Genomic DNA, 144,179 nt, shown 5'->3' on the forward strand with positions numbered 1-144,179 from the left:
TTGGAAAATCAGGCTAAAATGGTCAACTTCCTGCTTAAAGATTCTTATATATATTTATTAAGTACGAATTTCATCTTAATTAAAAGCGAAATGTCTGTATTTATAAACAGACCAAACATACCAATGAAATATCTATATAATTGTATAGTTCATGTCGCATTAAAAACACACAAGTTATATAGCGATATACATTTATCGATATAAAGTAAGGGATAGACTTATCCCTCTGAAACTACGCAGACTCATTACCCGAAACATAGACAGAAAATAGTTATTGCCTGTGCTTTAGGGACACTGTGTCAGTTTTGATGATTTCTTTCCCAAATGATATATATTATATTAAATTAATAATGAAACAGGATCTCTCTGTTTTGTTATTATTTTATTAACAATGACGCCGCATGCACATCTACATTAAAATTGCTTAGTTTCTACTTATGTCAACATTTAACGTAATCACTGATAAAAGTTGTAACTTGTAATTTTCAGTAGTTTATAAGCTTTAGTATACTAGTTTATCGTTAGTGAATTTCAAATGAAGTGCATTACATTGTACAAATGTTACGAACTCGTGTTTTTATACATTTTTTTAACCGAGAAGACTGATAAAAATATAAATATTTCAACCACAAACTTGAGATTTAAAACAAAGTTTAAATGACAGACTTTAGCGAAATGTTAAAAATCGACTTTACTTTATTTTTTTATTTTTCATATTATATTTTCCACACTAACCCTTAACATTAACTAGATTAACAACAACAATTCCGATATTCCTACACATAGCTTGTACTTAAAAATATGTTTGTGTTAAAGAGGCCTTTTCACGTTTTGGTAAATTGACAAAAATTTTAAAAAGTTGTTTCAGATTCGCAAATTTTCGTTTTAGTTATATTTGAGAGGAAATAATACTGCTGAACATTTACCATCCTCTAGAATAATTTAGAAAGTTCTATTGTCGTCGTGATTTTTTGTGAAACTACGAGGATTGCTTATATAAAGTAAAAAAATACATCTTCTCATAGCATGAGCACGGATGGCCGAGTGGTCTCAGTGGAAAACTTTTTACTTCAGGATTCCAGGGGTCAGTGGTTCGAGCCCTGTTGCGGGTTATTTTTTATTATTTTTTTATTTTATTCTTGTAGGGATTTTTTACTGGAGATTTGTAGATCTAATGTTTAAATTTATCAATATAAAGCATTTAATGACACACTTCAATACATGCCAAAATCTGTGAAAAGGCCCCCTTTAACGTATGACATAAAATTGTGCTCTATCTTGTTTTGTATTTCCGTATCATGCTTAAAGGAGAAAAGAAAAAGAAAAATTATATGGCATCTTTTGACATACATATTCTTTCCATCGAAATAAATGCGCAGAGACAAAATAATTATAGAATACACCTAAAACAATTAGATGAACATCACAATATCCAGATGATGGTATATTACCGGGGATATTATTGAAATATCATCGATATATCAATCTAGCTTAATACCTCTTTAAAGCATGACATAATAAAACGATTCGCTATTATTTCATGGTATGATTTATTCAACTTGTCCAAAAATTGGCTGTGCATGTTATCGTGGTAAATATATCGAGGTCGTCTATGCTATTAGATAAAACAGGTATAAATCATTACAAACACAAATTTGAGAAAGAATATTTTTATTAACAGCAGTTTTTTCCAATCCATACATTTGAATTGACCGTTTTTGTCTTAAACATTCAGTAAGTCTTTAGTGTAGATAAACACAAACAATAATTATCATAGTTTGGTCTTACCTGCATTTAAACAAATCACAAGAGCGAGCGTTAACAAAATGTTCGTCTTCATGGCGTATACGTGGTTCTGCGCAGCGCTGTCCAATAGACAATGATTTGCGCATGACCAATTGTTCATTTTTATAATGAGTGCAACACGAGGAACTTATTGCAAATTTACATCTCGCCTGGACAATGAACGCTCCGCCCACTTAGTCACGTGGCTTAGCGGTTAGAAAACCTTGACAAGCTAACACCCAAGTGGCTTCTTTGCCTATAGATTGCCTAAAGATTACGCGGTACTCCGGATAATTTGTATGGGCTCTTTTCAACCCTATTACACTGGTAAACGGGGCTTGTGTCATATATGTATTATGCAAATGCAAAAACTATGAGTTTATAAAGAACATTAGGTATGTATTACGGGTATTTCGATACTTTAAAAACGCTCCAAACGCTTGCGCAATTACCCAAATCTAACCTGTTACTACGTGTAATGTCGGTATGTGTAATAAAGTAAAACCTATACACTGGTATTTACCTATGTTATTTAAGAAAATACCAACGAAACATTTTTCCACATGTATTTGACACGGAAAGCGCTTTATAACTGGGGTTTCGCTCAAGTTTTACACTCTTTCTGACACCGAGCGGGTACCGAAATCCCCGTTGTTATTACGTATAAAAGTGATATCATTAATATATTTAACATTGCATATGGGACATATATCAATCATTATAATTAAAAGTACATATTATCAAAACGGTGGCATTTGTCGATACGTTTTAATTAATAAATAGTAACATAAAATAGTTTTCACTTGTTTCTCTGACAAAAACTGCGATTTTTAACGTTGATTACGCAAATACCAATTTTCGCCTATTAGTTTCCATATACACGTTATATAATTCATACTTAATATTTCTTGTATGACATGTTCAGTTTCTGAAATAAATTAATTTTCTATAAATAATTAGGGGAAGTATGGTAATTTGACACATTGAAGCTTCCACTCGCACTTGTCAAGACCCCATTTCCGCGTTGGAAATGGTATACATTAAATTCCCCTAACTTATCAATCTGATACCGACTGGCTTCGTAACATAAACCTTATTTACACCATTTCACTTGTTTCATTTCCTATTATTTCGAACACAAAAAATAAACTCAGTGAATAAATAAGAAGTAGGCATTCAGCTTGTCTAGAAAATTGCGGACAGGTCGTTAGCAACCGATTTATCGATCGCTGATTTGTCGATCGATATTTAGATAAGAATCTGATTGACAGATGGCGAGATGTCAATTACATACAAAGTGACAAGTATGAGTATAAGCATGACGCTATTGGAACAACAAAGCCCGCGCGCGAAAGTTAAGGAGCGGTTATCCGCTTTAGAGCATTTGTACACAAAAAATAATGCATAGCAATTTAAAATGTCATTTGTTATTAAAGAAAAGTCACTTAAAGCTAATATCGGTTTCTGTTTGTAACATAATTGAAATATTTTTACTTTCATAATTTAAAAAAAGAATGGTCAGCGTTCATGGCCTTAAAATGCAGACAAGCGTAATAAATTCAACCGTTTTTTTACATCACCATTAAACTTTAATTTGTTTTAATTGGTTCTTGTTGGACTTTTTAAAAAATACTTTTGGCATTTTATGTTTAAATATTATCTTGGACATAAGAATCTTGCACGCAGCAATACGACTCAGCAGGCTTGATACTTCGGCCAAGTTATTTGAAAAACGGCTAAATATACTCAATGGGATGCTTGCTAGATTTAATATGTTGCATGGGCGGCTTATTCCGTCCAGTTTAATAAACATTTTAAGAATGCAAATTATGCTAAACATGACGCATAATATGCTTACAATGCTTAAGAGTCTGAATATTTTGTTTTACTAATTAAACGTGATTTCTAGGCAAAATAAATATGAAAACTAGGCTGCTTAAAAGCTAAATACGCAAAATAGACTTTGTAGTTCATCTTACTAAACACGTCAAATCGACGACCATATATTAACACAGTCGGTCAAATCCCCGATCGTCGTTTTCTCGGTGCTTATTTTCACATTCGATACGTTATACTTTTTCAGTTATTTTGTTCAAAGAAAGGATTTGTCTCAACTCAAATTATTATCAAACAACGGAATTAACTAACCCCATACTCGGCCACTCCACACATCTTTGTGGGTTTACAAAAAATGAACGTACAAAAAAGGAACAAGTTCTTCTATCGAATGAGTACATCCTGCTTTCTCTTTATGTTCTTCAAATTTTCTGGAATTTGCATCGTACACCAAAGGAATGTCAGAATGGGGAATGCATTTTAGGAAAAATGTTCTTTCGTGTACGGAATTGTATTTCGTAGAAAAATAGGATAGAAATAGGATACCATTGCAACAGTCAATCTTGAAACATTTCACAATTCATCCGCATAGAGTAAGTGCTATACAAGTATCCATGCTTTGTTCAAAGATAACATCTGCTTATTTCGTACTATGACATATACGCTTTGAGTGTTCAATTTCCTCGCTGTAATTTATATCTTTAATATCGATGATAAACTATTGCAATTCGTGGAATGATTACTTGTGTGTTGCTTATTAAAAATCTGAGCAATGTTTACATTATTGTTCATTTCTATAATCGTTTTCAATTGAAGGATAGAAATATCTCGCTGTGGTTGTTTTGACCATCAATAGTGATTACGTCACTGTTTCTGCAATTTTGTCGTAGTTACTGTGCAACATTAAATTTACTTATTTTTTGCTTACACTAATTGCTGTGTCTTAATTAAATATATAGAGAATACTAGGTTAGCGTTGAATACAGAGAAGTTTATGTTGCGACGCTTAGAACGCCGGGAGCGCGAGCCTTGGCGAGCGCTTTCGGTGTTCGAGCCGAGCAACATAAACTTCTCTGTATTCAACGCTAATCCTAGTATTCTATTTATCCCATTTGATTTTTTTTTCAACGTGACATTTAACTAACCTTAGCCTAACAATTAGTTTAATTCATTCTTAACAATCGCTTAAAATCTTACGAATGTAACACGTTCGAACTAGTATCTTACCTTTAATTATCCTTTAAAATCCATCTAATAATCCATTTAACTCAATAATTGGCGATTTTGCATCTAGGGTCTTTAATAATTATTTTAGCATAGTTAAATAAAGACCTTTATGCCATCCTATCACTATTTTCAAATGACAGGGCACGTGACAGGTATATCCCACAGTGTTGAATACAGGCTAGTATATTCCATAAGGTGTTATACCGTCAATGTCGCGTTGAAAATGGGATAAAATAGTATTCTGAGTTTCTAGGGTCAATCTGTAGGCTACAAACAACCATACATTTTTCTCGTCTTCAACTTACCTTTTATCACACACTTTGCAGTTTTTCATTAACAGACACATCAGCATACCGACCTATTTCAACTAGCAGAGGTAGAATGACACAACTCAATCGCCATCATATTGTGCGTTTTGCACACAAAATTTAAATTAACCAATTGTTCAACACAAACATTACTCTTAAAAAGTTAGTTATCCGCGTCGAAATATGGACATCAGGTTGTCATATTATAATGTAGAAATTATTGCAATACGATCAAATTCTCAAATGGGGTAATACATTTTGATCCACATGATAACTTTTGCCTTGGGAATTCAGTACTTGCTGTACTTCACTGGACCAGTTGTTGACCCTACTTGGTGACGAGTATTCCAGATTGACCATCGGTTTGGTGATTCTATCGTCAATCTTGAACATATGTTTGGTGATTATATTGTCAATCTTGAACGGCTACTTGGTGATTACATTCCTGAACAGTCGTTTGGTGATAATATCGTCAGTATTCAACACTTGTTGGGTTATTCTATCGTCATTATTGAACGGCTATTTTGTGATTACATCGTCATTCTTGAACGGCTATTTGGTGATTACATCGTCATTCTTGAACGGCTATTTGGTGATAACATCGTCATTCTTGAACAGCTGTCTGGTGATTGTATCGTCAGTCTTTAGCACGTGTCGGGTGATTATATCGTCTACCTTGAACTGTTTGGTGATTGTTTTGTCGTTCTTGAACAACTGTTTGGTGATTCTATCGTCATTCTTAAACAGCTGTTTGTTTAATCTAACGTAAGACTTTAACAACTGTTTGGTGATTCTTTCGTCAGTCTTAAACAGCTGTTTGGTGAATCAATCGATAGTCTTGAACAGCTGTTTGGTGTTCTATCGTCAGTCTTGAAAAGCTGTTTGGTGCTTCTTTAGTCAGTCTTGAACAACTGTTTGGTGATTCTATCGTCATTCTTAAACAGCTGTTTGTTGAGTCTAACGTAAGTCTATAACAACTGTTTGGTGATTCTTTCGTCAGTCTTGAACAGCTGTTTGGTGAATCAATCGATAGTCTTGAACAGCTGTTTGGTGATTCTATCGTCAGTCTTGAAAAGCTGTTTGGTGCTTCTTTAGTCATTCTTGAACAGCTGTTTGTGGATTCTATCGACAGTCTTAAAAACCTGTTTGTTGATTCTAACGTAAGTCTTTACCAACTGTTTGGTGATTTTTTCATCAGTCTTGAACAGCTGTTTGGTGATTATATCGTCAGTCTTGAAAAGCTGTTTGGTGCTTCTTTAGTCAGTCTTGAACAGCTGTTTGGTGATTCTATCGACAGTCTTAAACAGCTTTTTGGCGATTCTATTGTCATTCTTTAACAGCTGTTTATTGATTTTTTCGTAAGTCTTGTTAAGTGATATATCGTCATTCTTGAGCAGCTGACAGGTTATTCTATCGGCTTCTTGAGAATATGTTTGGTGATTTTATCGTCATTCTTGAAAATCTGTTTTGTGTTTATACCGTCATTCTTGAACAGCTGTTGCTGATTATTTCGTGATTCTTAAACTGTTTTTTGGTGATTCTATTGTCATTCTTTAATAGCTGATGACCGGCACGATAACTAGGATATGATCAAACTACGCAACTGACCATTGCAAGCGTATAATTGAATAACACAGCGGAATCTATTTGGATTGGGTAATCAAGACAGTATTAAAACATAATGTCTGTGTCTACCATTTTAACAATATTTGTATCACCCCTCAAAAAAGGCGTAGGGGTAGAGAACCAGCGTTGTTCGTCTGCCCGTCCGCCAGTTCTGCCATCCGTCACTAAATTTATTTTTTGCGGGGGATAAAGAATACTCTCATTTAGCCATATTGCGTATAGTTAGTAGCTCGAGGCACGTCTTACTAGAGCTACGTTTATCTTGACAATAATATTACAATAAAGCCGGGTCGGACATCTTTGATCGTCCCAGACAGCATGAAGCATTGCGTCATCATCACTATGCACAAAGGGGGGGGGGGGGGGACAAACGTCATGACTTGCCGGATAATTTTCGTGCCAAAACTCTCACTACCGTCTTATTAAAATTGTACGAATCAGCCCTATTGACAAGGTCAAAAGTAAACATGATGTCGAATATAAATAAACAACAAGGTGGCTTCCAAGACGGATTACCCTGCCTAATGACTTCCTTTATTCTGCGTGAATCTGTGTATTTTGCACGAGAGTCCAACTCCTAGCTATATGCATGCTTTATGGATGGCAAAAAAGGCCTTCGACAACGTTAGGCACCGCGGGATGCTCTACAAGCTGTTTACAGAAACAGACATTGACAGCACAAGCTTTCTTGCATTCTGTGCTATATACACAAACATGTCTAGCTGTATCCGATATCAGGGGAAACACTCAGAGTGGTTCGACGTCTTTCAGGGCACGAGGCAAGGTGGACGCAGCTCTCCGTTGCTCTACTTACTCTACATCAACGGGCTTACCAGTACCTTAGAGAAAGCTGGGGCTTGCATCTGTGTGTACGATATTCGGGTCAGCTCACCTACAGACGCCGACGACATGCTGTTGCTGTCATACTCTGTTCATTGATTAAATGCAATGCTTGAAATTTCTAGCAACTATTCAAAACAGTGGCAGTACCAGTATAACCCGAACAACTGTGCAGTCGTTGTTTTTAATGAACGCTTGAAGGAAGAGACAAACCATATTTTCAAACTTGGTACTCACACAATCAAAGAGGCATCTTCCTACGTTCACCTCGGTTAGAAGTGCGACCCGTTTATACGTTCTACAGGAATGGTTGATGACGCGTGCAACAAGCTTCGAGGGACATATCTGAGTATCGTTAATAGTGGAATATCTTCCCTTGCTATCAACCCGTCAACATCTATAAAAGTCTTTAATTCTGTTGTGATACCTAAAGCATTATATGGCTGTAAACTGTGGACTTCAATAAGTGCAGATGACATAATTAAGCTAGAATACTCTCATAGGTTTTGCCTAAAACACATACAAGGTCTGCCACAAAACACTGCAACTAACTTTACTTTATGTGCTATCCATGCCGTGCCTATGGAGACAATAGTTGATTACAGAAAGCTGGTATTTCTAGGACAACCTGCTAAATACATACATGGCCAAACATGTGTTTAACAGCAGACTCATTTATTATGGAAACTTTAACAAACAACACCATGGTTTAATTCCTGACATACGTGCAATATTGTGCAACTACGAACTTCACCACATCATGGATCAATACATTGCAGAAGGAATGTTCCCGGTGAAAAGTGTGTGGAAAGCCATGCTCCGCCGACACGTTACACAAAAAAGGAATATAAATATGTTTTAAGAGTGTTCAGAGAAGTACCCCTTTCTTCTTTCAACAATATTACGGTCCGACGGAGTGTGTGGTTTATGGACTATCGCCGGAAATAATCCTGAACTCTCCTCTGTCTGTAGTAAGACAATGCGAGTCATTGGGCGACTTACTATGCCCGCGTTAATAAATACATGTGCGCTTTGCAATGGAGTGAATTCTAATATAGTGCACCATCGTATTCTGCTCTGTAATGTGAATTCTAACACTCGTGAACAGTTATGGAATACCATAATAGACACAAAGGGACTTAGTGCTTTCAACCAGATGTGTCGCTCTAGTCTTTCTGAGCAGTGCAATTATATACTCCGGATGTTTCTTGATATCAATTATGACAACTTCAATCATACAATATAAAGAAGATTTCATCACTAGTCTGCAAAATGTTTTTACATTAGGGGACTCACTAAATTATTACTTCGCGATTATGTTAAGATATATGTATTATATACAGTACACTTAAATAGTATTTTTTTACAGCCAGGCATCGTCTGTCTAGAAATTTCGTGTTTTGGTGCTAGGCTAGAGATTGGCTGATTATATATTTAACATAACATAATGATCATGATAACACGTTACTCCTGGCTGCCTGACTAGAATTTCGCTTTTGCCTTCTAGATGGGACAACTTGGAGACTCTTCTTAGTAATAAAAGATAACAATGCATCGCGAAATTACTTAATAATAATGTGTATAAATGTCTTTCTTTTTTTGCTGATGTTGATGTTCACATCCATATATATCGTTTGTGTTTGTATTTATCTGAACCCTTGTTCATATAGTTATATTGTGTTTTGATCTTCGTATCTTGTATATGGAGGAATAAAAGTTAAAGTATTTTGTAATCCTTTAAAACGATCGTTACTTTGACCACGCGTCAATTGGATAAAATTACTACACCTACTCACTTTTCCGGAGTTAGCTGGTTTACCAGTACTAAATGCAAATACTTTTGCCAATAAGTGACAGCTGCTCCACTTGGAGCAGAAGTATAGGGTTGATGCCCGTAAATATCATGATCGATCCCCACACAAGTTACGCGACCGGGCCGGGAAACAAACCCAGTCTTCGCATTTGTAGTCAAGTGCTCTACAAAACTAAGCTACCAGGGGTCCGTCTCAATAAACATCGTAGTACACATTTACGATACGATACATTTTTCAAAGATACATAATTGCTAAAGTCCATATCATATGATTATAAATTTTAAGTACTTAATTAATTACATTGGATTCTCAAGCGCCGTATATATTTGACGAGCATGGCGAGCAAGTTCGTCTACTTATTAAGATTACAATATTCTCTCGTAAGTTAAAATTGTCGTACGATCGTTAATAAAACGGCCCCCTTGCCCTGTATTTACCTATAAGCTATGAAGTATGTACTAAATCGGTTACAAGACGGCTGAAGCGCTATTATGTATGTACTAAATTGGTTACAAAACAGTTTAAGCGCTATGAAGTGTGAACTTAATTGGTTACAAGAGGATTTAAGTTCCATGAAGTTTTTACTAAATTGGTAACAAGGCGGCTTAAGCCCTATGAAGTATGCCCTTAATTTGTTACAAGACGATTTAAGCACTATGAAGTATGTGCTTAATTGGTTACAAGACGGTTTAAGCGCTATGAAGTTTGTACAAAATTGGTACCTAGACGGCTTAAGCGTTATTAAGTTTGTACGGACCCAAGGCGCACCAAACCGGGGTGTGACAAAAAGCGTTGCTAAAGGGAAATTTGGTATATCTTCATTTTGGACCTGCAACTCTCAGACGCTCGGGCGGCTGAATTATGTGTGAAATTATGCCATTGCCATAGTCTACTATCATTGGCCATGTATCTGTATTGGAATCCAAAGTTTAAACTTCGTTAAACGATATTGCTTGTCTGTATACGTTATTTATCCTATTACCAGATGAATATCGATAGAATAACAACGATCGAATAAGCATGACCTTTATACTACTTTTTTTGACCTCATTCATAAAGTTCATGTGAAACTAATATTTTCAACGATCTCAAAGGCATAAATAAATAAATGGATTTATAATTATTATCAATTCAGAATGTTATTAAATAATTTAAAATAAAGAAATAAATAATAAAACAAAACATTTGTTTTCTTGTTATATATTTATTATCATTTATTTATGTTGTAAATATTCTGCACTTAAATTGCTGTCTGTAACAGAACAAAATTCAACAAAATGTCTGATTATATTGAATATCCAAATTTTAATTTAATACTTTGAAACTGAAGTTAATGAGCAAATTGCAAACACACAAGATGTTGTTGAACTTTCATATGAAGACTTTCAGGCTAAGTTTGGGTTTGATGCCAGAGTGTTGTTTGATTTTGACAATGAACTGGAACGACCTGCTACTGACATGACTGACAATCTAGTGTCTGAGAACATTCCCATAAATGATCAAAATAAGGATTCCATCAGGCAAGAAACTTCAAAAAGCAATGAGTTTAAGGATGTTAACAATGAACATGTCAATAAATTTATCACTGACCAAGAAAATAAAAACACAGCAAAAAACATATGCTGATATCAACAAATTTCGCAGATATCTTGCACAACAAGGCGAAACAAAGCAAATACATGAAATTCCCGTTGATCAGTTAGACCACTATGTGGCAAGATTCATCCTGTCTCTAACTAAACCGGATGGGTCGGACTATGAACCAAGTTCATTAAGAGGCTTTTTAAGTTTGTTGGATCGGTACTTCCGTCGGCATCTTTTTCCACACAGCATTATGTCCGGTAACGGAACAGACTTTGCGTTGACTCGTGAAACCTTCAATGCAAAAAAGAAGAGCCTAAAGAATCAGGTTTATTTCTGTTCTTATTTAATATATAAAAAAATGAAAAGAAGTCTATCCAAATAAATGCATAGTCTATCCAAATAAATGCATAAATTATTGAAATTATTCATAGCATTTCTAATAACTAGCATATAATCTGCACTTGTAGTTGTGTTTTTGTTTTAAAATGTTAAAGCAAGATTATACGATTTTGTCAAATATTTATGAATTTATATAAAATGTGTAAAAAAAGTTTAGAAGAACATATGGCGAAAAATGCGAAAAAACCAGATATTTAATTCTGAAATCGAAAATGTCTGTACAGTCAAATTCGCCAGCATGTATATCATGCATGTGCGATGTGAATCTAAATTAAGTTAAACAATTCATTTGAAATTCCTGCAACGATATATAACCATACGACACACGAACACTAACTCTGATCCTTGTAAAAAGACGAATGCTTCGGTTATTGTAGGAAAATATGTACGGTATATTTTCGTCCCAATCGGCTCGGGACGCTTATTTTATTTGCTGCATTTTATAAAATTCGTCTTCAACGGATAATTTGTCTTGCCTATTTTGTGTTATTGAAACATATTTTATCAAAAATATTACAATTAAACACATATGAAAAATCGTATAATCTCGCTTTAATACAAACAATTTAAGCTATTTAAGTTGTCCGATGGATGTCTGTAATGTAAGGCAGAACACCACCTCTAAAATGCATACCTTGACATAATCGAACAGTTGAACATTGCTCTATACAGTGCCACGGCAACCGCCCAAGGGAAGCTGAACCTCTAACTGATGAGGACATAGACCAGATGTGGGAAACTGCTGTCCTTGGTCCACACACTCCATGTTCCCTGTTAAATACAATGTGGCTGAATAACAGTCTCCACTTTGGCTTAAGAGGGACAACTGAACAACACAATTTGAGGTGGTTTAGTCTATTTTATCAAAATGAATTTTTTCAATCATAAGTGATAGCTCAAATTAAATGTGTTTTTTTTTAAGAAAAGCAACTTTAACAATTTTGTTTGAAACTAATAAAATTTGGAAACCGTATTCAATGCAGAAAAGCTTGTTTCAAATAAAATTATTGATGAATGATACTGTTAGTGTGACAAATGATTTACACGGGTGACACTGTCCACTGCCAGAGTTCAATTTAACCAAATTTGACAAAATTGTGGAAGGGCCAACAATTTTTTAATTCAAATTTGAAGAAAACATCAAAATTTATTTACAAATATTATCAATATAGTATTAAAATGGTAGCTTCAAGACCTCTAGCAAACAGTTGATATAGTACTGACAGACCGGTTTAAAAAACACCATTTTAAGTTATGGAAGCCATAACTATTCAAATCGCACTGTTCAGGGCTTTTTTCCTTCAATAACAATGGCCGTTTTTCTCAAATTTTGGAAAATCGCTACTCAAATGTATACAATAACAAGAAGTTCACAACTCAAATTTTCACAATTATAGAAAGTCTGCGACTAAATTTTTCACAATTTTAGAAAGATCTCGACTCGTTTGTTCACAATTTGAACAATTCGCGACTCATTTATCAAAAAATGGGGTGGCCATAACTGTATTTTTGTGTATTTATTTATTTTTAGGTGTACAAAAATAGCAATAGTAGAAAAAAAAAATTATCATAAAAACAAACAAAACATAAAGAATTGCATACCTTTTATTTAAATGGGGAGATGTGAAGCTGCGAACGACTGCCGAGGGTGATGAATTCTTAGAGTTTCATGAGAGGCAGACAAAAACACGCACTGGTGAGAATCTAGGCGACTACAGGAAGGTCAACCCCAAGATGTTTGGGGTAAATTCTCCTCGTGACCCAATTGCCATATACAAGGCTTATTCAGCAAAGCGACCAGATGGATTTTCAAACGATGATGATCCATTTTACCTAGCGCCGCGCACCAGAGAGGGTTACTCCAGTCAGTGGTTTTAAGACAACGCCTTGGAGATGTCAAATTAGGAAAGATGCTCAAAACCATGGTCCCCACCCACCACACAACTTCCACTGTAAACACGGAATTCAATGTTTCAACTGCAAGGCTGTTAACAACACAGTCTTATGGGGCAACCTTTAACATCCAAAACTTCAATGTCATTAACTCCTCGAGTACAGGATCACTCACAGACGACGAGCCTTGCGTGTGAATTCCAGTGCCCCGAAAATAATATAGAGCTATCGTTATTGAATTATTTTTATTGATATAAATGAGCGTTGTCTCGTTTTCAACACAATATTATGAGTGACATATGTTACAAAGGTTGTTTGTTCAATAAAACGTGTGTTATCTCAGGGACTACTTTGTTATAAAAATCTTCGCGGAATGACTCACTCAGGTTTGCTAAATACGGAAGAACAAAATTGTCAAAAACTGCGATATTTAATTTTTTTTTATTAATGAAAAAATGAGAGGAAATAATAGGATAAATATAATATTTTGTTAGTTTTGGATAAAGATCAAGTTTATCATGCTCGGCCCGAACCATGGTAGCGCTCGGCAAGCCTCGTGCTACCATGGTTCTAAGCCTCGCATGATAAACTTGATTTTTATTCAAAACTAACATAATATTCTATATATAAATAATAATAGGAGACAGACTTAAAAATAATATTAACTTACATCATATAACAGACAATCATAGAAATGAACATGATGTTTAATCACAACTTTGAAATACGGATCTCTTATTTCTTCAATAAATAATTGTGTTTTGCGTTAAAACATAAAATATAATAGTCATCTTGTTTATTCAAACAATGAGTTCTTAAATTACAATTTTTACTACAGTTTAGTAAAATGTATTTTAAATACGCAAATGAGAGCTTCACATTATTTAATGACATAATCTTTTATATAAGAAAACTGACACCATATTCAATAAAAATGAGCACAATGCACAAAAAGAACCTAGCATTGAATAAAAATGACATCATATAATGACAAATGAGAGTCTTTTAAATTCAAATAAATTGCGTATAGTATTGTCAAACTAGAATAAATGGAAAAAAATTATCATATAAGGATAACCATACAACACCTCCAACAGATGCAAAAAAAACATCATACAATTGAAAACAAGCATTAAGCAATGAACATCAGCAGCATATTGTTAAACTAGCACAATAAATTACTAATGAATATCATTTAACGATTTTCACAAAGCAACTCGTATAAATGCAAACTGATACCATACAAAGAAAAGTGACCAAATTTATATCATTCTTGATATATTCAGAAACTTATATAAAGTGCAATAAGCGTAATTTCATGTATAATAAGCAGCCTATAACAATAAACTTCATCGGAATATCGCAGTTGAACATACTGTTTCAAACCAGAAGATGAAAACGAAAATATGGCATATAGGAAATTGTAATGGACAAATGGTACACCATATAAAAAATGCATGTATTCGTACCGCACGTATCTAAGTGTAAAACAGCTAGACTAAGATATGTCCACAGCTCATTTAAATATTTGTCATGTAAAGGTAATAACGACAGTAATGGCTTTCCATATTTTGACATGCATTATAGCGCTGACAACGTAAACAACATTTTGCAACCGCACGTATCTTTTAAGTAGGTGTTAAAGCGTATACATATGTTTCTAAGTGTAAAACACTTGAACAGCGTTGTAAACAGGAAAACGTGTCGTACATGCAGATGTACAATGGAAGAAGAAGAATTTTTATTTCGACAAATACATACATATTTACACAGTTGAAATATACCTTTATGATCCTTTTTCAGCACATATCTCATATCACATATCATGATGTAATATTCATATTATATTATGGTCCTTGTTCAATACATATCACACACCACATATCATGGTGTAATATTCATATTATATTATGGTCCTTGTTCAACACATATCACTTATGATGTAATATTCATATTATATTATGGTCCTTGTTACATTTATATATTTACACAGTTCAAATAGGCCTTTATGGTCATTGTTCAACACATATCTCATATCACATATCATGATGTAATATTCATATTATATTATGGTCATTGTTCAACACATATCACATATGATGTAATATTCATATTATATTATGGTCCTTGTTACATTTATATATTTTACACAGTTCAAATAGGCCTTTATGGTCTTTGTTCAACACATATCTCATATCACATATCATGATGTAATATTCATATTATATTATGGTCCTTGTTCAATAGGTATCACATATCATGATGTAATATTCATAGTATATTATGGTCCTTGTTACATTTATATATTTACACAGTTCAAATAGGCCTTTATGGTCCTTGTTCAACACATATCTCATATCACATATCATGATGTAATTATCATATTATATTATGGTCCTTGTTCAATACGTATCACATATCATGATGTAATATTCATATTATGTTATGGTCCTTGTTAAGATAAAATAAGATAATTTTATTTGTGCACATAACATATCAATACAATCAACAATCACAATTTTTAACAATCATATATATCACATAAAGTTTACATCAGATCTATTCAAACATATATAAACGGTTCAAACGCTTTCACATTTTATCACACCTATTTGTCAATATTACATTCTCTTTAATTATAGAAATATAAGTGCACTGGATAACCCGTAAAGCTTTGACGATAAATCTTACAAAACTTATTTCCAACGGGGTCCAAAGCCGCCATCTGTAGATCTATCTAAGTGACTCAAAAGATATGATGGAATAAAGTGACAACGGTCTTTCAATGTCATATAATAGTATTAATAAAATTATTCTAACTTATTGTTAAATAAGAGAACGATGATTAAATTGACAGGATTGCACAAACACAGTTTAAAAATGTATTACAATATGGTTTACAGTTTTAAAATGTATTACAATATGGTTTACAAATCTAAAATATGATAAAAAGCTTATTGCATTATGGTAAAAAGATTTGGATGTATAAGTATCAACTGGATGTAAGTGATACTCACCCTTATCATTAGATCTAGTCCCGTACGAGTGGATATCACTACATTTAGTAAAATTGTTGTGCATATAACTGGGAGCTATTATGTTAAAAATCATATAAACATTATTAAGTCGCAATTGTTTACATCTATATTCAATATTCAAAAATTTAAGATCCTTAAAATCTGCAACACGAAGTGATTTTCTACAATGGTAGTTATGAATAAACGTACAACTTTGTTTTGAGCCACCTGCAGTTTCTTTTCCGAAGTTTGTGTAAGACCACAGAACCAGGAAGATGATGCGTAGTCTAGATGGCATTGTATTAAGGTATTACAAAGAGTTTTCCTAAGAGACTTATTTTAAAAACTTTGCTGACGATATAAAAATTTAATTCAAAATTACAATACTATCTACAATAGATGTCCCTGACAAATCTGCATCTAGAAATGAACCGAGATATTTAACTGTACTTGTAGATTTTATTTCTTGGCCATTACATGAAATAGTAAAATTTTGTATTTTGCTTAACTTTCTCTTGGATCCAAAAATAAAACATTCTGTTTTCACAAGATGCAAAGAAAGTGTGTTATCAAGTAGCCATTTACTACAATTTTCTAGTTCATTGCCTAAAACATGACTGATATAAGATGGATCTTTGTGAGAAAACAAAATGGCACTATCATCTGCGAAAAAAAATAAGTTTGCAAAACGAACTAATGCTTGTGCTCATATCATTTATATATGCCAGGAACAATAGAGGCCCAAGAATACTGCCCTTTATATCATGATGTAATATTTATATTATATTATGGTCCTTTTTCAACACATATCATATATGATATAATATTCATATTATATTATGGTCCTTGTTCAACACATATCATGATGTAATATTCATATTATAGTATGGTCCTTGTTCAACACATTTCACATATCATGATGTAATATTCATATTATATTATGGTCCTTGCTCAACACATATCACATATCACATAACATGATGTAATATTCATATTATATATTGATCCTTGTTCAACACATATCACATATCATGATGTAATATTCATATTATATTACGAAAACAAACGTACAATAGTTCTAAGGTGATACTTGAATAAACTATATCATCAATGACCCTGTTATCATCGAAATATGGCGATTATTAGAAAAAACGGATGCAGAAAGGAAAGCTAACTCTGCCATTCATTCTCATAAAAAACGGAAGAGTTTTTTCTCTTTCTAAATGATAAGTTCGGAATTCCCAAAACAGCTAGACTAAGTTGATATGGTTTAAGATTCGAAATTCAAAATAAAATATCGAACATCTTAATCACTAATTGTATCATTTTGTTGCAATATACTTTACTGATATAATTTAACTTGCTTCATCACTACATCCAATAATGGATCTATCTTTTACATGCATATGATCCTACCACACTAATATTCTATAGTATGTATACATCACCATGGGTTAAAAACGATTCTTAATTTATAAATCACTATGTACATAATTAAAAATTATCTGTAGTCATATGACACTTAATACTTTGGCTTTATGGTGTCGGATAATTATTTATGCATATATTTGCAATTCAGAGACCCCCGTAACACCCATTACAATTTTGATATACGGACAAATGAATCAGGATGGTGAAATATAGTTTATACTATACAGTAATAATATAAATATTAATGCATTGTATAATGTGCTTTTCTCAGTTCGAAGGCTTTGCTTACATATACAGCTAGGTTTCGTAATATTATACAGTAACATTTGTGATCAGCTCGACAGTTTTAAACATATTTGGTCTATGACGGTAATACTGCTTAAGATATTTTCCTCGTACACTATCATATAGCTTACACTCAAAAAGAACATAAAATTCGTCCTCTAATTAATTACATTTGTTACGTAGTCTTTGTTCCCTTGGCGTTCTATTCCATATACCTGTTTCAATAGTTAATCTATGTGATGACATTCGTTACTTTGTGAGAGCATTTCTATAGCCTTTAACATTTACATGTTTAAGATATGGTTGAAATTCGAAATTACAGAAAGTGTTATAGAATATTGCTCTAGATGAATTTTCCAATCTACTATGCCAGTCCTGTACAAATATGTCCTCAACACGTTGCTTAAATATAATAATAAACTGGCTATTATTTCCAACACTCTGTTGCAGCCATGCATGATAGAAACCTAATCTACACAATGTATCTTTAACAAGTGAAGCCCAGTTTAGCTTACGTGGGTTATAATCAATATCATTTAACATAGTATTGTAAATACATGACACATATTTTCTATCACTTCAGCCAGTGATCTTCAACCAATATTTAACAATACAAACAAGCCTCTGGGAATGTAAATCCATTCGGCCAAGATCACCATAAATAAAATCGTTTTGAGTGTTACATTTAACACCTTATACAGACTTGCAAAACGTTGCATGCACTCTTTCAATCGGCGTTGCTCGAGCAAATCCCCAAACCTCAGCACTATAAAACAGTATTGGTTTAACTATCTTTTCAAAGAGATCTAACATATGTTCAACAGTAATATTAACGTAACTGTACAAATATTTTCTGAGTTTAAATATCGCTTTAAGAGCCTGACCGGACAAGGTCTCATGCGATTCCGTGAATGAACCTCCTGATGTAAATATTATACCGAGATAAGAATACTTATTCACAATTTCTATGTGGTTTTCATCATAATAAAAGTTAAGATTATTTGGAAGTCTACCACCTTTTCTAAATATACGTACTTTGGTTTAATCGCTATTAACAGTTAATTTCCATCTGTTACAATATGTCGATGAAATATCTAGATTTTTTTGCAGTAATTCTGCTGAATTTGCGAAAATCACTATGTCATTTGCATACATTAACAGAAAAATCTTAAGAGTACCAATGTCAACACCTTCAGCACCTTTTAAGAAAAAGTCATCTTCTAGGTCATTTAAATACATAGCAAAGATAAAAGGACTTAAACACTCGCCTTGACGTACTCCTTAAAAGCTTTCAAACATCTCTCCAGTTTCACAATTTAGTTTAACACATGAGCGTACTTGCTTATACATAGATTTGATAACATTAAAAAGCTTACCTCTAATACCCAGTTTGCATAATTTGTACCAAATGTTTGGTCTAACCAAATAATCGAACGCTTTAGAAAAATCTACAAGAACACAAAATAACTGTTTGTTTTGATTAATTATATGGGTAATTAAACCATGTAATGCAAAGATATTGTCCCTAGTTCCCATAGATGTACATGTAATAATCATAAATTGTAAATGTTTTCCGTACCAGTTACAGAATGATAAAATGATTTATTGCAGTTATTTATATCGTTGGCTTTTGTTTTCGTTTAATTATTTCAACCAATTTTAATGAACATGTTTGGAAATTTTTACGTTATATTTTATATTTATTTGTTAAACAGCATTACGAAATAAATTTATTAAGCTGTATAATTTTTTTCAGAGCTTACCGACAGGCATATTTAACGTCTGATTTCTTCTTTTTCCTACGTTTTGGGTATAAATTATGATGTTGATAGTGTTGGAGTTTTTGTGTGTTTTTTTCTACTGTGTAAGTGATGGTGATACAGATAATAATGATGTTGGTGGTGTTTTTCTTGTTGATATTGCATTTATGATGATGATGATGATGATGATGATGATGATGATGATGATGATGATGATGATGATGATGATGAGATGATGATGATGATGATGATGATGATGATGATGATGATGATGATGATGATGATGATGATGATGATGATGATGATGATGATGATGATGATGATGATGATGATGATGATTATGATGATGATGATTATGATGATGATGATGATGATGACAGAAGCATCGACATTGTTTCCAGTTAGTGTATCACGTCGTCGGGTAACGTCTGTTTGAAGATGCATGTATTCACGTGGAAGTGATTCTTACTAGGCGAACGCTAAAATCGGAATTTTTCAACAACGTTTTGAAAGTTGTTGATATTTCGTGTTTTTGTTTTTCCTCGTAATTTTTTTTCAAAATACTTTGCATTGTTTTAAGATAGATAATGTTGTCGAAAATAAATGCATCCAAAATGTACAGAAACAAACAAACAGCCAATAAAAACGCGAAGGGCAAATTTTCACTAAATAAAATAAGTAATTACATAAAAATAACGTTCATAATCAATAGTTTGTACATGATATATTTCCCAGTTAATTGGGTGAATTATTTGCTTACAACACGTGTGATTTATATTAAACAGAGAGTTGATTAGTTGAGCTCGATTGGTCGTTGTCGGCTCGGATACTACTTACAAGTACCCCGGGTACTCTTAGGTATACTTACATGTACCCCGGTTACGGTAAATATACTAAAACGTACCCGGGAACTTTAACGCTAAATCGGTCGTTGTCGGCTATTTTTTCTAAATTAATCGCGTTTACATTGATGTCAATTCTCTATATTATCGGGACTCATACACAAATGCAGTTTTTATTTAAAGAGAAGTTTGTTTAAGATAAACAATATATTTTTACGGCAATCGGTAGCGCGTTTTACAACATCGGATTTGGGCGGGAAAACAACTCGGGTACAGTCTCAAATCGACCGTGTACGTTTAAGTATATTTACCGTACCCTGTAAGTATACTTAAGAGTACCCGGGGTACATGTAAGTAGTACATGTACCCGAGCCGACAATGACCAACCGAGCGTTAGTCGAGCGTAATATTAACATTAGTCTTAACAGCTGAAGAGAGGCAATCGCTGCAAGATGTTTGATAAAACATGTCCTCATTTAAGCCTCATATACTAAATGACTACTTGTGCTGTGTAATTTGGGTATTTGTTTCGTCTGAGATCCAAAATGAACAGTTTATTGCTTCAACAAAGCTACAACAATTATTTTCAAAGAAAGACAAACAATAATATGCAATAATTCACATAGGTATTCTATGGAAATGGAATGCTGAGAATTAAATCGTATAAAATTTAGTTTCTTTCGAAATGATAATTTAGTATGATAGAATTTTATATCAATACGTTTGTGTTTTTTTCGTATTTTTTAACATTGCTCAAACAATCATTGTACTGTTTATGTGTTGAAATCTTTTGAATATATGGACTGTTATTCATTTCGTTTGCAATGTGTGCATTTATAAGCTTTCACACTGTTATTATCCGCACATTAAATTGTTGTCAACAAACAAATCTCTCGATGGATGACTAACTAATTATCAATTGTACATTGTAGAGTTCGATTTTGTTTATGTATGTTTGTATGTAGCTATGATTGAGTATCAATGGTTAATATGTCAGTATAAGACGTTAGTTCAGAAATTCAACAGGATAGCATCAGTTAATACATTAATATCCATACATACACCGTGCCTTTTTTCATCATAACGTCAAAGAAAGGTGTGTCGGTATTGTTGTCACAAAGTATAGTTTTATGTTAGACAATCTACCGAGTTCTTATAAAACATTCTTATGTCAAATAGCAACATATATGTGTCGTGGTTACACAACCATATACCGCAATATTGAAATTTTGGTATATAAAGAGGGTCAATTTGTGTATACGGCTGTTCAGCTAAATTCTAAGATAAGCTTTTTTATAACGTTTAGATATATAGCTATACTCATGAATTTAATTTTATTGTAACGAACTTTGAACTTGTGTTTTGCATTATCTAGTTGCGTCATCACTCCGAACTACGCATAAGTTTATTGAAAAAAACGTACTACGCTATATGTCTTGACTATACTAAACTGACAGGCAATACCAAATTTATATGAACATATCGATTGTAAGTTTTTTGCTGAAATCCCGTGTTGCATAAATGATAAATACAATAATCGTAATGTACACCTTTAGCGAACGCAATATATTATTTGAATGAGATAACTTTACGCTATTGTATAGATCTAACTTTTTATCAAAACAGACACAAGTTAAAAAAAACAGAATAAATGTTCAGAACAAAACAGAACATCGACGAAATATGATGATTATAAGATGACAAACTATTTTCCGCTAGTACTTTGGAAAATTTAATCGTTTTCAAGACATGGAATATTTTTTTAAATAAACGCTTTTGGACATTTAAGTAATCAAACGTGTTTGTTGTACCATAGAACAACAGTAAATGTATTTCAATTAACATTATTCGTTCATATTGATTTATGATTGAGAAAATAAAATGTTGTCATAACAACCTTAGGTAAGGCTTACCTCTAAGCCAGGTAAAGACCATGTTTATCTCAACTGTTAAAATATGCATAACGTCCCAGTTGTTGAATGTGTTATTTTTTATAGTTTTGCGCGTCGAAGTATAACCCTGTGGCCAACGTGACTAATAAGCTATTTATATCATGATATGTTTTGAAACTACATCTTGCTATCATTATAAAGGAAGAGTTGCACTTAGAGATGGCTGCCGTTAAGTGGACAAAAAGTTAAAGAGAAGAAACTGCACACACAAGATTTAAGAATCACTTATTTCCTAAAAGATCAAGCAGATTCGGCACAAGTTGGATAAAAAATTTGCCTTTAAAGGAGGCGAATTAGCGGACAGGGAGGTCGAGTAAAGCAGCCCTTTCAGGTATTATTGTCCATTCGCATCTCTGCATTACGTTGTCTAGATAATATGTTATCATTAAAACGATGATACGGTACAAAATTACGAGATGTTAGAAGATTTGGACAAGATTATAAAAGTTCATCATAATTAGAATTTTACAAACGTTTGTGCGCATTAATACACATTTGAATGTAACTGAAGGTTAATATTTCCATAAGCATTTATGTTTACATATTGTGATGAATATTCCAGAATTTTTACCAAAAAAAAAACATAATGAGGCCAATTTAAGCGCTTTGTATTTTTCAATTTGAAACCTTACATTTACAAATGTGTAAATTTAATTACAATATATTTTGTGTGCTCAAGAAAAGAAGAAGGCTTAGACGAAGAAGAAACAAGACGGGAGGACGAGGAGAAGAAGAAGACGACGAAGAAGAAAACGGGAAAGGCGACAGATAAGCAAAAGTGCTGTGAACGCGTTCGCTTTTTTCAGCAGTCATCGACTTTGTCGCTCCCAGTGAAGTGATATTGTACAAATAGTTGTGGAGTAAACGTTATGATATGTTCTAACATTGAAGTTGTTGATGATATTTGTTGCCGATATTTCACTTTAATTCTAATATGCATTATTTCTACTAGCAGAGTGTACACTTAAATATGCAGTTGTTAATTTTGATTAGGTGTTGTTGTCTGTATTGTTGTTTCACTTTATGAGCAGATGGTTAAATAAAGAAAAGTTTATATAGCGAGGCATAGAGAACGTTTGTGTGCCGACCTCTTCAGATATATTTTGTACCTGTTATTTAATTTATCGCATCATATTCTTATTTTAACAGCTGTAATCATGGAATACAGATCAGATAAGAAGACGTGTTTAAGTAAACGACAGTAACTTAGCTTGATAAATTGAAATACCTATGACGCTTATTGAATATTTTCTAATATAATATCCTAGAAGTCACGTTGCTAATCATCATGACCTTTTCGTATTTTATAAAGAGCATTCGATCAAGAATTAATTTTTCAGTTTATTCCAAAATCGATTTGAATTGTGGGATAAAATCCTTTTACGTTAATTTAAGTATCGTGGGCATATTTGACGGACCATGATAAGCTATTCGCTTTCTTTTATTTAACCATGAATGAAAACGGGACTTGTAATCATGTAACTATACTTACGTGCAGTTTTTTAAATAACTGTAAATGTGCTTTAATAATTACCGATATGCTGATGTGAAGATGCTTAATAAACTAAACATTTTATGATGCTTAATAACTTGACATTACTAATTTTATCTATTTAAATTACATGTTCTTGTGTTTAATGAAATGTATTATATATAATCATTATAAATTAAAAGAAAAAAAAATATTTACATTCATTTTGTTTCCGTTGAGTGAATCAATTATGGTGAATTACCCCCCTGTTATTTTCATATTATTTCTAACTCCCTATTTAATGTTTTGCTGTTGATCGCCTCCAAATTACAATTAACATTAAATAATTTTCTATGATTATATATATTATGTATGACCAATTATTCAAACGTTTAGTTTTAGGATTGTATCTTTATATTAGTGTATATCTCGTATTTCAACTTCATGTATTGAGATAGACGTTGGCCTGTCAATCTGTTGGATTGATTCTAATGATCTTGCAGATGTTAACCATACGATACACATCAATTCGTGGGTTTTAATCCTGACGCAACGATTTCGAATTTTCTTGAATGTGTCACTTAGTAAAGAATCAACAATTGTTCTTGTAATTGCAGTGATAAAAGGACTTAAATATTTGAACCTTGCATATGAACATTGGACCCTGGAACAGTAACGGCGCTTTGACTTTTCCAAATCCTGATTGGTGTAGAAGTAGCGCGTTCGATTTTACCATTTAAGGCGAAGAGTTCAAAATTCGGGGAACGCAAAATTTTTGTTCAAATATTTGCCATTTAGGTTATTAGAATTTAGAATTATTTTTCACGTTTTTCACGTTTATTTTGCTTGTAAAATACATTAAATTATCTTTTATTTATAACTATATTTGTAAAAATAAGTATCTTTGTGATGTATATTTCATAAATACCAAGTTTGACTCGGAACTCAAGCATATATTGATTCTTCCAATTTAAAAAAGTTATCTCAGATTTAAGTCGAAGAATTGTGCAGTGAAATACGGGCCCTGGTCTCTGCAAAGATAAACTCTTTAGGTATAAAGTGGGCTTTGAATCCAAGTTCAGATGCATTCAACTATAAAGTAGAAAAGTAATAATTAAACCGAATGATATTTTCTTGTATTTGATTTTAAAATGTTAAGCTATAATATTACTTTATGTTAACACTAAACTGTAACTGAGATGTTTAGAGCACCATATTGCCGATTTAAAATCCACATGCTCAGGATGGACTGCTCCGATAAATTGACCGAGTTTAATTGAGTGTTAGTGCTTTTGTTACGTGTTTTGTTGTCAATGGCTTTTGTACTTTAGCAGACACTTTGGCAATATGTCATTAGCATAAATCACAGATGCATGTCTATTTGACCGAAAACAATGGTATTTTGATCAGAATGCAGCGTTTACGTAAAAATACACCACTTTAACGTATTCTAAATAGTGATAGTTTAAGTCATCTCAACGTTTAACCTAATACCATCATAAAATTGAATTGCAACTTGATAGTAAATACTCACTACCATATGACATATCGAAAGCCTCGTTATATTTCCATTATTTCATTGTAAATGGTTAACACTCAAAAACTGTATAGGTTCGAGTATACGGAAGTAAGAGGAGCAACGGCGTATATATTTTTCATTAAAGAATATTGTCAATGTTATCACCAGCAGTTTACACACAAAATCGGTGAATGCGTGTAAACAGGTGTTTCACAAGCAAATGAAATCAATTGCATTTAGAAAACATGGTTCGCAAACACCAGAAGTGGGAGAAGGACGGTCGCCATGGTAACGTAGACTGATGAGCCTCCGTTGCATCCATCGGTGCTGCAGAGACACTCGGTCATTTCCAAGCCATACAATTCAATTTTTCGGCATCCGTTTGAACCAGCATTGGAAGTTAAACAACTTCGTGTCACGCCTATAAGAATAGACAAAAACATGAATAAATAGAATAAATACTCAAACGGGATATCACACCTCATTAAAATTAACAATAAGTCATTATCGTCCTTAAGCGCTCACCTTAATTCTTTGAAACCAATTGTTGAATATTTTACTGATAGAAAGTACACACTTTTAAGAGAACAATAGGGTAGACCCAAAAAAGGACATCATTTGTCCATGTGGCACGAATGCTCCTCAGAAGATTCCACTTTTGTCTCAAAACCTCCGTTTAATTAATACGCAATCTGTTTATGTCAGAATTTGACTCCGACCCTGAGTTTGACCTTGCCTTTTGAGCAGATGATACACGTAATACTTAATCTCCTCATGGTTTTCACTAATGGTAAGTTGTTTCACAATAAAATTATGATTGCGTTGCAACAGCTTGGAGAAGATTTGTTATAGCCAAATGTGACCTTTGACCTTTAAGAGTAACCCCGACCTCTGAAATATAGAGATACAGGTTGTTGTTTTTTATCTTCCGAAAAAGCTTTTTAATTGCCAAATTAACATTTGAAGTACGACTTTGACTTGTCAGGTGAGGAGACAAGTGCAACAAGGGACACATCGATTAATATATATATATATATATATATATATATATATATATATATATATATATATATATATATATATATTATGCCTCCCTCCCCCTTCGATGAAGAGGGGTATATTGTTTTGCTTGATGTCGGTCAGTCGGTCGGTCTGACAGTATACCAGTTCGTTTTTGATCAATATATATATATATATATATAATTATATATTTATTTATTTATTTATTTATTAATGTATTTATTTATGCCCCCCACTCTTCAATGAAGAGGGGTATATTGTTTTGCTGGATGTCGTTCGGTCGTTCTGTCGGTCTGTCTGTCGGTAGACCAGATCGTTTCTGAATAATAACTCGTTAACGAAATGACTGATTGGACAGATACTTCACATGTGCATTGGCACTGAACAGTAGATGACCCCTATTGAAAAAATGGTCACTAGGTCAAAGGTAAAGGTAACTGTCACAATAAGTTCTAAAATCGTTTCCAATCAATAACTAGTCAACAAATTCACCGATTGGCTTAATACATCGCATTTACATCGGCCTTAGACATTAGATGACACCTCTTGAAATTGCGGTCACTAGTTCAAAGGTCAAGGTCACTGTGACATTAAGTGTTAAATTGGTTTCCATTCGATATGTCATCATCGGATTGAGTTACGGGTGTCAAGACATTGTTTTGGGGTCGGGGGTGCTCGTTCTCCGACCGCGGAGCTGTTGTTGTTGTGTTAGGTTTGTGTTTGCTTTGTATAAGTGATGCAATTGTTGATATTGCTGCTGCATAGGACGTTGTACTTGCAATGAAATTCTCTTACCATTCACACCATGAAAGTTTCCTTTTGTCTTTTTGCACTGAGTACAGTTATCAAGGAGTATTTGGCCACTCTTGTCAAAATGATCATTACACGTGGCACCGCTGCATTCAAAACACTGAATGGCCGCAGGCCCGTAGTCAGGGTCTTGAGAAGGGGGTGCGAATTTTTTGCCGGGGAAGCGGATGTGCGGGAGGGGAAGTCTCCCTCCTGCAATAGGGCGCTTTGTAGGTCCTCCCTCTAGAAAATTTCGATAATGAAACATCATTTTATACGGTGTTTAACCCGACACTGGTATGCGCGCACACACATATGCAACAACAAATTTATAGAATGTTAAATTAACAATAAGAACGGTATAAAATATCATTATGTATTGGAATTTTGGAATCTAAGATAAAATTGGCGTGTTTTACCATTCCAACATTCTACCATTCATAAATCGAGCAAATCCAATGGAAATGGTTGCCTTATTTTACAAAACAATTGTTTGTCAGCTACTGTGGATAGTACCAGAGGCATAGCTTTGCTCTAAACGTGCTTATAGTGTATTGTACAACAAACACTGATTAACAAAACTGGACCTTCTCTAATCTGCATCAATACTAAAAATAGATCAAAATGGTACATCTGGTTAATTTAAAAAAAAAAAAAACTATTTTTAACAAATTAGTTATCTTTTTTCTAAACGTATTTCAGAAACATATAACACTTAATGCTTCAGTAAGACCCTATAACCACAAACTACTGGTCCTATGGTCTCAAAATCCTTAACAATGTATACCAGGACGTTGAAGAAAAAAGATGTACTTATTTGCCCATTATATGCTCAAGATCCGTCACAGTTGATGAACATTTAACGTTGACGCCCACCTGATCATATATTTTAATACATTATAACAACTGTTTAAGGGTAGAACATGCCCAGTGCCAATTTTGACATTAAGTGTTGGTATTCTACAAAAAAGCTACATTGCTTAGTAGAAATGATTTGTTTTCTTGTCATTCAAAAAAAAGTTATCCTGTCTTGACCATAGCTGATATTTTTGTTGCTGGAAACCCCTTTAGGGGATCCGAAAATGGTTGCACGGTGATATAACAAAACTACAACGCATTTTGTCGGAAATGCTGTGCACCATGTGTAATTGTTATAAATCGTGGTAAAATCAAAGTTATTAACCAGTGACTCATTAGTCTTCGGCAATAGTCATAGGGTGTCCTTTGATTTCAGTTATTTTCGGAAGCTGACATAACATTCCGTTAAAAATCATCTTAAATGTATTTTCATTTTCATAGGATTATTTATTCAAGTAAATCAAATTGTTTATAGGTAATTGTCGAAAAAGGTTATTGGACTGGGATTTCAACCCACAATAAGTGGGCTTCATCATTTTGTTATGATATCTGTTAAAGTTATAGCTTTTCTACAGACATAAATAACGATGACAAAAGTTTCAAAACAATCATTCACTATCAAATATCCTTAAATAAGTATCGATTTTATACGGATTAGGGTGCCAGGTTAATAATTTTTCATTATACAGAAAACAAATATCCATTTATAACAAAGATTCAAATTCCATTTCGCGCGGACCGGCTTCTTAGATCTTCTCAAATTTTGCTGTCAAAACTGCTGTTGATTTCAACAATTCTACGGTTAAAAATTGTAAATAAAAATCATGCGCTATCAAGGAAATGACTTAATCGAGATATGAATTATATGGTGACCTGTCGGTTGCATATTGAATACATTATTTTAACGCTTAAATACGAAGACTCACTGGGTTCCTGGAAAAATGAATAACCGTTTTTGCGTCAAATAAAGTTGTGTGCAACTTATAGTAGAATATTTTTTTACTTGTCAAAAAAGATTGGGTGCGAACGCACCCCCCCCCCCCCCTGGCTACGGGTATGTGGCCACGCAATACCCTGAAAAGACGTTATTTTATTATAAAAGTATAGTATAAAACCTACAACATTATATGGTGCATTATATATATTCGGTTAAAGTAGATAAATTTTGTACCAATGTCTTTTTTGGTTAATTAATGTTTGTATCCACGGTAACGAGATCTAAAAAGATCAGGCTATAATTTGTCCAAAAAAACTTAAAGCCACTTATATGTAAATAGGATATTTAGGATTGCGAAAATTACATAATGACATTAAACTTGTTTATACTCGCTTGAAACATGTGAAATATTTATTTTAGAGCATTTGTATCGGCTACTTTTTGTGTAACCAACCAATCGCGTAATTTTATTGTTCTCAAGTGAATCAAGCAATATCAACAAAATCCCTGTTTAATCATGACATTTACCTAAATATTGATTTTACTTGTTTATGTAAGGGGTACTACGTAAGTTTTGTTTTGTCCCAAATTATATATATTTCATCAAACTTGTCTGAATAAAACAAATTTAGGGTCAGATGTTTTGTTTTGTGTGTGTGGCTTTATTTGCAATTACGCCGCCAGCGCATCTGCATTCTAATTACTTAATTTTTACTTGAGTCAACAGTGAATATAATCACTGATATAACTTGTAACTTGAATTGTTCAGTAATTAATAAGCTTTAGGACACTAGTTTACATTGATATAAATACAAATGTAATGCATCATATTATACATGTAAAAATATTATAAAATCGTGTTTGCCGAAAAAAAATCTAAAAATGTCAGACATAAATTTTAGATTTAAACAAGTTTAAAAAAAAAATTTTTAGCCGATTGTCTAAAATGTAGTTCTTTGTATGTTCTTAGTATTATGCATAATGTTTTTGACGATATAATAACATGTTACAATAAGGAACCAAAACTAAACCATTAACCCATTTATGCCTAGCGTCTAGAAAAAAGGCCTTGGCAAACAGCGTAGACCCTGATGAGACACCGTATGATGCGGCGTCTCATCAGGGTCTGCGCTGTTTGCTTAAAAGAATTTATGTAAGAAATATTCTTAATATACAAATAAATATACTAGACATCCCTATTTTTTTAATAAATTGATCCAATTTAGAAGAATGGAAGAGTCCACTAGGCATAAATGGGTTAAAATAAAACAACGAATTACTACTACAATCCCGAAATTCCTACAAATAACGTGTCATTATAAGTGTATTTGTGTTAAAGTTCGACATCCAATATTGCTCTATCTTGTTTTGTATTTCCGCGTCATGATTTCAGAGGAAAAGTTGAAAATAAACATTATACGACATATATTGATATGAATCCCCTTTCGTTCGAAATAAATTCGCAGAGACGAAATAATTCGAGACTATACCTAAAACAATTTGTTACACAACAATAAATCCGCATGATAGCATATCACCGGTGATATGACATAAATATCCTCGATATATAAAGCTGATGCAACACACATTAAAGCATGTGATACAAAATATCTGACACTCGTTATTATTTCATACTCTGAATTAAACTCGTCGAGCAAATCGGCTGTGCATGTCATAACTGGATAAAATAGGTAAAAGTCATGAGTAAAACATTTTGAGAAAGAAACATATTTATAGACAATATTTTTTCTGAGAAAAAGTGACTTTTTTTTAACTTTCAAACCTGTTATTTACGTAAGTTGTTGTCGTTAAAGTCACACAACTTATTTGCCATATCAAATTAAGTATAAATAAGAAACATATTTCATCTATGCCAATAATAATACATCTGGTAGTAACAATGTAGATATCTTTTTTTGCGCTTTAAAACTTAAAAATAATCGCGTTTCTCGAAATGGACGTTTACGTCTAAAATTCCTAATTTCGATTTTAAAAGCGGTACCGTTTGAAAAATAATAAATTACTAGCTAACAAGGCTATAGATTTAATGATAATTTTGCACACTTTCAAATTGCATCTATATGTATTGATTAACCTGTATTTCATTTCAAAGTCATATGCAACGTGTATGACTTTAACTGTTCAATAATTGATGTATTTCAAAATTGTAATGTGGCAGAAAATTTCTTATGTACTTGAATTCCATACAATGACTTGCTCGGCTTATGACAATTCAAACTAGAATCAAGAATAGCATGGACTTCGCCACACTAGTTGATAGAAGCCATAGAGTAAAAACAATGTTACTTGGAGAGCTGTCTCAATATTGTATTTCAATTCCACAAAATAACATACATGCATGTGCATTTTAACATCTACAATACCTTTAACTAGTAATAAAAAATGTCTGTTTTACATTCGACGATATTCAACTTTATTTAAAGACTCATTTTATATTATACTAAAGAGTTACTGTCCTATGAATCGTTTCTTTTATCGGAAAATCGAATTTCTGATGCAATTAGTTTTAATATGACTTGATCTTATGTTAGTATAAGAAAATTAAAAGACGACTTAAAATGGTAAACATAAACACGGAGAATATGCAATAAAGTTTAAAATGATAAATCCAAGATTGGTAATCAAAAAATGACGTGATGTTCTGATTAATTCATCACTCGCTTCAATTTAACGTTTAACTAATATGAAAGCCATATTTATTTCAAGACAATACAATTTTGATGTTCCATATAAATAAACATACAAATTTGAGACAATACCCCGAAAAATACAATAACCCGAAACAAATACAGCGTTTTGTTGCTTTAAATTTGTCAAGGGTTTAAGTGTGATTTTGACGCGGCCCAGCCAGTTGGTCCGATACCAGTTGAAATATTTGATAAAAATAGATGCAAATAGATACAATTGTACAAATAATTTTCATGGACATAACCTATGAGAAACCTCTTCAAAACATGTCCCCCAAAAGCATCCGTCAATTAAACATATATGGAAGCAATGTTCACTCAAAATATTCGAAATATGAAAACATTAGAACATTTTATAAAGTATGCCAAAGAGACAAACAATGCAATGAAAATATTATATCGATCTTATTCATGACTTGTTTAACGTAAAGTAACTAACTACCACAATATTATGAACACAGGTCAGGACAATCGTGGTAAATATTAGTTTTTATCATATAAATGTATACGTTTGAATTAACCGTTTTGTTCTAAAACATGCAGTAACTCCATATTGACTATTAACACAAAGAATATCATAGTTTTGGCTTACCTGCATGGAAACAAATCGCAAAAGCGAGCGTTAACAAAATGTTTGTCTTCATGGCGTATGCGTGGTTCTCAACAAGGCTGTCCAAAAGACAATGATTCGCGCATGACAAATTGTGCATTCTTTAAAAAAAATGCAACACGAGGAACTTATTGCAAATTACAAGATGTCACTTAAAGCTAATATCGCTTTATGTTTGTAACAATATATAAGTATTTTTACTTTCATAATTTAAACAAAAATGATCGTCGTGTATGGCCTTAAAATGCAGAGAAGCCTTACGAATTTAACCATTTATTTACTTGATTATTAAACTTATGTTTTACTTGTATTTGTTTTACTTTTTCTGGATGGACTTAGTTAAATACATCTGTCATTTTATCTTAAACTAATATCTTGGACATTCAGGTTCTTGAACGCCACAATACGACTCAGCAGGCTTGATACTTAAGCCAAGTTATTTAAAGATCCATACAAAATGGACAAAATATGCTTGACACAAACAATAAATAGCGTTTCCAAAGTATGTTCTTATAACGAAAATAGGCAGCTTAAACGAGCAAATATGTTAAATGGGCTAAGTGTTTCGTCTGAATATTGTATCATACTAATGAAACGTGATTTCGAAGAAAAATAAATACGCAAACCCGGCTGCTAAAAACGCTAAATACGCACAATAGACTTTGTATTTCATCTTAGCATGCTACATATACTGCTATATAGGCTGCAAAATATGCATAATAAGCTGTGTATTTCAACCTGTTTATTTAACATGCTACATAGGCTAAATATGCTAAATTCGTTGCAAAGAGGGCTATTTATTTCATCTTATTAATTAAATATGCTGACTAGGCATAATATGCTAAAACTGTTTATTGAATCCTTTTCAGTAAACATGTTGAACCTTATGTTGATATGTACCTAATGGTCTGCTAAAAAGGATACTTCGTCCTTTTTAGTTGACATGCTTATCCAGCTAAGTTGGCTAACTCAACACACGTCAAATCGACGACCATACATTAACACAGCCGGACAAATCATCGATCGTCGTTTCATCGGTGCTTATTGTCACCTTCGATACGTTATATTATTTCAATTATTTTGTTCAAAGAATGGATTTGTTTCAAATCAAATTATTATCAGACTACTGAATTTACTTAACACTTTTTTCGGCCACTCCACGCATATTTGTGGGTTTTTAAAATGCAACATGTGCATGCAAAAAGAAACAATTGCTTCTATCGAATGAGTACATCTTGCTTTCTGAATATGTTGTTCGAATTTTCTGGAATTTGCAACGTACAACAAAGGATTGTCGGAAAAGTACATGCATTTTCTGAAAATTCTCTTCCGTGTACGGGATTGTAGTTCGTATATAGGATAAAATAGAATACAATTGCAACAGTCAATCATGCAACATTTCACAATTCATCCGCTTCGAGTAAGTGCTATTCAAGGATCTATGCTTTGTTCAAATATCACATCTGCTAATTTCGTACTTTGACACATACGCTTTGAGTTATATAATTTTCCTAGTTTGAACAAAGTGAATTAGAGGAAAAATAATTTCCCTTGAATACGATAAGTCGCCGTTAGAGGGCGTTGTAGAAAGGTATATGCGGGTGAACGCACGAGGAATTGTCATTCAGCTTGGCGATACTGACCGGTTTTAAACATTAATTTTCCTAAAGTTTAGGTAAAGGGCTGTGAATGACAAGTTTCTTTATGAATATATAGTTGATTACAGTGTTGCATATTTGTAAAGAACATCGAATGTATATAATTATGTCTTTTTGTATGATGTATAAACGCATTACGAATTGCATTGTGTCATCCGGTAGTAGGCAGGCTTATCCAATATAAAAGCTGTTTTTCTCACATGTTTTGTTTTCATTTGAGAGAAGACGTTCGGGTTAGAGGGAATTCACTTTCCTCGCTGTAATTATCTTTAATATCGAGGGTAAACTATTGCAGTTCGTGGAATGATTACTGTTTGTTGCTTAATTAAAATCTGAGCAATATTTTTACTGTTGGTCATTTCTACAATCGTTTTCAATTTAAGGATAGATATATCTAGCCGTGGTTGTTTTGACAATCAAAAAAGATTACGTTACTGTTTCTGCAATGTTGTCGTCGTTACTGTGTGACATTAAATTGACTTATATTTCGCTTAAACTAATTGCTGTGTCTTAATTAAATATGATAATATTCTTAGTTTCTAAGGTCAATCTGTAGGCTACAATCAACCGGAAATTTTTTTCGTCTTCAACTTACCTTGTATCACAAACTCTGCAGTTACCCATTAAAAGGGGCCTTTTTCGCAGATTTAGGCATATTTTGTAGTTTGTCATTTAATGCTTTATATTGATAAATGTTAACATTGGATCTAAAGGGCGTAAGTAAAAAAATCAAGAATTAAATTTAGACCATTCGGCCATCCGTGCTCAATGACAATAGTATTTTATACTTTATATAAGCAACCCTCGTAGTTTCATCATACAATATAACGACAACAACCGAACTCTCAGAAAACTATTCAATCGTTTCGCATTGCAACGTTTTATAATTTTCAGGTTTTTAAATCGTAAAATGATGCATATAATGGCTATTTTAGAGCATGGTAAACGTTCATTATTACTGTTACCTCACAAATCATAGCTACAAAGAAAATTTGCTAATATGAAACAACTTTTTTTTATTTTGTCAATTTACCAAAACGTGAAAAGGCCCCTTTAACAGACACATCAGTATACCGACTTGTTATAACTAGCAGAGGTAGAATGCCACAACTTAATTGCCATCATATTGTGCGTTTTCTACATTAACCTTTAAATAAACAAATTGTTCAACACAAACATTTCTCTTAAAAGTAAGTTATCCGCTTCGATATGCTGTACATCAGCTTCATTTTATAATGTAGAAATGATTGAAATACGATCAAATGCTAAAAAGGGGTAATACATTTTGATTCACATGATAAATTAGGCCTTGGGTATACTTGGTGACAAGTATTCCAGATTGAACATCGGTTTGGTGATTCTATCGTCAATCTTGAATACCTGTTTGGAGCTTCTATCGTCAATCTTGAACGGCTATTTGGTGATAACATCGTCATTCTTGAACATCTGTTTGGAGCTTCTATCGTCAATCTTGAACGGCTTTTAGGTGATTACATCGTCATTCTTGAACAGCTGTTTGGTGACTATATCGTCAGAGGTGGACACATGTTGGGTGATGCTATCGTCATTCTTGAACAGCTGTTTGGTGATTCTAACCTAAGTCTTGAACAGCTGTTTGGTGATTCAATCGATAGTCTTTAAAAGCTGTGGTGATTCTATCGTCAGTCTTGAACAGCTGTAAGGTGATTCAATCGATAGTCTTGAAAAGCTATTTGGTGATTCTATCGTCAGTCTTGAACAGCTGTTTGGGGATTCAATCGATAGTATTGAAAAGCTGTTTTGTGATTCTATCGTCAGTCTTGAACAGCTGTTAGGTGATTATATCGTCATTCTTGAACACATGTTTGTTTATCTAAAGTCAGTCATGAACAGCTGTTTGGTGATTCTATAGTCTTAAACAGCTGTTTGGTGATTCTATCGACAGTCTTAAACAGCTGTTTGGTGATTAAACCGAAATTCTTGATATGTTTGGTGATTATATTCTCCGTCTTGAACTGCTGTTTGGTGATTCTATTGTCATTCCTGAACATTTGTTTGGTGATTATATCGTCGATCTTGAACACCTGTTTCGTGATTGAATTGTTATTCGTCAACAGTTTTTTGCTGATTCTATCGTCATTCTATAACACCTGCTTGATGATTCTATCCTCAGTCTTGAACAGCTGTTTGGTGATTTTATCGGCATTGTGGTACACCTGTTAGGTGATAAAATCGTCATTCTTGAACAGCTGTTTAGTGATTTTACCGTAAGTCTTGGACACTTGTGTAGTTATTCTATCGTCATTCTTGAACAACTATTAGGTGATAATATCGTTATTCTTGAATAGCTGTTTGGTGATTATATCGTCAGTGTTGAACTGTTGTTTGGTGATTCTTTTGTCATTATTGAACAGCAGTTTTGTTATTCTATTGTCATTATTAAACAGCTGTTTGGTGATTGTATTGTTTTTCTTGAACAGTTTGTTTGTTGATTCTATCGTCAGTCTTGAACAACTGTTTGATGATTCTATCGTCAGTCTTGAACAACTGTTTGTTGATTCTTTCGCCAGTCTTTAACAACCAACTGTTTGTTGATTCTTTCGCCAGTCTTTAACAGCTGTTTGGTGATTATCTCGTCAGTTTTCAACAGCTGTTTGGTGATTCTGTTGTCAGTTTTGAACAGCTGTTTGGTGATTCCATCGTGAGTCCTGATCAGCCGATTGGTGATTATATCGTCATTATTGAACACCTGTTTGATGATTATATCATTCATCCCAAATAAGTCTGTTCTAACACCTGCAACAACGACCGCAAACTTCATCCCTGGACGACCGGTCCGATAACTAAACAATGATCAAACTACGAAAATGACCATAGCTATAATTACATAACGTCTGTTGGGACGGGATAATCTAGACATTATTAAAACATAATGTCTTTGTCTACCATTTTAACGATATGTGTATCCCCCCTCCCCAAAAAAAGGCGTAGGAGTATAGAACTAACGTTGTCCGTCTGTCCGTCCGCCAGTCCTTCCATCCGTCACTAAATTAATTTTTGGCGGGGGATGTCATTCAACGAATTTGCTCGTGTATAAATAATACGGTTTCAAATACCTATCAAATTGCATCCAAGACGTTCGAAGAGGGAGTTTTTTCCGGGTTAGCTTGCCTGGCTCTTCTAGCCATATTGTGTATACTTAGTAGCTCAATGCACGTCTTACTAGGGCTACGTTTATCTGGACAATAATATATACAAATAGAGAATGGTCTGACATCTATGATCGAACCACTGTTGATAATATAGACTTTCTTATTGTGCTCGTTCACTAAAATTCACAACTCATTATTTTCGGACAACGATTTGAAGTATTGGTATTGCCTCTTAAATTGTACGCAAATTGTATTTATCAAGCATAAACGAGTCAGTAATTGTGTTATTGTTTAAAACGGTCGTTACTTTGACCTCGCGTCATTTGGAAAAGAATACTAAACCCACTCACTTTTCCTGAGTTAGCTGGTTTACCAGTAATAAATGCAAATACTTTTGCCGATAAGTGACAGCTGCTCCACTTTGAGCAGAAGTATAGGGTTGATGCCTGTAGATATCATTATCGATCCCCAAACAAGTTACGCGACCGGGCCGGGAATCAAACCCAGTCTTTGGATTTGTAGTCTAGTGCTCATCAAAACTAAGCTACCTGGCCCTGTATTTACAAATAAGCTATGCAAACAGAGATTACAATATGATTTATCAAATCTACTTTATTAAACACACATTTTGTTAACTAGTGTAAACAAAGTTTAGTTATCATTCAGTTATTTATTGTCATCTAAAAATTCACAACACAAAATAAATGCCGACACGTATTACATTATTTGATACAAATCGCCTGCTATTGAACATTTCAGACATATACAGACATATTCATAAATATGAAAGACGATAATGCATTCATGTCCAGTTTCACAAGGTACACATGCATCAAACATTTCAAATAAAATTGTGTTAAGACAAGAAGCTGTAACACAATGGCAAACACTTGACACAACATTATTAACATTTTGCAATATATCGGTAATGAATGTCAAACGATACGGAACATGAATAAATGGTTCGCGGTAATGACGTAATGCAGTATTATCCTGATCGTTTTCGTAAAAATGAGCGTAATGAACCACTTTGAGCAAGTTCATTTAATTTCATACAGATATATTTAAAAATATCTTAACATAAAAATACGGTTTACTAAAATGTATAACTTATCAATATATTATCAGATCATACCGCATGTTGCAACAGTAGAATACACAATCACGTGGGAGGACACATAGTGCAATGAATACAACATTCATTTTCAACAGTCATTTTTGAAACATACATGTCATCAGTAAGTTATAGGCTAAGTGATTCGAACCTACGCATACTTTCATCTCAAACTCTTTTCAATACAAGCATAAAATAAATAAGTCACAACTGCTCATAATTTTTCACATTCAGTCAGTTTGCTTGTTCTGTGGAATGAATAATCATCAGTTATGATTAAATTCTGGAACATACATAAAACATATATTTATTATATAGTTCTTTAAGTTAATAACATTCTCTCAGTTTTATTATGTTCAGTTTCAATATTGTTTTATTAACCTTTTAAAATAACAAGAGCTCAGCAGTCAGAGTCAGATGCCGACCCCCCCCCCCCCCAAAAAAAAAAAACAGGGCCTGACACAAAACTGACCATTACTAGGGCTGCAACAATATACCGGTATATCGGTATATATCGCAATACGCAATCCGCATATTGTATTGCGATATGATTTTCATCATACCGGTACGAAAATTTTACAAAAATTCACTCACATTTCGTCCAGAAAAGCCATCCGAAATAATGATAAAAAGGTAAACAAAACAAAGCAGTGTACATTATTTTTTACGTAAAAATAGCATTCTAAAAAGTGTAGTATACGGAGAAGCGTTGTTACATCCATGGGAGCATTCATTCGATGCTTTTGAACAGATTATCGTTGAATTAATTGCGCACAGCTGTAAATGTTTCGTTCGATTCTGATTTGAGCATTATCTGTAATCCGAATTTCGGAAACACGCTTCCAAATTTGAATGCTAACGCGACAATAAAAAATTATAGCGTCAAATACAAAGTGCTTTATCCTTTGTCTCAATAAAAAGCGCGCGAAAATTAAACAGACATGCAGAACGTCGCATGGAAAGTATGGGTGTATTTTGTGTTGTATAAAAACGGGAACATCACATCAGCTGAATTACGCCTGTTCAGTGGGAAAAACGCCCCGGTTGGACGTTATTTCATCACATCTTTAAATAGAAACAATTTCAAAAATGTATTTGATACTTAAGAAAATTTGCGAATGTTTGTGTTTCTTATTATTCTTGAGCACATTTATAGTAAATATTTACCAGAATTTGCTTTAAAATTGGAATTTATGGGATTATCGGGTAATTGGCAAGTTATAATTTTGGTACAAGTTAGCAATATATTGCGATATATTGCAATACGGGTTTTTGAACTGACAATATATTGCAATACGGTTTTTGGCGTATTGTTGCAGCACTAACCATTACAGTTAAACATATCATACCATTGTGACTTAGCCACTTAAATAAGTTTTAATTTGACACTGAATTATGCACTTATGTTAAATCATTGTTATAGTATGGCTGACCTTGACCTTTGACCTAGTGAACCCAATCTCATTCGGGGTCATCTACTGCCCAATGCAATTGCATGTAGGAAGAATTAAGCCAATAGTTGAATCAGTTAACGAGTTACTGGTCGGAAACGATTTCACATTTAGTATTACAGTGACCTTGACCTCTGACCTGGTGATCCCAATTTCAATAGGGGCAATCTACTTTCAAACGCCAATGCATATGGAAAGAATCAAGCTAATAAGTCCCTCCATTAACAAGTTATTGGTTAGAAACAATCATCACTCTTAGTGTGACATTGACCTTGATCTTTTACCTAATGACCCCAATTTCAATAGTGGTCATCTCCTGGCAAAGGCCAATGCACATGGGAAGTGTCAATCAAGTTGTCTATCAAAAACAAACCGGTCTACCGACAGACCATCCGACATCCAGCAAAAGAATATACCTCCTCCTCTTTGAGGAGGGGCATAAAAATAAGAGGAAAATATTGGGCTAAATACCTTATACTTCATACATACATTTCATTTCATACAAAACTACAAATGGGCTTTTATCCAAATTGTAAACATTATTGCTGTACAACAGTACTGATAGTATCAATCCCAGTTGAAGAAAGTATTTTTATACATATATATATTTGTTAACTGAACAAATATGTGAGCATACTTAACAACTCAGATTTACAAAGCTATTTCAAATTAAGTTATACTGAAATGTTTAAACTGCTTTGTTACACAATTGTATGCCGCCAATATATCGATATAGTATTCTTTGCTTAACTGCAAGTATAAATATTGCAATATAAAAAAACAATCCTAATTTAGGTAATGGAAATTGTTGCTTTCAACAAGCACCAAGGAAAATGTCAAACATTTATTTCATTAGTATTTTAATGACTAACATTTCAGAAGTTTCAAGTTGAGAAAAGATTTGTCAATCTTATCATAAATTACCACTATTCCCTATATCTCGTAACTAAAATCAAATGAAAGAACAACTTATAGTCTAATCTATCAATAATATAATTAAAAAGCTATTTGGTTTCATAATTGCTTTTTACTAATTTTTTCCTTACTTTTTTACATGGAATACTTATGCAAAGTTCACACAAAACATACATTGAGCCTTAAACACATGTTCTAATTCTACTACCAGTCATAAGGACTGTCAGCAAATTGAGGTTTTACTTTTTTTAAATCTACGACACAAAGTTTGGAAATAAGCATTTCTGTCATTAGTGAACACGTACCTTTAACTATTTGCATAACTGTAATACTTATTGACTTGTCCTACATAACAAAGAAAGTAAGAAAAAAACAATATCAATTGAACTATGTCACCTTCACAAGTTCTTAAGTAAAGTTCCACGTACTTATATATTACTTTAATATGAAACTAAAATAGATAACATTAGAATGCTAAAAATTTAATTTTGTACAATCACATAGTAAAACAAATATAATCTAAACTAGAATATGATTGTCTAATCTACAAACAAATCAAAATTGTCTTACTATCTCATTTCCATACATTTGCTTCAAAATTTGGAACATTTGTCTTATTGCAGCACATGACAATAATTCAGTATTGGTTTGTTTCTTGTATAAGAAACAAGGGTTAAGCCATATGAAAAAAATTCCTGGGGGTCTGTTACAGGGCCATACTTTGGGGGAAAAAATACAAAAATGGTTTAGTTTGTACATTGTGGTATAATTAAGCTGTTCCATCGTACTTACATCCAATCACCCATTCTGCATTAGGGCAAGTTCTTTATAAAAATGTATTGAATGTCAATTAATCTGTATAACATTTTATAAAATTGTTGAAAACGATTAAAAAGCGGTTGCATGTGTCTGTATTTACGAACAAAAAAAGGGTGGGACATATATTTAAAGGGTGGAGCATACAAATGGAAGGCCCCATACTTCCATCCCACTGTCGCGAAATCCATAAGAAATGAATGGTATTTCTTGAACAGACAGTGGTCAAAAAAGCTTAATCGTTTTCAAATATGCATCAAAATGAATTTTCAACACACTTATCCAGCAATAAATTTTAATTACTATGTAATTGCAGTTTGATTACTTTCTGGAAAGTTTTGCTATCATGATAATCAGATAATTTATTTAATTATTTCATTAGAATATTTCATTGATTCCCGATTCTGACACTTAAATGAGCATATGCTCAGTTCCAAAATTAATTAAATTCTTAACTACAGTACAATTAACATGCTGGTTTCAATGCTGATTGAAGACAATATGTTCCTTATATGCAATTAATATATGATCTTCTCTACAAAGTCTTTTATCGCACACATCACTACATTATGTATTGGGCTAATTGGGGTTTCAAAATAAAACCTGAATCTGCATCAAGGATTTTTCTGCCCCTTTCTAGCAAGTCTTTGATGCTACAAACCACCATAAAAACCCATGTGCGTGTTCACGGGACTCATTTTAACGCATACAAACGCGACTTATTTTGATGCATGAATACGGGCCTCATTTTGGCATGCCTTCTTGTAGAATGGTAGATACAAGAACTTTGTCCTGAAGGGTGTGTTCCAGTTCTTTTTCATCCAACTTCAGAGCAATCTGTAATCAATAAATTACTGCTTTATAAAATGTAAAAATTTCCATCAACAAATCAGGACTTTTTCCTTCTTAGTGACCAGCCATTTTCACAACTTTGAGTATTTTGCATCTCAAATTTTCAAAGTTTGCAACTCAAATTTTCAGTTTAAAAAAAATTGACTCATTTGTTCACAATGTTCACGAATTTTTTTCACAAATTAAAATTTATAAACTGATTTATAAATAGGGGAAAAAGCCCTTGCAATGTGTGCACTATTCCGACTAAAGGAATGTCTGGCAACTCCATGGGATACTTCACCCCCTGTAATCATCAACCATAAATCTCGCTTTCATACCTGTTTATAATTTCTCTCACATATGCATAAGAATTATCTCATGAACATCATGTATTATTTGCAGACTATTTCAGAGCTCTTATGCATAATATTTTTTTATTTGTTTTTAGTTTTTAATTTCATCTCTTTCTTTAATATTGGCTTAAAGATACCACTATTATAATTAAAGCCAAAATTACTAAAGTTGAAAGTCTTCATTAGTCTTTTATTTGCATTGTCAACATTAGGGTCATTTCAAAGAGATTAATGAGTGACAATTTGCATGATTATCTTAATCAAATTTATAGACTAGATTTTTTTATAAATAGAGACTTCTTTGAACAAAAAAATCTACTAAAGCAGAAATAGTTGTCCCTGATCAGCCTTTGTAGACTGCACAGACTAACCACAGATGCATTAAGCCCCGTTTCCACAGAATGCCAATCAAATACTATAAACGTCTTCAATGTGCTCACCTTGTTTAGCCTAGTCTCTTTGCCCTTCTTAACACCAATCATGCCTCTGGCTTCCAGTAGAGTGATCGCCCCTTGGAACTCAGACTGGTCCACTGCAGCCATCTGGCGGTTCTTGCAAATCTTGCAGTAGACATCATGCAGCTGAATGAAAGACAACAGGCTTATTTAGTTTAATACAGAAACAAATAATTAATTTGAGGTATATTAACAGAAACATTGTTTATACATTCCTTTACTTTATCTTAAACAAGAGATGTATTTGTCAGAAACACAATGCCCCCTATTGCGTCGCTTTGAAATAAAATTTCAATATATCATTTGGCAGGTTTAGATCTCTCTTTCAAAGCTTATTACTACCCTTGGATTGTATTTATTGACTTTTGACCTTGAAGGATGACCTTGACCTTTCACCACTCAAAATGTGCAGCTCCATGAGATACACATGCATGCCAAATATAAAGTTGCTATTTTCAATATTGCAAAAGTTATTGCAAAACTTTAACCAATGTTAAAGTTTTGGGACAGAATGACAGACAGACAGGCCAAAAACAATATACCCCCGATCATTCGATCCGGGGGCATAAAAATGATTGTCACCAAGCTATTGGAAAGCCATCTGGAAGTTTTTGCAAATCTTCCAGTAGACATGAAGATGAAGGATGAATACTAAATACTAATAAAATGTACCATTTATTTATTTGTGATATGTTTCTGGGTTAACTTTAATCATTCTTGACCTCAACCTGCAAACAGATTGTCATACAGTGCCATTTTAGAAACATAGCAGGGGAGTAAAATACTCTACTGCTCTTTATTAAAATGTCACAACATTCTTTACTTTTATATAGATCCTGCAATGTTGGTAGGGCTTTATTACTTCATTTTGGGAAAAGGGCCACACAGAAAATATATAGAAATTTCTATTTTAAATTAAGTTTTTTTTATAGGAATATGTACAGGTTCTTTGTAGAATTCAGTTTACCAAAATAACAGGGCATAAGTCAGTAGTTCAGGCAATTTATAGAAGTATTAACAGCACAAATACTATTAAAAGAATGATATTGCATCAAATTAATATCATACACCTTTTATCTTTTAAACAAAAGTTTATACTGAACATATTCATAGGAATCAATATTTTACTCAACAAGAGCACAGCATAAAAGGTGACACGCTCAGCTACTGGTGCAGTTTCGAATAAATGAAAGCTTGTCAGATTTTTTATTTTTAGAGGTCACAGGGACCTTGACCTCTGACCTAGTGGCCCCAAAATGGGTGTGGTGTGTAGAACTCATCAAGTTGCATCTATTTATGAAGTTTCAAAGTTGTAGGTGGAAGCACTTTGATTTTAGAGCCAATGTTAAGGTTTTAGCAAGACGCGGACGGCGGACGTCGAGCTGGCTATGACAATACCTTGGGTTTTCTCCGAAAACGCTGAGCTAAAAATAAATGCATATGACTGAACATTTATCTGAGCTGTGAGCGTAGTGAGAAAGAAAAATATTGGTTAATATGTTCTTCAAAATGCTACTCACTGATTAATTTCAGACCTGCACATTCTACAAAATGGCAAAAACATTGAACACTTAAGAAATAAATGAAATTATAAGTGTGTTTACAAATATAGGATTAAGATCCAAAATGTAAAGCTTTATAAGAAAAAGGAATCTGTTGTCAGCCAATAATCATGTTCCTCTTCTGAAAAGTAACTGGATTGTCCGCTGTTCTTAAAAAGAAAGAAACCATTTTTTAGCCATTTCTTTACAAAGAGAGACAACTCCTACCTTTCCAGTCGTGACCTCCTTGACCTTTCCCTGTTTGAGCAACAGCAGCAGGCTACACACCACTAACTTCTGCTGTAGTGGTATGGTCTCTTGCTGCTGTGCTGCCGCCCCGGACCCATACACCATTGACAACACATTGTTGATGTGAGCAACTCCTATTTTCTGTGGAACTTTTGGGGGCGACAGTTTTCTAGGGCTTTTGCTTCCTGCACAAAATATAATGCACATCAAAATCAAATAATGGACAAAGCCAGTCCCAAGTTTAATTTTCTTATGTGTTGTTCTTTTCATCAAATTTGGGGCAATGCTTAGGGCTCTATTCCAAAAATGTTGATAAACAATGATAATTTGAAATTTAGAATAAGTTAAACCACTAATAGAAGAAACTGAAATTCTGAGCTAGACACTCCAGCACCAACACAACATGACAGAAGGGCAGACAGAAGAGGGCATGGACAAATGGACAAGAGCAAGTCTATATGGCACCCTCATAAAAAGGGGGCACGTAAAACCAGACACACAAATAAAAATTCTTAATCATGGTGCATCCGTAATATTAATCCTTTTCCCACTTAGAAGAAAGGTGTAAATGGTGATGTGCAAACAGCATAAAACCAGAACAGCCTGCGAGTAACTGTTTACTGCTCATCAGTATCTAAGGTTTGGAGATGAAACCTTAAAAACTTTAATCTAGTAAGAAAGGTCTTAAATTAAATTTCATAGGGACTACAAATGCATGAAAATATGTATCTAAGTGGTAAAGAGTTAACATCAATCTATGCTCACCATTAGCAGGTGGAGGTGAGAGCACTGCCTGTGACCTTACGCTGGTCTCCACCATCTCAACAGCCCGCCGACACACGTCCAGGGCCTTGCGCATGTCTCCTGCAACTGCTGAGATCTTGCGGGCACAAAACTGGATAGCCACAGCGTCCATTAGGTCTTCATCAAGCTGCATACAGACACAGGAGTGAGATTTAAGTACATCTTCAAAGGAGGAGAAATCCCTTCCTCTCTTACAAGGTTCACATAAACTCTTTATTGCTATGTATATCCATTTACTATTTGTAAAATTAGTTTGACATTGAAAGCGAGGAAATCAGCATTAAAGTGATATTATGGGCATCTAACAGTATATAGGTGTCTTTCGCAACCATTGTTTATTTTTGGTGTTTTCACTTCATATACACTTATATTTGTTAGTGCAGCATCAACATACTAAAACAATATTCCGGAAAGAGAAAAATAATCCATTTGAATATCAAGGGTACTTTCGTTTTGACGACAGAAATGATTCGATGTACGATGTGAGCCTAATGTAGTTTTCATGCAGATTCGTTTATACGACAAAAAGACACAATTTCGTTTTACGGATCAATTCGGCTTAGAAGACTGGGTGAGTCATGTAAAATATCAAAAATAATATATACTTTTTATAAACAACTGGTACCAAGATGAGTTGTACATAATTGGTCAGTTACTACATTTTAACTAATTCTTTTGACCTGTAAAATTCTTTTCAGCTCAATTCAACAGTGAAAAATGCCCATAATATGACTTTAAGGAGGAAAAATCACACCCAGACAGACATTTTTTTAAATCGCAGAAATTACAGTTCTAACAAGACTATTGCCAAGCAATATATGTCCGATACCGGCTCCACCATTGTCAGAAATTCCACCATTGTCAAATAATTTTTTTATTTGTTGCCATAGCAACCATAATTTTTGATGGAGGAACAAAATGAAATGACGTGCATAATGTCCATATTGCCTTCTATCCAGGTTTCAAGTTTCATGAAAAATATTAAGAATTTTTCAAGTTATCGCAGGATCTAGAAAACCACCATTTTCAGCAGTATTTCTAGTCTATTTGTTGCCAACGCAACCATAATTTTCGATGCAGGAACAAAATGAAATGACGTGCATTATCTCCATATTGCCATCTATCCATGTTTTAAGTTTCATGTAAAAATATGATGCACTTTTAAAGTTATCGCAGGATCCAGAAAAGTGTGACTGACAGACTGACTGACTGACACACAGAGCGCAAACCATAATTTCCCTCCAGTGAAACTGGTCGGGGACCGACAACAAGCCAACACAAATTCTTACATTAATACTAAAGACCTAGAAACTGTTATGCATTTACTAAGACATTAACAAGAACTGTGTTTGTGAAACACAATGCCCTCTACTGCACCGCTTTGAAGACATATATTTGACCTTTAACCTCAAAATGTGCAGCTCCTTGAGATACACATTCATGCCAAATATCAAATTGTTATCTTCAATATTGCAAAAGTTATGACCAAAGTTTAAGTTTTGGGACAGAATGACAGACAGACAGAATGACCGACAGACAGGCCAAAACAATACACCCCTGATCATTTGATCCGGGGGAATAACAAATAAAGGAAGATCCTGTTCAAAAGCTGGTAAAGTTGTACTTATCTGAATCAGTGAGAAAAAAAATCAGTGTCAATACATCAGCTTTTTGTGTTGTGACTTAAAGTATTTAAACATGATTTCTCTGTGTGCATGAAATAAGCAAGTATACAATATATGTATTTACAATTCAATCTAAAAAAATATGCAAGTAATTTCTAAATAACATTATTGTTTGGCAACTGAAAGGGGAATTTACTGAAAATAGCAAAAATGATTTTACTTTTTCTAGCATTTTCTAGAAATTCATAGAGCGGAATTTAAACAACAATAACTATTTCCATGTTATGTGCCAGCTACCTACATCTTTTATTCTGTCTTTTAAAATGGCCGAAATTTGTTCCTTTGTGTAGGGTGCAAAGTTCAGCAGTTTGGGACAGCAGTTTGGTCTTGCCTGAAGTCTCGGCAAAACACGATCAGTCAAATCTAAAGCGTTGGCTATTCCTGTAAACAAAAATTTCACATTTATAATTGTGAAAATATTAAATATACCCGTAAAATGTACTTATCCAATAGTGAAAAAACAAAACAATTCTCTATTGCCATCTGACAAATTCCCAAAGGAAGAAAAATTTCATCAATTTTATTCCAAACTTGCATTTTTTTGCAAGTGAATACATAAAAAAAAACACTGAAACTGCACATTTCAAGCAAAAATTCATGTTGCAAATGAAATTTAAATGTGTGCAATTTGTAACAAGCATTTTAAAAGACCTAAAATCTCAACTCTGTAGTTTCCACAACATGAATTTTCCAGATTTCAGGTTTTTGGCTTATTTTTCTCCATTACATTAGTACTGGTAATTTGCCCCAATAGGGCAAACAAATTATCAAAAATACAAAGGAAAAAGGGGGAAGTAAAAATGAGCAAGACATAGCACCCTGCTCTTCATCCTTCATCTCAACTCTTTCAGTGCTGGAACAGAATTTTGAAGGCCCATGCAAACAGTTTGCTATTCTGATAGTATTCTGTGAAAAAAAATGAAGAAAATGCTAATTTTAGAAATTCAGCAGACGACATTTTAGCAGACGACGAATTTCCCAGCATGCAAAGGGAAAACACAATGTAACTCACCAACAAGTATGAGTCGAGACTTAGGGAGTGAGGGCCACTCAAAGATCGTGTACAGCACTTCCTGGTTCTTGCTATCTAGCTGGTCGATCTCGTCCAAAATGAGCACACTGCAGAGGGAAAGATAGCAATAAAATGCAACGAATAAAGTGCAACACAGGGGTGTTTAAAAGGTTCAGTTGATTGGGGTAATAACCTTTTAAAACAAAAGCTGTGTTTGTGAAACACAATGCCCCCTACTAGGCCAGAGCTTTCCACAGGATTTTTGTCAGGCTGATAGGGGTGGTTCAGGAGGGGTGTTCCTCCCAACTTTGATTTTTTTTAATTTACCATGTCAATTGACGTTCTGTGGTGCGTTATAACTCAAAGAAAAACAGCGTCAAAAGGCGTCATTTAGTGCGCTAGGACTCTTCAAGAAAATCCCCCAGTCATTGGAAAATATATATTGTTTAATTGTTTTAAAACTTTCACGCATAGATATTAAAATCCCGACTCTTAACGATTCCCCAATACATCCGTTTCAACCCGACTCTATTACTGTATACTAACTCCTTTTCAAGTTTTTATTACCCGATAATCCTGTTTATTCCGTTTTTATAAATCACTTTTTGGTAAATATTTACGATAAAAGCTCTCTATTATATCTTTAACACAAACCTTGCCATTTTTCTATAGTATCAAACAAATTTTAAGTGACGATTTATATAGATTTGATGAAATATTGCCTCTGAATACGAGTCAATCCCCTGACATGTTGCATGCTTGTTAAAACGCTCAATACACGCACGTTTTCTATGCAAATGACGCGACGTTGTACATGCTGCATAATTTTTGCGCTCTTTTTAATTTGAGAAAAATATTTGCCACAAAATAAATTTGCACTGCTCGTTTGAAGCAAGAATATTTCAACGTTGCGGAAACATTAACATTCGGAAGTGTGTTCGGATTAAAAACGCGTAAACATCGACTTATGGGAATGGGTTTAGGATTACAAATTTAATAAGTCCAATTTGAGATTTCAACAAATATTAACAGTTGCGTTATGAATTCAACAATAATTTGTTTAACATTTTACGAGTCGAATAAATGTTTTGACGGAATTATGCATGAAATTCACGTTGTCCACGAGGATTACGGGCGGTTGTCATCATCAGTCTACTTAGTAACTGGCTAAGATTTCTGTGGCAATTACATGTACGTCACGAGTCGTCTGCATGATTTAACTGCAGGCATGCCTGCCTACTTCTGTCGCTCATACAAAGCGTGCGCTCTCATTGGCCAATATTGATTTTCTAATACAGCGACGCTCCGCCTTTAGGTGGGCATTAGTTGGGTAAAGCTAAAAAGGATCGTAAATCGTCTTTCAAAATTTTTGGCGAAGTCAATATCGCTTTGATGTTAAGCTGCAATAACTGTCAGAATACACTGATCGGAAAATTTCAGGTGCCCTGGGGACTCTGATTTCGAAATTCAAGCGCCCCGCTGAGGGACCGTTAAATTGCCCGTGGAAAGCACTGTACTGGGCTTTGAAGCCATAAATTAGACCTTTGACCTTGAAGGATGAACTGGACCTTTACCACATTTAAAATGTGCAGCTCCATGACAGAGATACACATGCATGCCAAATATCAAGTTGCTATCTTCAATATTGCAAAAGTTATGACCAAGGTTAAAGTTTTGTGACCGACACACACATACAATGACAGACAGACAGGCGAAAAAAAATATACCACCGTTCATTCAATCCGGGGGCATAATAAGCTCTGTGAGTACTTTTAAAAAGATGTTGGATAGAACACATTTGTAATTGCAGAATAAACACCTCTTGGTTAAAGTTTATTGCTTGGGAACAGTTAAAAGTTAAACAAGTTACAAATGTCCTGCAAATAAGAAGTATTCTTGAAAACACAGACCCAGGACAGGGAGCAGATATATTATGTATTCACCATTCTTAGACGGGGCTTTAGATTGTATCACGTTTTTGGAACCAAACCGACTCACTTAGAGAAAGGGCTGACAATAGCAAAGGACCAAGCCTTAATAAAGAAATGTACATCAAAGCATACAAGAACAAGCAAATTCGTTGAATTGATACCCCCCGCAAATATGCTTCTGGATTATTTGACACTAAAAAAGCATATTTTCAAGATACAAAGGGCCATAAATCCGTAATTAACAGATGGTATACAATGACGTGCATCATCCTCTTATTTATAATATATATACTCATACCAAGTTTCAATAAAATCCGCCAAAGCACTTCCAAGATATTTCTCTGGACAGAAAGACGGACGAACAACGCCAAAACTATGGCGGGGGATAACAAATTATTACAGACTGGTATATTACAGTGAATTATTATCATCCCAAAACTCATCAATTCAAACTTATGCAGATCAATGAATAGTTGTCATTTTCTACATTAAATCCCAAAAGTTGTTTCAATTCTTTATTCTAAATATTTGTTAACGCTAATAACTTGAAACATATTGATTTCAACGCTTACACAGATGGCCCATCAGATGTCAACACCTTTTCCACAGCCCTTAGCCTCTCCTTAGCAGTGGGCATATTCTTGCCAGTAATGTCCGTGTACAGCTTTCCAAACACCGTCGCAGAATTATCCAGAGTCATACAGTTCAAATACACCGATTTGCAGCTGTGGGAGCCCTGAAGTAGCAATGCGGCTTTGAGCAAAACTAAGACCAATATTATCTATTTTCAAAAAATTTACCCATGTTTATTATTTAAGATTTTATCTATCCGCACTGTACGAACAATCTTCATATCGTTCCTCGTTGGCTTTTTGCTTTAATTGCAAAATAAACATTGTTTTGTTCTCATTAATATGAAACTAATTAATGGGACTTGTCTAAAGATTGTCAGCCATGGCAAGTTTCAAACTTTTTGTAAAGATTTAACTCTTTCAGTGCTGGAACCGAATTTTGAAGGCCTTTTGCAAACAGTTTGGATCCAGATGAGACGCCACAGAACGTGGCGTCTCATCAGGATCCAAACTGTTTGCTATTCTTATAGTATTCTTTGAAAACAACTAAAGAAAATGCTAATTTTAGATATTCAGCAGACGACATTTTAGCAGACGACAAATTTCCCAGCATGCAAAGGGTTAAGGACACTGTAAACCACAGATCAAAACTGCAAAGTCTTAAAACTCCAATACTTCTAACACCACCAAAACTAACAGTACCTTCAATTCATCAATTATGTGGGTCAACACAGCGGTCTTTCCAGTCCCAGGTGCTCCAGAGATGTATAGGCTTCCGGCAGTCTTTTTTGTCATGTGACCCTTGAGAAAGCTTCGAATCTCCGTCATCTCAGTGTCTCGCCCAATCAGACGCTCTGGCTTGGCCGTGTGGAAAACCTGCTTGGCTTGATGGTAAGCCTCGCCTGAAACATAATAGAAGATTACACACATTAACACCATTTAGCATTTTCATTAAATTAAGCGATGACAAGAGCACCGCATAACGGGTGCCACGCTCGGCTGCGAAAGCTTGTCAGAATTTTTTTTTAGAGGTCCGTGACCTTGACCTTTGACCTAGTGACCCAACAAGAGAAGTGTTTGTCTGAAACACAAATAATGCTACCTACTGCGCCACTTTGAAATAAAATTTATATTTATCATTTGGCAGTTATAGAAATCATCTACCTTTAAAGCTTATTACTTCCCTTGGATATTGTCAAATCCAACCAATGGGGGGGATTTGTAGACAGTCAAAAATGACCAAGTCAGACATCACTGACAACCATGGCCTGTGGTTTATCAAAGAGATCATAGACAGAGTTCATTATGTATCTATGGACATAAGTCCACAGGTATGTAATGAACACTACTATTAACAACTGAGTACATGAAAGAAATGATAATTATATCATTTAAAAAAAACTTTGACAAATCAATCATTTGAGTTATAAATAATCAAAACAATAAATCTGTACAGTAACTGTGAAAAGAACTTCGATTCTTTGTAAGGAAATATATAATATGAGATTTAATAATTGTCTCTAACAAATCTCTATTTTTAGTAGCAAATAATTAAAAGCCACTACCGTGACTGTAGATTCACCACTCAAAATGTGCAGCTCCATGAGATACACATGCATGCCAAATATATAAAGTGGCTATGTTTAATATTGAATAATTATCTCCCTTTAAAGCTTATTACTTCCCTTAAATGTGTATTTTTTACCGTAGACCTTGAAGGATGGCCTTGACATTGACCTTTTACCACAATGTGTTTGTCAGAAACACAATGTCAGAAACACAATGCTGCCTACTGCCTACTGCGCCGCTTTGATTTATTTAACAAAAATATATAAGTGGGCAGGTCAGATAACTATGTTGGGCAGGTCAGATAACTATGTTCAATTAAAGATTATTACTTCCCTTGACTTTGTTTTTTCGACCCTAGACCTTGAAGGATGATGTTCACCTTGAAATTTTACAACTCAAAATGTGCAGCTCCATGAGATACACATGCATGCCAAATATCAAGTTGCTATCTTCAATATTTAAAAAGTTATGGCCACTGTTAAGGTTTTAGCACGAAGACTACAGCGGACGGCAGACGGCGGACAATGTGCTGGCTATGACAATAGCTCGGGTTTTCTCCGAAAACAGCCGAGCTAAAAATCAAAACAAGCAGTAAATCCCTGCACTGGGAACTGGTAGATTTTGAAGCAGGCTTGCTCAGAGTCTTGGCCTAACCACTTAGATAAGTATTTTACCCTTTACCACTTAGATACATATTAAACAGGTTACCACTTAATTAGTATTTCGACACATTTGCATTCCCTTAGTTTAATACTTACTAGATTCAAGTTTTAAAGGTTCATTTCCAATCCTTAGATACTGATGAGCAGCAAACAGCATAAAACCTGAGTTACTCGCAGGCTGTTCAGATTTTATGCGGTTTGCACATAGCGATTTGCACTTAGCTTCTAAGAGGGAAAGGGTTAAGGTGGGGGTGGAGGGTTCAATCAATGTCTTGGTCTCGGACTTAAATGCGTGCTCGAGATATTATATCAGAATTTGAAATTGAACAGTTAATTTGGTGAAATCAATATATTAAGTACAAATACACAGAAAATACATAATAAACAAGCAAATTTGTTGAATTGATATCCCCCGCCAATTTCAAACTTTTGTGACAGATGGAATGACAACCCCAATTCTATATCCCTTAAATAAAAACGCTTACAATTAGGTCTTGAAATCTTCAGAGATGGCGACTTTTTAGGGCTGAGTGCTGCAACAAGTGATTTACGTGGAGATTTTTGTGGCGAAGATAACAATGGCCTCCCATGAAGCAATGTTTTCACTGGTGATTGAGCAGCGTTCATGATATTGTTTGAAGCAAGTTTGATGGGTGACAGAGGACAGCGCAGCTGGACGCCTGCTGATGTAAGACTATAAGACCCTTTGGCTGGACTAGGTAATCCTTTGACTGGAGACCCCACATCAGACTTCTTGGGCGACAACAATCCATTATCTTTCCCAGAATGTTTGTCTGAAATGTATTAAACAATTTTAAATATAGACAGCAGAGGAGCATTTCCATAGCACCCATAATTAAATCTATTTGCACATAATCATTTTCCAAAAACAGGGCCCTTGCTACACTTTGGGGGATTGGGGCCAGGGCCCTTAGAGGGCGAAATTTCGCGTCGTTTTGGGCAAAAAGGGGAATTTTAGATCTTTTCATCAACAATTCAACACTTAAAATTGCTATATTTTAATGTAATTTACATATATATATAAATGATTTAATCAAAGGTTAATAGCACGATACCAGCTGGCAACAAACAAAAAAAAATAGTTGAAGGGGGAAATTTTTAGCTGAAATAGGGGGAAAAAGTATACTATTTTAAGGGGGAATGGGGCCGAATTTCAGCTTTCAGATTCCGAATTTCGGCTGCTTCCCAACCACAAAAATCTACGTTTTTTTCCCCAAAAAGCTGACCAAAATTTCCAAAAAACGCCCAATTTCATGGTTTATCGTGCTATTTTCCCCAATTTCATGGTTTATCGCGCTCATTTCTCAATTCAAATGGCACAGGCTGTAACAAATAAAAGCAAAAAAAAATCGCTGCAATTGAAATCCCTTGATGCCCATGTTAAAAAAGCCATGCTTGGTGGGCCTTGATTTTTCAATTATTTATACCATCATTTTGACTATCACTGTCAGACAGTCTTGCAACTGCCAACAGTTTTGCCAGGCTGCCTCGGGTAGGTGTCTCTTCAAGGCGCTGGGGCAAAGCAAGATCATCCTTGACCTTTGACTTCTTGCTTGGAGTGTGAAAGACTGGCACCGGCTGGTTTTCAGAGTCTTCTTCTGCACATCAAATTATATACAATCAGATAAAAGTAATTCCCATTGGTACACACCTTAACAACAATTATTCCTTTGATTTGCTCACAGTAAAATGCAGGATTTGCTTTTATAAACGGAGATTATTAAGTAATGCATAATTGTCTTTGCAGAATTCTTAAAACTAATGTACAATGTAGGCTGTGCCTTTTGGCCATGTAAACCCAGGCTTTTTCACCCTTAATAAAGCTATATGTATATAATAAGAATTTCGGCCCCTTCCCAATTAAAAATAAGGTGCTTTTTTCCCAAAATTGAGAGAGGAATTTCCCAAATTGTAAAAAAAAAAATACTCGGGCATCTCCCAAATTGAAAGCAATGAGCTCTAATATGATTAAGAATGCACCACATTGACAATGTGTCTTTTAATACTTTTGCACAATAAAAAAGAACTTGTTTCAAAAACTTAACCACGGTCTTCCCAAAATGAGCAGTTATCGCTCAATTATCAATTTGAAAGGCTATTAAGGCCTCTTCCCAATTTTCTGATGAAAAGCCCTGCAACCTTAACTTTGAATTCAATTATTTAAAATACTGCCCGAATATTAAAGGGGATTGGGCTCTGTGTCAAACCCAAATTCGCCAAAAAAAATGACATGATGATACAAAAGCAAAACAAGGGACAAAATTGTCACAAAATTGTTTTCATTGTGAAAAAAAATCTGATAAAGGGAGAAAACTCAAACTGAACTTTTAAAATGAACAAACAAAATTAACCCCCTTTGTAAGTTTGTTTTTTAAAAAAATCTATTTTTAGTCGTGGCGACCTTGACATTGGAGATATTGATGTGATTCTTTCGTGCGACACACCGTCCCATGATGGTGAACAAATGTGCCAAATGATTTTAAAATCTCACAATGAATGACATAGTTATGGCCAGGACAAGCTCATTTATGGCCGTTTTTGACCTTTGAACTCAAAGTGTGACCTTGACCTTGGAGATATCGACGTAATTATTTCGCGCGACACACCGTCCAATGATGGTGAACAAATGTGCTAAATGATTTTAAAATCTGACAATGAACGACATAGTTATTGCCCGGACAAGCTTGTTTCGCCCGCCCGCCAGCCAGCCCGCCCGCATTCGCCAATCTAATAACCAGTTTTTTCCTTCGGAAAACCTGGTTAACAATCTGAAGGAGAATATCCTACCATCACTATGTCTTTTTCGTGGTGGTGAATCTAATGAATTGGCGCAAGTTTCTTGTTCTTTCTTTGAATTACGAACCGAACGTCTTGTTGCTCTAGTGGATTGGGTTTTCTCTTCTGAGCATGAATTTTTTGTGGATTTCCTGACTTGAAACTCTAATTTCCTTTGAACGTTGACAGACATATTGAATTCTCTGGAAAAAATTGAAGAATCTTAAGTAAAAATTAGCACCAGCATTCAGGGTTGGCATATTGACCGGTCAATTGAGTATTGACCGGGCCGGCGGTCAATACCCGGTTAAAACCGGTCAATACTGGTCTTTACTGGTCAATACTGGTCGATTGAAAATTGTAGCATTTAAACATTACAAAGGAGCCATTTTATATTAAATCAATAATTATTCTGTAATTGATAAACTTTTTGCCGAGTTATTTTTTGTAAAAAAAATCTTTAAAGCTGTAAAAAGTTACTTCTTTATTATCAGGGGTTTTTTTACTAAGAAAGTGACGCTGATATTCGGCGTCTTCCCCTACCAGAATTATTCCCCTAAAAAAAACATTTCCTCTCAAAAAATATAATTTTTCACCAAAATATAATATTTTACCCTCAAAGAAATGTTTTTTTTCTTTTGGGAAGTCGACACTTATCCAATTAGTACCATGTACAACGATCTCGCTCTCTCTCTCTCTCCCGACGAACACTCAAATCTGGGAATCCCAGTGATTCTATATATAGCTCTTAAATTACGTCATGGAAACCGGGCAACTAATTGTATTAATCATGTGACTATTTTACTGGACTCCGGTCTTGTGCGAGAAGGGTGTTTCGTCAATTAATTACCGGAAACGAGTCAAATTTTCATCCGGGTTATGTGAAAGCCAAGATATAAACGTTAAAACTGAAAAAAGTCTCACAATTGGCGTTCATACACAATCAAAATAAAACGTTCGGACTCGGAAAATATTAATTGTGTTGACGCATTTTTTAACAATGAATCATCAAAAACCGTTGAAACCCAGCAGGATTTGGAGGTACATGTAATCAACATCAATTACTACTGTCGGATTATTGTGAAAGTGAAAGTAGACAATCGGCAGCTGCCGCACCTTTCCCTTCCAATACTGTAGCAGATCTAGATCGTCAACCCATTCATCATGAAATTGAAATCACAATATTGACATCGTTCCCCGGCCCCAGTTGAAAACATTTCCCATTATTAGAGCTACCCCTGCAACTTTATTTAGGCAGAGCTCCAGATAAAAATTTGGTCAAATTCTTATTTACTCCCTATTTCGAAAATTATTTCTTATTTTACCCTCTAAATAAAATTAATTCTTAACACTATATTACCAAATAATTTTTATGCATTGTTTTTGACACATCAACAATCCAACATTTTGGTTTATAGTCTTGGAAAAGCCTGGCTTTCTATTCCGTTTCTTGCTTTCCCATAATCGGACAGCTTTTTCTGGCTCAAAAGCCCCACATCTATCTTGCTCATCTTGCTTTTTTTGCCTTCCACGCTTCGATACACCACTTCGGTCGGCCATTTTGATTTTTTATTTAAAACAGTAACTGACACTTCGACCTAGGTCATAATGGCATTTTGATCGCCGTTAAAGTCATATCAAAAATATATATTTAACATTTAATTCTAATGACATTTTGAATAGGTATATTGTATATTACTTGTGCATAAAATTTACGATAAGTGTAATTAAAAAGGAACAATAAACAGTAATGACTCGCCTGTAATACAAGGAGAACAGAATCGAGACTGTTTGGCCTTTCGATCGTTCTTAAGTGTGGCCCTTCCTCACAGCAAACGCTTGAGTGACGTTGATTTAAAGTTGTAGTTTTAATTGAGCGCCTCGACGAGCCAGAACCGGGATGAAATGTTTACCGTATAAAATTTGCTACTGGAAGTTTTATGCACGTTCGAAAATGTCGAATTCGTGTTTTATTTTTTCAAAGCGTAACTTTACGCAAAGATTTTAAATCTAAATCATTATTTAAGAAATTTTATTCGTTTTTACGCCTTTACGCATGTTATCTGGAGCACTGTTATTTAGGACTTTGACTTTAATATCATACTTGTTCATGTGTTTAAGAACAAAAAGGTCAGAGACATGCCTCTTTTTCTAAAAAAAACCCCTAAGTCTGTAGGTGAGTTATATACATTGAAATGAACAGTTTTTATTTTTTTTCCCAAATATGTCTCTTTAGCGCTTAATTTTTCCCTTTTACCCAGCGTCCAGCGTCTTCCCCTTTTTCTAAAAAAAACCCTGATTATTTATGGAAACAGCCTCAAATACATAAGGACTAAGGCAATATCTTTATCTCAGTGTATCACATCTGTTACTAGAGTACTATTGTAGGTACCATTGCATTTCACTTATCTATTGATATATCTATTTGATAAGCAGATGGACAAACAGAACTCTTGTGTATTCTAGGGTTATAAATCTTGCCTCTTAGTTGGTAATAAAATGCATGCAGTGTTATGTCTCTGATATTGACAATTAAGCAAATCTGCCCTTCGGCTATTTCATATCACTCACACAAAAGAAGATTACATTGTACTTACTATTAATTTAATAGTTACTTCTTACTTGTTTCCTTTCTGTATTAAGAGGGTTTTTTCCCTTTCATATTAAAAAGTTCAATTGGTATTCAAATGAATAAACAATCAAAGTTCTTGATTTTGCCAACAAATAATGTTTTCCAATTGTGGGTCTACTCTTCTTTTCAATTATTTTTTTCTTTTAATAATTATTTCTTATTATGTTTTTATATTCTTATATCAATAAAAAAAAGTTTTTTACACTATTTTGTTTAAAAAGTATTTAAAGAAATCAATGCAAGAATACATGACAAGTAAGGATTGTGTCAAAAAGGTGCCATTTAAGGCCATATTATCAGTTTTGGGTGCCCCAACCTGTATAGGTGAGAAGACTGTTAGAAGACTGTGGGGACAGTGGGGTATGAGGAACAACGCATACACAGTAATTTACAGGTTCTTGTTGAATCAAGCACAGAATTATCTGAGCATTATAATTCATTAGAATTGAAAAAAAGTTCAATCGACCAGAAAAATCCAATTGACCAACTTTGACTTATTTGCAAAATTTTGAGAGATTGGCCTACAAATTGCATGAACAGGTATAAAACAGTGGGTATTAATAGCTTAAGACATTATTGGCAACATGTCTGTTTAATTTATATTATCAATATTGTTTAATTAGGCATGGAATATAAATTAAAATTGGGGGTAAAGTTCAATTGACCAGTATTGACCAGTAATGACCACTTCGGGAGTATTGACCGGGGCGGTTTTAACCGGTAAAAACCGCCGGTTAAAACCGGGGGCGGTCGATTGGTGCCAACCCTGCCAGCATTCACATATCACACTGTTATCTTTTTCTAGACTGTAAATTGTAATGATTCTGAACATTTAAATGATTAAACAGTGCCACTCTCTTTTTACTGACAAAATAGCAGTGGTTGAGTGATCAATGTAAAACAGTAGATATCCATTTCCAGAAGTTTAAAAGTCCTTTTTCACTGAAACTTTGTATGGGTAACAGGGGTGGCAAAATTTAAAAAAAAACTTTACTTGTCCACGGACAACCATTTAGGAAATATAACTTGTTCTTTTCTGAACTACACTTGTCCGTTTACATGTATGTTTATATAAACTGTAACGCATGTACTGATTAATGTTCAATATTGTGATATAAATCAAAATGAATATAATTTGCATGTTTCAGTTACAGGTATTTCCATGGGGCATTCTTTAAATAAGTATAATTATAAACGATATAAAGACTTTCTCACACTTTTAATCTTGCTAAGCTATTGTTACACATACAGTATTAAAATCTCAAATACATTTATTTTGTTGCATTTTCCTATCAAAGTGTGTCAAATTACTAACATGGTCTCATTAAGTTGTCACATAAGTTTTAATTTTTCATTCACAAAATGTGAAGTAGACTCCAGTAGTTCCATCTTAATCTAAACAATAAAAAAATGCTCCATTTTTAATGTTAAAAATTGTCTGAAATAACACAGTAGACGGTGTTTTGATTATCTCAGTCCTATACTTTCATATCTGTCTGATTGTAAAAATAAAGAACCAGTCTGTACACTGTTAAACAGTTGGGCCGCATGTTGAAAATGCGGCACATGTTCCTTTTTTGTGGGCCGGTTAACTCCGTATTTAAGCTTCATTGCTCCGCAAATAGCACTGACAATGTATCTCGTGTCAACATCCGGATATATAAAACTGATTTACAGCTTATATTTTTTGTATTCCTTGTATTTTTTTAAAACTGGTTGTTCACGGACAACTTTATTGAAAAAAAAATCAGTTGCCCAGACAAGCAAAAAGTACGACTCGGGCAACTTGGACATTTGATTTTGCCACCACTGGGTAATGAACAAAAACTTTGAAAGTTGTTTTTCACTGATGCAAATACCAAAACCATTAGAAGTCAGAATAAATAGCAACCTGCTGAATGCTTTGTCAACAATAACGATTAAGGTTTAATTTAGATAAGTTCAATTTGAAGTTTCCCTCAATTGATTTAACAGTTAAAGTCACAATCTGTAATTGCTGTGGAAGAAAAACATCGGCTTAAAAAAAATGAGGACGTAGTTTGTATGCATCTATTGCTATTTAAACTCCTATTAGGTCTCCAAAATCTTTGAACTAGAGTAGAGAGACGCGTTGCAAACACAAAAATAAAAAACAAAGCCTGAAAAATCAAACATCATGATTGCTATCAAAATTGCAAATTCATATATAATCGTACCTGTTCTTTGAGGCTGATTGTGTTAAACAAGATGTTTCATTCAAAGTAATGTTCTTTCAAATAATTTTCTGCTAACAATTTAAGATAATAAACTGTGTTTAGGAAACTTGGCGGGAAGTTGACTTCCGCCGTCATCTGATTGGACGATATTAAGCTTTAACACCGGAAATCAGCAGAAAGAAAACGGCTAATCACCACAATACAACGCAATCACTTCGATTATAATATGATAAATACAGGACAATGGACACAATTCCTCAATGTCAAAAATTAAGTAAGCGATATGTTTAGAAAAAACTGGACATGAATTATACAAGATATTTTTCTGAAACTACAATACCTATCTTAACGAAATGTGATGAGGAAAATCGTAGAGATCTATGAATTAAGATGAAATAAATATATCAATTTCTGTTTGCAACCTATAATGAAAACAATGATAAATGTAGATTTTTTCTTTAAAACGCTCATTGCCAATTGTATAACCGGTTATGCCGTCGTGCGTCTTCATTTTCCAATATAATAAAATCAGGAATAAGGTTTACGTGAAAACACATTCGAATGCGGCGCATGTGCGATAAACAAGTTGTATTGATTTCCATTTAAGGCATGCTCGTAAGTTGTCTCGCATAACTCTGCCCTTGACATTACATTTCAGTAACGATGTATGCTGCCAAGTACACATAATGAAAGAAAGCAGGAGAATGTGTATACTATACATGAAACATAGCAAGTAACTGCTTAAATAGAGGTAAGCAAGACTAGTGATTTTATAATAATTTTTAAAAGGATCGTTTTCTACATTCTGCATTCAATTTATAACTTGTCTTTTGTATATTTCTATACAATATATTATTATTTCATTATTTTAACTTTTAAAAACAAATATACATTTTGTCTCTTAGAAGATTTACATCATTTAATGAAGACTTCAGCGTGTTACTGCCATTTCTATTTGATCGCATGTTGAACTTGTGTGACGCACGGAGTTGTTCAAATTATATTATAAATCATGCGTCAAGATTATATCCGTTTATCTAGATGTGTAATCATTGACACATGTTCAATACTAAAAGGAACATGAACTGTACGTGTTTTGCCAACAACACTAAGCAACAAATTTAAAGGTAGAGGTTTCAATTTGCTTCCGACTTCCACGTTAACTTTTCCAGACCCACCCGTTTCTCCTCCTCCTCCTCCTCCTCCCTCCTCCTCCTCCTCCTACTACTACTACTACTACTACTACTACTACTACTACTACTACTACTACTACTACTACTACTACTACTACCACCACCACCACTACCACTACTACTACTACTACTACTACTACTACTACTACTACTACTACTACTACTACTACTACTACTACTACTACCTACTACTACTACTACTACTACTACTACTGCTATTACTACTACTACTACTACTACTACTACTTCTACAACTACTACTACTACTACTACTACTACTACTACTACTACTACTACTACTACTACTACTACTACTACTACTACTACTACCACTACCATTACCACCACTACTACTGCTACCACCACTACTACTAATAATAATAATAGAAAAGTGTTTATCTCGTATGTGCATATTCGGAAGTGTCAGTAGACACTAAACGACAACAAAACTACAAACATATTATTGCACATTCAATTACAAGAAATTGTGCTTGTTGACGAATACATGTACATGTAATTTCTTTCCTTCTTGGATTGTATATTAGTAAATGCACATTCTGTATGTACAGATGACAATCACGTAGGGACGTCAATGTATGTATACAATGTTACACAAGAACCGATTTCTTAAACTATCTAATCAGTCAGTCGTGTTATTTTGCATTGCTATTTTAAAGTTGTGAATGTCCGCATATAATATACTTCCCGCTCTTTTGTTGAAGAACATATGATTTAAACGAAGAACATTTGTTACTGAATTCTACATTACAAGTCGTGTTTCCTTCACTTAAGCATTACAATTTGGATAGGCGTTCTACATTTAACTATTATGTATGTGTCCGGGTGTATGACACAGTATTAAGTTCATTGTATAGCAATAAATTAAAAAGGCAACCATATTATGAAAAGCTAAAGTGAAATTTCAATCTGGGGATTTATAATCGAATATTCGAATATAATCGAATACAGAAAACGAATTTGTCAATACGAATTCATGACCTTTTTGTAGTTTTGTCAAAATGTGAGCATGTCCCTTTTACGACCTTTTGCTTGGTGTAGATAACCGCAATTTGCTTAATGTTGTGAGCAGTAATCGCTCAAGTGGAGGAAAGTAATACAAATACTTATATGCAATACCACATATTATTTCTAACTTTTGCAGTAGTATCTTCTTCATATGACATTTTCTCTTTTTTTAAATGTATACACTTTATTTACACGTTGTTACTTGTACACATATTAAACGGCAATAACGATTCTGAGAGTAGCAAGGTGAAAAGCTCATTCCAAATACAAACCCTGTATCAGATCATTTGAGTCGTGTTCTGAGAAAACTGGACATTATGCATGTGCGTAAAGTGTCGTCCCAGATTAGCCTGTGCAGTCCGCACAGGCTAATCAAGGACAACACTTTCCGCTTTTATGAGATTTTTCGTTTAAATGAAGTCTCTTCTTAGCAAAAATCTAATTTTGGCGGAAATAGTCGGACTGCACAGGCAAATCTGGGACGACACTTTACGCACATGTATTATGCCCAGCTTTTTCAGAACGCGACTCATTTTATCGGTTAACAACAGCTGCCTACATAAATGACGCACCTAAAAGTTTACTACCATGCATCAGATTTACTAATAGTTTTATTTATTTTTTATTCATCTAATAGTTTCATTTATTTATTTATTTTTTTATTTAATAGTTGTATAAATTCATTCGTTCGTTCGTTCGTTCGTTCATTAATGTATTTCTTTATTTTTGTATTTCTTTATTTACGTAATTAGGCAAAAAGAGAATACTAGGTCGGTGCCGAATAAAGCAAAGTTTATTTTGCGAGGCTTAGAAAATCTGAACCACGAGCCTTGGCGAGCCTCGCCGTTATATTATTCTAAGATTCGCCTGATATATTACTTTATAAATATATATTATACCATTTATATTATAATTAATCAAACTAAACCCCATCAGAGAGAAGAAAATTAATGTTATCTAATAGAAAACAACTGTACTTTGAAACATTGTTTGCAGTCGTCTAACTTATCAGGTACTGAACCAGCTGTGACCCTAGATATATACCGGTAGATACGTGTACACATGTTCACGATTGGACCATATCTGCTGAAATTGTTCGGTAGATAAAGATTCATTTCTCGATAGGGGGGTCAGCGTCAAGCCTATGCGTATTTAACCCATTTATGCCTAGCGTCTGGAAAAAGGGCCTTGGCAAACAGCGTTGACCCAGATGAGACGCCGCATGATGCGGCGTGTCATCAGGGTCTGCGCTGTTTGCTTAAAGGAATTTCTGTAAGAAATATTCTAAATATAGAAATAAATATACTGAAAATCCTTTATTGTTTAAATAAATTGATCTAATTTAGAAGGATGGGAGAGTCCACTAGGCATAAATGGGTTAAAGTCCTTTGTTTTTAGCTCACCTGAGCACAACGTGCTCATGGTGAGCTTTTGTGATCGCCTTTTCTCCGTCGTGCGTCATCCCTTGTGCGCTGTGCGTTGTGCGGCGTCAACATTGGCCTCGTTTACTCTCTAGAGGCCACATTTATTGTCCAATCTTTATGAAATTTGGTCAGAAGATCGGTCTCAATGATATCTTGGATGAGTTCGAAAATGATTACGTTTGCTTAAATAACTTGGGTGCCAAGGGGTGGGGCATTTTCCTTATATGGCTATACATGACTATAGTAAAATCTTGTATACACACTAGAGGCCACATTTATTGTCTGCTCTTCATGAAACTTGGTCAGAAGATTCATCCCAATAATATCTTGGATGAGTTCGAAAATGATGCCGGTTGGTTGAAAAACATGTCCGCCAGAGGGCGGGGCATATTTCCTTATATGGCTATAGTAAAACCTTGTTAACACTCTAGAGGCCACATTTATGTTCCGATCTTCATGAAATTTGGTCAGAAGATTTGTTCCAATGATATCTTGGATGATTTCAAAAAAGGTAACCTTTGCTTTAAAAACATGGCTGTCAAGGGGTGGGGCATTTTTCCTTATATGGCTATATATGGCTATAGTAAATCTGTTTACACTCTAGAGGCCACATTTATTGTCTGGTCTTCATGAAACTTGGTCAGAAGATTCATCCCAATAATACCTTGGACGAGTTCGAAAATGATGTCGGTTGGTTGAAAAACATGGCCGCAAGGGGGCGGGGCATTTTTCCTTTTACGGCTATAGTAAAACCTTGTTAACACTCTAGAGGCCAAATTTATTTTCCGATCTTCATGAAACTTGGTCAGAAGATTTGTCCCAATGATATCTTGGCTGAGTTTGAAAATGGTAACCTTTGCTTGAAAAACATGGCTGCCAAGGGGCGGGGCATTTTTCATAATATGGCTTTATATGGCTATAGTAAAATCTTGTTAGCACTCTAGAGGCCACATTTATAGTCGGATCTTCATGAAACTCGGTCAGATTATTCATCCCAATAATATCTTGGACGAGTTCAAAAATGATGCCGGTTGGTTGAAAAACATGGCCACCACAGAGCGGGGTATTTTTCCTTATATGGCTATAGTAAAACCTTGTTAACACTCTAGATGTCACATTTATTTTCTGATCGTCAAGAAACTTGGTCAGAAGATTTGTCCCAATGATGTCTTGCATGAGTTGCTTTAAAAACATTGCCACCAGGGGCGGGGAATTTTTCCTTATATGGCTATATATGGCTGTCGTAAAACCTTGTTAACACTCTAGAGGCCACATTTATTGTCCAATCTTCATGAAATTTGGTCAGAAAATTGGTCTCAATGGTATTTTGGATAAGTTCGAAAATAATTATGTTTGCTTGAAAAACATGGCTTCCAAGGGGCGGAGCATTACTCTTTTTATGGCTATAGTAAAATATTGTTAACACTCTAGAGGCCATATTTACTCCGATCTTCATGAAACTTGGTCAGAATTATAATCCCGATAATTTCTTAGACGAGTTCAAAAATGATGCCGGTTGGTTGAAAAACATGGCTGCAAGCGGGCGGGGCATTTTTCCTTATATGGCTATAGTAAAACCTTGTTTACACTCTAGAGGCCACATTTATTTTCCGATCTTCATGAAACTTGGTCAGAAGATTTGTCCCAATAATATCTTGTTATCTCAGCTAAGCGACTTGGGCCTTTCAGGCCCTCTTGTTATGTAAAATAATGCAGCCCCAGGCGCGGGTAGACCTCATAAACTTCGAAATACCCACACTGTAAAGTTTGAATTTTTCATGTCAACTTTCATAATGACCAAATTAGATCTACATTCCAATACATCCCCGTACACAGTTGGATATATTATGTTATAACCTGGTGAAAAAAAACGGCAGTTAAATACAACCTCCAAAAAGATGTGAGGTTAGAAACCAGTATAACAATTAACTGCAAACTGGGTTCTCGGCCCATTACTAACGTGTATACGGTAGTTTCAAATGGATATCAAATCACACCATTTTAACTGTACTTTAAACATCTTAATCATACTGCACTCGCCCATGGGCTCTCAACTTTTCTCTCATGTCTCTCGGATTGCGCATGCGTAACCTAAAATTCCTTAAGTAACAACCTGTCCATTTACAAATGTACACATAGAATAATATAACATATTAACAAGCTGCTGCATATCTGAATAAATTCTAAGCAGTTAAAAGGCGTGTTCTATTTAACGTGTTAGCATCGAGTGTCATTATTCCCATACTCGTAATTGACTTCCATTGCACATTTATTACTAGTATTAGGGCTTTAACTGCGCATAATGATAACGTTTAAGTTATCTTCAACTATTGATAAGAGAAATAACAATATTTACTTAACGACTCTTGTTATATTCTGCTAAGCAGTGCGTGTATGTTGTTAACCGTTGTTTCGATTGCTTATTTCGTATATTAAAACACAAACAACATCGACTATAATCACACCAATTGTACGAGGAACATGATATATGATAACCATTACAACAACAACAAAAATATATTTTCACACACACAGACATACTATTAGAACTATTCTTAAGACTTCTTTGAATACAACTACTATTTCAACAACAAAAACATCATCATCATCATCATCATCATCATCATCATCATCATCATCATCATCATCATCATCATCATCATCATCATCATCATCCATCATCATCATCATCATCATCATCATCATCATCATCATCATCATCAGAAGCAGCAGCAGCAGCAGCATCAGCATCAGCATCATCGTCACCCGCAACAGCATCATAAATGAAATAATTATTCAATAAAGTGTCTGTAATACCAATTAGATTGAGGAATATATTCGTGATTTAAAATATAATGGGAACTTAGTACAAGGTTTAAAATTATCGTTAATAAGTGTTTATCTTACATTTTGACGTCTACAGTAAAAGTAATTTTTGTAAACGTATTCCTTTTTAACTTGTTAACACTGGATTAACTGCAATTAACTTTGTTTAATTTCTAATCGTTTGTGTTGGTATTGAAATTTCAATTGTCTATTATACCGTTTTTTTTCTTCTTCTGATTTTATTCACATCGCTTAATATGAAAAAAATACATGTATATGGTATAATTCGTTTTGCGGTAGAAAACATTAAGCGTTGTTTTCGCAGATGCATAAACACCATTAATTCGAGCCATCATTACATTTCCTAATGTTGTAGATGCATTAACAATATCGACCCATGGTGCGAAGAATACTTACTCTGTAGTTACATAAACAGCATCGTTCCGTACAGCAATATAACACTTACGTTCCTAGGTGTATAAACAACACAGGTTCAATGTAGGATTGAATACTTATATTCCTAGATAGGCCTACATTAACAGAATTGTAAACAGCAGCGTTTCAAAGTGCGATTGAATACTTATTTTTGTAGATATATATCAGCGTCGTTTCAAAGTGCGATAGAATACTTATTTTCGTAGATATATATCAGCGACGTTTCAAAGTGCGATAGAATACTTATGATCGTTGATGCATTACCAGCATCGTTTTAAAGTGCAATTTATAGCTTATTTTCGTTCATAGATGCAGATGCACAGCATATTCTTTCATAGCACGACTGATTATGTATTTTCGTATATATATATATATATAAAATATATAAAATTTATATAAGTTTCCGACTTATACATTACATACATTAACATATAAGTGTCAAAGTGTCGTTGAATATATAGATTCACAGTATCGTTTCAAAGATTGCTTGTTATCTACGATATCATATATTGCCCCTTTAACAAAGTTCAACAACAAAAACGTGACAATTTATGAACACTGTTACGTATCCGGCACATCTATTGAGTCACCGGTCGATCAGTCCAGCTGGGGGCGGTTTCATACGAATAATGCTACATTGAAAGGAAATGAACAACTAGGTAAAACTGTATAAGACCTGCGTTGCAAATGTTTAACTAACATTGTGTAGACATTAACTAACGGACTAAAATATATTATAGTCGTGCCTCTTATTTAACGTGCCAAAGTGGATAGTGTTATTATTCAAGGTCAAGGTATTGCTGCTTTATTTTAATTCATTTAAACGAAGATCCTATGTTTACGAAATGTTTCGGCTGTGTTCAATGTGTTGTTGTTGTGTTGTTGTTGCTGTGTTTGTCAAGTTAAGTTTGTTTTAAGTCTATTTATATGAGCTCGTTGCATCGAAAGCCTAAGGCATATTTAAACGCTTTCGAGTCTGTTTCCTGGGTAGAACCCGTACTTGTTTAAACCGGAGTATATGCGTTTGATTGAACATAAATTAAAATTTACCATTAAATTTATATAAGTTTCCGACTATCTGTTATTTAGATAAAGCATTTAATTACGAACGTTTAAATAGTCACGCAGAGTAGTACACATTTAGAACTCGAACGTTCATGTATATAGGAAACTCAACAACTTGGTCACGACCTTGGGTAGGATCTTTAAGTTTATCCATCTTTGTAAGAGAACAGTTCACTATTTTAGCACGTTGCTACGATTCGTTATTGATTGTGTTGTTAAACTAGCTTACATATGAATGCACACTCAATGTTAACTTGCAAAATTTAGTATGTCATGCTTTACGTGGTAAACAAGAATTTTACGGAAGGGCAAAAAGGCAATAATGAAGATGGTACGTATTGAAATAGTCTGGATTACTTTCCCCTGACACAATGCTGATGGTACTGATAAAAACTCGCTATTGATTGAGGATTTTAGCCTTCGTAAATAAAAAGATATATTAAGATTGAATTTAGTGTTAGCTCGTAAATCAGCCATTCATAAATATACCAGACTTATGTTAAGTAGATAGGGTAGTCGTTAACTTAATTGTTTTTGTTATGTTGTGCTAATCGCTTTGCACATGGAGTTTGTACTGCAAACGATAATGTACGAATCGCTCAACTAACGAATCACCCAATGTTCTATAAAGGTTTGGAACAATCAATTGTTGAGGTAGAACTCCGTTATATTTTGCCATTTCGTAGTTTAATTTGAGTATGTATGGTGTTATAAGTTGTTGTATAATACAATTGAATAAAAATATTTGTAAACACTTATATTACACGTATAAACATAACATAATACAATTTCATAAAAGAATGTCTTTAAAATAAGTATTCAACAACAACAACAACAACAATAAAATAATAATAATAATAATAATAATGAATACATAAATAATAATAATAATAATAAATATATAATAATAATAAAAACATGACCTCCGTAACAAAGCATTTAACGTTTTAGAGTATTTTATTTCATAAGGATTGGTGACTGGATAATGAACGCCTGTTATATCGGAATGCCTTTCTGCGAATAAACCATCGCGTCCGACAGTGTTTTATTTCCCAGACGTTAAGAAAATGCTAAAAGAAATGCAACTCACAATTATTGTTCAATTGACTTCAGTACCGCATTGATAAGACCTATTTGTTCTTACAATCGATGGTCTGTCTGTCTGTCTGAGTGTCTGTGTGTCTTTCTGAGTGTCTAAGTGTCTGTCTGTCTGTCTGTCTGTCTGTCTGTCTGTCTGTCTGTCTGTCTGTCTGTCTGTCTGTCTGTCTGCCTGCCTGCCTGCCTGCCTGCCTGCCTGCCTGCCTGCCTGCCTGCCTGCCTGCCTGCCTGCCTGCCTGCCTGCCTGCCTGCCTGCCTGCCTGCCTGCCTGCCTGCCTGCCTGTCTGTGAACGAGTCGGGTACGAGGCTTCGCACTGCAATAGTTCAACTGTTACATTCTTTGGTATCGTAAAGAAAGGCATTTGTAATATCGTTGATATTTAGGTCCCTTACACCAAGTCGAGTATATGTCATTTAGTTTTCGGCGAGTTCTCCAACCCTTATGAAAGGTTGATAAACTTTACAAGAGAACATGATTCTAATCATCGATATGCTATTCATTTCATATTGGTGAAAAAAATTGCACCACTACTAATGTGTAAGCGTCTCTTTATTTAACGTCCGACAGAAAATACTCAATCTCGTACACATGTATTGTTAATTAGAAACAAGCTTTGAATTGAAAACGTTGAACTATATACATTGCGTCGAAAAATACGACAACAAAACTAGTGATCTTTATTTCTTCATTTTAGAATAGCTCTGAGAATCCTCACTCAGAAATGAGTCGGCATTTCCGGTTTGTACGTCAGTACGTGGGCGGACTGAAGGCGGCCATCTTGGATTGGAGCGGAACAACGGCTGATAAATACGTCATCGCTCCCGCTGTTGTGTTTGTAGAGGTTTTCGAAAAACATAAGGTTTGTACATTAAATTGTGATTTGAAAAATACACAAAGATAAAAGAGACTTGTTCACAGATTTCGACCTGTTTTGGCATTAAATGCTTTAAATTGATAAATATTATCATAGAAACTAAAGAGCTCTAGTATAAAACAAGTATACAATTTAAAACACACAAACAAAGCTATTCATACCTGGGCTCGAACCACCGACCCTTTAAGTAAAAGTCTAGCTTTTAAACCACTCGGCTATAAGTGTTAATTTGTATTGTTCACATACTATGAGCAATCCACGATTTTCACAAAATGTAACGATAACACCACAACTCTCTACATTGTTCAATCGTGTCGCGTTTGCAACGTTTAACAATTTTCAAGATTTTAAATCGCCAAAATATGTATAAAATGGGTATTTTAGAGCGTGGTAAATTTTTAGTATTATTGCTTCCTCGCAAATAACATAACTACATGTTTAACGAAAAATTGCAAATCTGAAACTATTAACAAAAACAGGTCCCTTCAAATCGATAATATTTGTGTTTTTAGTGCGATTAGCATTTTATTATACCTAATGTGACCACTAATTAATGTGTCCGTAGATTAAACGTCATATCTCAGGGTAGATGTCGGTATTAAAACCTCCTTAACTACATACATTTAAATATTACGATTTACTTTGTGGAAACAAGAAGGCAATATTGTGTGATGTAACATGGTTTTGAGGCTTGCCGGACTGTTGCTTCCTTGCCGAGCCAGTTATATTTCAAAACGAAAGGGCAGATCATCATCATACCTCGTGGTCCCCATTTGAAAATATGATCGCTAAGGCCCTGATTTTGTGTGTGGGAATGACTAATAGTATGTTTTAATGACGTTTGACGTGTTAACTGATGTTGCCATTATCACTTGCGCTTAATATTTGATAAATACGATATATCTGTCGACGTTTTGTTGTGTAAGATCTTTTGTCGAGTTTAATATCATTCGTTTCTACCGAAAATGAAATTTTATAGGTGATTCTGAGTAATATTACATACCTCCAAACATTCACTTATATCAACGCACACTCCCCTGATATAAAAATAATAAGGCACCTTTGTATCGAGCAGATATCAGCCTAAAAATGTTATTAAACATACATGTATTTTAACCACTATAACGTCGCGGTTTACATCACCATTCTAGGGTTTATAATACAGTTCACAGCCATGTATTGTCAATGATATTTCTATAATAGCATCACTTGATACGGAGAAAATGTTAACTTTAAAATGTTTACTAAAGTTGTTTTGAAAACTTATTTGTTCACTAGAGCCGCGTACTTGGGAAACTGGGCTTAACGCATGTGCGTAAAGTGTCGTCCCAGATTAGCCTGTTTAGTCTGCACAGGCTAACCAGATATGACACTTTCCGCTTTTATGAAATTTTGTGTTTAAAGATAGCCTTTTCTTAGCCAAAATACAGTTTAGGTGGAAAGTTTAGCATCTGAACACTGCACAGGCTAATGTGGCACGGCACTTATGGTACATGCATTAAGCCCGTTTTTTTTCACACAATTAGGCTTATTGAGCTGTAATCGAAACGGATGTGTTCACTGGTTACCATCATAGCGCGGCGCTTTCCGCCTCTGTCTTTGACTTCATTAATTATTTCTTACTTTGTTACTTAGTAGATACATTTATAGTGTTCGTCTTACGATTTGAAGGTATTGGTTTCGAAACCAACTATCATATTTGGAAACTAAGTTCAATCAAATACGTTATGCTTCTAGATATGCCTAGGGAGATCATGCTATCAAAAGTTCGTTCATACAATTAATTGATGAGGAATCAATGGTTTCTGTGTCAAACGCTGCAGGGAAATTAACCAATCAAACGAAGCGTTTTGAATAAAATCAACCTTAAATAAATACGCTTTAAACTGTGTTCGTGTACATCGTTTCTTTGACACTACGGGACTATTCGGTGCGCACTCTTATTTGGCAAATGGTGACCGCTTTTGGCCTATGTTGACCGCTGCAGGTCCCCATATCGATGAAGGAAGCGCGACTCCCGATGGGACTAAGAAAGGACCTGCACATTAAGGCGATTACAGAGATACCGGAAGTCCGGGAACGCTGGCGTTCCGTGTACGGGAAGGATCCGAATCAGGGTAAGAGCGGGTCGTTTATATTGAATTTCATAATTATCAAGTGGGCAATTGTTGAAGTCCGGATCTCCACAACTTTGAAACTATCTAATGTGTTGGTACTCACAACGCTGATAAAAGCCTCTGTTTGTACCTATGGAAGTGTCATTTAGAGAGTTGATATTGAGTGATAACGAAAAGATTTTAACCCATTTATGCCTAGTGAACTCTCCCATCCTTCTAAATTGGATCAATTTATTTCCAAAATTAGGGATGTCTAGTATATTTATTTCTATATTTTGCATATTTCTTACAGAAATTCCTTTAAGCAAACGGTGCAGACCCAGATGAGACGCTGAATCATGCGGCGTCTCATCTGGGTCTTCGCTGTTTGCTAAGGCCTTTTTTCTAGACGCTAGGCATAAATGTGTTGAATCAGTAAGATTTGTTTGTGCCTCAATATGAGTGGGGTTTTCAAAAATCTTTACACATAAAAATTCCAAGATCTTTACTAATTAAAACAAATCCTACATAATAATATGAACCAATGGCGCTACAACTGGTTTTTTGCTTCGTTCACCGATGATTGTTACGCTTGAATAGCTTATGCAGTAATTAAATGTGATCGGAATATAAAAATAATGTATGAGTTCTATCATCCACCATTACTTATAAATTGTATAATGCATATAGAATGTAGGCTATGCGCTTGTATAAGCTTTACTGCTTAATAAATGTTGCTGTTGTTGTTGTTGAGTTGTCTTTTTAAAAAGGGCTGCTTAATAAAAAAAAATTCGATTGGGCATTGTATCGCTGGGATGAAATAATCTTAAAAAGTTACAAAGTGTAAAGAGAAAGATGGGTTTACACTGGTTTTAACTGCGATAGGTTTAAGATATTAACCCATATATGGCTAGCGTCTAGAAAAAAGGCCTTGGCAAACAGCGTAGACCAAGATGAGCCGCCGCATAATGCGGCGTCTCATCTGGGTCTGCGCTGTTTGCTTAAAGGAATTTTTTGTAAGAAATATTCTAAATATAGAAATAAATATACTAGACATACTGATTTTGGAAATAAATTGATCCAATTTAGAAGGATTGGAGAGTCCACTAGGCATAAATGGGTTAACGTATGTGTGTGTGTCTGTGCATGCGCAGGAGACGTTGACAACATGTTCCGGGACTTCGTGCCTCTACAGTTGGCCTGTCTGCACAAGTACACCACCCTCATCCCTGGTACAGTGGAAGCAGTGAACGCTTTGAAAAACGAATTCGGTGAGTCCAACATTCCTACCCCCATCCCGTCTGCCCCACCATTGCCCCATCTCCACAAAAATGGAGAAAGACTTGAACCCGTCTTTTTAAACATCGTTCGACGCAAAGCAGTTATGCAGGCTTTCACGCCAACGCACTTTTCTCCTCGGCGACCCGGGGTCACACTTCCGTTTCCCACTCTTAGGGTGCACGTGACTGGTTGATGGTCATCACTCCGGGCGGGTGGGGTTTCCTCCGCGTACGCTTGTGTTCTCCGACGCACAACACCAAATCGAATAGCTATCTGAAAACATCGGATAACTCTTAGTAAAAATAAATGATAAATTGGATATCTTTCTGTTAACAAAAATAGTTGAAAATTGCAGCTTTAATTGAAAATTCAAAATGTTCGTGCGTCGCATATGGACATTAAGGAGAGCTGCCGACGCACGCTCATTTTCTGCAATCCCCGTCCCTTATAGAGAGCGCCTCAAAACATACGTGTAGACTAAAGCTAGCTTTATTTAATATCCTACGACAAATTTAATGTCTAATTTTCTTAAAGAAATATAATTGGGAATTACCAACCTTTATGAATCGTAATTTTCATTGTGTTTATTTGTTGCAGTTACATCATTCATTCGAAAATAAAACTTTTAACAGACAGTTTAGTATGTTGTCCGCTTGCATCATTTTAGCACATGTCATATTTTTCTTATTATTTCATTATTTCTAAACATAGACAACAACTTTTTTTGCTACTCGTTGTATATGAATTTTTCTTCTTTTTGTTAAACGAGTTCATTTTTCGAGAGTGCACATGCCGGTTACAAATTTAATAACTAGTATATCATATGTCCTTTTTCATGAGCGTGTATTACGAGCTGTTTATTTGTTGTTTAATTTGAGCCTCGTTCCGTGGAAACTGGGCTTCAAGAATGAGCGTAAAATGTCCTCCCAGATTAGTCTGTGCGGTCCGCACAGGCTTATCACGGACACCACTTTCCGCCTGAACTTGATTTTCAGTCTTCTTTAAATCAAAAATTACATAAATGTGGAAATGGTCGTCTCCGATTAGCCTGTACGGACTACGCATGCTAATCAGGGAAGACACTTTTCGCACATGCATTATGCCCGATTTCCCAGGAAGCGGCGAATTTTTCTCCGTTGACAGGTTTGAAGATAGGCAGTACGACCGGTTTTACCCGGCCCATGGTGGACATCCTGTTGAAGGAGGCGATCAAGCAGGGATTCAAACCCGATTGCACAGTGGCTGGTAGGTGGAGTTGTTTTTCGTGGTTTGATTGGCCGGTGTCTTTCAATGACAGAGACGCGCACATGGCTTTACGCACACATGGTTGCACACAAGTGCGAAGATACTCTATGTTAACCCATTTATGCCTAGTGGACTCTCCCATCCATCTAAATTGGATCAAGTTATTTCCAAAATTAGAGAAGTCTACTATATTTATTACTATATTTAGAATATTTCTTACAGAAATTCATTTAAGCAAACAGCGTGGACCCAGATGAGACGCCGCATCATGCGGCGTCTCATCTGGGTCTACGCTGTTTGCTACGGCCTTTTTTCTAGACGCTAGGCATAAATGGGTTACCGGGTAATCTTTATTTTATTTTAGGCGCTTGGTGTCTTTGGGGTAGATCTTAAGAACGCGCTCATAGTGGGGATCAAACCATTGACCTCCCGATCGCTAGGCGGACACTTTTAATTTATTTTACTTATTGGACAAAACACATTGCGGCCTTGCGACATTACATGTGCGGCGATTTGCGTTGAAATTATTTGTAAGGCCATTCTGGAAGATGTCAGTCGCAGTAAATTTATGTGCAATTGGGACTGTTAAACCTGCATGCTCATGAAAAGTGTGAGTGGATTAACTGACCGCCGCGTTAACCCATTTTAGCCTAGTGGATTCTCCCATCCTTCTAAATTGGATCAAATTATTAATTTATTTCCAAAATTAGGAATGTCTAGTATATTTATTTTTATATTTAGAAAATTTCATATATTAATTCCTTTAAGCAAACAGCGCAGACCCTGATGAGACGCCGCATCATGCGGCGTCTCATCTGGGCCTACGCTGTTTGCCAAGGCCTTTTTTCTAAACGCTAGGCATAAATGGGTTAAGACTGAAATACACGGCGAAACAGCAAACACAGATTTTTGAAACTGGACCAGTTACATATAGCTCATTTGAATCCTACATGTGATAAAGGTATGATAGTTATGAAGATGTAATCACAACAGGTGTAACGAAGATGCTCCTTGAACTTGCTTGTAAAATGAAATAGACTTGGTTGAAAACATGTTGCTGTAGATAACATTTTGTAATTAAAGGTATTATTTTTGGTTTCATATCGTCGGAGGGAAAATGGGTATAAATATGCGTATAAAATTGAGCCAATAAACGTTACATATTTTATTTGCTCACCTTATCCAAAACATGCGAAATCGGTCTTAAAAGGTGCTCATATGTAATAAACTAATGTGACGAAGGAAATTTGATGTCGAACTATCCGCAGCACATTGAAAATTGTGTAAAACGGGCTCATAAAGTTGCCCCGTTTATTTCTTCAGGAGACGAGGTGGTCCACGGTGCCCGCCCGAGGCCGTTCATGGTCTACCGGAACTTAGATCTCCTCGACATCACGCCAATACAGGCCGTCGTAAAGGTAAATACATGTATCTTGTAGAGCCACGTTCTGGGAAAACTGGGCTTAATGCATTCGCGTAAAGCGTCGTCCCAGATAAGCCTGTACAGTCCACACAGGCTAATCAGGGACGAACTAATCCGCTTGTATTGTATTTTTTGTTTAAAAGAAGTCTATAATGAGTTAAAATTCAGTTTAAGCGGACAACGTCGTCCTCGATTAGCCTGTGCAAACTGCACAAGCTAAACTGGGGCGGCACTGTACGCACATGCATAGAGTCCGAGTTTCCAAAGCGAGGCTCATTAATACCTCGCGCAGAATAATTATTGTCATAGGTCAAGCCGAGTCACGTGTTGATCATTTATTTTCTTGATTTTCTCCCGCACAGCATACTCGTTCTTCATTTGTTTAACCCGAGAACGTGATGACCGTGTATTTTTTTTAAACTCATGCAGAATACTCATTTTCATTGGTTACGCAGGGTCGAGAATACTCATTTTCATTGGTTAAGCAGGGTCGAGAATACTCATTTTCATTGGTTAAGCAGGGTCGAGTGAGGCTTGCGTATTTTTATGGCCCCGGTAGAGTGACATATAGCATTGGAACTGTCTGTCCGTCCGTCCGTCCGAAAACTTTAACATTGGCCATAACTTTTGCAATATTGAAGATAGCAACTCCATATTTGGCATGCATGTGTATCTCATGGAGCTGCACATTTTGGGTGAAAGGTCAAAGGTCAAGAAAACAAATCCAAGGGAAGTAACAAGCTTTAAAGGGAGATTCTTTCTATTTTATATCATTTGGCAGGTAGAGATCATTTTTACAAGGGAAGTAATATTTTTTAAAGGGATATAATAAAAAACAAAAATAAATCAATCAAAGCGGCACAGTAGGGGGCATTGTGTTTCTGACAAACACATCTCTTGTTTTAAATAATTTTACATCATGCAGCGTTCTCGTTTTAATTGATTTAGCCTGAGCGAATAGTTACCGTGCATTTTCACTGTTTGATCAATAGTGATTTTTTTTATCATATTAAATTCAAGTTTTCAACTGGTTAAGCAACATGAAGTGATGACCGTGTATTTGTCATTGTGAGGCCAGTAATAATTCGTTTCTAGCCATCGATATATTTTAAATTGAGCCTTCAAAGCCTTTATATTAAATATACAAAATAATGTCATCAAATATATGTTCATCTTACTTTAGTCCTGCTATTGGTGAAAGGATGGCAGTTGGTAAGATAACGAAAACAAATATTAGTATAACTGCCTATTACAGACTTCGGACGCTATGATAACATTGGTACGGGGTCAGTATAAATCACCTTATGTTTAGGAAGTATGCATAAATGTTTCCATTGACCTGGTAAAGTTAACTTGTGGGAACGTGAATATGAAAAAAAGGAATAACGATGTGGTCATTATGAGTCGCGTTCTGAGAAAACTGGACTTAATGCATGTGCGTAAAGTGTCGTCCCAGATGAGCCTGTGCAGTTCGCACAGGCTAATCAGGGACGACACTTTCCGCATAAACTTGATTTTCGGTAAGGAGGGACTTCCTTGAAACTAACAATACATGTGCCCGGACTGCACATGCTAATCTGGGACGACACTTTACGCACATGCATTATGCCCAGTTTTCTCAGAACACGACTCATGTGATTTTTGTGCGGTCCGGCTAGGTTGGTATACGCTCTTTTTACCTAGGCGACCAGGGTTTAATCCCTGTTGCCGGCAGCATGTGAGCTTGGTTAGTGGTAAACATACCGGACAGTTGGGGTTTCTTCGGGTACTTAAGCTTCATTCCACAGGATCATACAATAATTAAAAATCTTTCAATAAAAAAAGGCAAATAGCGTGACATTGCAGTTATAATTCAAACTAAGTCCCAACTTTCGTGAGTCAAGTTATTGGGTAGAAGTTCTGGGACATACTCAAGGCCCTCACAAAGTGTAGCTTCATGCGTGGAAGGACCTCATAAATTAAAAAAAACACACAATTGTAATTCCAGGTCGACGACACCGTTAGCGGGGTGGGGGAGGCACTCAATGCCGGCTGCTGGGGGGTAGGCGTGGCCAGATATTCAAATTACATGGACGTTGATAGCCTCGAACACGAGGCGCGAATTGGTCCCGAAGACATGAAAACGAGGCTCGAGCATTCACGTGACCTACTGCGTAAAACTGGTGCGCATTACGTCATAGATTCAATTGCAGAGTTACCGGAAGTTTGCGCCGATATAAATTCTCGTCTTGCTCGCGGGGAATCGCCATAGCAACTACCGAATAGGTGCTTTTGCGTCAGTTTTGATTTGTTGTTTTATGGTGTTATACAGTTCATATATTGGTTAAATGTTCATGTTAAATAAACATGTACTGACAATTTCATTCGTGAGATATTTCTTGTTGTTACCTCTTAAACTATCTGTGTGGCAATAAAATGCTACTTAGACGTTATAATTGTATCATTTGTTTTACAACGGTCCGTATTAAATGGAAAAAAATGACCCGAATAAATGAGCATCTATAGTGGGCTATTGAAAATTGGTTATAGCGATTGCTAACAAATGAGTGAAAGAGATATGGTTCTGAATTAATCACAGGAATCGAGCGAAATTGTGCTTTACATACCTAGATAATCGATCAGTTGATAATCTAGAATTGGTTGTTTGTATTTATTTGTGTTCATTAAACTACAGTTACTGCCAACATACACATGTATTCATTTATGCATTCATATACACAAATGTTTGATTTCAACATAAAACTGTATTGTTGTCATAGTTCACCCAAATGATATTTTTATGGTATAGAATCCATTTATATGTGTCTAAAATTGAGGTGTATACCCCACACAATGTGAACCCCCCCATAACAAAGGTTTCATATTGTTTAACTACCAATAAGGGGCCATTCTCTTAGTATATACGTTACGCAAACAATGTAAGTTGATACAACTGGTTTCTTATCTTATTTCAGTCTCATCCATTTACATTTACAACATAGTATATACAAGATATAAAAAACACATATATAACAACATCTGTAAATGGCCATATAAATTTGAATTATTAGAGACTATACAATTCCAATATAATACTAGGAACATATTTTTGGTAAGACATGGCACATGTATTTCGTGAGTGAATGATTTGGTAAATAAGAGTGGTATGAGTGGGGTTTATGTAGGTGATATGAATACGAGTGATTAAGTGTAGGTAGATGTGTGACTGTTGAGTATAATTTAGTAATTGCAGTAGAGGGTTTATTGAGATATAATCAATTAAACTCTTTTAATCAGTGACAAAGCCAGTAGTTGACCGTGTTAGTTGAGAATGAGTATGTGTTTATTCAATTGTCTTGTTGGTAACCTAGTGTATTGCTAGATCAACTACCATTTAACCAATGTATGTAATATAAATGTTTTCATCTTGATATAATTATGTAGATGTATCTGACATTTAAACAACATAATTAATTAATTACTGAAGAGAGTATATACATAATGCACTCAAAAATGCAAAAATGCCAGGCCTTAAATGAACTGATTAGTACCACTTATATGTACTCCATCATATTCTTATGAAGTTGTAATGTTTCCTTGTACACTATGTAAAAACAGTAGTATCAAGTTAGATTAAAAGAAAGAATAATCTAATTAGCTGATAATATAATCAAGAAATTAAGGCATAATCCATGACATGTACACTGGTGGTCATCACAGGGGATGCAACACATACCGAGTGACCAAGACACTGCCAGTGTACATACAACAGACCACCTTTACTGCCCAAAATCGCCGAATCATGCGGCGTCTCATCTGGGTCTGCGCTGTTTGCTAAGACCTTTTTTTCTAGACACTAGGCATAAATGGGTTAATTGGAAAAAAGAAATATAAGTTTATCCTGGTCTGAAATATTAAAAAAAGTTGTCGTCTAATTCTATGGCCTTACGTAATATCTTTCGTCAACATACGCAGAACATTTAAGTATTACATGAATCTCATTTTGAATGATAAATTTCAAATTGGACATAACCGTAAATTTTCAGGCAAATTCTCACATCTTCCAGTTTCTAGTCTTATAGGTGCCACCCCGCACCGGAATTTAGCAAAAGCAGATCTATATTTTATGGGCATTTTAGATTTCACACATTTTTCTGTATCAAAATCATGCTTAAAAATACGATATGTTCTAAGTTTGTTTCTACTAGTACGGGATGGACCTTGTTCACTCTGTATTGAATCTTTCCACTGTATTTATTCATGGTTACAGATTCTACAATATTATATTATTGCTTGGAGGTAATTGATGCACATTCATGAAGATAATTCAACATATCAATACTTTAGAAATGAGATTTAACATAAAATTGCCAATTTCTGCAGTTTTTATTACTTCTATGACAGCATATTGAGGACACTTTACTATTAATTCTATTTTCGTCCATACGTTTCAGTCTATGCCATTGCTATACAACAGATCTCCATTGTTTGAACTGTGATATATTTATGAGCAGTGTGATATGAACTGTGATATATTTATGAGCAGTGTGATATCTCAATGTAAAGTATAATTCCACGTTTAAGTTTATTTAGTTTAATCTCAGTGCATGCATAAAATGACAATATGAGCAACAATTATACAAAGTGCATCGAAGGTACATAGATGAAGGGGCTACATCTTGTACAGAAAAGTGTTTACATTTAAAGGGAGATAATATTTACATGTTATACAACAGATATGAACAATATTTTAACATAGGGGAAACAGACAATATTTAAATGTTTAAAGGTCAAACACGTAGAACATGTTACACATTAAAACAATTGGTCTAGTGTACTATTTGTTATCAGTTAAAGTATTTCTTAAATCATTTAGAGCATTAAATTCAAGTAAATAAGTTTATTCATCGACAAAATGAGTATAAGAGTTACATAAACAACACGGTCTTTGGTTCCATTCTTTCTCATGCCATCTTCCAGTTTCGACCGGTATCCTGTTATTTCTTGTGCGAATTCGTTTTACTAATATGTGTTTTATATATTTATCTGGAGTTTTTACTATGTAAGATCCAAAACCAAAATTATCTTTTAACAATCTATAATAACTGCATTTACTAGAATTATTTATATCTGAGTACCATTCGTTAATTAACAGATCGGTTAATTTTTGTTTTATACTTTGAATGAGCCAGGTGCAATTCGGAAAATCATGAGATTGCCAAATATTCATCATTCCGTATTTAACAAAAAATGTTCCATATATACTCTATCCAATCGAACTTTGTGCTTTATTAATGTAGGTTCAATATAATCACTTATTGTCAAGTACAGCAAATAATTTTGCAATTCTTCCGCATCCGTATCCAGCACTTAGCCCAGATGCTTATGAACTAAAAATCAATGGTCAATATTAACCAGCTTCTTGACTCGGGGGATTTGGTCAAGAAATTATTTCATTGTAAATAATAATAATCGAGGCATATCGTTCAGTCAATGACTTGCCATAAGCGTCATTTCGAGCAAATATTTACTTATTTTCAATGGCTTGTATATGTGTGTCCATATTTTGCATCATGATATTTCATGCATCATTTGTCTGAATACAACGTGTATTTATTTTGTATGTTGGCTGTTGTCCGTTCCATAAGTCGAGTCGTCTAATCATTGTTGATTTCATTGATTGTAAGTGAAACTATATGGTGTTGTCCATATCAGTATTAAAGCTTCATTACAAGGCAAACGAGTTTTATTTCCATATAAAACGCACTATTTAAAACATAAAACAGCATTAATAATCTTGGAAACAAAATTTCGTGAACATGTTCTTAATCTTCTCTGTCGTATGCCTTCTTGTTGCCACTGGCACTGCGAGTGTGCAACTGAAAACTGACTTGTTTGAAAAGGTTCAATTTCCGCTGTGCTTTTTGCATCGTAAAGAAACCGTGTTTGCAAAAGACAATCTACAATGCATATTGATGTGTAAGAGTGGGTGCCAGTTTTCGATGTTCAATCACTCGACCGGTGCTTGCAATCTTTACACGATACCTCGCAATGTGATGATACTACGGACGACCATCAGTATGTTTACAGGTAGGTAATTACGCCAAATACGTGTGAATCTCTTAATGTATTAATTCACAGAAGGAAGGTTTTGTGTAATCAAATCATTGTTTTCAATCGCCAATACTACGAATATTAATAGTACATGTATATAACTAATATATGAGTACAATTAATTCGGATGTCAAATCAGGCGTATTTCATTAATACAATACAATATTTCAGCTAATAAACGCAAATTAGAGAATGCGGCGAGTACCGCTATATTAAAGTCAACACACAGTTCTGCTAGTGGGGGATATTTTACATTAAGTGAAACATAACTTTAGTTAGTGTTTATAGTATCGTCAAGATATGAGTATGTAGAAACGAGATTTGTCATTTATTACCTTGTTCAAAACAGAAGCAATGAGGTTTATTCAAATCTGAGTATACTATAAAAAATAATCGCTATCAACTTTTATTCGATTTTAATATACGCAATTAGATTTTATGACAAATTTCAGGTGTAATTAATTTGTAAGAATAATATAAACAATTTAGTGTTTTAAGCATATAACGGCATGGCTGTCTCCCTTCTCTCCTAGGCGTCACAGACATATAGTCATCCGGATTACCCAATCAGTCTGCACGACCACCCCTGTGACGACCTTGTGTCAGTCAACCAAATCCGATGCGATCTGTATTGAATGCTGTATTGAATTGCTTTTATTTGTGTGCATTTCTATTTTGTTCATTTTTAATGTGTTTATAGATTTACCTTTTTATATCTTTGTATGGGTGATTTTATCTGATTTGTACAAATGTGCATTGATTTTAAACTATATTTTTGTGTTTCCTGGGTTAAATATTCTTGGGTCAGTGACTGACAACTGCCCTTGTTGAATTAGAGGAAATGAGAAAATGGCCGTATAAGTATTTAAAGACCAATCACCGCACAAGTTGTACGGCCGGGTAGAGATTCTAACCCGAGATTTGTAGTCCGGCATTCTACTGGTAGAGCTAGCCAGCGCGATTGTTAATGTGTATATGAGGGGTTTTTTTCAAAGTTTTTCTCACACAACTGTTATCTGAATAGTTTATACACATTGTCCATCATTTATACTGTGTTTTTATTTTGTGTTTTGTTCCTGTATATGTACGCAAAAATTAGACACGAATAAACGATTATGCTATCTGTTTTCTTGGACTACAGATGTCTATTTGTTTTAAAGTAGTTACTTTTATAAAGATTTCAATGAACATATTAACATAAAATTTCGTTTAGTGGTTACTATATGCGAATAATTTTGTCGGAATGTTGTTAAATAAAACTCGAGTCGGTAGGACCACCTAGATGGCATTATTATAGAATTAAGCCTCGTTCCGGGGAAAACGGGGCTTAATGTTTGTCCGCACAGTCAAACCAAGAACGACATTTCCCGCTGTTATGGAATCACTCGTCTCGTCTAATTAAAATTCTGGTCAAGGTGGAAAGTGCTCTCCCTTATTAGCCTGTGCGGACAAACATTAAATGTATTATGCACCGTTGTTCAAAGCGAGTCTCGTGTGTTTCCAATGTAAATGAAATCTTCAAATTGATAACTGCTGGGTTAGGTTTGAGTGTATCAAGCCGTTCAATTAGTTTGTATATGTTTTAATTATTGGATTGTATGAATCGGTTGATTCAAAACAAGAGACTAGCGGTTTGTAACAGGAATTGCTCTCTAAAATTAAATTATTACCATATATTTATAAAAAAAAGAACTCACACACACGAAGCAAACTCTGGTCCAAATAAGAGGCTTATGGTCAATGTTTGCAATGTAATAAATCAAGTCACCCAAAATCACCAAATATAACGAAATGGATTTTTACGTATTACAATAAAAGGATTTCATATCAAGTTTCCTTCGTCGACTTTTTCCAGCGTGCATTCAATGTTTAAATGTTTACCGGTATGTTTGCTTTGTAAGTCACTTATATACTTGCAATATATGCATCAAAATAGGTTCGAATATAAGAAATATTGTCCCTTTTAAATAGTCATTGTTTCGCCGTGCAATGTGACGTCAGGTACTGCGTATTAACTTAACACTTTATTATCAGCTATATCTTAAAAATGTTTAGTACCTTAAACGTGTTTCAAAGCAGAATATCTTCAATGTAACCATGTTAAAACCAAAGTTTTCATGTTAACAAGTTACAATTAGATTGCTAGACAAGTCTCATGCAATTAGATTGCTAGACAAGTCTCATGCAATTAGATTGCTATACAAGTCTCATGTAAGTATGTGATCCTAGAGCGTGGCTAGATTTTATTCAATGATTAGTATTGAAATCCGAATCGAAGGGAACAATCTTAGTAATGGATAACCCATTATCTGAAGTCATACACCAAATATAAAATGTGCTTTCAGAAATAAGAAGTGTTAACCTTAAAATTTGATTGACACGTAAATCTAAAATGATTGAGATACACCAGGATAACCGGTTAACCGGTTAAAATACCGAAGCGATCAGTATTCCGGTTAAATGTTCAAATCAAGGTAAACTTGATTTTTTTTTCATGAAATAGTGTCTTGTTCTGACAAAACTGGGCTTAATTCGTGTGCGTAAAGTGTCGTCCCAGATTAGCCTGTGCAGTCCGCACAGGCTAATCAGGGACGACACTTTCCGTTTTAATGGTATTTTTAGTTTAAAGGAAGTCCCTCCTTACCGAAAATCAAGTTTAGGCGGAAAGTGTCGTCCCTGATTAGCATGTGCGGACTGCACAGGCTTATCTTGGACGACACTTTATGCACATGAATTAAGCCCAGTTTTCTCAGAACAAGACAGATATGTACAACGTGCGATACAAGGTCAATTAACGCTGTCGCCTACTCAAAACAATATGCCACTCTGATGACGGGAATCAATAACGTGTCGACGAAAACAACCGCCAAGAAACGAACCGGTACTTTTGTTGTAAAAAACAGGGATTAAGTTTTAATAATCGATAACATAGTTATGTAAAATTAAACCCGGATTCTATAAGTGTTTGGGGCTATTAGCGTGGGCATAATTAATAAAGAAATATGAATTGTATCAAGATAATCCCTCTGTTGAAATGATGATCAGTTAAGGTCGTATTTGTTATTAATTCAATACTATAAGGTTATTACTAATTACCATCACCAACGATGCCACCACTTGACGCAAGTTTTAATTCAGAAATCGAATTATTAAACCAATTTAATTATTTCAAACACAAACACTCGTAAAGTTATTAAAATAATAAAATGTAGTATGGATTGAATTATTTTAGAGTTGCGCACTACGGTACGTTTAAAAAGTAATTAGCAGTATTTGAGATGGTAATGCTTATTAACATCCCCATACAAGTGATTAACGCAACACAGAGTTGCAGTATTACATTTCGACTTGCAATTGTTCATTAATGATTCTAATCTTATACAACTTATCACACATATCCAAATGGTGAGTATGTTGATTTGGCGTTATTTGTCCAATATTTAATAAACGGCATAGTCTTTGCGAAAGACAGAAGAGATGAATTTGAGTTAACAGTTCGGGCACTCAGGATCAGCAGACGATTTATTCCATAAATCAATATTATCGATATCTTAGGGAGGAGTCCGGAGAAAGCCGATGTATCATGTTTGCAGTTCGGGCCTAAACAGAACGGATCCGTGCGCTGGAAAATTTGAAAGCCACTGCCATTCACAAATGCACCGATGATAAACTAGGCATGCGAACAGGTATTCCGTTTAATATATAACCGTTAATCATTCAAGAAGCAGTATGTGTTATGTTAAGCATTACAAACTCAGTTGCACAAACAATGTACTGTACACAAGTCATACAAATAGTGATGAATTCTAACGCTGTGCTTTCGGCTTACGGTACGAAGATTCTCTTTAACGCAGTTATATAAGCGGTTCACCAAGTCAAGTCAATTTTTTGGTAAATACATAAGTACATAGCCAAACAACAATACATGTAATAGCGGTGCAATAAAAGCTTATTCAACTTGGTGATGAAAAGTTTGGTAAATATATAAAAAGGGCATTAACTAATAATTAATAGGTGGTTGTGGGAATGTTGACCATAATAACATATGAATAGTGAAACCAACTCGTAGACAACATACACTAGATCAATAGTTGTGATATCGGTTGCCGTAATACTGCACAAAACAAAAACAAAAAACGAACACTATATTCTGTACACCTCACATATATTCTGCTAAATAATTAATGTTCATGGTTTCACAAGCATTGACCTAACGGTTCACCATACGGAGATTCTATCATACAATAAATGTTAATTGTTACAAACACTGTCACACAAACGGCGCATCGTACACGATGCAATCAGAGAATGTATTCCGTTCCCAAGATGATAGATAAGCAACATTTGCGTTGCCCAAAGGCAATTTTCTATGATTATTTTCAGTATAAATCTTTACAGTGTACGCTGATTGACTAAAAGCCACAAATTACTGAGCGGTTTTAATGAGAATTGCTTATTTGGTAACCTGTGTTAAGAACAAAGTCGGTGTCATTGACATACTTACATATTAGAGCTATTCGCTAATGAGCACTGGTAACTGGCATTTCATTGATATACTTACATATTAGAGCTATTCGCTAATGCCAGTTACCAGTGCTCATTAGCGAATAGCTCTAATATGTTAGTATGTCAATGAAATTCCAGTTACCAGTGCTCATTAGCGAATAGCTCTAATATGTTAGTATGTCAATGAGCTGCCAGTTACCAGTGCTCATTAGCGAATAGCTCTAATATGTTAGTATGTCAATGAAATGCCAGTTACCAGTGCTCATTAGCGAATAGCTCTATTATGTTTGTATGTCAATGAAATGCCAGTTACCAGTGCCCATTAGCGAATAGCTCTAATATGTTAGTATGTCAATGAAATGCTAGCATTACCAGTGCTAATTAGCGAATAGCTCTAATGCGTAATGCCACTGTGTTTTGTATATATCTTGATCAGGTACAAACATGACAAGAAATATCACACCTGTCACAAACGACGTGGAATACCTATATCGTATAACGACATATTCCCATAAACAGGCGCTTTTGTCCGGTTGCACGAGAACGTTACACAAAAATATATGGCGCACCAAAGGGGTCGAAACTTTAACTTCTGCTCGAGCAGAAAAAAATGCTGCATGATTTTCACAGTACCCCCATGATATTGCTCCGATCAGTCGCCGTGAAAAATGTCAGATTGATGAAAAATAATATTTAACGCATTGCTGTTTCAATTCAACTTAATTTCGCGTTTTAACAGCTTGCAGTTATTTTCGGACATCTTTTTTTCGGACGTTGAACCTAAACACATTGTTCACAACAAAGATATCAAAACAGTAGTTCTAACACCATGCAAACATTTGAATTTTTAAACGATTTTCGTTTTAAATGTTATATATATCGATGATGTACATGCATTACGTTGTAAAGAAATATGGTAATGCCTAATTTACAGTCCTGAGTGTTGCAGTTTTTTAATACAAAGATACAACATTGATTTAAGAAAATATTTTCAGATTATATATATATATATATATATATATATATATATATATATATATATATATATATATATATATATTATTTCAGCTTAAAAAAGTTAAAAACTGATTATGAACCAAATTCAGTTCCAGAAATGTATAATCCCAATCGGTGTTTTAACATTATTTTAGCTAACTCACATGTACACTCAATTCAGGAAACATATTGTATTATATTTCACACAATCATTGTTACCACTTTCATCATTTATTTAATATGTCAATAAGCTCGATTGGTAATTGTCGGTTCGGCTCGGGTAATGCTTTAAAGTACCCTGTGTACTCTTAAGTATACTTTAATGTACCCTGGGTACGCTAAAATATACTTAAACGTACCGTTGGTCTGTCTGTCAGTGCAGTCACTCACAAACTTTTCAGTGCTTTATCTAAGAAACTCAATATAAGTTTTCAACATGAAACTTTATGGGTGTATAAATATAGCTGAGGAGAGGTGCCATGCACAAGAACCATAACCCGTCACTTTCTGATATGAGAGTTATTACGCTTTGTTGTTTTTGTATGATGTAACTAGGGCTATATCTCAGATACTATATAAGATTTTAACATGAAACTTAATGGGTGTATAATTATCACTGCACGAGAACCATAACCGTATACTTTCTTACATAACGGTTATTGCCCTTACTTGTTATTGTTATTTTATGATGTAACTTTTCAGGACTATATCTCATTTATAGAACCATGCATAAGAACCACAACCCTTCACTTTCTTAAATAAGAGTTATTGCCCTTTGTTGTTTTTGTATGATGTAACTTTTCAGGGCTTTATCTCAGAAACTATAAATACAAGATTTCAACATGAAATTTCATGGGTGTATAATTGTCAATGAGAATAAGTGCCATGCACAAGAAACATAACCCTAGTACATATGTATATGTCTGATGTTACTTTACAGGACTATATCACAGATACTATACACGATTTAAAGATGAAATTTAATGGATGTTAAGATATCAATGAGGAGAGGTGTCATGCACAAAATCTATAACCCTACACTTTCTTAAATAAGAGTAATTGCCTATTGTTTTTTTTATGTTGTTGCTTTTAAATTAGTGAGATAAGGGTACAACCCTTCAAATAAACTTTTCTGTTAGTTCTGCACCCATCAATAATCAAAATTTATTTGGCGGGGGATATCAATTTAACGAATTTGCTTATTATTAGTCTAAACGTTGAAATAGACTTAATATTTTAAGTAGCAATGGGAATATAAGACACAACAGACTCATCAGTCATCAGTATTATGTTAGCATATCTTTAGTCGGTTACTGAACTAGGGCAAATAAAGTTGAAGTTTATCAGGTGGTCTTAAAGTCCTCACCGCCTAGCAGATAAGTCTACAAAGTATTTTAAAACCGGTTCATGAACATGAAATTATAAGTCATTTACGCCATCGGGATTATTTCTTTTAAGTCAATATGTTTTTGGCACAGAAGGATTTTATTAATATTTTGTTGAGTTCTCAGATAAATCGAGCCCAAAGCACTTCCTGCTACAAAAACATATTTTCGAGAAACAACACATATTGATAATATCCATTTTAATGCCTTGCGGGTCTTTACAGTGAAGTGATCGAGTCGCACAGATATTCTTGCCGCACCCCATGAATCAGAAGTCTGCGTCTCACGACTAGTCTCGATAAACTGAATCATGGGCTTGTCGCAACATTGTGGGATGCTTTTTCATGACCAAACATTTGGCAGTCTGGAAATAAAGTAAAAGTCATTCATACTTAACTTAAAAAACAACATTTGTTTGCAATAAGAAAAGAATATATTCACTAGATTAAGTGTTCACAAAAAATACTATTGCTGAAAATAAAATTGCAAGAACGATAGTTTGACAGTGAAAAGTATTCATGTTTTATGCATCATAAATATACAATCACATTAAGACACTGAAAAACAACTTTTCATACAAAATTATATAATGGAGCAAAGAGAATGCTTTTTTTCATTATATGACACATTCATAAATTAAAATATGAGTAATCTTCTTGTTTAACCTTTTTTCAGGGTTATTTGACAAACGTGGAACTCTATAACACCGTTTGATCCTCAGGTTATGATATTACATATGAAATATCATGTCCTTTATAAATTAAAAAAAAATGCAAGGCTCTAAAAACCAATGCACCAACAGAAAGGTACGATGATTATATTCTACATTCTGCCATTATTTTGTTGAATAAAAGTTAATGCAGATCTTTACTAAGCAAACTAGAGCTTTGTCACAGACGTGACAAATACCCCCACGTGCCGCATTGACACAGACTATTTTGCATGCTGTCTTCACAAAACAAGAGAATCAAATTTATGGCGATTTTTAAGAATGATAATGCCATTATCATTTATGGCCATTTCGACCTTTGAACTCTTGAATTCTTTAGCATGACATGCAGTCCAAATTTATGGCCATTTTTTTACTTTTGAACTCCAAGTGTGACCTAGACCTTGCAGTTATCAACATAATTCTTTTGCATGACACATCGTCCAATGACTGTGAACAAATGTACCATGTATTTTTAAAATCTCACAATAAAAGACATAGTTATGGCCCGGACAAGATCATTTATGGCCAATTTTGACCTTTGAACTCACAGTGTGACCTTGACGTTGCAGATATAGACGTAATTCTTTTGCGCGACACACCGTCCAATAATGGTGAACAAATTTGCCAAATGATTTTAAAATCTCACAATGAACAACATAGTTATGGCCTGGACAAGCTCATTTATGGCCTTTTTTTACCTTTGAACTCAAAGTGTGACCTTGAACTTGGAGTTATCGACGTAAATCTTTTGCGCGACACACCGTCCAAACATGGTGAACAAATGTGCCAAATGATTTTAAAATCTCACAATGAATGACATAGTTATTGCCCAGACAAGCTCATGTATGGCCATTTTTAATCTTTGAACTGAAAGTGTGACCTTAACCTTCGAGATATTGAAGTAATTCTTTCGCGCGACACACCGTCCCATGATGGTGAACAAATTTGCCAAATGATTTTAAAATCTCACAATAAATGATAAAGTTATGGCCCGGACAAGCATTTGACCCTTGAACTCCAAGTGTGACCTTGATCTTGGAGATATCGACATACTTTTTTCACGCAACACACCGTCCCATGATGGTGAACAAATGTACCAAGTTATTTTAAAATCTAACGGTAAATGACATAGTTATGGTCCGGACAAACTTTCGGTTTAAAAGTGACCCCGTGGCCTAGTTTTTGACCCAGCAAGACCCATATTCAAACTTGGCTTAAACATCACCAAGATACAACTTGTGACCAAGTTTGGTGAAGATCGGATGAAATTTCGGGACAGACCGACAGACAGTACGACAAAGTGACTCCTATATAGAAATATAAAGCTAATTTATTACCATCAATGCAAACACTCCACAGCTGTTTCCATGGCGCTGTTTGTTGCAAGGTGGCGCTTTGAACTCTGAACTGAATTTTTCCAAGCCATCTTTCACAATTTGCGCTCGTTGACACATGAACTGGCTGCAACAAATATTTTGTTGGTAAAAATCAACAAAAATCATGTGCCTATATACTTAAGCGGTACTTTATCTATACCAAATTGTTTTAATAATCAGTTTTCAAACATATATATATATATGTGAATCTATTAACACATTATTTGAAACACATAAGTGTGAGAGATATGACACAATAATAAATAAGAATGAACTAAGAAAGCAAGCATAAATTTATATATAGCCTATCATTTTTAAAGTGTTGGTGGTCATTACAAGTTAATATTTAAGATAAAGATCCAAATATAGAAAACAAAAAAATTTACAAAGTTTTTTGAATATCTTGTTTGGTATATTGCCTGATGAATGATAACTGGAACTGGCCAAAAAAGCTTCCTAAATGTGACCTTTGATCTCTTGTTAACGCATGCGCTGCAGCTTCTCTACATGGAGAACATATGTGGTAAGCTATATTAAAAATGGCATATTCAATTATCGAATCACAGTTTGGATAAGCTCAGAGACACACATTAAATGCACATACACCAACTGCTACTGTGACTGCTATATCAAGCAGGTAAGACAAAAAATGAATTACAGCTTTGAACCTTACCAGAACAAATCGAACAAGGCCTTGTTGTTACCACCCAACGAGTCGTAAATGGTTACAGTCCTGGACAAAACACTTGCAACCAGCAAAACCCAGTGATTGTTGCCTTTACATTGTGGCAGCATAAGTAGATCATACATATTGAAGTCCACCTACAAAATGTGAAATTATAATGCACCTTAAACAATGTATACATTACTAAACAGTGATAAATTTGCTCAAATTACTTCAAAGAAGTATAGTGGCATGCAAGAATCAAGTACAGTTTAAGTTAACAATAAAACAAAAGATTGTCAGGCAATATGGTACTCCTGGAACAACTTTGTAGAGGTCATTTGCAAAGAACATGTAGAATTTATGAAGAACCACCACTTTTACATAAAAACTCATGTTATGTAAAACGAAGACTTTGGCATTCATATCTCACAGACATATCAAGTCATTACCACTGCCACCTTCATCAACATAATTATTGGACACATAGAGAACTACTATATCTCACTACATACAAAATGTGGTAGCCCTAGATCCTAGAGTTAAGGACAAGAATATTTTAAAAGTTTTCACAAAATAAGCAAGCAAGAATTGTATATAATGTTCAATTTTGTGACCCGCGGGTCAGGGTCAAATTTGACCCAAAGGGCATAACTTGAACAAACTTGGTAGAGGACAATAAGATGTTACTGCAAACCAAATTTGGTAGCCATAGTCCGAATGGTTTTCAACAAGAATTTTTTTACAATTTTCACAAAACAGGCGCTTTATAAGCGTTTATTCAATTTTGTGACCCCCCCCCCCGGGCAGGGTCAAAGTTTACCCCAGAGGCATAATTTGAACAAACTTGGTAGAGGACTATAAGATGTCACTTCATACCAAATTTGGTAGCCCTAGGCCCAATGGTTATGGACAAGAATGATTTTTAAAGTTTACCCTAAATTAGCCATTTATAAGCATATGTTCAATTTTGTGACCCTCGGGGCAGTTTTAAATTTGACCCCAGGGGCATAATTTGAACAAACTAAGAAGAGAACTAATACATGTCAATACATACCAAATTTGGTAGCACTATGCCATACAGTTATGAACAAGTAGATTTTTTAAGTTTTCACAAAATAGGCCTCATATAAGCATATGTTCAATTTTGTGACCCTCGGGGCACGGTCAAACTTGACCCCAGGGAAATAATTTGAGCAAACTTGGTAGAGGACTATAAGATGTCATTACATACCAAATTTGGTAGCCCTAACCCCAACGGTTATGGACAAAAAGATCTGTAAAGTTTTCACAAAATAGACCAAATATAAGCATATGTTAAATTTTGTGACCCTCGGGGCAGTTTCAAATTTGACCCCAGGGGCATAATTTGAACAAATTTGGTAGAGGACTATTAGATGTCTCTACATACATACTGATAGCCCTATGCCCAATGGTTATGGATGAGAAGATTTTGAAAGATTTCACAAAATAGGCCTTATATAAGCATATGTTCAATTTTGTAACCCCAGAGCAGGGTCAAATTTATTTGACCCCAGGCGCATAATTTGAACAAATTTGAAATAGGTTCATCCTAGGAACATTACTGAGAAATTTCATCGGAATTGGACCAGTAGTTTAGGAGAAGAAGATGTTTAAAGGAAAAGTTAATGCACGGACGGACGCACGCAGGCACGGACGGACGCACGCATGGCGGACACAGGACCATGACATAAGCCCCGCTGGCCTTTGGCCACTGGAGCTAAAAATCAATTAAGGAAGGGAGGGAGCAACCCTCACTAACCCAACCCTAAAGGCCCCTGGGCTTCTGAAATATGATCACAAGCACTAATAATCATATTATAATGATAAAACCCGGTCACCACTGTCGATAAATTGGAAATTGTTATGATTGTGAGATATAATGTAAACATTTGCATACAGATCAATCTTTTTTCTTCAAGCCAAACACAAAATAACAATGCAAAATTAAAGTTTTAAAGGTTTTCAATGGGTACAAATAGGGTATTTATCTGGACATTGGAAAAGTTGAAATACATGAAAATATCATCAAACAACTTAAATGTATTTCATTGTTAAATATGTTTTTCTTGATTTTTCTCCAAACTTTACACAAATATGGGTGATTTCAAAAATAACTAGAAATGACGTGGCAGAGGCCGACGTGTATCCCCACGCCGCATGTTTGACCCAGGGGTTCCCCAGGGTTGGTAATGAGGCTATGCATAGTTGAGATTGAACGTTTTGTCATAAGAGAAGTTCGGTATCAATTAGATGTGAATCGGTGTAGAAATGAAGAAATTATAGTAAAAGGTAATTTTGGGTGGGCATGGCCTATGTGGGCGGGGTGCCCCAGGGTTGGTAATGGGGCCATGCATAGTTGAGATTAACCATAATGTCATAAGAGAGGTTCAGTATCAATTTGAAGTGAATATGTGTAGAAATGAAGAAATTATAGTAAAAGGCAATTTTGGGTGGGCGTGGTCTATGTGGGTGTGGCCAATGTGGGCGGGGCACCCCAGGGTTGGTAATGGGGCCATGCATAGTTGAGATTATCCGTATTGCCATAAGAGAGGTTCAGTATCAATTTGAAGACATTCGGTGTAGTCTCCGGTGCACTCAAAATGTGCAGCTCCATGAGATACACATGCATGCCAAATATCAAGTTGCTATCTTGAATATTGCAAAAGTTATGACCAAGGTTAAAGTTTGGGACACACACACACATACAATGACAGACATGCCAAAAACAATATACCCCCGATCTTTCGATCCGGGGGCATAAAAATGAGTAAAAATCTCTGACCCGGCCCCACCTCAACCCACATAACTTTTGACCCAGGGATCAGATCAAAATTCCAAATAGTGCAGGGTCGCACATATGCTCATAGCTACCATGTGTGTAAGTTTCAAGGTTTTAGTGCTTATAGTGTAGAAGGAGAAAGTGGCCAGGACGGACGGACAGATGGACAGACGGAAGACGGTGATAACCACAATATCCCCACTTTTTTGTGTTTTGTCAACATGCAGTATGTTCTTAAGCAAAATATAAATACAAATTCAGAAGTGTTCTAAAAAAAATATGGAAAAAATTGAAATGTTCATCTTTTTTAACACATATTTTTTTAAACTATACTCCTAAAAGTTTTTTTCCTGGCCTCAAAGCAGTGTATCTTAAAGTAAAAACTCAGATTTATCAAAACATAGGATGGCCTTCAAATATATGTGAAGTTTCTTTTTTATTATATAAGAAAATCTGCAAAAATTAGCTTTTGCCAAAACTGTATACAATTTTCAAACATTTGTACATTTAATTGGGACACTTACATGACTTTTGTATACAAGTTAAATAAGCAAACCATTCAATATATATACTTTTTTAATTTTTATTACATTTGACTATACAAATTAATGTTTCCCCAAATAATGTTCTGTGCTTGAAGGTCCGTTTGATGATTGAAGGTTGATGTTTAGATATTTAAGGTTATTTGTACTTGACAACTTTAGTTTTCATTTATTCTAAGAAATACCCAAACAGTCAGTAATATAGAATACAAATTAAATTGGCATAAAATATTCTGATAAAATTATAAGATAAGTTACAGGGAACTTGAATTGTTTGCTGAAAGGATCTAGCACGATTTAAGGCCAAATCTGTACACTTGGGACATTTTCAAAATGGATGAAAATCTGAAGAAAAATAGCATAACTTTTATATGTATTTTATTTGAGGTATTTTTGTGGCCCTTAGTATGTTTATAACCGATGGGATATCAGAGGCATAAGGAATCTCCATAATTATGCAGTGTGTCATAGATCTGTATTTCCCATAAAAAAACACATATATTTCACAAATTGTAGATACATTTGACCTGGTTTCAATATATTTCAAATAGTTGTATATATTTGACTTTGGTTTCATAATTTATCTTGTTCTATATAATAAAGATCTATTTGACATTGCTCTCTATATGCTTGAGATCTATATGCTGGGCATTGTTCTCTATACAAATGGATAGCATACTTTGTTCTCTAAATATCAAATGATGTTCTCTACATATTAAACATGGTTCTCTATGGCATTGACCTTGATCTTTAAATATAAGACATAATGCCTCTTCTATATGTTGGAATTTGATATCTATATATAAGACATTGCTCTCTATACTTGAAGTTGATCTAATATTGTGCTCTCTATATATTGGACGCTTTTCTATAAATATTGAACATGGTACTGTATACAAAATACATGTTTATATTTTTTTTATAATATTTGACCTCGTTTTCTATATAAATATGTGTCTTAAATGATAATATTCTAAATGTTGGAACAATTTCTAAAGATAAATCGATTAATTCATTTTCTCTGTTTAGTAAACGTCTAAGAAATTAACGTTCACATGGCATTAGGAAAAAGGGTAACTTAAGGCGTAAATTTAAACGTCTGCTTTCTTTAAATGATTGCTACACAGTATTAAAAAATGGGGGTAAACATAAATTACTAAGTGCACTTTGCTCTCTTTCTGTTTCTTCGTTGGCGCATATTGATAAGGAATGTAAACTTATTTTACTTCAATCTGACCCTCTATATGAATGTGCTTGTATTATTGAATCTTTCACTGACTACTATCTTAAACCTTTTATTGAAAATGTACTTAACAAAACTAGAAATCGTATCAAAATTGAGTTTTGTAACAAAGGTCTTGATTTAATTGACCTTCCTAAAATATTCAATGATAAAAATGTACGTCGGTTGATTCCCCCTTATTTCCGCAATACTGAATCACCACTTATTTGCTACAAATATAGTAAACCTGTAAGAAGTATCGTTTTTAATTATAATTTTATTTCCACAGATATAAATGTAATAAGAAATTGTCCTACATTATGTGACTGTACTAGTTCTAAATATATATATGGTCCAGTTGGACATGTTATTACTGGGGACCTTAATTTCATTCAAAATAAAAACCTTAGAAATTTGCTACGCAGAGGCCCTAAGTACAGACTGCCTATTCCTGTTGATTTTGATGACTGCATTAAGAATATCGTAACATCCTTACATGATTATTGGACTAAATGGTGCAGGAAGGAAAATGCTGAAATTACTGCACTCAATGATTGGAAAACAAAAATATTTAGTATGGCCATGAATAAAATATGTTTTTATGATACACATCCTTTGGCTCTACCACATTCACCTAAATTTAATAAACAAAATCTCTGTAAATTGCTTGAAGACTTAAAATCTAAATTCGTCTTAGTTCCTGCTGATAAGGCTGCTAATAATGTTATCGCAATATGACGAGTGTTTTATGTTCAAACTATTTCACAAGAACTTTCACAAACTACATCATATTGTGAGTACAATAAGCAACCTAATGAAATTATTACCGACTATATTGCCCAATGCATAAAGTTAAATGTAATAGTCAATATTACTGACAAGAAATTGCCATCACTTTACTGGATACCTAAATTACATAAGACGCCATATAAAAGTCGTTTTATCGTTAATTCAGTGTCTTGTACCACCAAACAATTATCAGTGTATCTTACATCTGCATTGAGTGCTATTAGATATCATATAGCTAAATTGTGTAATAAAGTTTATGAAAATAGTAATATTAACCTATTTTGGTCAATAAAAAACACCTTAGAAGTTATTGATAAAATTGAAAATAAAAAATATAAGGTGTCACAAGTAAGTACTTATGATTTTTCAACACTATATACTACGCTTCCTCACGCTTTAATAAAATCCAAACTTGTTTCTTTGAATGAAAAATCATTTGCTAGAGAGAAGTGTTTGTATCTAGCTTTTAACACTAAAACAGCTTTTTTTACTAATCAGATATTAGAAAATTACATCATTTGGACTGGTCTTGACTTTTGTGCAGCACTTACTTTTCTTTTGGATAACTTGTTTGTAGAATTTAATGGTAAAATATTTAAACAAATTATTGGCGTTCCAATGGGTACTAATTGTGCGCCACTTATAGCTGACCTTTTTTATATTGTTATGAAAGCGAATTTATGTTAGAATTATCTAAAACTAAGCAAGTAGATTTGATTAATTGTTTTAACCTTACTAGTAGGTACATTGATGACATACTTAATTTAGATAATCCATTATTTGAACAATATATTCACAAAATCTACCCAAAAGAACTAGTCTTAAATAGATCGTGTATATCCAATACAGACGCTGCGTATTTAGACTTACATTTAACTATTAATAATAATTTGATCAAAACTTGTTTATACGACAAACGGGACGATTTTAACTTTGAAATTGTGAATTTTCCGTTTCTAGATGGCAACATCCCTAAAGGACCTTCCTATGGTATTTACATTTTGCAGTTGGTACGTTATGCCAGAGCATGTTCGTGTATTAAAGATTTTAATGATCGTAATCTAATCTTAACTAAAAAATTGCTAAAACAATGCTTTTTGTATCATAACCTAAGAAATAAATTTGCTAGATTTTACTTTTAGTATGGTGATTTAATTTCAAAATATAATGTTTCTTTAAAATGGCATTTAAATAATGGAATCTCCCATCCATCATTTTACGGAGATGTTTTGCAGCGTGTCCGCAAATTAAAATATGTTAAACCAAATGTTCATATTAAAATTTTCTATTTAATTAACTTGTTTTTATCAAAAGGATACGATGCTTATGTACACGTGTTTGATGGTTTTCGATTCACTATATCTTTCTTCCCTTAAAATTTGGAATCATTAGTGATATTATAGGCATTTTTCACTGTTGAATAAATTTGTGTCATTGTGTCGTATCAACAAATCTACATGAATACTACATTATAGGCATTTTTCACTGTTGAATAAAATTGTGTCATTGTGTCGTATGAACAAATCTGCATGTAAACTGCATTTGGACTCAAATCGTACATCAAATCATTTCTGTCTTCAGTTGTCAAAACACCTATATACTGTTTGATTTTAATAATGTCGCTTTAATGGAATTACCATTTTTATTCATTTGCTTCTTAATATTAAATCACCTAAACTTGTTTTATTAGTAGCACAGCCCCATTAATATTTTGTTAGTACTGCCCCTGGAATTTTTTTCACGTCATTATGTCATTATGGATTTTTGTGACGTCATACGAACGACTTTCCCAGTTGTAATCTACATGCATTGGGTTTATTAAGTTCCATTTTATTTATATTTCTCTCTGATAGGCGGTTCTTGTTTGATATAATTATTTTTATTTTTTTTAGCAGTCTCATAAACAACCAAGCTATGTAATATGGAATTTTTACACCCATTATTGCTGCTTCTTCCTGTATTCGCGCGATGATTATCTGAGATATTAACTATATGATTCTATATTCTCAAATCTTTTCTATAAAGAAGGAATGTAGTTGACAATTGTTAATAGTTTTATTTGATCGTTCGTCAAAAAGTTGTAATTCTGTTACTCTTGTATCTTCAATGCATTTGAGTAATTAAATAGTAATTAAATTGAATACGTTTTAATTCCCTTTTATTATTGTTTAATTTGAGGTACAATGCTATGACGTTAAATTTTATTTACACTTAAATGTATTATGAATATTACTGGGCCAAGTGTGAGGTTGAGCGCTCTATAACCATGTTTAAACCCCCAATGCTTTGCATTGACCGTTCCAAGGCGGTGACCCCAGCTTTATTCATATTTTGTGTTTATGTTGGTTTGTATTGTGCTGTATTGTGCTGTTTTGTACTCTTTGGTCAATCGGTCACTTGCCTTAAATAAAGGACCAACTAATTGTTTTTAATGAAAATTCAATACTGCTCCAGCAGCTGGAGTTTCACTTTTTTATATTGTTCTGATAAAACTGGGCTAAATTCATGTGCGTAAAGTGTCGTCCCAGATTAGCCTGTGCAGTCCGCACCGGCTTATCAGGGACGACACTTTTCGCTTAAACTTGATTTTCGGTAAGAAGGGACTTCCTTCAAACTAAAAATACCATAAAAGCGGAAAGTCTCTTCCCTGATTAGCCTGTGCAGTCTGCACAGGCTAATCAGGGACGAGACTTTACGCACATGAATTAAGCCCAGTTTTCTCAGAACAAGACACGTATAATTCACTGTTCTATATTTAGACCTTGCTCTCTATATATTAAACATTATATTATATATATATTGGATCTTGTTCTTTATATACTTTATAGATTAAACACGATGTCCTCTTACTTGACCTTCCTCTGTAATACAATATATCCTCTATATATTTTGGTAATGTGTCATTAAAAATGAATGAAATAATAATAAGTGCTGTACCGTTGTTTATCGAAGGTTTTAACATGGTTTTTAGTTTAGATGTGTAGGAATTGTACCACAAGGGTGACAGTCTGCGTGGTTTAATTATAAGTGTCTGAAAGACTTTGTCATCCCTAATATTTGACATTTGACCATGTTCAACTTTTATTTTGGCTTTTTTTTCAGTTGCTTTTGAATGCTTTATTAAATCGAAATTTAATCATTAATTCTGCTATAATGTAAGTTTGTTTTCACTTTCTGGAGGTTTATAAGAAAAACATTCATTTTGTGTCCCAAGTGTACATGTACAACATTTAATAACCAACTTCAGGCTAACATTGAAGATTATTGGAGAAACATTTTGATTAAAATTGACATTAATTTGAGAAGAGGAAATGTATTTTTGTAATAATGTTATGGTAAAGTCAAATATACTTCCCACACATTATCATGTATATGCTTATATTTTTCTTCTGAAGACAAAATATGGAGACATACCCATATAATAAGAGTAGTTCACCCCCAGAGTGAAGAAACCACCTTTTTCTCTTGGAGATTACACCCTTCTGTGTACTTCTTTCCAGAAAATTAGTGCCTCTGTTTATTTTTTAAAAGCTATCAACTGTCCATCAAAAATGATAAAAATTGTGTACACTTGGGACAACGCGATATTTGTCTTGCAAAAAAAAGTTCACAAGGTTTTGGCATCAAATTTTCAGTACATCTAGTGATAAGCATTAATAGTTTGAAGAAAATGATGTAAAACCTTGAAAATTCTATCTTATGAAAAATTAAAAATAACTTTCTTGCAAAATGTACACTTGGGACAGGGACAAATTCTGACCAAATTTAGTATTCAGCTGTTCAAAATTTACATGAACAAATAATTGTATAAATACCTGTACAAATGTGTAGAAAAAACATGTGACAGGTTAAAAGGACACTTTTTGCCTATAAATATTGAAGCACTTTATGATGCCACCTCTTAATATACGTGAAGAGAGTTGAAAATTGTGGCACAAAATTGACAAGAACATTATTGCTTTGAACACTTGCTTCAAGAGATATCAACCTAAGTAAGAAGCATTTTTTTATTTTTCTTAAAGCATATGCATTTTTATATTCATTAAATGATGGCAATACCTAATATTTCTGAAAGTTTTATTGAAGTATAGAATTGAAAATTGCCTTTTACATAAAATGTCACGCAAAACCAGTACACTTGGGGCAATTTTAAGGATATTTTTCAATATATTTTGTTAATGAAGCAAGTTATTGAGAAGAATTTTCACATTTAAGTTAATCACATGGAAACACTTCTGTAAGATAGAAAAAGAACTCAAACATGCTTAATGGTAAGAAAATAAATGCATGTTTTATTTAGGCTTCATTATTTTTTAAATCACCCATACGATATGATGAGGCATTTGTCTTTACGGAATATAAAAAAAATCAATCATTTTTACCCAGAAGTTGGCGCTGTAATAAATTTGCTATTCTGTGTGTTCTTTTAACAAGCTTGATTAGGAATTTTTGAAAACGCGCCATGGAGATTTTCTTTCACCATTACAAACAATAGTTCACGGATTCAAACCATAATTCCTGATTAATATGCTGCTACAGTGGATTCCTGTTCTTAGCATACCATGTCAGCAAAAATTATGCTAATAACAGGAATATGCTATTAACAGGAAAACACATTTTAGCATAAATATAGCAACTGGGGGCATAAAATAAGTCAAATCTGTTAATAATTGATCGTCAAAGTGAAATTTAAATTCCACATTGTATATGATTGATGTTTAAGATAACTATTTATCAAATGGAATTGTATTCTAAGGTATTTGCATTTGCATTTGAGCATATTTTTGCAGATTTAAAGCATATTTTCTTGGCATTCTGAGAATGTTCTATGCTATTAAGACTTTAAGTGAATTCTGAATATTGGGGTTAAAAATTATGCTATTAATAGAAGAAAAATACATTAAAATTTAAGAATTAATCTGTGCTATGACATTCTATATGCTCAGTCTGACAGAATTTCGTAGCCTGTCATACCAAACATCTGACAGATTATTTTACATATTGCGGTGTCTGACTTGGCTTCTCACTTTTGAGTCCATGATGCTAAATGTTTTAGATTCAACACTAGTTTCCTCAACCTAACGACACCAGAGCTCCTGTGATGCAAATATACTTAAGTGGTATATAGAGATATTTTTTTTCCCTGCAAATTGCGTTTAGTTCCTCACTTCTGGTTAAAAACAAACCTGTTACCCTCCGATTGACTGTCAATTTAAACAGCAAACTCCAATACATATTCCTGTTTGTATTCTTGTATGAAAATGTCCACAACATATGGGGACTGAATATTCAAATACATGTAGGTTAAGAAGTACAGTAAATGACATGACAAAATGCTGTTAGGACATATCATCATCCTTAATTCGAAACCAGCAATACATGACATTATTCTTAAGAGGGGCATTTCAGAATAAAGATAAAAAGATACAAACGATTCGCAATGGAAAAATTATTTCCTGCAAATATTTTTTATCGAAATTATTTCCGCCAAGACATGTTGTACAATAGCATGCCATGGTTAAAATGAGTGTGTAATACAATGCCTAAACTCTTTCTGCAAAGTTTGGGAAGTCTGCTTTAGGGACATTTAAATGGAAGGACAGATGAAAGGTAACTCATTATAGTGCCACCAATGTAATAATTATGCATTTTTTTCGCAGTTCAGAGCTGAAAATAACATCCCAGAACTTAATTATGCACTGCCAAGTTATTCAATAAATAGTAAATTGTAAACATTTCAATTATGAAAAATTAAACAACTTGTAATTCAGACACAACTCACATTTTACCTGTTGTTAGCTTTGAACAAGCTAATTGGCCTCGGTGAAATAATTTACATTGAAATTGAGAAAAGTCCTCGAGAACTCAGTGCCCCAGATAATTATTTGGAAAATAGGGTTTTCAACCATTGATTTTGAAAAATAGGGTGATTCCATTCTTCATATAGAGTGAAATGAGTAATAAAAATGCATACCTTAAACTAATTGCTGATTTACTTCCGTTGACGCTGCACACTTGTATTGATTCAATAGAACTGTAAACTATCATCATAAATTTTAATAAACTGATGTTTCGTAATATCTTTAATCCTTGAAACTATCCATGATATAAACTTTAAAAAATGTTGACAATTTCTAACCAATGACATGCCTTTTTATACTTTTGACAGGTTTGTTAAGTCACAGACTTTCCATCATGTTTTTTGGATGTCAACTCAACTGCTGTATACATAGTTTCTAACAAAATCGATGACACGAATGATTCGGCACTTATTGGCTCTTGCTTTCTTGATTCGAAAAAGTTTGCGATCGACTGATATTTTGACGCAACAATCTCGGAAGTCTTTCGACCTCTCTCTGCTATTTTTATTTTGCATCGTAATAGAAAATGTACAGACGCTTAACAAAAACATCCACAATGAGCGACAAATTAGGTCAGATTGAAAACGCATAGCGTTTGAATAACTATGACCGTTTCCTGAGCTTGCTGAATGTAAGCGTCACCGCGTTACGATAATAATTCCAAAGAGAAAATACCTAAAATGAGCAAAGCATTTTTAATCGAAGTTTTGTATCGTTAATTTGACGAATTTGCGTAAAAGTCAAATTCATTGCGTTTTCAATACTCATGATATTGTATTTCTTTGCATTTTTAAACATTTTAATAGGGTGAAAGACGCAGATACGCAGCTTATCTGGGGCACTGAGAACTGGTTAACAGACATGATATTTTGCCTTTTTGGATAATTGTAAAAGTTAGAACATCAGATATACATGTATGAGGAGAACGAGAAACGTAAACAATGTAAACCAGAAAGGCACAATCACAGGCGATCGGCACCTGTGTCGGAAGCAATTTTTAAGAATCATTAAGAAAGTAAATCGATAGAAACAGAGAACCTACACTTGCGCACCCTTTGAGCCATTCTTATCAGTCATCGTCGTGATTTTCGCAAAAGTTTTAACAGCCGTTAGACATTTATGATCGATTTTCTTATTAAGCGAATGTCAACAATTTTTGATCGACTAGTTTGCAGCCAAAATATTACGCACTTACCGCGTGTCAATGTAAAACTTTAAACAGGTCGTCACATAAACTTGCAGAAGATGTGAAAAGGCACCATCATGGCGGCAGCCATTTTTCCAAACAAACCAGTTTCGCACCAAACGGCAAATATAACAAGAGTTCTGATTGGCTAATGCCATAATCTAAAAATAAATGCTGGTCGAGCAGGATTTTTCTGCTCGAGCAGAAAAATGCTGGTCGAGCAGTAAATTTGCTGCTCGAGCAGGATTTTTCTGGTCGAGCAGCATTTAAATGCTGCTCGAGCAGCAATTTTTTCTGCTCGAGCAGAAGTTAAAGTTTCGACCCCTTTGGTATCCCATAAAAATACGCGTATCAGCTCTAGCTACGACAACGTACTTGACAGTTACATTACCGGGCGCTAGGTTATGCCCTACAGCGCTCATTGAAGTAAACAATAGTTTCAGGCATATGTTATATTAAAGTGCAGGTTGTCATCACTCTTTAAAGCAAAGAACGGTACCTTTTATTGGTGTAGTGTAAAAGATACAACTATATTTCTGTAAATCGTTAATTTTGTATATTTATCTTATATGTAGTTTGTTCTCTTTCGTTTCTTTATGAAAATAGACTATATTTGGATAAGTAATATTTCTAGTTAATTTTTGTTCTCTAATTAAATAAGAATAATTAAGCACAATGCATTTTATTGAATAGACAAATGCGTATATTTTAAGTATTACATAATTTATTTGCGTTATTAGAATAGCGTTTTTCTCGCACATTATTTTTGTGGGGATATCTTGTCATAGGTGTGATGAGTGCTAATGCAGCATTTTCATTTACTATAAATATGTAAACACAAGGCCCGTTATCATTTCATGTAATAAACCTCGTGATTTGCTGATAAGATACAAGTTAAGGAGAAAAACGGCACTCCTGACATCGTTGGCATGGGCGCCTGAGCAGCATGCGTACATATCGCATTTGAGATCGTGATCAATATCTTGACGCCCCGACACAGAAATAGAACATGTCATCGACATACCGATATCTTCGACGACGATCTATCCGTCGAGGATGAGATGACGCAAAAGACGACTTCAACTTGGATTCAACATTGACGTCATTGATCCAAATTGTGAACCATCATAAGAACCATACATTGCATGAACTGTTTAATGAATATTTCACGTGTCGTCGAAAGTGTTTTTAGTAATACCTGGATACGAGTGGACTGATTACAATTTATCACAAGTACTTGTACATACACAATTGTTAAACTGATACAGTCTTAAACGCATACGTACTTCAGAACTATATCTTATTAAAAACAACATGTGTAGATTCTTCTAAATCGTGTGAAAGTCGCAGATTAATAGCACCCTCGACCGAAAATCGTAGTATCCAATCGGAGGCCGCCTTAATTAATCGAATGGATTTTACAGTCTACAACCTGAAGACACATACTCTCCAACAGGCCGTCTCATCTCTTAACCCTGAAGACATATCGCCTTTAGCAGGAAGTCACAAATACATATAGATACTGTCAATCATTGAATTTTCCAAACCAGTGACGCATTCCACTTCATTGTGATTAACATGAACAATTCATAGTAATTCCAACATTTTTTAATTTCATCAGAAAAATCGTCATAATCTAATTGTTATTGCTTGGAACGCGATTTTGATTATTCTGGTCAAAAATGACTTTTTCAATTAAGCATACATTATGAAAGTACTACATCTTAGCAATCAAAATCCGAAATTTGAGCATCCAATTCCTTAAAATGACGAAGTTATGCCATTTTTGTGTATCGTGTCAATAACGCCGAATAGCGATGTTTTGTATTAAATGACGTTTCAATTCAATGAGTATCATTACATGTAATGCTGATCAGTTTGTGTTGATACTAACTCCATCGTTCGCGTATGTCGATGAACATTATTGATTATAAAGTACATAATTAATTGCAGTATAATACATCATTAAATACGCATGGTTGCAAAGGAAACAAAAAAGTATTTTTTTAAATATTTTTTACCATTTTAAACAATTTAAGACAAACAAGGAACACAATTATCACAAAACAAGCTTTTAAATTTGGAAAAAAGTCTGATAAAGAGAGACAATTCAAAATGTGCATTGTTACTGATTGTTTCTAATTACCACCTTGTGTCAAATTCAATCTATTTTAGTCGTGGCGACCTTGATTTCAATTTGAAAAGAAAAGTCTGATAAAGGGAGACAATTCAAAATGTGCATTGTTACTGATTGTTCCTAGTTACCCCTCTTGTGTCAAATTCAATCTATTTTTACGCGTGGTGACCTTGACCTTGGATATATCGACGTAATTCTTTCGAACGACACACCGCCCAATGATTGTGAACAAATGGAGCGAGTAATTTTTAAATCTCATAATGAATGACATAGTTATGGCCCGGGCAAGATCATTTATGGCTATTTCTTACCTTTGAACTCAAAGTGTGACATTGAGCTTGGAGATATCGTCGTAATTCTTTCGCGCGACACACCGTCCAATTATGGTGAACAAATGTGCCCAATGATTTTAAAATCCCACAATGAACGACATAGTTATGGACCGAACAAGCTCGTTCCGCCCGCCCGACCGTCCAAACCCGCCCGCCCGTCCACCCGCCCGCCCGTCCACCCGCCGACCTTCGCTTATCTAATAACCAGTTTTTACCTGCGGAAAACCTGGTTAAGAATTACAGCAAAATCAACTGAATAAGTTCTGGACGGATATGAAACATGGTAAACATACATATTTGTGTGTGTGTGTGTGTGTGTGCGTGCGTGCGTGCGTGCGTGCGCGTGCGTGCGTGCGTGTGTGTGTGTGGAAGACTTAGTAACAAAAAATGTAAATTCTAACACGGCACGTGCCAAATTAAGTAACAACAATATAGAAAATCGTCTATGGGTTTTTCTGCAATAATTATAGGCGGAGCTTATACATTGAAAGCACGCGCTGTTGCTAAACAAAACGTGCCGGTACATTTTCCATCAGTGTAATAATCCGGTATTATGAATGAAAGTCAGAGGGGCGGAGATCTGATCGACAGAACAGCCGAAGGTTATTTTTATGGGCGGAACTTCACATAAAAAAGTACACAAGGAACATAAGATACATTGTATAAATCTTTAGTAAAAACCGTGTTAGAATCGAAATAATTCGTGTACGTTATAGTTTGCTGTCGAATAAACCACGGCCGGAAGTTAAGACGCGTGGTTTCGCACTCGTGATTTTATCCCTACGCATCTAAACTTCCGGCCGTGGGTTATTCGACAACAAACTGTAACGTGCACGAATTAATTCTTAATTAATGTATTATATCAGAGTCAAGAACAATGAACATGTTTAGTAATGAATTGTTTTGAAAAACATACGTCAAATGCTAAAAACAATTGAGATTGTTAATCAACGCATTGTTTTCTATCTATGTATCCGCCTTTTACTTCCGGTTTTAAAAAATAAATGATATTCATCGCATATTCAATTTTAAGTGCGTTACTTTATTGTATTTATAAAACAGGATGAAAAATGCACTGTAGGCATTCATGTCGCGCATTAGTAAAGGAAGTATCAAAGTACTATAATCTATATTACAATAATATCTATTACTTACGAATATGAATGATGTTTATTGTTAACAAAGTATTTGACATTGCAAGCACACGAGCACTTGTAATGATGAACTGGATCTCTAAATCGATGAACGCTTAAACTATAGCCGCGTGTGTTATAAACGAACAAAAAAATTGTTTACCAAAATTTGTTTCGTGACAGTAAGTTATTGATATTGCGGGGATGTAATATACATTTATTGAAATAACATTAACTTGCACAATCTGTTGAAGAAAAGGCATACACAAAAACGGACGAAATCATGACACATTTTTATCATCCAGTTTATGTGGTTGTTCAGACATTACACTATGGCGGATAATGACCGATGGGATTTCTCAATAAGCGATGAGAGTATGCTTAAAGAGCTCAACGATGAGAAGAGTCGCCAATACATTGGACTTACCGTATATGTGGCATTGGTTGCAATACTAGGGATATTAGGTAACACCAGTGCGTTAGTGTTTTATATGAAGCAAAAGAAACAAACTGTCACTAAAATGTTAATTATAGCACTGACAATCAATGATTTTTTTACGTCGTTCTTTATTTTCACAAACATTTACGACTTTTTCCATTCGCTGACATTTCCGAGTAACGCTTGGTGCAAACTATATTACTTGATCATTCGCGTGTTTGTCGTTAATTCTCTACTTTTTTTAAGTGCAGTTGGGTTTGACAGATTCGTTCTCATTTATCAATGGCCACCTTGGGCAATAGTTGTGTGCCAGTTGCGTTCAATTAAATACGTTATTTGTGCATGTCTAACGATATCGGCTGTCTTCGCACTGCGCGATATTTGGATTGTAGAGCTCACGCCAGTATACGTGATGTATGTCAACAGGACGATCACTGGCGCCCACTGCATGCCTTCCATGAGACCGGAAGTGAAGACAATCATCACAGTGTGTCATATGTTGGATCTAAGTATTCTAGTTGCAGTGTCGATTCTCATAATTGTTATATATAGCTTAATTGCAAGAAGAGTTGCTACTGTTCGAAACCATCTTGGCGTTTACTCAAAACATTTTAGGCCGCAAGCTCCTAATATTTACGCAATCCAATTCGATCAGCACGATATAACAAGTCACTCCGAAGGTACTACAGATGTTAGTCAACATGTCGAAGCAACAGACATTGTTAACGTGACATCTGTTTCGTCCACTGACGAAAAAACAATCCCCAAATTACAAGGCATACACAACGTAGACAAACAACTGCAATCGTCTAATAGAAGCAAAAGAAATACACGGATAGAACAACGCATCACGATGATGATGTTCGCAATAACAGCCGCCTCACTGTTGAGCTTCGTGCCGTACTTTGTTATCAGCTTCCTGCAAACCTACGACCACACGAGCAGTGCCTGGGAAGTCCTTGCTCACAGGTCAAACGTGATCAACAGCACCCTGAACCCGTTCATTATCGGCTTCTTCAACTCGGAGTTTAGACGCTTTATTGTCGCCCGTATTCTGTTTTGCAGAAGGACGTGAACAAATGATTAGTCGTCCAACGTCGTCTATGTTCAAACTTGCAAATAAAAGGTTCTTAAAATGAATTGTATTATTAAAGATCTGCACAAAAAGGAAAGAATAAAATATAGGGAACAGTTCAAGCGCTCTAGTCTAGATAACGGTGTACACGAGTACACACAAATGTACAGTACTCTATTTGGACTTCGGTTTTTGTAAACTAGCGACAAATTACCTTCATAGCAGTACATGATGTCTTATCAAATATGTTCTTGCAGGTGCATATTAGTTGTTTAATCTTTCTTTAGACATTCGATAGTGCTTAAGACATGTTTTATCTTCCGCTTTATATTTCTATCTTACGTTTATCTTCCAAATTACATGTTGATCTTTCTCTTAACATGTTTTATCTTCCATGTTACATGTTGATCTTCCTTTAACATGTTTTATCTTCCATATTACATGTTGATCTTTCTCTTAACATGTTTTATCTTCCATATTACATGTTGATCTTTCTCTTAACATATTAAATCTTCCACATAACATTTGTGTCTTTCTCTGGACATCTTATATCTTATACCTTCCGCTTATAGTTTGATCATTTCCATGGCGTGTTTTATCTTCCATATTACATTTTATCTTTTTCTCTGGAGACATTTTATTTTTTACATTACATTTGTCATATTCTCATGACATGTTTATCTTCCACATTATATTTTGATCTTTCTTTGCGCATCTTTTATCTTCCGGATAACGTTTTTATCTTTCTCAGGATAATACAGATATATTTATCTGCTGTTTAATGAGTAATATATATAAAGATCATTGGCATAAACCCATGGTAACTTGTATTATTAAAATTATCGTCAATTATGTAATACCATTCACATATAAGGAATGATCTACAACACAAATCAAGCGTATTTATTAAATATATAAAGCTTCATTGAATGTCTTAGAAGTTCTGCGTTCACGGGTAGCACAAGTGTACATCAACTAAAAGTCGTGTTTGTGTGTTTTTACGGTCTGTCTTCCATACACTTTTATTTTAATCATTATATCGTATTAAATTATTAAAAAGCTTCCCTCTGTTCGACAGTGTTTTCGTCAACTGTGAGATCTGTATTGATGAAATGTGAACCCAATTTATCTATTTCTGACACATACAGTGAAATCACTATCCATCAAGTTATAATGAAGTGTTTACACCATACATGTAAGTAATTATATATATTACATCCTGCCACAAAGGGAAGCTGAAATAGCTTTAATTGATAGAAAGTCAGAGCATAGAAAACACAACTATACAACTGACAGACATTTTAAATATATTTTAAGCTGAACAGGTCAAATTGAACTATCAGAAAACATGTTTATAACCAGCAAATAATGTTTACATGTTTATAATGAAATTAGCCAAAATAAACTAGATATACATCACTTAGCATTGTTAGATTCTGTATAATATGTACATATCTTAAAGTGAACATTAAATTTGCATGACTGTTTTAAGTTAACCTACTCCTACATTGTTTGGATTGTAAAAATGCTGCTTGTTAACGATGATTACACTAAATATTGCAGTGTCCGTTTGTTAGAAAAACTGAATGCCTCATCAATATTTATTACGATAAAATATACTGAAGCTGTGATGCAATCTGATTTGAAGGATTGTTACGTTGAATTTATGAAAATAAACAGAACGTTGGCTACATATGTATTTTTCTTAAGTTAATCCAGTTTAGTTAACTGAGCAGTATAATAAGTGCTAACAATTGTTGACATTAATGTCATTTGTGTCACGGTTTTGGGTTTTAACTATTATTGTCGGTGGGTTTGACACCAATCCCCAAAACGTGGTAACTGAATAAGTTGGTTATAAAAACGACCATGTTAACAACCAAATGTATATCTATATATAGTTATAGACTATTGGCTTCAAACAGCTGATCACAGAATTACACAATTGTATCATGGGTAACAAAAAACAAATTAATTTATGAAGTTCCAACAGCGTATGAAATGCGTCATGATATTAAAAAAAGCAAAACATAATTATAGAAAATAAACAATGCATGATTTTATTAAATAAACACAATAATAACTATATTAAATAATACACAAATATAATTAACATAATGAAATACAAAATCTGTAACAGTTACTTCTGAAAGAGACATAAATAGACATAAATACGAAATCTTTAATTTTTGTAAATAGATAATTATATATAATATATTTTATTTTGTATGTATTTCTTTTGACCTTGCGGTCAAGGGTAACCCATGAAAGTGCAAGCACTTATTTCCAATAGGGTCATATTTTGCTGAAAGACAGCAAGCAGAAGAGACAGTATTGAGATACAAGGAATCCGGTTGCGATAAACTAGCTCTTTGCGAATAGGTCCCTTGGTTCTTTTACGTGCTCAGTGTATAGCAGTGATACACGCAAGAATAACCTGGGTTTCATACCAGTACATCTCTAGGTGAGAAACACTATAAGCATTTCTGAAATTTCCAGTGCCCCGGCAACGAATTGAACCGGGGACCTCTGGAATGGAAGACCAGAGTGTTACCAGGCGACTACCGCACCAATAGTAGTTTTACTAGTAAACAACCAAATATATAGCAAATATTTGTTTAATTTACTATTCGATTCAAACAGCTGATCACAGAATGAGGAAAAAATGCGCTTTTTTGTCATCTCCATGTCAAAACGACACATTTCGTTGGTTGATACATTTAAATATTAGCTATTCGATTGGTATATATAAACTCAATTCATACAGTTTTTGTCATAATACACGACTAATTTATGAATTTTACAAGTTAATGTGAACATCAAGATTTGCACGAGTGCATAATTGTAATCCACTTAAATAACTAAAACCAACATTACCGCTAAATGTTTGGTGATACGATAGTTGAAAATCACTTAAATAAATATATAAATGTACACGAAAACCTACGATACATTATACAAATGTATGTCCGCTGACATTTGTCTTGAAGAAAGATTAAGCGGATTAAAGAAATGTTTAATGGCATTGTATACATGGATGTCATGGCATATTCGATAACAAATAACGTATGCATTACAATAGATATTCATGTTTCAAAAGTTATGTAAATTCACCGCACATAATTCGGGAAAATCAAGATGTATCTATGCTCGATGACGCTACTTATAATCCTTAAACGACGACATGACCTGACCTGATACCTTTGTTCAAACCGAATGCTGAATCATTATTTCAGTAGTCCAGTTTCAATTGTATCTGCTTCATATATTCAGTACACGAAGTAACTATACTATCAGAGATTGTTGAATTAGGACAGTCACAGGGTCGCGGCATGGTGAATATTCATGTTTGATAATTTATGCATTTTATTATACAAAAAGACTAGAGGTAATTATTATTCGAACGACAGTTTTGTTGTTCAGACAGTTTAAAGTCGGAAGAATAATATCCACGGGAAAACCAGAAAAAATATCACAAACAGCATTTGTACACAAAATAAATCTTCCGCTTTTCGCATGGAAGTCTCATTGAAACGAAACTCCAGTTTAGACGGGAAGTGTCGTCCATGATAAGCTTGCGAGGACGCTCAGGCTAATTTGAGGCATAAAGCCTAGTTGTCTTAGAACTCGGCCCATATCCATTATGGCTACCACAATTAACAAGACTATTGCCAAGCAATATAAGTCCCCTACCGGCTCCACCATTGTCAGAAAAAAAAATTGTTGCCATAGCAACCAGAATTTTTGACGTAGGAACAAAATGAAATAACGTGCATAATGTCCTTATTGCCATCTATCCATGTTTCAAGTTTCATGAAAAAATATTAAGAACTTTTAAAGTTATCGCAGGATCCAGAAAAGTGTGACTGACAGACTGACAGACTGACAGACACACAGAGCGCAAACCATAAGTCCCCTCCGGTGAAACCGGTAGGGGTCTAATAAACCAGATAAGCAGTAACTGGTGCAGGTTAACGAAAAAAAAAATCTTGCAGAAACTCGTGTCTGCTTATTTGTTTTAATAAGACGAGTTTTAAAAACAAGATGGAAATGCGTTTCTGTAGGTGTGCGCTCTCAAATGTAAAAATAAAAACGAATCGAAAACAAAAAGGGAAGTTATCAACGTATCTTAAAGGACTGCATTAACTTTAAGTCAACACCACTGAAAGAGGGCATAATTAATGTCTAATTTTTTGAGAATATGGGATCATCTGATTTACTGATAACAGAAGTAACGTCTAATTTCTTTGCACATGGAACTACTGTCTAATTTACTGATTGCATGGCGCCGGATGTTAAAACATCTTCAAGAAGACGGATGCTTCGGGATATTGATTAATGGCTCGATGAGTGAGCATCAAAAACACTACGAAATGTAACCCTCATGAACTATTCTAGTTCGATTATTACAATGACATTAAATACAATGTCTTGGTGTGTTTTTTTCACGGCCAGTTTGACCCTTATTTGAAAGAGTGTATAGTATTCACCAGCAACGTTATAATACGAGAACATACAGCATAATTATAATAAAACTAATATATAACAGTACTTAGATTTTGTTACTAAAAGAGGTCTGAACATTTGTTTGACTTTATGCTTAGATACATAAAAAACATATATATTCAAGCAAATTGATTGTATTATATATATATATATATATATATATATATATATATATATATATATATATATATATATATATATATATATATATATATATATATATATCAAACAATAAAATGGTTGTTTCCTACCTTTAAACAAGTAATATATAATAAAAGTGTACTGTTTCAAAAATTAAACAACAAGCTACTTTCATTTACATGTAATATGAAAAGTGGTTTTCACCATTATTGACATGGATTCTACCATTCGGTTAAAAACGTATATTAATAAATAATTATTTCTGCACTTGAACATAATAAAATGTTTTGAACTGACTTTTTTCCAGTGTGATTCCAATCGCATTAGGACAATTTATTTCAAAATCTGAATTTTATCTTTTTGAATAAATATCAACGTATGTTAGTAGAATGTATTGTTAAAACACACTTCGGAAAATTGTGTCTAAGTGTTCTCTGAGCTCCGAAATCCCAGACGAATATCAAATATACCCCATGACACCATAAAATGCCGTTCATAAGATAAGATTGGTAAACAATTTATTAAGTGGAGCAATAAATTGCCTGCGTGTTTTGATGTGATTTCTATCTCCATATATATTTGCCCTCGTAGCCATTTTTTATGGTACTCGTCGTATTTTATCAGGAGAAACCATCCATTAGGAAATTACATTCAACGGACGATTTGTTTTCGTAGAGAAGCTTAATTGTGAACAAATCGGATGGCCACACGCTGTAGGCGTTAATGTGGCAGTTAGTAATATCAAATTAATAATATTCTTTTATGACGATAAAATGCCATATTTACCACGAAGCGGCGTATACAAAAACGGATATAATACATTTTGTAAATACAAATTGTTCTTGAAAGCGGATAGTTGTGTTGCTATGGCGGGGATGTTCTATATTTTATTGAAATAACATTTACAAACACAATCAGTTGAAGAAAGAAAATACACTAATCGGTCGAAATCGCCACATTTGGGATCATCTGGTTTTGTGGTTGTTCAGACACTTCAGTATGGCGGATAATGACATATTGGAAGTATCAATAAGCGATGAGAGTATGCTTAAAGAGCTCAATGATGAGAAGAGTCGCCAATATGTGGCATCGGTTGCAATACTAGGGATAGTAGGAAACACCATTGCGTTAGTGTTTTATATGAAGCAAACGAAACAAACTGTCACTAATGTGTTGATAATAGCACTGACAATAAATGATGTGTTAAATTAATAAATGTCATTCCTTATTTTCACAAACATTTACGACTTTTTCCATACATTGACATATCCAAGTAACGCTTGGTGCAAAAAATATTACGTGGTTATTCGTGTATGCGGCGTAAATTCTCTATTTTTCTTAACTGCAATTTGGTTCGATAGATTTGTTCTCATTTATCAATGGCCCCAATGGGCGAAAGTTGTATGCCAGTTGCTTTCTATTAAATACGTAATATGTGCATGTTTAACGATGTCTACTGTCATTGCACTGCGCGATATTTGGCTTGTAGAGCTAACGCCAGTAAACGTGCAAGTAAAGTCTGTCAACAGGACCATTACTGGCGCCCACTGCATGCCTGCCAGACGACCGGAAGTGAGGACAATCATCACAGTGTTTCATTTGTTGGATGTGAGTAATCTGGTTACTGTATCGATTCTCATAATTGGACTGCATAGCTTAATTATAAGGAAAGTTGCTAATGTTCGAAACCAACTTGATGATTTCTCCAAACATTCAAGGCGTCAAGCCCCTAGTGTTAACAAATCGAATGCGGTCAACAACATACAAAAAATCACTCCGAAGGTACATCAGGTAGAGGTCAACCGGTCCGAGAAACAGAAAGAGTTCACGTGACACCCGTTTCGCATACTGAAGACAATGGAATCTCCACATCACGAGGCATATACAATGTAGACAAACAAATGCAGCCGTCTAATAGAAGAAAAGGGAATAAACACATAGAAAAACGCATCACGATCATGATATTTGTAATGACTGCTACTTCATTGTTGAGCTATGTACCGTACCTTATCATCAGCCTGTTGACGACGTATGACAATACGAGCAGTGCCTGGGAAGTGCTCGCCCACAGGTCATACATAATCATGAGCACCCTGAACCTGTGCATTATTGGGTTCTTCCACTCGGACTTTAGACGCTTAATTGTAGACCGTGTTCTGTGTTGCCGACGAAGGTTGAGAAATTCGTAGTAGTCCAACCCTGAACCCGTTCATTATTGGGTGCTTCCCCTCGGAGTTTAGACGCTTTATTGTAGACCGTGTTCTGTGTAGCCGACGGAGAATGGGAAATTCGTAGTAGTCCGATAGCGCCTTCGTTAAACTTTTCGTTTCGAACTTACCAATCAAAGGCTCAGACACGATATTGAATCATTTAACTCAGGAATGAAAAATACAAATTTACATTAAGAAAAACATTTATGCGCTCTAGTCTAGCTTACAGTGTACACGAATCTGAGTTCGGTATTTGACGACAAAATTACAAATGACCTTAGAAATGTTTTACATTCAAGCATATCAATCAAAATGTATTTGTGTCATTCCTTAATGAAAAATGACTTGTTAAGTCTGGATTAAAAAATATATTTTCAAAAAAGTCAATCACAGCACATTATGAACAGAATATAATGTCCATATTATCATCCACACAATTTCCAAACAGACAGTATTAAAGCATGAAAAAATAGAAACATCGTGGGACCATTTTCGTCATAACAATTAACACTGTACTATTGTTGTTTTGTTCTTTTCTCTATGTATCGAATTCTATAACGGTACGTACAATGGGACCGCGTAGTTTATGTTTGTAGACAAATGCTTGGGCGTCTTATACAACATTTAAATGTATGATAGATAATTTATGCGTGTAAAACTGTGTATTGTTTTTTGTTATTTGTGTGTTGTTTTTTGAAAACACAGAATACAAATAATGATTTCAATACTTATCATTCAACGGAATCCTCAAAAATAAACGTTACTGTTTGGATATGGTTGCTGCTTTCATGCTGAGCAAAACTGTTACAGAATTTCACGATTGAATCGACCTTTCCATACAATTTATTACACGTTCCGTTTTAATTAAAACATAAACCTGGCAGATGCACAGTTTATGGCCTGAATATAAAATTGCTAAAAGTAAACGGTTTCTTCAGGCCTTATGTTCTAAAATAAATTTGTATAATGTGTGTTCTTAAATGAACGTTTGGAGGCACTTAAAAATATTAGTCGCGTATGTTCTTATTTCCATTTACAAAATATTGTCTAAAAGAAACACCGTCTTAATAAAGGTTCACAAAAACATGGATTATTAATGTTAATCAGTCACATTTTGCTACAAAAATAGTCTAGAATATAAACAGTTAGTATTCCTCATTTAGTTGTTTTATATAAAGGAAAATAAACTTCCTCTTCCAACCTTGAAACTGTCCCTATATCATCGAACAATTAGGTCCATCGCTGCAAACATCTTATATTTTCCTGCTCGTGTCTTGAAATGACCATCAGCCATGTGTACAATATATAATAAACAATATGTATATAATAAACAATTACCCGTTTGAAACACATTGATAGTTTCGAGTTATGTGAAACATAATATTAAATTCTTCTTTTATGAATTAATCCAGATATTGTAAATAATTTAAATGTATCAAAAGAAAATCTCTTAGTACCAATGGTCGATTAACAGTTGAAAATATCGATGTTACTCTGGAAAACAACTCTCCGGTGTCTTGAGTTTTTCAGTCAAATCAAATAAAGTTAATATGATTGTATTTGTTAATTGACACGTCGCTGAGTAGCGTAGTCATTTTAGAGAAGTGTACACTTGCTTTAATTGAATGAAATATGTGTTGGTATATGTACCACGATGACTTCAGGTAACAAAATATTAATAATATATTGCGCGAAGAAACAAATGCAAAGACATGCGTTTATAGTCTGATTATGATACTAGATTCATTTAATACCGAATTATACATTTACCCTTCAATTATTTGGATATAATCCGTACGTTTTTATATCACAAATAACACTTAAAGTGTATGTGTATTCATTTGTTAAGCATCTGTTTTAATAGTGTTAAAGAGGGGGTAATCACGTGAAAAAAAAAGATGGCGACGTCCATGCCGAGGCAGGTATTTTTCGACGTTTTATACCCTTTATAACTTTTTTTTATTCCGCTCACTTTCCAGCCATATTAGGAAGAAATTTACTGGCTTTTATTTCATAGTAATATTCGCTCTATATCTCGACTTTACTCGGAGCGAAATTTCTTAGCGGGATGACCTAATTAGGGCTCCACTAAGAAAATTTGCGGGGAGTAAAGTCGAGATACAAAGCGAATTTAAATGCGAAATAAACGCTGATCACCTTTTTACTGATATGGCTGGAAATTGAGCATCATTTAAAAATAATAAAAAGTAATAAAGGGTATAAAACGTCGAAAAATAACTGTCTTGGTATGGACGTCGCCATATTGACTATCACGTGATTACCCCCTTTGGTGTTAGGTTACCAAATTGTATTTTGGCACAGGATAATACAATAAGATCGAATTCGTGTAATTTAATCATGGTTCAAATACTTTATGGGTATCCTGCGCATAGTTTTGCATATGTTTTAACATGCTTTATCGGTGATTATCATATAATCTTTTAGTACATGTATTTTGAAACAAACTTATATTTTAAATTGTAACGATGTTATTCCGATTAACGGTGTTTTTTGTTAAGGCTTATAGTGAACGTATATCAACGACTGTTCTTTCACAACAGTAGGATCAGCAACTGCTAATACAGGGAAATGAGTTTTATATAACGTGTTTATAAAATGAGGACAACAATCATAACAACTTCACGCCTTGAGGATTGTTTTTAAGCCGACAAAGTTCGCAACTTGGACAAAAACACACAGCCAGAGCTGGACCGGACGTCTATAATCGGCCCGCTGCCGACATAACGGCTCGTTGAAAAGAACCGGTGTATGGGTTCAATAACTAAGCCACTTAAACACATTTTTGTTAAACCATTTGTCAGTGTTTAGGAATCTCGAACATACGAAAACTTAAATAACATCGTTATAATATATGTGTATGAGCGTCGTTGGAAAACTCATACGGCAGCGTCATTTCCATTTTCTCCGTGAAAATAATATATATTTATTAAAAACTTCGCCACTAAAATTCGATACTTTGTAATTTTTACATATTGATAGCTATATGTCACTTCATTTCATTAAAAACAATGTCAGCGTGATCTAACGAAATCAGTTTTGAATATATTATTTTCCAGTGTTATTTCGTTTTTTGTACAGATACCATATCGTAAAATATACGTTTTTGAAGCCATATGGCACTTGACTAGATCGAAAACAATGTCAACGTGACCTTACGAAAAAAGTTTTGAATATATTATTTTCCTGTGTTATTTCGTTTTTTGTACGAATAACATATCGTAAAATATACGTTTTTAAAGTCATATGTCACTTGAGGATTGAATAGTTACTTAGTTCACATTATATCCTTTATTTGAGTACTAAAGTGATTGTGTTCCTACTAAATTTATAAAATACTACAAGTTTTGTCTGAGCTCGAAAAACACGTCTGCTCATCTCGACTTGTATAATATGTATAAGAATTCCTTTCCCTAGATAATATCCTCAGCTTTACGTCAGTCTATGTACAGAAACATTGCTGGCACTCGATTTATATTTATGATTATTTTTCAAAATAATTTGAGTATTTGATCATTTAGCAAAATTGTTATTCTAAAACAAATGTTCAAAGAATGTATTCATTTCAGGAAGTTCACATTTAAAATAAATATGGACGACGGACACCATATCGTGTTCGCAACCGCAGGCCAAATGTTGTTTGCCATCTCTGTGTGTAGTCATTTGCATGGGACTATTGCGTCTATTGATACATTGTAAATCATCCTTTCAATTCTTTATATAAGTAAGACAGTTCGTAAAGTATACTATATACAATGTGTATGCACCTGTAACATAAACGCAAGATAAATGACGATAAATAAATGTGACACACAACTTTTCGTGAAAATCAAAGATACATGGACATTGTTTATTAGTTGTTCATGTTATATTGTTTCGTTGATTTCACTTACGAAATAAGCAGTGTTATACCCATGCTATATCGGGTTGTTTCATATTTTTAAAATGTCAGTCAAAGCAGTTTTCAATCATATACATGTTGAGTATTGTTAAAGTCAATCGATGTATCTGCTATGTAAATAGAATTTACGACATGTATGATCAAAATGGTTAACGCAGCAAGTAAGCTGCTTTCCTCGAATGATTTTCTCCCCTGGGTATTTAAAGCAATACCGTTCTTGTCTAGACTTATGAATCCAATGGTACACGTATGCCAAACGTTAATTACAATTTAAATGTAGGAAAGCAAAGTGTCATTTTCCATAACATATACTCTCGTTTTGACCATGCAGGAATACATTTTCAGCTGATACATAACCACAGATGGAGTGATGATTTCTCAAACTGTTATAAAATAAAAACAACTTACTGCTCGTTGCTATATTATCGATGAAAGGAATGTTAGATATTTATGTCCGTTTGGAATTTTCGACGCACTGCAAGTAGTTTTGAATACAACAATGTTACTGATAAATACGTACGAAGTTAAAATACAAGCTCTCATGTTTACATTCCAAACCATTTGCCCAAATACAACGATTACATAATTTATGAGAACATAAAGGTAAGAAAACATAAAAACATAAATCAATAAATAAATATGGGCCAGCATGCCACACCAATTTGAGAATAAAGAATCGACATATACACATAAATCATAAGGTTAGAGTTAAAATAGATACGTGCATTTAATATTGCTTATGTTATAAAGGCAGTGTTTGAAAAGAAAAATGCACATAATATGTAATATTAAACTAGATCATAGTATTCAAATATTTCAATAAATAATAAGGATGTATTGATCGTTTAAATATGTGTTTTTTAAACGGGCCATGTATTCTAATGTCAAAATATATAACTATATTTAACAATTATATGTATATATCATATCATATACTTAGACAATTATTACGAAGCATTAGCAAAATATATTGATGTGACTATTAACCGCGGTCCGCGGAATAGAATTTATTAATGCGAACCATTGCCATCAGCATCCCTAACGATCGAATGTTTAGAGACTCTCTTAGTGTTTGATAGTCTGTGAAATCCACGGAATGAAGGCAATCGAAAACCATGGACAAGCGTATTCCTTGAAAATAATTTAAATTTAGAACTCATGTATATATTTTCTCTTGTAAAAATAGATAAAGAGAAATGTATTGGTTTCTATTGCGAATACATCGTGTATTGGGACAATTAACATGATTGGTTATGCTATTTTACAAGTAAATATTTTCTCGAATCGCATCTTGACTTTGCTGAAATCGAGCTAGAAGTCTTTAATATACTTTGTACTCTGTAGGTTATGACGTTAATGCTCTTTTGTTTCATTACAGACGGCAAACTGGCCGGTTTTAACATAACAAAAGTATATTTTTTTACAATTGATTTATTTATTATTAATAAAACAATATTTATTTAAGGTATATTTAAATTGTTAGTCAACCAAAACGCTTGGTGCTAGTTGAGCAGAGAAAACTTCTGTGAAAACTTTTTCAATGTACATTTACAGTGAAGAAAATACAAAGCTCAAGACATCTGTCATTAAAAATGACAACAATAAAGCTAGTGTCTTCATCAAAATACTGTAAGTATAATATAATCATCGTCCAGGCTATGTATAAAACGCAGATTGTGGAACAATAATACCTTAAAAATATAAAGGAAGTGCTGAATTGAAAAACTGCGTATTTTCGGTAAAGATACACATCGATAATACTAAAGTAGCGACACACAACATACGCTATCATCTGTTTCCCGGTGTCAGTATCTGTCAGATACAGTGGATTTGCTATTGATTTTGAGAAAGGATCGTTTGGCCAGGACAACTTGATTGTTTTGTCGTAAATCGTGACAAATAAATTTGAATTAAACGTCATCGACCTAATCAGGACATATGTTAGATTTACGAGCGGAAAGAATTTTAAATCAACATAAGTATTTCAGTTGTTTATTCGATTGATACTGGTAAAAACCTGTAACAGTAGTATTCAATTCAATCAAGCTAATAACTGTGTTCAGTGGATTTGTAAATCACTGTTTCAAAAAAAGTTTTGAAATGTTCTAAATTTAAATTAATGTGTCTGCAAAAAAAGGTAAGCGGGCAACTTCCTTTGAATGCTTAAAAATAAATATTTAATTGGTATTTTATGTTATTTCAAAACTGCTTTTAGGAAATTGATAGAAGCAATCTGGATAGTATGTCATATCCACTAATTAAAGTCCTTTACCATCCGTCTTGTTTTCGAATCGAACACAAATGTTTACAACTGTACAAATCATAACAGTTAAGTGATGTTTTCTTCTACTCAATTTATGCTGTGAGTATCGACGGCATAACGTATTTTGTCAATACCATAAGGATGTATCTTTCACAGTTTAACATATTTGGTTCGCTCTTTGTTGAGAGTTTATAGCAATGATTGTAGATGTCATTTTTTATTTAAAGTACACCAATTCATGTAAATCAAAATCTGGCAGAAAAATTGACACTTTGAACATTGAAAAATTGAAAAGAAAAACCTGTTCTCTACGCTTCCTTACTATGTCTTTATGCAGCGTCTACAATAAAATTCGTTCGAACACTAGTAGGAGAGAAGACTTTCATATGTATATGAACTCCAAAAAATGTTTTTATATAAAATAATGAAAATATAGACAAACTCTTGACTGGTAATGCTGTTTTGTTGGTTCTATAAATATGTAAGATATTATCACGATGTCAATGATTATGATAACCATAATAATTATGATGAAATAAGGAGCATAGAGAATGAATTTACCTTAGCTAAAAAGTGGCATACAGACACCATATATATGATGTAGGCAGTACAATCGTCTTCATTGCCATATTAACCGATAAGACTTAAGTCATAAAATGTTTGAGTTACAAGTTAACTTGGTCTAACGATATTCGTTAAAATACCATGACGTGAGGCAATCCGCATACTGAAATATAAACTAATTTCACAACTAATACAAACGAAGAAGGGAAAAGCGAAAGGATAAACGTAAATGCCAGTCACACATTTAACATGCAAAACGGTGTGAGCGACATTATCCTATTCGCCGAGCCAAAGTTGACTTAAACTATGGAAGGCGAATACAATATGGGGCAACAAACTCAGAAATTATAGCCATGCTTATCAACATAACACTTAAAGGACAAAAACAAATTACGAAAGGACATGGACTACGTGCAAACCCTAAGCATGAGTAATAACTTAATATTCGGCAAAATTTCCGAGAAACCATATGAAACACTAATAATATTTTAACAAATGTTGAGAGACTTAATGTCGGAGAAACACTAATTTACTAGGGAAACGGTTGTTGCTATATAATTTGAAAGGGTGCACGGGGTGGACCAACAACACAACCGGAAAGGGAACCATCGGAAACGGCGGTGAGGACAGGCACCGAAGCATTTTGTGCAAGGTTTCAGTTTTCGGCGACAATGAGCAGGTTCACGAAAGTAGCCGGAATCTCAGGAGAACGCCAGTCTATGGTACGGAATAGTTCCCAGTCGAAGTCTTGGCAAAAAGACGGCGTCTCTCCAGAATATTAAAATAAACAAAAACCGGCGGGGAAATGGGAAACGGGCCTGGGTGTCATACGACACTTTATACATTGGCGGAAGTCCAATAAAAGGCGCGTAGGAGGGACCGGATGGACTAAAGTGTAGTATGAAACTGCAACGGGTTGGGTGCAGCGAAGCGTGAAGATTTAGATTTCCTTTTCATTGTATTGCAGTATGATTATTTGTTTAGAATTATGGAGTTGTAAATCAAGCAAACTCGAACATTGTGGATAAAATTGTTAATTGTTTTTATAGGAAATACAAACATATGCAAGCCAAGCGCAATATTGGCGGTATATTAATATATACACGCAATAGCATAAGCAGTGAAGTTACGGTTGTAAAAAATATTCATAAGACAATTATATTGCTTTAACTTAATAAATCTTTTTTTAACAATAATGAAGATATATTTATTGCAGCGGTAAATGAATGGGGTAATGATTCGCCGATGGAAAACTTGATAGACACGGACCTGTTCGAAAGTCTCAATAACGAAAGTAACCATTTTAAGTCGTTGGGCATAGTTATGTTAGCTGGCGATTTTTACGCTAGAACAACCTGTACAAGTAATGCTATTCTTTCCGATGCGTATACGTACGATATTAACTCTGACTTCTATTTAGCTAATACAACGTTACCAAGATTTTCAATGGTAAAGGGGAGTTACTCTAAATGAAATGATTTAGTTTATTGATGTAACGACACGACATTTAGAATCACTAGCGGGAGATTGGGCTCTGATTTAAGCTTATGTAAATATATGTCTTAATACTCATGGTGCAAGTGTCATCGATTACTTGATAATAAGTAAACATTAATTTTTTACCGTATATAGCGTTATTGTAAAGATTTTAAAAAGTTCAGTGATCAAACCTTTCTGTCTTTAAATGTAATATACAACATGCGAGTTACAATAGAATAAACTTACATATACGAGTATGTTAAATAGAGGGATTATGAAAAACACCAGGGACCGCTGGTAAAGACTGTTTATGTATAAAAACGGTTTACTAGTTTACGATGTCATTTTAAACCGAGAAACCATAGCCAACCGTATTGTTATTTTCCAACGACAAGCGCAATAAGTTTGTAATTAGTTTATTACTTAATTTGGGCAAAATATCTGTCAAGGCTGAGTTTAAACACTAAATGCATAGTTATGTTTTTTAAGAAATAATACATTACATACATATTACATGTCTGACAGGGTGACAGTAAATTTGTAAACTTGAGGAAATTACCGAAAGTTGACAATTTTCTGTCACCCTGTCAAACATTTAATATTTATTTTATTATACCGAAAAAACTATTCAAACGTGAACAATTTATATTAAGCATGTCTGTTTACAACGGAAATGCAAAACTGCGTACTGTGCATGCGCGAATGGGACAGTACAAAATTGTACCATTCCGCACGTGATTGCTAAGGTAACGGGCGAAAGTATTTTTTGGTAGCGGGCGACAGTATTTTTTGGACAATAATTTTTTTCCCGCTTGGTCTGACAGTATTTCTATGTCACAATGGCCTATGGGAGTTATTATTATTATACCGGATTTATATAGCGCCTTTTTCATGCAAGAGTGCACGTTCAAAGGCGCTTTTCATAAGAACATTTGACGTATCGCAGATACGAATACATTTAGCAACACTGTTTCAAAAGAAATCGATCAAAACTACTAATTATACTATAAAACTGCTATATTTTACTTATACTATAAGTACTACTAAAACATGCACAGTTACATTAGATAAGAAAGATCAACAAGACACTATAAAACTATTCTATGTGAATAGCTTTAAGACAATTAATGAAACAATAAAAATCTAAAACTTAAACTATATGTACTACGTAAAAAACAAAAATCAAAAGCATGCACATTAACCCTATATTTGAAAGATCAGCAAGACACACCAAAGACAAAACAGATACAAGGGTAACGTGAGGATACCATTACCACGAGTCCACAAACCCCCAAAGGAATAATTATGCTTCCTTTAAAGGGGTTAATTCAAGTTCATGATGACTAAGATTTTATATAATGAATTGGATAAACCACTGCTTATATTCCATAAGATTGGAGGAAGAGGTGAGTTTTCAGTGCCTTTATGAAGGAATTCAGTGTTAAAGGACCTCGAATGTTTGATGGAAGTGAGTTCCAGAGTTTGGGAGCAGCGTACATTAAACGTATGATACGGATTTAATCTTCGTTGGAATCACTAATGAAGTCGCTTCGTTCTTTGATCTTAAGTTTCTCCTTGGTTCCTAGACTTCAAGTAGGTTTTTCAGATATACAGGCGATTAACCATTCAAGGCTTTGAACGCATTGGTAAGTATTTTGAAGTGGATTTTTTTTCTACCGGGAGCCAGTGTAATTCTTTTAGGATCGTTGTAATATGACTATAGCGGGATGTTCTTGTGATAACAAGCGCTGCAGTGTTTTGAACATTTTGTAGTTTCTTGATAGCTGATGTTTGTGTTCCATACAGCAGTGCATTGCAATAGTCTTACCGAGATGTGACAAGTGAATTGACCAAGGATTTTGTGGCATTTGGTGTAAGATATTGCCTGATGTGACATATTTGCCTAATCTGACCGAAACATGATCTTCTTATAGCATTAATATGGTGTTCCATGTTCATTCTTGAATCAAACCAAGCACCTAGATTGTGAACGTATTGCGATGGTTTAATTTTCGAGTCCCCTACTTTAACAGTTAACCCATAAACGTACTTGGCGTTGTTTTAACTTGAAAATACTATGGCCTCGGTTTTGTCGGTGTTAAGTTTGAGCATATTTGTATTCATCCACGAGATGATATCTTGGAGGCATTTTTCAACTCGATTTAGTGTTTCGTTTTGGGCTGATCCATCGGTGGGTTCAAATGAAAGGTAGAGCTGTGATTCATCGGCGTAGAAGTGATGCCCGAGTCCATGTTTTTTGCAAATTTCCCCAAAAGGTTTAGTATACATGGTATACATTTTTGGGCCTAACACAGATCCCTGGGATGCGCTGTAGGTCAGCAGCACTGGTTCTGATACCTTGCCGTCAATGCTCATCATGTGCAAGCGGTCAGATAGGTAGGAAACTACCCACTATAGTGGTTTTTCAGCAAAGCCAAACTGTTGTTCGAGGCGGGTTAAAAGGGTTATGTAGTCGATGGTGTCGAAAGCGGCAGAGAGATCCAGCATGACAAAGACAGTGACCTTTTTCTTATCTAATGATTGTAGGACATCGTTTTGAACTTTTAACAAAGCTGTTTCTTATGAGTGAAACTTCCTGTATGCAGATTGGTTTTCTTCATTTAAATTGTTTTCTGTCAAATGTTCATCTATTCTTTTGCTGACAAATTTCTCCAATAATTTTGAGACATATGGCAGATTCAAAACCGGGCGATAGTTTTGTAGTGTTTCTTTATTTAAGGTGGGCTTGTTTAATAAAGGTCTTATACGTGATATTTTAAAGGATTTTGTTACACTTGCTGTTTCCATCGAAAGATTGATGATTTTTGTCAGTATTGGTAGCAGTTCAGTTTTGCATTCTTTCAGGAGCCAAGTTGGAATAGGGTGAAGCTCGCAAGATTTATTTGGGGATTGCATAATGATTTTTTCAACTTCTTCCTCAGTTATCGGACGGACATGTGTCAAACTGCATGTTTTTGCTGTTTGGTTATTATCATTACTCTGTTTTGAATTTGCATAAGATAGGGCATGTTCAGAAATATCTTTTCTGATACCTTCAACTTTATAAATGAAAAAATCATTAGAATCTTGTGCTTCCTCATCGGATGTTTTGTCAGACGGGAGAGCTATTTCAGATGGGCCATCTAGTAAGTGTTTTGTGATTTTGTGCATGCTCTTTTTATCATGGCCACAGGATGTTACTTTATCCGAATACAAATCTACGCGTGCTCAACATTTTGTTCATTTTGGCGCAGTGGTTTCTATAAGTTTCATGGTCAATAGTGAGTCTCGATTTAGCCATTTTTTCCAAATTTCGTTTGATATTTTTAGCGTCATGAAGCTCATTAAAGCATTGTGAATAAAAGTGAGGTACACTAAAAAAGAGCTGTCACCATAGGATGACATATGCCCCCTACAAACGCTTTGATAGAAATTATGAGCATTTTTCGAAACATAAACGCAGATTTCGAAACATTAACGCGGACCCTAAGTCCAAGGTCAAGGTCACAGGGGTAAAAATTGTTGTGCGTATGGAAAGGCCTTGTCCATATACACATGCATACCAAATATGAAGGTAATGTCTCAAGGGACATAGAAGTAATGAGCTGAAAACTAAACGCAAAGTGTGACGGACAGACGGATTGACGGACGGACAGACGGACGGACAGTGCGATCACTATATGCCCTCCATCGGGGGCATACACTTATGATAGCTTATATCCTCCGACCCCGGAAGGATGTGTTATAAAAGGATCATGCCATTTATCATAAAAACACAGTGCCATTTTAAGACAGATTTGTGAAATAAATCAAGACCCCGACACCGGAAGTCCCTGATACAGTTCTTAACACAGACATCACTCTGACACCGGAAGTCAATAAAGTATTCAATCAGTCTCTGATCAGCCTTTGCGACGTCATGGAAACAATTTGAAAGTATATGAAGAAATGGCGAATATCGATGTTCATTCAAAAACGTCACATGGGGGGGGGGGTGTGGGCGGGTTTAAAAAAAATAAATTTCTAAATAAACAATGAAATGCAACTAAGTCAGCAATGAGACAACAGGGAAAACGAACGCACGTGGAATTGGAGCCTATTATATACTATGGTTCAGCGCCCTTACAGGAGAATACTTTTCATGAAAGTAAACTCTTGTGTGACGGATAATTCGTATATATATCAATATAGTTAAATAGCTTGCGTTGGAATAAATGGTTTATTTTGAAGCGAATAAACACTAGTTATTAGTTATCACAATAGCCTCACAAAAACTATTTAAGCGTTAACAACCAAAGCGGCAATATTTTAAAACCAATGATCCAAAAACGACAACCTATGAAAACAGTAAACAAAGACTGTCATTGTAGATTAAATAACGATCGATATACCAATTTATTTTATCCATACGTCGTTGTAATTTATCAGTTGGTATACCAAATACGTGTGTGTTTTGTATAATTTTTGCATCGTCAGGCAAAAAATTGAGAAATTCTTAATCGTGGGAGAAACATTTACTTCATTTTTGAAGTATGTACTTTATATAGGAGAGGGCGATAAGGATGTTCGATGAATGGCCGATTGGTTTAATTTTGAAGAACACTTATCATATCCCCACGTCTACCAAAAGTAAATGACAAGACTTTTATCAATCATTTTCACACGAGACAAGACTCTAGACATCGGGACATAGGAATAATCAGTTATTTTGTGGCTAAACATATTTGACCAGTCACCGTGCAACTATGATTTAGCTATTAAACTCGTAGAGAAATTTATGAAATGCGTTCTGCAATTGCATTCGTAAATAAAACAATGGATATTGCAATACAAACTATTGAATTATCTCTATCCTAACATCAGTTAACTATTGCGTGGATTTACTGATTTTGGTATTTAGCTGGTTTTCTACTGAAAAAAACATGTTAACAATTTTGTACTGTGCTTTGCTGTTGTCGGCATGGATATCCTGTCCCTTAGCGAACATTGACGGTAAGATCTTTATTATTACGATTTTAAATGTTTATTTACGTTGATTCTTTGATTATAATCTTTTCAATAAGGATTCTAAAATCATATTCATGCCACATATTACAACAAGTGGAGGCAACCCTGACTTTCTTTCTACGTATATGATTTTTGAATGGATGTATGAACTTTAATTCATCTATATTTTCCTGTCTCATTTGATACATGTTTTACTTTTGACCCATAATTCTATACATTACAGTGCGTCAGTGTCCCTCTAGATTCCAGCGAACAGAGGGGATATGTATTGCAATCGAACCTTCCAAAGGTTACACTTTTGAAGAAGCTCAAAGCGCATGCGCTAGCAAGGGAAATAATGCACATCTTTTGAAAATAGGAAAAGAAAGTGTCTTCAACTATTTGAAAAATAATGTAGTAAATAACGGTACGATTATGCCCTAGTTTCAAATGATATATTTAAGTACTGGAATAATGTAATACAGCTTTGAAACCCAGTTGGCTTTTCTATATGCGATAAGCTATTCTATTAGTAAATAAAGAACAAATGATTGGATCAGTTATGTTCAGCTCAGTTATGATAAAATGGACTATTTTGTATTTTAAGGTAATGACGTATGGCTTGGGGCGGTATTAAAAAATGACGGGGGGTTTGAATGGCTCGACTCTACAAAGTGCTGTGACCCATACTGGCTGCCAGGCGAACCAAATAATAATGGAGGCGCACCGAACTGTGTTAACATATATAGGCCTGGCAACAATGCAGGCCTAAATGACGATCACTGTTCTGAGAGAAAAGGTTTCGTGTGTGAAATAAAGGGTATGTCAAACAATTTACTTGTAAATTATCGCACTCTCAAACTGGCCTAGTATTTTTTGGTGCGAACCGCGAAGCCACACGATAAGGCCACAGAATTCTGTTCTTAAATTCAATGACCAAAAATTAGGGTAGAACGATCGGCTTCAGTTAGTTTTGTCGTAAACTGTTTGCATAAAAAATATTGTCCAGTGGAATAAAATTAAGCTATGAAAAGCTGCGCCACTCGTGAAAATACTATTTTCTATGATCATTAATGAATTAAAATCGATATTCCACCAAATCTAATTTTTATTTTTATTTTATGCTCTTTTTTCACCGTTTATTTACTTTGTAAAAGAGGTTAACTGTAGAATTTGGCTGGAATAATGTAATCATCTTGTTAAAAAAAGTCTTCTTTTCACAGCAAAACAGTGAAAATTAGCGATAATTTTCACTGTTATTATTCACCGTTTGTGACAGTGAATTATCAGTTTTAATTCTCTGATATTCCTCTATAATACACCGGAAAGCATAAAATAAATTCAGTAAATTGAAAGTTCTTTAAGCCACTATGATCAAATGCATCAATAAGCTTCTTATCGAAATAGTTAATATATTTAATTTAATCATATTCAGCGGAAAGGATTAAAACTCACATTCAACTTTACGCTAATTTCTTGAAGTTACATAATGCCCACTGAGAAAGCTTTTAAAAGGACAGAAAAAAATGACTAATTTACCTCATTTCCTTACTTAATCTATTTATGTTTGGCTAAAACATTTATGTATTTTTTGCATTCGGAGCACTTAAAAAGCTGGCAGTATCTCTGTAGATGATAAACTATTCCGCATATAAGCAATCTGTAATCTCTTGATAATGTTCGAGTGGTACTGCTGATTATCCTGCTTAATATGTTTCAATATCTCTTAAATCAAAGCAGTGCAATGTCGAAAATGGAGATGTGTGTTCTAGTCCGTACTGATTTATGGCCATGATTAACAATTCTTATCACCCTACGCCACCTAAGTGTATGGTTTCTCAAGGTACATAGATGATTTTGTCATTATCATTTTATGAGTGGTCGGTTAAAAGTTTATTTCGATTAGCGGCGCAACGAGGGAAAATATTTGTTAAACATGACCACAAGAGGATTGAAAATACTCTGAAATCAACAAATTGTCTTTTATTGTAATGCTTTTGTTTGAATTTGTTTTTACCTCATAACCAACATGTATGTAACATTAGTGGGAAACATTTCATTACTTTATTCATTATGTTTGTTGGTTGATTATACTATTTATTACTGTTTATATTTACTGCTTATTGTTGAGAGGGTCAGATTTTACATTAACTGTGTTGTCTACCTATGAACATAACAATTCCCCATATAGTTGCACCAAGCCAGAGTGAAATGATAAATAAGTTATCATTTAAGTCGAGCTGGAATGACATGATCAGCGTGTTATTCTCTTGCGTTCTCCACTGATTCACCGTCTAGGGTGAAACAAATCCTCATCAAACACTGATAACATTTAGTCGCCTAGCTTGTCATTGGATTTGGTTTCCTATTTTACACGTACTGAGGAATGTTACCTTAAACAATCAGATGCAAAGCATAGGGCTGTCCATTTTAAAATCCTCTAATACGAGACTTTATTAAGTCGGATTGATAAACATCGTCTAATGTTAATATTGTTTTGTTAAAAAAGTAAGGCGTATCTTTTGGTCAGTGTGGTTTTGCATATTGCTGATACTGATTGTAACTATTGATGGGCGGATTGATTGATCAAGACTGGAAACTTGAATCAGTTACTTTTGCTTTTGCTCTCATATCACGTAAAAGTTAACAGAGGTATATATAATTAAGACAATAACTTTAGCTTCTACCCGAGTGTTTTCTCTTCATATCCTATGAACATTTAGTGTTGGAATAATGTAACTTCGGAAACATGATGTCAGGAGAGAAATTAATGTTACCATCTAATAGTCTTTGATGTAAGGCAAAATACTAATTGGGTATAAAAAGAGCAATTTTTGCGAAATATATCTATATTGAATATACATTAAATGAAATACCTTTTGGTAAAATGTCGAAACTCCCACTTCATATGTTCTTCAAAACAACTCATCTTTTCGTAAATAAGAACCCTTCGACATTAATAGTGCCGAAAATAGAAAGATCAACAAAGTTTGTTGACCGTCTAAGAAAAAGCTTATGTCAGCTTCAACCAAAACGACATTGTAATTATGAACAACATATCAATATACAAATCGCATAAAAATAGTTCTTATTTATATTGGTACACCGGTAATAAGAATTGCGTCAATACGAGTATGGATCTGATCGCTTTTTCTTATTCAATTCTCATGTAATGTTAAACGAGTATTGAATGACAAACAACACGAATTAATTGATAATTATTAATTGATATTTATTGATATTTTCAGAATGCACAGTTATTTCCAATTGTGAAACACCAAATTGTACATGGTATGGTGACACTAAGTGTTCGAAATGCTATGATGACAACATATTTTTCAAGAAAACAACAAATGACACTCTTTGTGAACGTACGTATCTATTACGAGTATTTATCTTTTTGGGTATTCAAGCATACATCACTTTTTACCAGAAACACTGTTTTGCCAAATGCATATACCGGTAATACTTATATAACTGTTCGGCTATGTATTTATATACATATCGCGCTTAAAAAACAAACACAAAACTCGAGAACAAACAAACGCATCGATTACTATTATTTAACGCATGTGGATTAATGATAACAAAACTGGCTTCATTTATTACTGTTTATTAATTGGTTAACGGCATCTAGCTGTGTCATCAAGGAATAATTGCAGTTTGTTATTACAAATGTCATTTGTAATCTCAACTCAGTTCCTCGCCTTATATACCGTGACATTCAGGCCGTATATGTATTACTTTAAACATGTTATAATGTGTCGTTAATAATGTTGATCAGTATTACGAATAATCGTCATTTTTTAAGTGTTTTTAATTCCGCACCTATGTTGCAGGGCTTTGTGATCATGACAGTCATTTGTGTTGGCCCGGAACATGCAGATCTGGTTTGAAAAAGAACTGTGTGTGTGCACCGCAATTTGACCTAAACACGAATGTTACTTCAACTCTTTGTCAATGTGAGTAATTAAATTGTTATTTAAAATAAAATAATCTTTGATATGTTTAGGCTAAGGAACAACGGATTGTATTATATTGTATTGCCCTGTATTGAAATACTATCCGACTTTTTTTGTTTTCTTTTGGCGTTACACATACTTGTATTAAACCCACAGTGTCGTTTACGCATGTGAATCTGCTTTGTTTGCTCATAAGTTACTTGTAAGATTTGTGATCTTTAGCATCGTTCTACAAATTGAATTTGTCTGGGGTTTAGAAAAGGTAAAATCAAATTTGATAAAATCTATTTCAGTAATAATATTCTATATTCCACTGAAACTAATAATTTGAATAAATAAAACGTTTTGAAGTGTCTTTGGTGTGCTTGATACAGTGAACAAGAACCAAACAGCAACCATCGAAACATGCGCTACCACAGTTTACAGTGAGAAAGGCGATGCATTCCAATCGAGAGGCAACTCATCTTCTACGGAGTGCCAGTTTAGAGGAAACTTCTTTGGAAACATTCAACCACGCCGTCTTGTGTACACATTTGTATCATCGTTCAAAGTCAATTTAACCGCGTTTGGTACAATTCCTCCTTACATACAGGAGACTCGCTTTGGAACTCTAACCATCATAAAAAAGGACCTGGGCGGTAAATTAATGAATTGTTGAAATCAATATGACAAACATATAATAAATCAATTGAAATATGCTGTTCCTTAGATTTTTATTCATATAATGTATGTATCTTCCTGTTGTTTTTTAAGTAGCAGGTCACAATTGTAACAAACGTTTTGTGCAGAAAAAAAACGTTTCCTTGCATTGTGCTTGTTGGAGATATAAAACGAATGTGTCAGTCAGCTAAAACATATTGCTAATTTTTGGATCTAGGTTCGGAAACAACACTTCTTGCCGAACACATTTTAATTGACAACAATCAGAGTCAAAATGCAAAGGAATTATTCACAAAGAACGATAACATCTCCATCCCAAATACGACGTTGGTGGATGGACAAATGTATGTATATAGATTTAATATGATACTTTTTGGTTTCATGTTTCTTACGGCGTTACCTCTGGTCTTACTCGTTATTAAGATCAATAGCATGTAACGTCTCTTTCCTCTATTATAAAACTCAAAGGACATATGACCCCAATTAATTTTGTTTATAGAAAATCGTTTATACGGAAGAGTTTAATTTGCTACAAATAGGTTGTGCGTCGTTTACGAAGCAAACAGTGGTGGATACCTCAAGAGCAAAAATATGTTTACTTCTCAGCATATTATTAGCGCAGCAAAACCTTACAGGAAAAGAACTTCTTCAAAACGCATTTGTTACAAATACGATGCCGGCAAACCTAAACATTGTGCAGAGTTAATGAATTGTAGAATGGAACCATTGCAGCTAGCAGAGAGAATTACAAAGAATCCACTCATAAATGTATCATTTAATGGCTGGACAGATCCTTTTCCAAGTGGAGGAAATCAAAGCCATGCCTCTGGAATTGAATCATTCGAAGTATATGTTCATGAGGTCGTTCCACCGAACGGCACACTTAGTTCCATTGTTTTTAGTAAGAAAGTAAACAATGCCGAATCGTCTATAAGTTTAAACTTTACATCAGATCTACCGAAATTGTACTGCATAACATTGGAAACAAAGGACTTTGCAAATAATGTCCAACGTGCCAGAAGATTTGTGTTGTATGACAACTTCTCGTCCTTAAACACATCCTACAAGAATTTGTTCCAGATAACAAGCGCTTCGAGTGCTGAACCTTATGCGTGGCAAAATCATCACAGCGATGTGTGTTTGGACTGGAAAGGTTACTTTTACAATACATTTTTTCGAGACAACGAACTACTTAACTCAATACAACCAGATCGTTTAATTGAAGTTGACAGTATTTATGATCAAACCGAAGGCGTTTTGCCTGTTAGTGGTACGCCTAATATCGCCGGTATTTTGGGATTTGTGTTTCATTGGACACGGCACAGACAGTTTCATGAAAATACCACTGGTTCAGATATTGTTCCAAATTTTGAAAACCAACAGTTTTGTAAAGCATTGGACATGGAAGATGGCGATACATTTTACATGCAGATTGAGGCTTTGGACGTTGTAAATAACAGTTTAGGTAGTAACAGGACATTATTTATTGACAGGACCGCTCCTCAAATTGTAAATATCAATCTCCTAAAAAACGGAGTAACGCAACTATTTGTCTACGATTCAACGGATCTTTCGGGGATGATTTTGTTTTTTAAAACTTATGATTCACACAGTGGAATCAGAAATATGAAATGGTCATTTGGAAAAAGCGACACAAGAGAAGAGTTATTAAACGGCACGCTAGGTGCCAAATATGTAAATGAGGTAAACGGCTTAATTTAATCTACTTCTTTGAATGTCTCATCTGTTATATTGAAACATGGAAACCACGTAAACTATATACGATATAATATTATGTCAAATTGCTCAACCTATTTCAAATTAATATTTTACAGAGTTATAACTGCACATCAGGGGCTGATGCATGTTATTGTCCCATGATTGGTAAATGCGAACATTTCAACTACACAGTTGACTTGAATAAATTGCACATTCTTGGAACCCACATGGGTAATCACAATCGTAACTACTATTTCACGTTGACGGCAACTAACAACGCCGGGCTATCAAACACGGAGAGCATTGACATACTAGTTGATGATTCACCTCCAGAACCCGGGGTTGTATTTGAAGGTAAAATCTAACAACTGTATTGCCATGATGTTGTTGGTATTTTGTTTTTCATTATTACATGTAATTTAACTCTATTCATTGTTGATTGATACGTTACAGGACCCGTGGATGGCAATGATATTGACTACACCAGTGACAATAGTTTCATCGTGCATTGGTTTGGCTTTATTGACCACGAAAGCGACATAAATATGTATCGTATTGCAGTTTCAAAATCGTGCCTTACAGCAGATGATCTTGAAAGTCCACATTTAGATATTATTTTACAGTACAAAGAAATTCCTTCATCGGAACAGTCAGTAGTTATGAATAATAATCATACCGGAAAAGTTTTTACTACTATCGTAGCCTACAATAATGCAATGGAACCATCAAAAGCGGTTTGCTCTGACGGCATTACTAGAGATAGGACACCACCTCAAGTAAAAAATATCCGCGTGAGAAATTCAAAATGGCGTGAGACGTTGCTTTGTAATGGGACGAAATTATTTTTTCTCACATCAAACATGGAAAAAATTCAATTGTCAGTTAATGATTTTGATTTTCACCGATCTTGTTCCCGGAAAAATCAATCGCTGGCATATTCCAGCGCAATCAATCAAATGATTGAGTCACTTCCTTCAAAGATTATGAAAAATGATGGTGCTATGTCTGCATTTATTTTGGAACATATTCCACTGTACAACCCGGAAGAATTTGCATTTATACCTAATGACCATATCCATATTGACTGGGAAATGGAGGATGACGAATCACAAATAAATGACTTTTATGTTGGAATAGCTCGCTACGAAAATGTTTTACCATCTGTTCCGACGTTAATAGATTATCAACCAACTCACAGAAATACTTATTTTTCTTTTCACCACGCAGGAGTTGGGTCTAATGAACCATTTTATTTACTGCTGAAATCTGTGAATAAAGCAAATTTACAAAGTACTACTACAATCGGACCATTTATAATTGACAACACACCGCCTGAGTACAACACAATTCCATCCGTCGAAATTGACGATAAGTTCATAAATATTTCTTGGTCAAACGATACATTTTATGACGATGAACAAAGATCACCAATACAGACAATCTTTTTTCAGTTTGGTAAGTAACGTCCAACAAATAAGTATACAAATATTAAATATAATACACACGATGATTAAAACTACTTTACTTATAACTTGATATATACATATAAACCTTGACCTTAATTCTAATATGGGCAGTCATGCGAATCATTTCCTGATTTTAAAATGCATAATTATATTTTTCAAGGGCATGACGACGTCACGGTGACTCCGCTGTTGGAATGGACGTTAGATCAATCAAAGAAATGCGTCCATGGGGACTTTTGTTTCTCAATTCCACTGAGCAAATTGCAATACGCTGAGACCGAGCAAGGTGTATTCTTTTATGCGAATGTTTACCTTTACAACATTGTCGGGCATTCTAGAGAATTACAATCCTCGTTGTTTCAACTGCCATCAATGTATCCACCTGGAAAAGGCCACGTTATCGACATTGATCCGAACGTCATCGATATATTTAACAAGGAAGACGTTGCAATTCATTTTACTCCACATAAACTGTGTGCACATTGGCATGGTTTTCATCATCACGAAAACATATCGTACACAATTGGCATCGGATCTAAAATAAGCAGTGCCGATATTGTTGGTTTTGTTGCTTCTGCAAATACATCTTTTGCGTGTATTTACTCGGAGAAAATTTTACCAGACACTTTGTATTATTTTCATGTCAAAGCATCTTGTAGTGGAGGAACAATCAGCTCAATTTCTAATGGCGTAGTAATCATTGACTATTCGTTACAAATATACGACATTCAACATGGACTGAGGAATTCGCCATGCCATGCATTAAATTATGTAACAACATATACTAACGGCCAAAGTCAAATCTGTCTGGTATCGTCAGTCTCTATTGGGCGTTCCTATACTGTTCACTTACACAATACGGATATAACGTCAACGGCATTTCGAATTCCGGGGAAACTACTCGTGATTGACAGAATAAACAACGAGACCCGCGCGTCATTTATAACTTATGTGGAAAACCCATGTTTGACAATAATGTATTCTCCAACACCAGTGTCTGTTTTGGCTTTCGAACCGAATTCAAATGACAGTTATATAAATGGACATGATCGTGTTTGTCTCAGATATTCATTTCCTGATATAATGAAAAATATTGAAGGATATGTTCAATATTCTATCATAGAGCGAACCTGTTATGGAATTAGTAACACTACCTGCATAGAAAGTACACGGCCGTTTCAGATATTGACTAACAACACTGTCAATGAACTACAGAAAAATTATCAGTATCGATCAGCAATCCGGATTTGCAACCAACACCGATGTTCAAGTACTAAAGAGTCTCGATCGGTTGATGTTGACTTCGACATTCCTTTTGGAGAAATCTATTTAGCGCAAATAGAGGAATACACAGCAGTAAAAGGTTATAAACTTACCGCACAATGGAAACAGTTCCATGCAACAAGTGGAATCGCTCTTTACAAATGGTTCGTCAGCGATGACATGGGATGCTTGAAACAAATCACCAATTTAAGCACTGTTTCTATGGATAAACACAATTTAGAAATCATAAATGTAAGTATTTAAAAATTTAAAAAAAAAGTTATCAAACGTCAAAAGAAAATAGATAAGCTTTAACATTTTTGGCCGCGATCAATCAAATATGTATAAATGTGTTTATATTTTGCAGATTACCGTAACAGTAGAGTTACCAGTAAATAAATTCCGATCATTGTTTTACTGCGTGAGAGCATATTCCAACGTTGGTCGAATGTATACTGCATCAAAATCGTTTGCACTGACCACTGCACCAATCACTGATAGTGTGTATGATTTCGATTGTATGAGGAATTCGTGGATACAAATTGAAAAGGTATTTCTATTTATGTAGTTTTGTCGATATGTAAATTATGCATACACACATATTTGTATATTAATTGGGCATATTCCTTAGGCGTCATTCATTATCAACTAAATATTTTGCTACATTAAACTGGGTTGAACTGTTTCAGTTGCTCGAAAGCTACAATCTCGGAAGTCGGTTTTCCTTCCTTCGTGATGAGGAAGTAACATTTGGTCAATCAAACTCAACAATGGTCGGAGCCATATTTTACAACAATGCAAGACTAATTAAATGGTATCTTATGAAGGAAAGGCGATTGCCTCTATCCGATTGCGCACTTGATATTTCTTGTGTTGCCACCGAGACGAATAAGAACAGCTATGTGCACTTTAGCAAAGATGTCATCTTCGAGAACACATACTACTACATTTGTGTAAAGACTGAAAGGATAAACGTTACTTTGGAACATTCTGTAGAATATTTGCAGCCAATAAGAGCATGTAGCAACGGGTTTGTTGTAGACACAATTCCTCCGTCCGACGGATTTGTAAACGTCACAAGTTCCAGTGGATACATAACAGGCAACGAAGTAGAAATTTCCTGGCATGGATTCAAGGATAATGTTGACGCTAAGCTTTTTGGATACCCATCATATATTCAGTTCTATGCCTATCAAGTTGGTAAGGGTATTGTAGTAATTAAGGTCAATTAAGCATAACAATACGTTGTTTCACATAAAAAATAGGAATTATGAAACTAAAGAAACTTTACAGGAGTGAATCAATTAAGTGATCATAAGCTTATCGAATGCAGGAAAATACAACGATAACTCTAAAACTAAACAAAAATAATGTTTTAATCATAGCTTGCCCAGGAAATCTCAATTGAAAACTATATTTTAGATGCTATTTCTAACTCGTAAAAATCTTAGGTACCAGACGGGGCAGTGGAGATATTCAGCCTTTCAGAGAAGCTGGACGTAATGAGAGGCTTACGTACGAATTGAACGACTTGTTCCTAGATGGAATGGCATTGTATTTTACAGTTAAAGGTGCATGCTCATGCTCTTCATAATGTGTGATTGTGACTTTCTTTTCTATCGTCGTTCAATATCAAGCAATGTAACCGGTATGTTATGTAATGCTTCATGTGTTGATTTAAATGTTTATCATAAATCTTATGCATATATCGTTCTATCAATAGATGTTTTAGTTGTTTATGTAATTGCAGCGTTTGATTATTCCGGACTTTCATCCTCATCAATGTCTGAAGAGGTTATCATTGATAGATCACCGCCTTCCGTTGGAAGAGTCGTTATAGAGCGAGATGACAGATCTATTGTATATGTTACCTCCGATTTTTTTACTGCGAATGTCCATGGATTTGAAGATATTCACAGCGGCATCAAGAACTTTGAAATCAGCATCGGTTCTAAATCTGACATTGAAAATATTGCACAAAAAATCGTGTTTCGAAACGAAATCGTCAACATTGACGGAACTGGTCTGTTCATTGATGGTCACGTGTACTTCCTTTTTGCTAAAGTGAGTGTTGTTTTCAGATATAATAATAAATATAGAACAATTCATTTGATACATGCCGATGAATGTAATGGCATCTACTTTAGGCGGCATGATTTTTTTTAAATAAGGATCGAAACATTTACTTTAAAATCTGCATAAATCTAAAGTGCAAACGTCATTTTATCTTATAAACACTTAAGATGGTGCATTGAGCAAAATGTCGTTTTAACGTCAATTAATTCGTTAAAGGCTGTCAATAGAGCCGGATTACAATCTGTAGCAGCAGTTGCGACTTTTGTCGTTGATCGAACTCCACCCGAAGGCGGATACGTGTTGGATGGGCACTGGAATCAGTCAGTAAGTTCGCTACACATATTATCAGCAATAGTGTTATGTAGTTGTATTTATCACGGAAAACAAATGCCGTGTAATCATTATGTATCAAACAAAGATCTATTTACATTGACGTTTTAGTGATATTATATTGGCATCCGACGCGATATTATCTCAACCTTCGAACACACTATCAGCATTTGAACAACGTTAACTCCGTGTTTTTATAGACGCGTCAAATAATTATTTTGTCATCGCCATTTTTTCCGGAAGAACTATTTATCTTAATTAACTTTCATATTTCAATAATGTTGTTGAGCGTTTCAAGTTACCATATATTTACAACAGAAGTTTCGGATTATGTTTTTGTCAGATTGACCTCGACTTCCAAATAAATATGCATCAGATCGTTTGTCATTGGACGGGATTTATTGACATTGAATCGGGCATAAGTCATTTCATTGTTGGTCTTGGTTCAAATCCTGGAGAGGACGATATCGAACCAATGTTACATGTTGGTCTGCAAAACGGTATGTTGATTTAGTCGATCGAAATTGAAAGTGTATACAAGATCAACAAAATTGAGTTTAGTCCAATATTTTACAATCCCTGTTTAAAGTAGAAAGTAATTTCTATATTGTAATTACACATAATACATGTTTCCCTACAGACTACAGTTGGAATTCCTCCTTCAGCGCTGGCCAAATATACTTCTGTTCTGTGACGGTTTGTAATAAGGCTGGACTCTGCCTATCAAAATCGTCCGATGGAATACTGCTTGATAATTCGCCACCTATTGCTGGCGTTGTAAGGGTCGGCTTGTTTGAAAAGCACTTGCACTTTCAATCTCAAAGGTATGCTATATATGAGTTTGTTTATTCATCCCAGTTTTTTGCGCATGACTATTTCGACAAAACTCACCATCTGAATTTTACTACATAATTAGAATATTGTTTTCAAATATAATTTATCAAGACCGCAGTGTTTTCAAAAATGTATAATAATAATGTTCATCAATTTTTGTTCACAGCACAAATGCCCACATTTTCTGGGCAGGATTTGAAGATCCACAATCAGGTATTCATCATTTTGAACTTTGTCTGGGTACCGTTATTGAATTATGCGACCTTGTCCCGTATTTCGATACTCTGCTTCATTCAAACATCATCAAAACGGGGATAGACTTACCGATCAATCGCAGACTTTACGCATCCGTGATAGCGTTCAATAGAGTCGGTTTGAACGCCACCAGATCGTCTGATTATTTCATTATTGATACAACTAAGCCTATTGTTAGAATGGCGCCGTCTTTTCTGCACGGCAATACGATGAAACTTCAAAATACTTCAGCAGTCAGTTTTGAAAAATCAAAACTTCACGTTGTTTGGAAATTTGAAGACAGGGAAAGCACAATCATTCAACATATTCTGACGTTGAAAACTCATAACGAGGGACATACACCGTTAGACAACATTAAACTAGGTCAATATGATTCATTTGCGATTACATTTGACAAGAACAATTGGCTACATAATGGTGACCGATACTGGGTGGTAGTAACATGTTGTAATGCCGCAGGGCTATGTACATCTGCGAACTCCTCCGACATTTTGATAGATTCTACCCCTCCACATACTGGTGGCTTTCTGCCTACGATGAGTTGGAACAACCTTGGAACATCTGGTGATGCTTTATCAAATGTATCGTTGTCATGGTATGGGTTTTTAGATCAAGAATCTGGTATTGAAAAATATTATATCTCTGCCAGTAGTTCATTTTCCGGGCAAGAACTAACAAAAGGTGTGTTGACATTTCGACCAAATACTAATACGCATGAACGTATTAATTTCTTAAGTGACAAATATATTTATCCGAATGACAAACTGATCTTGACAATATGGGCTCAGAACTTTGCAGGTCTGAATAGTTCTGCAGCTAAAGTTACTACAATCGCCACATCAGAAACTCCGACAAAAAACATTTCTGACCAGAGAGGTTTCTTGAGCATTGAGAAACATTCCTGTGATATCCATTATTGTGACTCAACATGTACGTGTAGTTTGTTTAATAAACCATGCACAGATGCAGTGAACTACAAATGTGTCTCTAACAATTCCATTGACACAAATATCCATGTTTCATTCATCAGTGAAAATGGAATAATAGATTCCTCAGCCTGCTTAGCTGTCCAATGGAACTTTACAGACATTAACCCGAAGCCGTTCATAAAGCGATTTGAGTGGTCTGTTGGAGAAACAGATTCTGCAATCGGATATGGCATATTTGATTTGAAGCTAGAAAAGCCATGGTTTGATGTCGGATTAAATACAAGAGGTGTGTATTGCCTTCCGACTGGAAAAAATCTCGATCCCGGCAAACATTATACAGCTTATGTAAAGGCATGGTTTGAGAGTGACATGTACAAGATTTATTCGTCTACCCCTATTATTGTTGACCAAACAGCGCCTTCAGTGAAGAAACTTCACTTCGTGAAGGATTCGACATCTGACTGTGCCAAAGACCTGGACTACATAGATTGGA

The 144,179-nt window shown here is 34.4% G+C and overlaps 6 protein-coding genes and 2 long non-coding RNA genes across 13 annotated transcripts in view; 3 read left to right on the top strand and 5 right to left on the bottom strand.

The window, feature by feature from the left end:
- Positions 1–1,898, bottom strand: part of LOC127846991 (uncharacterized) — a 3,538-nt gene extending 1,640 nt beyond the window's left edge. The window contains exon 1 of the mRNA XM_052378469.1: positions 1,789–1,898. Coding sequence (XP_052234429.1) covers positions 1,789–1,840 — 52 coding nt within the window. The 5' untranslated portion in view covers positions 1,841–1,898. The remainder of the gene's footprint in view (positions 1–1,788) is intronic.
- An 8,826-nt stretch (positions 1,899–10,724) lies between these two features.
- On the bottom strand, positions 10,725–13,504 carry LOC127846994 (uncharacterized). Its single transcript, XR_008033773.1, has 3 exons — positions 13,022–13,504; positions 12,054–12,190; positions 10,725–11,311 (listed from the first exon to the last, which is right to left on the bottom strand). It is a non-coding gene; the product is annotated as an uncharacterized LOC127846994 (long non-coding RNA).
- Positions 13,505–25,611: 12,107 nt separating this feature from the next.
- Positions 25,612–32,643, bottom strand: LOC127846990 (uncharacterized). The gene is made up of 3 exons (XM_052378468.1): positions 32,494–32,643; positions 27,405–27,641; positions 25,612–26,010 (listed from the first exon to the last, which is right to left on the bottom strand). The coding sequence occupies exons 1-3, from the start codon at positions 32,609–32,611 to the stop codon at positions 25,826–25,828; spliced, it is 540 nt and encodes a 179-aa protein (XP_052234428.1). The 5' UTR covers positions 32,612–32,643; the 3' UTR covers positions 25,612–25,825.
- Positions 32,644–37,892: 5,249 nt separating this feature from the next.
- LOC127846988 (cell division control protein 6 homolog) lies at positions 37,893–61,021 on the bottom strand. Its single transcript, XM_052378464.1, has 12 exons — positions 60,887–61,021; positions 56,072–56,262; positions 54,712–54,882; positions 53,749–54,057; positions 51,735–51,934; positions 51,033–51,196; positions 48,530–48,636; positions 47,759–47,898; positions 45,794–45,959; positions 45,008–45,213; positions 43,224–43,364; positions 37,893–42,433 (listed from the first exon to the last, which is right to left on the bottom strand). Exons 2-12 carry the CDS (start codon positions 56,250–56,252, stop codon positions 42,341–42,343), a joined length of 1,878 nt encoding a protein of 625 aa, XP_052234424.1. The 5' UTR covers positions 56,253–56,262; positions 60,887–61,021; the 3' UTR covers positions 37,893–42,340.
- A 468-nt stretch (positions 61,022–61,489) lies between these two features.
- On the top strand, positions 61,490–79,236 carry LOC127846989 (phosphonoacetaldehyde hydrolase-like). 3 transcript variants are annotated; one of them, XM_052378467.1, is made up of 7 exons: positions 61,490–61,637; positions 70,649–70,813; positions 72,816–72,945; positions 74,079–74,195; positions 75,349–75,450; positions 76,774–76,868; positions 78,861–79,236. In XM_052378467.1, exons 2-7 carry the CDS (start codon positions 70,676–70,678, stop codon positions 79,122–79,124), a joined length of 846 nt encoding a protein of 281 aa, XP_052234427.1. In that variant the 5' UTR covers positions 61,490–61,637; positions 70,649–70,675; the 3' UTR covers positions 79,125–79,236. The 3 variants fall into 3 exon arrangements, with proteins under 3 accessions (XP_052234427.1, XP_052234426.1, XP_052234425.1); XM_052378466.1 differs by lacking the exon at positions 61,490–61,637 and adding an exon at positions 68,289–68,449; XM_052378465.1 differs by lacking the exon at positions 61,490–61,637 and adding an exon at positions 68,372–68,584.
- Positions 79,237–82,893: 3,657 nt separating this feature from the next.
- LOC127846996 (uncharacterized) lies at positions 82,894–84,089 on the top strand. The gene is made up of 2 exons (XR_008033775.1): positions 82,894–82,942; positions 83,500–84,089. It is a non-coding gene; the product is annotated as an uncharacterized LOC127846996 (long non-coding RNA).
- Positions 84,090–89,178: 5,089 nt separating this feature from the next.
- On the bottom strand, positions 89,179–105,141 carry LOC127846993 (sentrin-specific protease 1-like). Its single transcript, XM_052378470.1, has 4 exons — positions 105,018–105,141; positions 92,615–92,763; positions 91,903–92,026; positions 89,179–90,217 (listed from the first exon to the last, which is right to left on the bottom strand). The coding sequence occupies exons 2-4, from the start codon at positions 92,749–92,751 to the stop codon at positions 90,143–90,145; spliced, it is 336 nt and encodes a 111-aa protein (XP_052234430.1). The 5' UTR covers positions 92,752–92,763; positions 105,018–105,141; the 3' UTR covers positions 89,179–90,142.
- A 24,507-nt stretch (positions 105,142–129,648) lies between these two features.
- LOC127847524 (E-selectin-like) overlaps positions 129,649–144,179 on the top strand; it is an 18,182-nt gene continuing 3,651 nt past the window's right edge. Inside the window, exons 1-19 of one of the 4 annotated variants that reach the window (XM_052379526.1) lie at positions 129,649–130,198; positions 130,437–130,619; positions 130,800–131,012; positions 133,441–133,563; positions 134,032–134,154; positions 134,529–134,792; positions 135,032–135,158; positions 135,354–136,518; positions 136,650–136,887; positions 136,987–137,988; positions 138,160–139,514; positions 139,630–139,812; positions 139,952–140,462; positions 140,714–140,833; positions 141,013–141,326; positions 141,555–141,662; positions 142,012–142,168; positions 142,309–142,492; positions 142,669–144,179. The exon at positions 142,669–144,179 is cut by the window's right edge and continues 93 nt beyond it. In XM_052379526.1, the coding sequence (XP_052235486.1) occupies positions 130,129–130,198; positions 130,437–130,619; positions 130,800–131,012; positions 133,441–133,563; positions 134,032–134,154; positions 134,529–134,792; positions 135,032–135,158; positions 135,354–136,518; positions 136,650–136,887; positions 136,987–137,988; positions 138,160–139,514; positions 139,630–139,812; positions 139,952–140,462; positions 140,714–140,833; positions 141,013–141,326; positions 141,555–141,662; positions 142,012–142,168; positions 142,309–142,492; positions 142,669–144,179 (7,951 nt within the window). In that variant the 5' untranslated portion in view covers positions 129,649–130,128. Of the gene's footprint in view, positions 130,199–130,436; positions 130,620–130,799; positions 131,013–133,440; positions 133,564–134,031; positions 134,155–134,528; positions 134,793–135,031; positions 135,159–135,313; positions 136,519–136,649; positions 136,888–136,986; positions 137,989–138,159; positions 139,515–139,629; positions 139,813–139,951; positions 140,463–140,713; positions 140,834–141,012; positions 141,327–141,554; positions 141,663–142,011; positions 142,169–142,308; positions 142,493–142,668 lie in introns of those variants that run through there. The other 3 variants (XM_052379525.1, XM_052379528.1, XM_052379529.1) reach the window with 3 other exon arrangements.

Source organism: Dreissena polymorpha, chromosome 10 (assembly GCF_020536995.1).
Source record: "Dreissena polymorpha isolate Duluth1 chromosome 10, UMN_Dpol_1.0, whole genome shotgun sequence".
Taxonomy (NCBI): Eukaryota; Metazoa; Mollusca; class Bivalvia; order Myida; family Dreissenidae; genus Dreissena; species Dreissena polymorpha.

Excerpts from the sequence above, each read along its gene's own strand:
- LOC127846989 (XM_052378467.1), top strand. The coding sequence starts at position 70,676 with ATGAGTCGGCATTTCCGGTTTGTACGTCAGTACGTGGGCGGACTGAAG. Across the intron at positions 72,946-74,078 it reads CGGGAAGGATCCGAATCAGG|GAGACGTTGACAACATGTTC; the intron begins GTAAGAGCGGGT and ends GTGCATGCGCAG. Across the intron at positions 76,869-78,860 it reads CAATACAGGCCGTCGTAAAG|GTCGACGACACCGTTAGCGG; the intron begins GTAAATACATGT and ends TTGTAATTCCAG.
- LOC127846993 (XM_052378470.1), bottom strand. The coding sequence starts at position 92,751 with ATGTATGATCTACTTATGCTGCCACAATGTAAAGGCAACAATCACTGG. Across the intron at positions 92,027-92,614 it reads GCCTTGTTCGATTTGTTCTG|CCAGTTCATGTGTCAACGAG; the intron begins GTAAGGTTCAAA and ends TATTTGTTGCAG. Across the intron at positions 90,218-91,902 it reads GTGGAGTGTTTGCATTGATG|ACTGCCAAATGTTTGGTCAT; the intron begins GTAATAAATTAG and ends CTTTATTTCCAG.
- LOC127846988 (XM_052378464.1), bottom strand. The coding sequence starts at position 56,252 with ATGTCTGTCAACGTTCAAAGGAAATTAGAGTTTCAAGTCAGGAAATCC. Across the intron at positions 51,935-53,748 it reads GAAGATTTCAAGACCTAATT|GCGAGGCTTACCATCAAGCC; the intron begins GTAAGCGTTTTT and ends ATTATGTTTCAG. Across the intron at positions 45,214-45,793 it reads CTCACCTCCACCTGCTAATG|GAAGCAAAAGCCCTAGAAAA; the intron begins GTGAGCATAGAT and ends TATTTTGTGCAG.
- LOC127846990 (XM_052378468.1), bottom strand. The coding sequence starts at position 32,611 with ATGCACAATTTGTCATGCGCGAATCATTGTCTTTTGGACAGCCTTGTT. Across the intron at positions 27,642-32,493 it reads TGCGATTTGTTTCCATGCAG|AGGGAGGACCTACAAAGCGC; the intron begins GTAAGCCAAAAC and ends GAAATTTTCTAG. Across the intron at positions 26,011-27,404 it reads AAACTTTCATGGTGTGAATG|GCGTGACACGAAGTTGTTTA; the intron begins GTAAGAGAATTT and ends CTATTCTTATAG.